The sequence below is a fragment of the Oreochromis niloticus genome, linkage group LG7, assembly GCF_001858045.2.
Source record: "Oreochromis niloticus isolate F11D_XX linkage group LG7, O_niloticus_UMD_NMBU, whole genome shotgun sequence".
In the NCBI taxonomy this organism is placed as follows: domain Eukaryota; kingdom Metazoa; phylum Chordata; class Actinopteri; order Cichliformes; family Cichlidae; genus Oreochromis; species Oreochromis niloticus.
The window spans coordinates 48,363,539-48,485,434 of NC_031972.2; the positions used below are offsets into that span (position 1 = coordinate 48,363,539).

Genomic DNA, 121,896 nt, shown 5'->3' on the forward strand with positions numbered 1-121,896 from the left:
CAACATTAAGGTGTAAACACCAAAAACCCCTTCAATATTCAGGAAAATTAAGAACCGCTTTAAACTGTTCAGTAAATATGTTTGACAAACTCAACACAATGCAACTTAAAACAGACTGGAAGTCAAACAGGATCTTAAGTAGGTCAATCTCGACCACCCTAGGGGGCATGTTCCACTTTGACCTTTTTGATACTTGGCACAGATATTCCTGTATACTGTGCCGGACACTTGGTCCCATGTATGTCCTACCTGCTAGCATCTTTCACCTTGCTGTTAAGTGCTGGATTTTCTCAGGGGAGTCTTTATATAGCCTGCACATGGGATTTTACCTGGTGTGGTACACACCAGCCTCTATGGACCTCTATGAGCTTGTTCCTGTGCTGCCATGATTAGTTACTCTGTGCTGTCTTTCGGTCCAGCTTTTTCCAGCCACTGGTAGGATTTCTGGATGTCAGCTATTACTTCTATCTGCTGGTGATACATACATGGAGGGGCCTGTCCTTCCATTATGGTTCTTCTCCTGGCTCATCTTCTTTCTCAGGTTTGTGCTGCCTGAGGTATTCAACAAGTACACGATTACTTGTGGCTATCTTCCTGATGTACTCATGGATGTTTATCGTCTCATCCTGGACAGTGGTACTGACACTCTCTAGTCCTTGGCCTCCTTCCTTTCACTTGGCGTACAGTCTCAGTGTGCATCTCTCAATGCATGGTAAGGCGCTTTCTTGTATTGATGTCAATGACTTCTATCGCCTCCTTTTGCCAGCTTATTATCCCAGCAGGGTATTTGATCACCGACAGGGCATAGGTGTTAATTGCCTGGCTCTTGTTCATCCCATTCAGCTGACTCCTCAGGACTTGCCTTACTCTCTGCAGTATTTGGTGGTTGCAGCTTTCCTAGCGATTCCCGGTTACTTGTAGCTGTCCTTGATGTCTGCAATGTTGCCTTCTGGAAGTACAATCCCCTCAGTTCTGACTACCTTCCCTGTCTTTGTTACCATCCGACTATTCTTCTTCAGTCCGAATGACATTCCAATGATGTTACTGTAGATCCCAGTGGTATGGATCAGTGAATCGATGTCTCGCTCACTTTTGGCATACAACTTGATGTCATTTATGTAGAGGAGGTGGCTTTTCTTTATTCTTTTGTGCCTAGATGGTGGTCAACAAGGGAGGTTGTCCACAAAGCCAATACATCGCTGTGGATGCCGTAGGGTTTCCATCTTGGTCAACTGTGCATTTCCAGGCCTTGCGATTTGTGGCCTTGACCTACGCATCACACTGTTGCTGAGGAGTGATGAGGGTGACGTTTGTCTTCTTCCAGACGCACCACTGGAGTTAGGCGAATGCCGCCGCTTGACCGATTCTTGAGTGTATTTCCTCCATTGATGCTACTATGTTTTCTTGCACCAGAGAGCCGAGGTATGGTTGAGCATATTGGGAGATTTCGTGTAGGATGCCTGTAGCCTCTGCGAACATCAAGTCAGTTGCAGATTGGTCATCTAGACTCCCCTGCGGGTCCTGCGCATAATTGCGTCAATCACTATGTTGAAGAGCAGGGGGATACCGCATCACCTTGTCTAACGCCAGTTCTGATTTTGAATTCTTCGGATGCGCAGAATCCAAAGACCAGCCTACCACTGCTGGTCGAGCCGTTGTAGGTCGATTTGAGGAGGGTAATGATCTTCTTGGGGACATGTTCGGCTTCTAACGTTCTCCACAGGATGGTCCAGTCGATGCAATCAAACACAAACTTGAAATCAATGAAGGTAATCAGTCACTGTATGCTGTCTACATCGAACTCTTCGCTCGTTCAGCTGGCGAAGAACAATGATCTGACTGCAGCATCAAAGGCTGGCTTGCTCTTCTCTATTTGACTGCTCGCGATGCTTTTGTAGGCACAACTGAATGATTTTCATGAAGACCTTACCAGTGATGGAAAGGAGGCTAAATCCATGGTAGTTCTTGTATTCGCAGGTAGGGCTGTTCGATATAATGATGTATATTGGATGACAATATAAAAACGTCTATTGTTTCCTATTACGCTATCGTTTGTTTCATGGTGTCGTAAAATAAACTGTTTACAGCAATATTTTTTCATTGTTTTGATGGTCACTGTAGTGGCTATATTAATTTCTTAAAGTTCTCTCTTTCTCCTATATTTAATATAACCACACTACTGACGGACAAGCACCTGTTTTTACGTGTTGTCGTTAGCAACAATGATGGTAAAACCATTGCGTGGCTCTGCTGTCCGCTTGTTTGTTTTCCACTTTCACAATGAAGCTCAAGACTTTTCAAAATAAACTGAATCACATGAAAGAGTATGCAGAGAGTTGAGGATGAGAAGCAAAAAGAGCCGTCAGGTACTAAAAAATAAACGTTAGACTCAAACTTTGAAAGAAAATGGTGGCCGTTACAACTTGTGTCTAAAAATGTATAGTTTCATGCATCAGTTAAAATTTTGGGAGGCACAGCTGTTGGGCCTTGTGGCACATCATGTAGAGGCCATCAAATAATTCATTCAAACAATGCAGGCATTCAGTTGTTGAGCGCACGAAGGTACTATCAGCTTTCTTGATGTTGTCATTGGTTGACTTTTGCCACTTAGACAACGCAATGTGCAGTAGAGTCTGTAGTATTCATGTCTCGACAATGCTTGTTCAGGACCTTCAGCCACTTGGTCCCAGTAAGCTTCGTGGTCCCTCTTTATCATCCTGCATACTACTTCATCCATATTGTCTGGATCATCCAGCAGGGCAAAATGATTCAACAAGACGAGATGGAATTCTTGGCGATGTCCATCATCTGTGAGCAGCTTCCAGTCCAGCCGGGGCGACTTAAGTGACATCCGCTTGGTGTGCTGGAGTTTCAGTTGTAGTCGTGTGCGAACAAAGGTAGTGATCAGAGCCACAGTCTGGGCCCCTCATTTCATGCTCATCTTGAAGAGATGATAGGAATCTGGCGTTTATTATTATATAATCCAGCATCGCCAAGTCCTTTCCACTAGGATTTCTTCAGGTGAGCTGGTGGTTGGTGGGGTGCTGGAAGATGGTATTCCTGGTGACCTTATTGTTGGTTGCAGCAAAGGACGGAAGACGAAGTCCATTGTCGTTGATCTCTCCATGGCTGAAACACCCTAGGGTGGCCTCCTATCCCGAGTCGTTCGGATCCAGCGTGGGAGTTCAGATCGCTGGTAATAATGATGAGGTTGGTCTTTGGAGTTGTGTCCAAGATAAGCTCAAGGCAGTTGTAGAATTTATCCTTGGCTGCATCCAAGCCTGTCTCTGTTGCCACGTTGGCAGAGAGGATGTGCGTCGTGATCATTCCATCAATTGTGAGGATGGCAAGGCGTTCTGAGATGGGTTGAAAGGTGCGGACACTGGTTGAGATTCTGCGGTCGACCATGATGCCAACGTGTGCTTCTCGCTTATCTCCCCCAGAATAATAGTGTCATCAGTTTGTTGGTGGAAGAGGGCTTGACGTTGGTGGTACCTGATCCCGTTAGATGAAGTTCGAAAAAGGTGGCAATTTGGATATTGCAGCGCTGGATCTCTTGCACGATGATCTCAGCCTGGCCAATGTGATGTCTCATGTAGAAGTTCCATACACTGGTGTTGATCGCCACTTGATCTGTGAAATTCTAAATGTTACTTTGGCCAGTAGTCCACTTCTCACCAGCATCCTGGGTCCCCAGTGCTGGTGCATCGGCTCCCCTGGGTGCAGTAGCTTCAGCGTGAAACATTGATCAGTTTGGATCCATATGTTTGGATCCAGAAGGAGGGCGACTACCCTCCTTCTTTTGCTCCCAGGCTTGGGACCGTCCTTGGCGGACATAGATGCACTAGTTTGCCACAGCCAATAACAGTTCCAGTTTGACTTACTGAGCTTACTATATTCCACAGAGCGCTACAGTCATGAGCCATGCCAGTTGTTTTGATGGCATCCAAAGGGCCAACAACATATTTGGTTGGGATGCAGAATGAAACTGTGCTTTTCAATTTATTATCATTATTATTATTATTTTAACAAGGAAACGGAGACCAGATTTCATCAGACAGAATTTGCTAATTTGTATTTTTTTTTTTTTTCAACCATTTGCAACATCTGTGTTTATTTTAGAGTCTTAACTTTCTGAACATCAAGTTTGTTCCTCTCAAATCCAGGTTGAGTGCAGAGGCAAAGGAAAAGAAACACTTTCTATACTGGGGCCAGGAGGCTGGAATCCTGGAGGTTTTGCCTTACCATGACTGTGACCAGATGTCAAAAGATCAGCCTGACTATCTCACATGTTTGGTCCGCCTGCAGGTTCAGAAAATATCATCTCGCTTCCTTGTTTTTATAACTGGTGAGACATGAATATACTAATACCTATGTTCATTGCGACATTCAGTGTGTGCTGTTGCATTATGTTCTTGTTTTGAAGTTGTACTCTGGAGGATTTTATAAATATAATATTCATTAAGATGCTAAAATGGCCTCAAACAATGTCCAGGTTAAATGGACAGAAGTCCATTTGTAAAGGAATAACGTAGTGTTCTCTTTTTACAGATACAGCAACAGACGGCGCCTTTGAGAGTAATGGGATCTTGACAATGACTACGGAGTCTTTCTTAACAAAGCCTTTAAGTGAAATGTTTACAGTGTGACCTAAAAAAAGTCAGCTGGACGAACTGATGTTTTGCTCATTAAAGGATGTATTAATAAACTCACTAAATGTGAGGAGAACCCAGTAATACACCAGTAATTGCTATTTAAAGTGTACTACATTGTGTTATTCTTCAGTCCCACCAGTTTTTTTCTTCTTCTTTTTTGTATCCAACAATAATTATTGATTTTTTTTTTTTTTTCCCACATTGTTCAAATGTAAACCTAGTTCTCATTCAGTTTATGGATAGAGGTGGCAGTAATGCCAGTATACCAGCAGCTGTGCTGTGTGTTGATTTTGTATCATACTTTTATTGTAAAGTGTGTTGTAAACCTGGTTAACAAGTGAGTTTTACATTGTGAATATTTTATCTTTTTCCTCACACTTCTGGCCTTATACATTTGCAGCACAATCAGCATAGTGTTTGTTTGTTGATGGCTTCAGGCAAAAAAGTTGACCAGCCGTCGTCATGCTCTGGGGCTTCAGACGAAGCTAAATTAGGCTGTTTTCAAGTGCTATGTTACATATTTATAGTATACACATGTACAGCAGTTTAATGTTATTAGTTAATGCTAAGTAAATTATCTTTAGTTTTGGTTGTATTCTGTACAGCAAACTGACTGAAAATAAAGAGATTTCATTCACAAATTTCCTTTAAACAACTAACATGGTTGATGGTCCTGAGTACCTACACTACATTAATGTGTTTCACACAGCAATAAGACCCTCGGCACTGTGCTCATGTTGAGGAAGAGTTTGGCCTCTATTTTCCTGTAAACAGAGTCATCTCAAATGAGCAAATGCACTGTCTGTACTAAACATGAATAAAAAATATTTAGTTTTCTAATGAGAATCAACCATTGAATGAAGTGCTTTAAAATGTTGGTTTCCCATCTCCACCTCATCATTTCAAACTGTTCCATACATAGTGCAATTTCTTCTATTGTGGATTTTCTACTGCCTTGTTTTCTGTTCAGCCTTGTTCCCAAAAATTAAAACTGACATGAGAGAAAACTGGAAGGCTCGGGTTTATTCATATGTTCTTGATTTGGGAATCTAAGAGGACATGGATGGAGGTATGACTGTTAAACGAAGAGAGGACCAAACCTAAGGAAAGGGTCTTAAGACAGAGACAGCAGTGACGCCAACCTCAGGTTACAAATTGCTGAATTAAGCGGATATTAAACATGTTGAACAGATCAAGGAAAGACTGCACATTTGGTGAAGCAACAACATCAAATTTGTTGAAACATGATTCATTTGCTTGGCTGCTTATCCAGGTGGAGTTCCACAGGCACTGGAGCCTGTTCCAGCCTGAAGTATTTCAAAACAATCCACCCATTTTCTCTGTCCTCTCCAGCCTTTCCCAGCTGTTAAAAGGCAAATGGTGCTTTGTCCTATGAGGAAACCAGGTGCATGGTATCCCATGGCAGACCCTCCCCAATTCACTGGTGTTCAATAGGTCTCCCAGCAGGGTGGAAACTGGGAAGTCTGAGCTGTCTGCATCACCTTTTTGTAGGAAAACACAATCTGCAAGAGTAAATATAATTATATAATGATAACAGCATGATCATATGCAGTGAAAGGTCTCACAATTATAGATGCGAAACAATATGTTAAAGTTCTGGAAAGTTGGTCTCCCTTCATATCCCTCGTAGTGTCTTAGTCCCACACTTTTCAAAAGATAACTTTACACAGTGTGTAAGAGATTTATTTTTTTTATATCTGCTACTCAATGAGAGAATATTATTTTTCAAAGTTATGTTGTAACCAGATTGCATGCTCTTAGCTCAGTAATTGAGCAGTTGAATTTTGTGCTTTAATGTCGTTATGGGAAGCCAAGCTCCCTAAAGCATAATTAAGGAGAACAGTGGCCTGTCAACAATTAACATTATTAAATCTTGCAGAACTTTTAGCCAGTTTTCAAATGATTTTAATTGGTACTTGTTTCAGATTGAACATTTGGGATTGACAAGCGATTAACTGGGCGATAAACACAACAGGAAGGTGTTGACAGTGACAAGTCCCAGAGCTGGTTTCCTGTAGACCAGGGGTGTCAAAGTCAATTGCACAGGGGGCCAAAACTCAAGGCACACTTTAGGTTGCGGGCCAAACAAGATAAACATTTATTGAACACACTACAACAATGTTTTTTAAACAGAAATATGAATTAAAACAGACAGGAATATTATTCCAGATTAAATTAATTTAAAAAAAAACAAAAAACTTTAACTTTAAATATTTTGCTCCTCATAAATATATATCCTGTCAAAATTATGTAAGTCAGAAATATGAACATGCTGCCAAAACCCCCAGAAAAAATACAGGGAGTGCAGAATTATTAGGCAAGTTGTATTTTTGAGGAATAATTTTATTATTGAACAACAACCATGTTCTCAATGAACCCAAAAAACTCATTAATATCAAAGCTGAATGTTTTTGGAAGTAGTTTTTAGTTTGTTTTTAGTTTTAGCTATTTTAGGGGGATATCTGTGTGTGCAGGTGACTATTACTGTGCATAATTATTAGGCAACTTAACAAAAAACAAATATATACCCATTTCAATTATTTATTTTTACCAGTGAAACCAATATAACATCTCCACATTCACAAATATACATTTCTGACATTCAAAAACAAAACAAAAACAAATCACCGACCAATATAGCCACCTTTCTTTGCAAGGACACTCAAAAGCCTGCCATCCATGGATTCTGTCAGTGTTTTGATCTGTTCACCATCAACATTGCGTGCAGCAGCAACCACAGCCTCCCAGACACTGTTCAGAGAGGTGTACTGTTTTCCCTCCTTGTAAATCTCACATTTGATGATGGACCACAGGTTCTCAATGGGGTTTAGATCAGGTGAACAAGGAGGCCATGTCATTAGTTTTTCTTCTTTTATACCCTTTCTTGCCAGCCATGCTGTGGAGTACTTGGACGTGTGTGATGGAGCATTGTCCTGCATGAAAATCATGTTTTTCTTGAGTGTATCATTACACTGCAGCTCCATCTGAATCTGCACAGGTGCAGTTCAGCAAAGTCCGCTGACTTGGTTCAACATTACTTAGCAACAGGGAAAGTGAGGCAGGTTGCACTGGTGCATTTGTGACAGCTTCACTTGAAATGCCTTCACCGCATCATACATGCCATGTCCATGAACTGACAGATTTCCTTGCTGAGCTCAAAAACTCAATTGAGAATTTTTATCCCAACTCAGCCAACGGACCTCTGTATGATATGGAATGTCGGCAAACTCTGAATCTATTTCCCACATAAAAGACTGAAATTGACGTTGATTTAAACTTTTAGCTCAGATAAAATTTCGGTTTGCGTTACGGTGATCATTACATGCTCCATTTTTAGGACTTTACCACACAGCGTTTCCTGGTGTATGATGCAGTGATATGCTGATAACTCACCGGTACAGTTCTCCTCCTGCATCTTTACTCGCATCCTGCTGACTAGTCCGCTTTTTTCACCGCACAACACCGGCGCTCCATCTGTTCTAAGTCCAACAAGTTTGTCCCAGGGCAGTTTCATGTCGGTTACACTTTAACATACGTTTTAAAAAATGTCTTTTCCTGTCGTTGTGCATCGATTTAATGTTCAATATTTCCTCTCCACGGATGAAGATGGCCAGCTGTGCAATGTCCATCATGTCTATACTTTCATCCACAGCAAGAGAGTATGCAATAAAGTTTTTGCTTTTTTAACACAACTGTGTTCTTAAATCAGTGGCCATCTCACAAACCCGATCAGCAATGGTATTTCTCCTCAGGCTCACATTTGCCAAAATCTGCGTTTTGTCTGGACACAAGATGTCACACACCTTCATCATGCAGCTCTTAACTTGCTTTCACAACAGCTTCACTTTGTGATTTTGCTCTGGTTAAAAACGTCTGCTGAAATGTCAGATTCTTCTTTAGCTCTTCTACTTTCTGTAGTTTCTGCATTTAGGTTTTTCAGCTTATCCTGACGTTTTGTCTCGTAGTGCACGTCTTAAATTAAATTCCTTAATTACAGCCACATTAGCTCCACTAATAAGACACACGGGTTTACCAGCAATGTCTGTAAACATATATTCAGTCACCCACTGGCACTGAAAGGCTCTGCTTTCAGAATCAACTTTTCTCTCCACCATTGTGAGCAGCTAGCTTCGCAATTATGGGCTCAAAATGTGGTCATAAATATTTTGTACTTGTAAATCAGTTTTGTACTTGTAAATCAGAATTTGTATGTGTAAAAAGAATTTGTGCGTGCGTAAAAAAGATTTGAATGTGTAAAAAAGATTTGTGTGTGTGTAAAAAAGATTTGTATGTGTAAAAAGAATTTGTGCGTGCGTAAAAAAGATTTGTATGTGTAAAAAGAATTTGTGCGTGCGTAAAAAAGATTTGTATGTGTAAAAAAGATTTGTGTGTGGACTTAGCCAAAAACTCCCCTGCAAGTTACAAGTACGAAGTTTGACCCTATTTTTCTTCCTGTCATCTGATTGGTCAATGTCATGTCAATCACAAATGTAACAATCCAATCAGAGAACAGATGGGTTTGGCTGTCGGAGGGGCACTTTTTTGAACTGCAGGTCCTTGAAGGGTAATACAGTTTGAAGCTGGAGGATCTCTATATAAATATCCGATAGCAGCTAGGTCCGCAGCTGTTGAAAGGATAAAGTTGTGGTATGTCAGTGGTTAGAAATACCATTATTACTTTAGGATTAGTTTAACACAAAGTCAGGGCTGACCCAGGACCATTGCTGTGAGTCACAGTGCGCAGCATAAAGGTCCTTTCACATCTGATGCAGGATGTGCTGCTAATGCTAACTGCTAACTAAAAGCAAAGGATCCAGAATTTGTTGCGCTGGCTGCTGAGCTCTGTGGGTTTTTGCAGCAGCTCTACCTGTACTAGATGCACCTGCTCCTTGTCGTTTCTATCTCTGACTTTATGTCCTCTACAACAGTTTCTGTTTTTTTTGCTAGTTCTTCAAATGTTCAATAAAAACATGTATGCTAATTCATAACGAAGAAAGCTTTGTAATGAAGACTGTCATTTCCAAAACACTGCCCCCCCCCCCCCCCCCCCCCCGCGGTCCGCAGCGCTGTTGAAAAGGCTGTGGAAGTCCCTGTATAAAGCACGTAGACCTGTGACACAAAAATCACCAAACTCGGACGACCACAGACTGTTTTCCTTCGTGGTGATGAAGGAAAACGCTGGGTTGGCATGTAAAAGGGCATTTATTCCCTTCAAGGACCTGCAGTTCAAAAAAGTGCCCCTCCGACAGCCAAACCCATCTGTTCTCTGATTGGATTGTTACATTTGTGATTGACATGACATTCACCAATCAGATGACAGGAAGAAAAATAGGGTCAAACTTCGTATTTGTAACTTGCAGGGGAGTTTTTGGCTAAGTCCACACACAAATCTTTTTTACACATACAAATCTTTTTTACGCACGCACAAATTCTTTTTACACATACAAATCTTTTTTACACACGCACAAATTCTTTTTACACATACAAATCGTTTTTACACACACACAAATCTTTTTTACACATACAAATCTTTTTTACGCACGCACAAATTCTTTTTACACATACAAATCCTGATTTACAAGTACAAAACTGATTTACAAGTACAAAATATTTATGACCACATTTTGAGCCCATACGCAATAACAGAAGTTTGAGTTGAGCAGGAATCTTCCCAGTTAGCCTAGCGTTCAGCAAGGAGGCTGCAGCGCTGCATTATGGGATCTGTAGTTCGTATATTATTAGCGCCTCATATCGCCGGGCCATGCATAACAATAATAGTACATCTATATAAAATGATCTCGCGGGCCGGATATAAATGTACGCCGGGCCGGATGTGGCCCGCTGGCTTTAACTTTGACACATGTGCTGTAGACTTCTTTATCCCCAGAAGTCTTTTTTTCCCCTCATTTTTTCTTTTGCAAATAGAGAAGGCCCTCTGCTGGTTATTTAAAAAATTGAGCTGGGTTTAAGGCACTACTGCATTTGCTTCACTTTTCAGAACCAGAAGTTATATAAATGTAGTCTTGGGAGGTTGAAAAAAAGGAGGTTTTTGAAGATATTTCACCTCTCATACAAGAGGTTATTCAGTTCTATAAACAGGCCCAACTTGTAGAACTTTGGCAAGCTCATCCGAGCCTTTTCGATGTGGCCTCACAAAATTAAAACGACCGCAACAACTGTGAAAAGAGTTGGATGGACATTGCTGCTCAATTGCAGCTGCCTAGTCAATGTCTTTCATTAGTAATTTAGCAAAGTTGATGGTGGTGTGTGTGTGTGTGTCTGTGTGAATGAAAGACAGAGAGGGAGACCAAGAGACAGATTTTGTGTTATAAGCTTCATGTTATCACTTCACTTAATGGACGCACAGTGTGAGCACTCAGGTCACATCAGAGCATCGGGCTGTATAGTGTGAGACCATGCATCGTGACCTACGAACTTCTAACTCCTGCGATTCAATCATACAGTTTGAGCAGGAGCTGAATAACGCAACTGAAAAAAATCGCACAGTGTATGCCCAGCTTAAGCTATCCAATGAAGTGAAGCAAACAATGTCTAGATGCATGCTCAGTTATCTAGGTAAGAAAATCCCAAGAAAGGAATTGGATCCTGGATTGCGTGGCGCAAAGGACAATTGCTGCCTAAATGAAAACCTTTAGTGATCCCCTATGTCAGGAGCATCCGAACAGATGAGAGACATTTTCTTTCAACACAATGTCTCTGTGCCTTTCAAACCCCAAAACTTACTACGCCAAAAAAATTGCTTCACCCCAAGGATCGGATTCCCCAGAACAGACAAAGTAATATAGCGTACATAGTGAAGTGCCATAGTGAAGTGAGTTATACATCAGGAAAACCAAACAACCTCTGGCTGGCTAAGCAGATGGCACAACACAAACCAGCTACCTCAACAGGCCGGGACTTTTTACACCTATAGACCAGTGGCAACTCTTTCTAGGCTGAGATGTACGCATCCTGGCAACACTGGTTTTAATCAAATCAAATCACTTTTATTGTCACGTCACATGTGCAGGTACACTGGTACAGTACATGCGAGTGAAATTCTTGTGTGCGAGCTTCTCAAGCAACAGAGTTGTGCAAAAATACAATAACGTAAAACAAGCAAAAATATAAGAATGGCTAAATCTGAAAGTAATAAATATATGTACAATGTATAAGAGTATATGCATTATTGGATGTGTATACTAAATATGTTTTTCTACGTGTGTGTGTGTGTGTGTGTGTGTGTGAGTGTGTATATACATCTTTTACAAATGAAATAGAGTAAACAATAAAATAAGATATATAAAATGTGCAGAGGTTGGTAGTTGGACATGTGCAAAACAGTGGCATTAATGTACAGTATGGAGTGCATAATGTTGAAGTTCCAGTAGTGAGGGTGAGGTGTCTATGACGTGTTCAGCAGTCTGATGGCCTGGTGGAAAAAGCTGTCTCTCAGTCTGCTGGTGCGGGACCGGATGCTGCAGAACCTCCTTCCTGATGGAAGTAGTCTGAAGAGTTTATGGCTGGGGTGACTGGAGTCCTTGATGATCCTCCCCGCTTTCCTCAGGCACCGCTTCCTGTAGATGTCTTGGAGGGAGGGAAGCTCACCTCCAATTATCCGTTCAGCACACCGCACTACTCTCTGGAGAGCTTTGCAGTTGTAAGCGGTGCTGTTGCCATACCAGGTGGTGATGCATCCAGTGAGGATGCTCTCAATGGCACAGCGATAGAAGGTCCTGAGGATGTGGGGGCTCATGCCGAATCTTTTCAGTCTCCTGAGAAAGAAGAGGCGCTGCTGCGCCTTCTTCACTGTTTTGTTTATGTGTACTGACCATGTGAGATCCTCAGCCAGATGTACACCAAGGAAGCGGAAGCTGCTCACTCTCTCCACAGCGGCGCCGTTGATGGTGATGGGGGTGTGTACTTCCCTGCACCTCCGGAAGTCCACTATCAACTCCTTTGTCTTTGCGACGTTGAGGGTGAGATGGTTGTCTTGACACCAGTGGGTCAGGGCGCTGACCTCCTCCCTGTAGGCCGTCTCATCACCGTTGGTGATAAGACCCACTCCCTTTTATGTAGGGAGACAAGCAGGCCATTCATGTAGGGAGTGACTACAGGAACAGATCAGAGGTACATTTTTTCACCATCTTACAGCCTTTCTCCCACTCTCTGTGAATGGTACTCAAGGCCATTGATCAGTGATTGATCAGTGGTGATAACCATTTGCATATTAATGATCACGAAACTGACCTCACACCCATCATTAATCAGTGGGGCTAGTTTCAGTCATTATGCAAATATATTGTTATAAGGTTCAGGAAATCTGCAGTCAGCTGAGACTTAAGACGTCCCTTGGAGGAGTGACAAAGCATTTCTCCCTCTGAAAACACAAAGTCGAGGTGAAGAGAATCAACTTTCTGGAATCCAATCAAATAACGACTCACAACAGTAGGTAAGTGACTCTCAGGACAGGCCAGTCTAGGGCTAAATACCGAAGACTCTCCGGTGGTTAGAGGAAGCTTCTTGAATAAAATGGCAAAACTTCTTTGAGAACCTAAAGAAGTCCCATTGACTTATTTTCCAGCAGTCAAGACTTCTGGATTGACTGAGAACCTACACAGACACATTTGACACTTCCAGCATTCGCCACAGCTAATAAGCTTCACCATCACCAAATCTACAACCAGTTTTGAGACCCATGATAGAATTTGAGACTTCGGATTAAACAGCCATCTCCAGCACCATTGTCACAGAACCAATACAGATTTTTTTTTTCAAGAATGGTCCTTAAGGGATCCAATAACTTAGGAGAATCATTGCAGAGGTGCACTGAAGCTTTTGTGGTGGGCACATGGTGACCAGACACATTGACACTGGCTTTCCTTTGATGTGACTGTCAGTTTGTTATACAAGTCTGGAAATATATGGAGATAAACTGAAATTCGACTGCTTAATAAAGGTCTACAGCTGGAAGGCGGTGATCATTTTTAATAATCCAGCACCACCCAGTGTGGGGAATTAAACCTGCAGGCAAACCACGCTCTATTTCTCACACAAACTCATGTGATAAAGTTTACGTTAGCTTTCCAAATTTAAGAGTCACCTAGAATTAGCTTTAGTCTGACAAAATGAATTTTAAAAAGCCACCCTGCAAATTGGGATTTTGTTTTTCTCAGACAGTGGGTATATTTTTCTTGAAATATTCTACTTTTTACTTGGGCCGGAAGTGAGAAACAGTTACTTCGGCGTCACTCGGCGGTGAGAAGCTAAAACCGAAACTGACGGCTGGCGTGCCCTGAACGTTGTGAATGTTCCTGCAGCGTCAAAAAAAACGCGCATAGCTTAGTTTAGTTGAGTCATGGCTCTAATTTAAAGCCATGTTTCATCTACGGTAACTAGTCTACATTCAATAGCCCAACTAATGACCATTCCCAGCCTGAGTAAAATCTAGCTTCCTGTATAACCCACAGAGAGAGCTCCTGCGCCTGTGCAGACAGTCACGATCCGCTCGAACTCCGCAGAGCCGTGTAGGCGGAGGCTCACTGGCGCGCATGCGCGGACTAGATTCCGGGGATGGGTCTATCGATGGAAACAAGATGGCGACTCTGGCAAAAGCGCCAATATATTTACTGAAGTAGATGTCCATATTTAACCGTGGTAGTGGGTTTTCCCAAGCCCTTCGGGGCATTCCGCGAAACATGAAGAGCGGGAGCATGTTTTCCAAGAGGAATTGACCGGGATTAATATCGTAACAAAGTCAGCGAGATGTGCGAGAGCTATGCCCGCTCGCTGCTGCGTGTCTCGGTGGCGCAGATCTGCCAGGCTCTGGGCTGGGATGCGGTTCAGCTCACTGCGTGTGATCTGCTGTCCGATGTGCTGCATCGGTACATCCAGCAGTTGGGTCGGGTCTGTCATCGATACTCTGAGTTGTGTAAGTGCTTTCTTTGGTTCTCTTATTACTTTTTTTAGCCTGTAAACTCAAAAGTAGTCGATCACGTTGTTGTTAACTGGCTCTGCAGCTGGCGCCCCCTAGCAAGCAGTTAATGTGTCAGAAAGTACAGTAGGAACAGCAAAGCGACTTCCCCAGTACTATTATTATTATTATTGGGAGTATGCTGCTTTGCATCTGTTTTCAGTGCTAAAAGTAGCCGATCTCACGAGTATTGGTTACTTAATTGCTGTATAATCTATAAAATAACGTCGTATGCCGACTGTAAACCTGTTGAGCATCACTTCTTGGTGCAGGAAGAGTGTGTGCAGAGTGTGTGCTGTGGTTTAATGACAGCATTTTTGATCCATTTCAGATGGAAGAACAGATCCAGTCCTGGACGATGTCAGCCAGGCTTTCAGACTGCTAGGGGTGAGTCTGAGCGAACTGGAGGACTACGTCAACAACCTGGAGCCTGTGCCCTTCAGCCACCAAACACCGCTCTACCCTGTTAGCAAAAACAATGTCCTGCAGTTTCCCCAACCTGGAGTTCGAGATGCAGAGGAAAGGAAGGATTACATTCCAGAGTATATGCCACCCCTGGTCTCCTTACAAGAAGGTCAGTATAATAACTTGTATAGTATTAGCTATATGATCATTACTTTTTAGTGTGCACAGGCTGAAAGTTGAAAGCAAAGTCGAATCAAGTCCTCTCTAAATACTTTGCAAACAATATAGCATTATAATTAAGTTTATTGCAGGGTTGTTACATTAGACTATGATGTAACACAGCAGATTCGTAAAATAGTTTTTTACGAATCATCTTTTTGCTTTGTAGACATTTTATTGTGTTGTAAATTTTTAATGTATATTTATATTATATTTTATATTTTAAGTTGCTAAAAATAAGTGTAAATGCATCAATTCACACAAAGTGAAATACTTTTTTTAATACCCAAATATATTCAGTCAAAAGTCAGTCAAGTCAAAAGTTCAAACTAAAGTCATATGTTTATGTTGTAAATGTCATGTTGTTATTGTCAAAGTTCTTAGTTCTGTTTTTTATCTCCTTTACTCTAGAAGAAGAGGAGGAAGAGGTCCCCCCTGATATGGGTACTTCAGCTGAAGCTATGCAGGTGGCACTGGAAGAGGATGAGGAGGAAATAGATGAAGATGAAACGGTCAACGATGAAAATCATCCACTAAAGAGGCACCTGGATAGTCCTGATGCAGCTATGGGCATGATGCCTACCTCCAAGAGACCTCGGATGTACCCTGGCCTCAGCCCAGAGTGGGGTCTTGAGCCCAGGGAGCCCCTTACGTCTCTCAACCCTCAACGTGTTAGTCCAGGTATTCTGCCTTCTCATGACAGCCTGGACCCCCTGTCACCTGAAATGCCATCTGGTACCCTGCCTTCCTTTAGACCTCAGCCCGTAATACCAAAACACTCTGATCAGAAGGCCCTCACTGCTCCAGCAAGAAAGCCTAAGGTCTCTTCCCCTGGCAGACAAAGGACTAAGTCCCCTAAAGGGGTTATTCCTGTTCCAGTGGTTGGCAGTCCCATAAATTCACCAAAACCATCTAAGGAAAAGAAAAAGTCTCCAGGCAAGACAAAGAGTCCTAAAAGCCCCAAGAGCCCTAAAATGGCCCCTGCTAAAGCCCCCCAACCTCAGAGCAAACCAGATGTCATGCAAAAGTTACCGTTGTCCACACCGAGTGAGAGCATGGGCAAAGACAATATTCATTTGCGTCAGAACATAGAAGAAAGGGAGCTAATTGCAGGCCCTTTCAAGAAATTAGAGCCAGATAATAGAGCAATTGATGATTCTATTGACGCTGTGATAGCTAGAGCATGTGCTGAACGGAAACCCGATCCATTCGCGTTCTCCTCGGGCTCTGAGTCGGATAGCAATGGATTCTCCAGTCCCAGGAGACTGACTATTATGGAGCCATCTACACCTAAAGGCCCAATTGGTGCTGGCATCTTGTTAAAAGACACGTCAACACCACTTCACCCTCCGCCACACATAGGCCTGGGGAATTGGACGATGGATGATTCAATCAACGAGGTGATCCGAAAGGCCAACCAGGGGGGGCCATCTGCCCCCGCTGCACCCCAACCGGCAGCAGATTACGTGTCATCCGGATCAGCTTCACCACCTACCCCTGAACCACTCCTCAAGGTGTTTGAGGAGAAAAATAAGATTGTGTCATCAATAGATGTCAAGAAGAAGCTAAAGAAGGAGCTGAAAACTAAGATGAAGAAGAAGGAGAAAGACAAGCCAAAAGATAAAGACAGGGAAAAAGATAAGAGTAAGCTGAAAGAGAAGAATAAGGACAAGAACAGGGATAAAAACAAGGAGTTTTCTAAAGATGGGAAGATGCCCTGGAAGGAGTTTGGGGTAAAGGACGAGGAACTTTTTGTTCCACGAGACTTCGCCCTGGCTGAGGGCTCAATCAAAATGAAGTCAAGAGATGGGGACGGCTCTAAAAAGGAGAAGGAGAAACATAAAGACAAAAAGAAGGATAAAGAAAAAAGTAAAAAGGACAAGGATAAAAAGGACAAGGGGAAAGATAAGAGCAAGGACGACAAGCAGAAGCAATCTACATTATCCCCCTTTGGTCTGGGTGATATCCCGCCACTGTTTAGCCCCTCTACCTGTCTGCGCGTGCCCTCAATGCTGCCTCCTTTGGCCCCAATCCTTCAGGAGAAGGAAGTAAAAACCAAGGAGAAGGACAAGAAGAAAGACAAGAAAGAGAAGAAGAAAAAGAAGGACAAGGAGAAAGACAAGGAGCGGGAAAAGGCCAAAGAAAAAGAAAGGGAGAAAGAGGATAAGAGGAAGGAAAAGGAGAGGGAAAAGGAGAAACGAGAAAAGGAAAAAGAGAAAGAAAAGGAGAGAATTCGACTGGAAAAGGTCAGTTTTTATTTACGTCTAGCATACCTTTTGTTTATTGTTTTTTTTTTCCTTTCTGTATGTTGGCGCCACTAATATTTATATTATCCTTTGTGTCTCTTTAGGTCAAAATAGACACTCCAGCACCTTTACCGTCTCCGGTCATTCCCAGACTGACACTCAGGGTGGGAGCAGGTCAAGACAAAATGTAAGTACTGATTAAAGCTTTCTAGTGATACCTCTGATAATGTGTGTTTATGTTACACAAAGAGTCTTTACAGTTGACCCCCGGTATTCACGGGGGTTAGAGTCCACAACTGCCTATGAATTACTGAAATCCATGAATACTTGAAACCCTTTCTAAAAACGCCAAGTATACCTTAAAAGTATTAAGTATACCTTCAAAGTCATCTTACAACAAGTCTTTTATGAAGGTCTCAGGTATTTCGCAGCCGCTCCTGTGTCTGCCGATGCAGATTTCCCAGTGCAGAGAAATATACTCTTTTTTTTTCATTCATAAAAAATGTATTTAGTCACAAAAATAAATGAAAATAATTGAATAATAATTATAAATGAAAAATATTTTAGATATACTCTACAGAAAAAATCCCCGAATAGGTAAATTCTCTGGGAATATTTGGGAGTTACTTTCCACAAAACAATCTGTGCATACTGAACCACAGATAGGCATGTATTTACTGTACTTCTTGACCTATGAAATCTTACTATTATTGGCCTCAGTGCTTTTTGGTACTGTCTGAAACGTATCTGTTAAAGATCTATTCATGTTTATACTCCATTGTCTCTTTTTTGATGATATGAATTCTGCTTCGATGAAGTTTTATCAGCTGGGTGGGTGGGCTGCTGTGCTCACAGCTGCAGCTGTTTACCTTTGATGATCACATTAAGTTAATTAAGTTACCGTACAGAAGACTCTTACACAAAGAGACAGTATGAACAGAAGACATCTCTAACTTGTAACTCTCTATCAACAGTGTCATCAGCAAAGTGGTTCCAAATTCAGAGCCCAGCACGCCAGTACCCAAGACCCCTGCTACCAAGTCAGGACCTGGCAATCGCCCTCGGACACCGCCGCCACCGCCAATGCTGCCGCCGGTCATACCCACGCTTCCGCCGGCTCCCTCGCCCCTTCCACCTGCTCTACCCCCGTCATCGTCTTTAATTTCCCCGCCCCCTATACTCCCTCCTGCCGCCTCCGTCAAAACACCGGTCCGCAGCGTGGTAACTGAGACCGTCAGTACTTACGTGGTAAGTGCTCAGGATAAAAATATTTGTGCATTTAAAAGCTTTAGCTTCACCGGTCTTTGTTTAGTGTCCATGAAATGCAAATTAATAAGAAAAGTCTGAAATTACATACCTGAATATCAGGCTGCAAAATCTATATATGAGTTGAATCCCTGGATCCAGCTCATGAAAGTTTCTTAAGAGTATAAAGATGTTGCTCCTGTTTTGGTTTTTGTTTTTTCAGTTTAATCTTCAAATATTAAAGAGGGCTTTAAAAGTGTTTTTTATGGACTCCACAAGCTCCAAAAGCACTTCTAATGTTACCTAAGCACCATCTTTTGTTTTCATGAATCTGTCTTTTGATTAACCCCACTAACCAGACACACATCCTTCTTGGCGAAGGTAGTTACACTCAAGAAAAAACAGACTGTTGGGTTATTCAGGGTTTTTGGGGGGATTTTTTTCATCATCTGTTTGTGTCATAGCAATTTTCTTTTCATTTGATTGCCTTTGTCATGTCACTAAAGTTTTCTCCTGTGTGTAACAATCAAGATTCGAGATGAATGGGGAAACCAGATCTGGATTTGCCCTGGATGTAACAAACCTGATGATGGCAGTCCCATGATAGGATGTGATGGCTGTGATGACTGGTATCACTGGTAAGAGCTTTACAACCCTGTATTTTTTCAGCTTTTCATGACAAAGATGGGTGCTTGTACTAATTCTTAATGAGCTCTTCCACTTCTGGGTTCTTATTTGCATTTTTTAATGCTTTTATATGTAATTCACTCTTGTCACTTTGGTTAATCTGGGGAAATGTGGTTTCTGGGCATCTGTAACGGGACTTTTTGATCAAAAATATCAGCACACCCCCATTAAAAATCTGTGAAATACTGTGTATGATTTACAGCAGCTGATTAAAGGTATCTGTATGACTGAGACATAGTTAGTGTGTTTGCATCGTAAAAAACAAAGAAAAAATTGTTGCTGCTGTTGAATCATTTTGTCCTCATGCTAACATTCCTCAGAGGTTATGGTCCGTGTTGACACGATAGCATCACACAGTTGCCTCAGATTTGTCTCCCAACAGATTTATCTCCCCACCACATCCCAACGGTGCTCTATTAGATTTAGATCTGGTGACTGTGGAGGTCATTTGAGTACAGTGAACTCACTGTCATGTTCAAGAAACCAGTTTGAAATGATTTGAGCTTTGTGACATGGCACGTTATTCTGCTAGAAGCTAAAAGCCGTCTGGCCATTCTCCTCAGATCTCTAGCACCAGAGAGCTCCCACTCATATTTTCTGTTTTTTTTGGACCACTCTCTGTAAACCCTAGAGATGCTTGTGTAGGAAAATCCCAGTAGATCTACATTTTCTGAAACACTCAGACCTGCTCATCAGTCACCAAAAAACATGCCACATTCAAAGCCACTAAAATCAGCACTCTGATGCTCCATTTGAACTTCAGCAGGTCATCTTAACAATGTCTGCATGCCTAAATGCAATGAGTCGCAGCTACCTGATTGGCCGATTAGAAATTTGTGTTAATGAGTAGTTGAATAGGTGTACTTAACAAAGTGGCCAATGAGTATGTAATTAATGGGCCTGGGTCCACATTACAGTTTGTTTGTTTGTTTTTTTATTTAAATGCATCTTTTATTATCAAAAAGTACAACAATGACTGAATGACCTGATTTCCAGTAATGAATGGCATCCCCTCACATCTCCTTGGCAAGTCTGTAGGTGGTTGAATTTATTAAATGCCAGCAACCTGACAGGATGAGGCCTTAATAAACAATATGTGTTCCTTTTAATTTGACATCAGTGTCAAACATAACGTCTTCTAACCAAATGGGGTTAAAGCCTCATAGGAATATGACTGCATTCTCACCATTTCCTCACTAACCTCAACTCTCTTCTTCTGTTATGTGCTCAGGCTTTGTGTCGGGGTCGTCACAGCGCCCCCTGAGGACCAGCAGTGGTTCTGCGTTAAATGTTCCAGCAAGAAGAAAGATAAAAAACACAAGAAAAGGAAACACAAACCGCATTGAGACTATGCAAAAGCACATTTTGGACTGTTTTGGACTAAAGCCATCAATGAACACTCATGGCACTGCTGTAAAATTTAAAAAAAAAGATAAAGAAAGCTAAAATTATGGCTGATGCAAACTTCTGAGGATTTTTTTTAAAGATGTCAGCCACGATTCGTTGTGAGTTGGTAAGAGGATAAAAAAAAGGATTTAACCAGCACATAATCAGCCTTAGTTCTCATGTGGTCCCCCCTTTTTTTTTTACCTATAAATTGTTTATTTGTTGCTTTTGGTTGTCCAGTCTTGGAGATCTTGTCTGTGTAAGGAGACCATGGCAGTTTCTGTCAAATCAGAGTTAAATTTTCTCAACAAAGTGGAAGAAAGAAGAACAACTGTCGTCTTTTTTTCTGTTTTCCCTCATGTTGCCAAGAAAGGGCATGACCTTTGTGTCAAGCCTTTCTACCAATTTTCTGCAGTATCACTGAAATGTCATGTATATAAATGATTGCATCTGGCATGTATAAATGTGTAAATACCAACTTCCAAGCCAAGTGCATTTTGTTCTTAGGATTATTGACTCAAAAATCCATTTTCAGATATTGCTTTTTAAATCTACTGATTTTTCTGTAATTTCTGTACATTTTTTTAAATTTAAAGTTTGTATTTTTATTTTTTTTTCCCCCTTTTTCCCTTCATATGGAGTAGTCCTGGAGTTATACTGTAGCTGTGCTTGTAATGTAATTAATTTCACTGAGATTTGAATATTAAAGACTTTAACATGTCAATCTCATTACCATCAAAACTGTACCCAACTCACCTGTCCAACCCATCCATGCATCCTTGATTTTTTTTTTTTTTTCAACAAGTGCACGCTTTCAATTGTTTTGGGTTTTTTTGCATTGGCTTTATAAAAATAGACTGGAAATATTTTATCAAACCCGGTCTCGTATGTTGAATTTTGTCCGTGTTAATTCACAAATCTAGGATCCTCCCTTGCAGCTGTGTTACCGTTACCGCTACCGTTACTCTTAACACTGGAAAACACTGAAGGTTAACTGAGTGATTTTGTGTGGATTATGATGAACTGACTTCTCAGTTTGTCTGCTACAAATGGGGATATTTGTAGACTTGCTGCCTTTCCCCGAATGACCACACGGTGTCAATCTTCATGCACAGAAACTGGCGCTCTGCTCATGAGGCGTGGACAACAAGACAGCCTCGTGCAAACCGTGTTTCACCACATCATAAATGTAAAAAAGCTATAACTGGTGCTATCTTAGGTAATGCATTTGGGATCTTCTCAAACATGCCTTGAAAGGAAATCGTCTCTAAAAGCACTGTCCCTTGTAAGACACCCTATAAATGACAGTAAAATTTACAGCCATTCAGAAGCTATTAAGGTGGGTTTCTGTAGGGGAGGGGGGGGGGCAGGTAGTAAAACATCCTTTGCAGAATTATCATTGGATGGCAATTTTAGAACGTGGGCTCTGCTTGTCTCGTGTGACTTTTTCCATTCTTTGAAATGAAACGTTGCAATGAAGCCTCTGAAGGAGGAGAAATCATATGTAGCAGAAGCTGATTACCAGTCATCAATGACTTTATAATATGAAGATGTGAAACATCTTCATACATATCTGCTGTAATGTGCTTCTGCATCGTATATTTCCGGGAACAAGCAATACCAGTGCTGTCTTTGGTGTTTTGGTGCACAGGTCGTATTTTACAGAAAAGTAATAGCAAATGAAAACCATTGAAAGAGCTTAGAGAAATTCTGAGGTCTGTGCTCAGTGAGTCTTTTAAAAAAATTTTATTGAGCATTGTGCTGGCAGTTGGCTAATGAAGGCTGTGTTTTTGAGGTGGATACCCCAGCGTTTCTGTTTAGCATCTGCAATTGATTCATAGACTGAATATTTCAGTTCAGTCCTTATTTAAGAGAAGAAGAAAGTGCTACACACATTAGAAGAGCATCTCTGAACACACGACAAGTAAAAACTTGAAGCACATGATCTATAGCAGCACAAGACCACATTGGGTCCCACTCCTGTCAGCTAAAAACAGGAAACTGAGACTATAATTCACACAGACCATTGGCATTGGTCATCTAGTCTGATGACTCTCAACTTCTGCTGCAAACTTTGGATTTTAGGGTCAGAATTTCATGTAAACGACATGAAACTATGGATCCATCCCACCTTGTATCAATGGTTGAAGCTGATGGTGGTGCAATAGAGACGGGGATGTTTCTTTTAGTACACCCTTCACTCCTTAGTTCCCACTGAACATTGTTTAAATGCCAGTTTAAATGCTTACTTGACAACTGTTGCTGACCATATCCATCCCTTTATGACCAAAATGTACCCATCTTCAGATTGCTCATTCCTGCAAACTATTCCTGCAAATGAAGCTGTACTCAAACGGCCTAAACAGTCACCAGATTTCAGTCCAATCAAGCCCCATTAGGATGTGGTGGAACGGCCGTTTTTGCGTGTATTTCCATGCTGTACAGCATTTATACTCTTTAAATTAGATCTACATCCTTGATGTTTTCTGGACATAGAAAGCACGCCTGACTCATTCACCTTTAAACGTGCAAATATTTCCTCCTACTTATCCACTCCTTTCTCTTTCTTGTTTACTCCCAAATTTGGAAATCTACTCAACATCTTCCGATAACATGGAATGAAAGAGGAAATGGAAAAAATGATGCGTGACAGAAGAAAAGGGAAGTAGAATTACTTCTGTCCATGCAAAATAAGCTGACATTTCAATGTGGTGTAGCGTTTTTAATCACACCAGGCGCGTCCACTCATGCAGGTCGTCGTGGGAGGAGAACTGATGTGTGCTAAATCTGTAAAATCAAAGTAGTCAAACTAAACAAAAATAAAAAGTGATTGTTGAGATGGAAAAATAAAAAGACCAGACTGTATATGAATAGGAATTTCATTAACAGTGTCTGCCTTCAGCCTGTTGTCAGCTCCACTAAAATGTCAGCTCCACTCAGGTTTTGGGTGTCTCTTTCCCTCATCGAGATGGTGTCAGGTCTCTTGCTGTCAGTGCCTGTTGCTAGCATCTGTTGGATCATAAATTTTATTGCCCAGTGCCTGCAAACACAGAACTTTGCTATTAAAAAAAGGCCTAAATCTCTATTTCTTATTATTAGATATTAATATTTTCACTGTGTCCAGGTGCATAGGCAACATAAACAGGTTATGATGCCGGGGGGTACAAGATCTGCCCGCTTGTAACCGTTTGAAAATTTGAGTGTCAAGTGTGACTTTAAAGTCATGCTGCCAGCGTGTGGTGTTTGCACTCGAGCACAGTGTTCACCGAGCTGTGACAGTTTCAGTTTTAACCTGCAAAAACACAGACAGAATTTGTCTGTGCAAATGGTCCCGAGGGAGGCCAAAAGTGGCAAAAGAAGAAGGGAGAAAAAATGAAAGTTGATGTTGCTTTCACTGTTCAGGCCACCTGCAGTGCTTTCACCATGTGCTGTTATTCAACTTAGTACATGTCAGGCATGAATGCGTTTTGTTTTTCAGCCGCAAAATGCAGCGAAACCCAATAATGCTCCCTTTCACAGCAATACTCTTTGTTTCATATATCATTCCCATGTTATATTACTACACCTCTGTCACCTCTTTTCAGCCATCAACGATTAGCACGCAGGCATTATCGTACTGTACGCTTACTGTAGGTGTTCATAGCAGAGCAGCAAGAAAATCTTTCAGTTATCCTCGTGCTCGGCAGCTCTGACTAGTCACGCTAAGCAGCATGGCATCATAAAGGCCTGGATTTCAACACAAGTGTTTAAAATATTCAGCAGAAGGAGCGGGGCTGAGATGAAGAGGATTTCGTGCCACGATCAGAAGAAGCAGAGAGCCCGTTCATGCTGCTGTACTCGACTGTGATATCAGCACACACTGGCATGACCCTGTTTCAGATGACTTTCCTACTTAATGTCATATTACCCAAGCGGGACACAACACCTATGGGAGGGGAAGACCTAGATTGAGTTCCTCCTGGGTTTTGGTGAAAAGAATATTGCGGTAAATTAGTTTCAGATATTTCACCTGATTGGTCCATGCAGCACAAACATTGGCTGCGAGAGTACGAGAATGAGAGAATGTGTGCAGGGGCTTTAAAAAAAAGCTGCCTTGACTTGTTCATTTTCCTATCTAGATGGCTCCCAGCAGAGTGGAGTGAACTTTGTGCCATGCAAATGATAAAACTACACACTTTTGATAAAAAGCTGCTGGGTCTTTTCGACATGCTCTTAATTCTCATGGTTGGGGTTTCTGGTTTTTAAATGGACTGTGGAGAACCTTTGTTTTGTAGAATTACATACCGGCACATGTCATTTGTGCGTCGGTGTTTGCATTATAATCTAAAACACGGTAGGACCACAGTTTCGGGCTGCTCAGTGAACTTCGAACACTCCAGATACTGGAGGTACACTCCAGTACCTGGAGTGGACAATAAGGGGAGTAATGTCATCTGTTCTTATTTCACAAGTACCCACACTTACTTAAGTGTTTGCTTATATTCTGGCAGCCTATCTTTATCTCTATCTACTCAATTATAGTAATGATGCCAGGCTGTCATAGAAAGCTCTCTCGCTGTCACAAACAGGTCGGTAACCAGCCAACTCATGCATAGTGTGATATGCACATGCTCTCACTGCCTGGAGAGTGGTTATAACATTTATCTATAGTATCTGCAGGTGCTCAGACAGAGCATTTATTGATAAAATGAGCTGTGGTGGGCACAGGTGTAGGATGCTAGGCTTGATCAACCAGTTGGCCTTGTTTTGGCTTTTATTTAGAGCAGTTAACTGACTGAACTACATGGCAACATCCAAAAAAAGAAGGGAAAAAAACCATGCTACAAAATCAGGACTGGAACAGAATGAAATTCTGTGGCAACTGTGTTGATGTTTCATCTAATTTCCCCTTGTGTGACAATGGGAATAAATCATCCATGTCCAATTTTCTGAAGTTTCCCTAATATGGGTGTCAATTAGTAGAAGAGTGCTGTGGACACAGCTTTACAGCCTGCAAACTGCGCTGCCGCAGGCAGCACAATGCATTAGCGCACGATGAGCTGTCAGAGAGGATTATTTCAGCCACCACAGCCAGCGAAGGGGGTGGGCGCCGCTCTGCTGCACTAAACCAAGGAGAAAGAGTGGGCGGGAGACACAGAAAGGGAGAGAGACACACCGAGGAAAGAGGGAAAGAGAAGAAAGTGTCCGTTACACCGGGTGGATTTTTCCAGAGCACCGATGTTGGAACACTCTTCTGAGCTGGCCCTGGTGCAGAGTCTGTATGCCAACAGCATGCGCTGTCCCCCCTCTGCGGCCGGGATCTCAGTCAGGAATGAGGACCTGCCTATGAGGTACGTTGGGTTGGCCCCTCATTCAAATTTGGGCTAGCTTTTGTGGAGCAGCCCGTATTTGGACTGCCTCTTTGTCTGGGCTGGATATTGTCATAGGATGTATTGTTTCCAGCTGAGTCGTTCTCCCATGCTGTGAGAGTGTGCCTGTGGGCAGGGTAGTGTTTCTCTGGTGTGCCTATATGGTTTTCTTTTTAAACAGGAATCTAGAAGCCATGTTTAAATTGAACGCATTTGATATTTTACATCTCCTCAACTTTCCCAAGAATGATGTATCACTAAAACGGAATAAAAATGTACCTCCCTTCTTTATTTTTTCAAACTTCCTCAAGGGATTGTAGATTTGCATGAAATATAAATGTTTAAAAAAAAGGTGGAGGTGTCAGTGATGTAGGTGTTTGTCTTCGAACTGCACAGCCCACTGAAGAAGAGCAGTACGAGTGACTGGATGTCTGCTGAAAGCTACCCAGGCCTCACTGTGCTGAGCCAGTCAAACACAACTGAAGATATCAATTATCTTTAAATGCAAGAAGAGGAAACATTTACATGTGTATTTGCATACATTCATTGGAACTTTACACTGATAAGGTAGCGCTATATTTATTTAGTACATCTTGAAACAGTTGATTTCCTCTGCAAAGGAAAGATAAGATGAAGTTCACTCTCTCCATTTTGAGAGCACTTCAGCTGGTCGGCCATTCGACAAATGATTTCATGAAAGGCAGAGCTAAGAATAAGTGCACTTTCAAGTTAAAGGCGTCCTGCTTAAAAACACACGATGTGGCCTCTTTTTTTTCCAGTTGAAGCTGGCCTATTTTTACACCTTGCACTTTTTTTTTATCATGAAAAGGTGCACATTTAAATCCTGGGTGAGTGGGCTCTTCAGCTCCCACTGCATGAGGGAGAAAACATTTGATGTAAACAACAAATGGATGGCACATGTGGAGGATTATGATAGGATTAGAGTAGTAATAATCTGAGATTAAGAAAGACAGTCTAGTATTAGAAGGTGCCAGCAACTAGACATGACATTAGGCATGTAAAATCCAATCTATTAAACATCTTTTAGAAAAATCAATAGTACATACCAATACAGGGAACAAGAGTGGCCTTCTTTGCAAAGATTCTTCTCCTTTTGCAGCAAATCTATTCAGCAACCCCCCCCCCCATCCCACAGATCTACCTGAATCAAAGGAAATGTATGGATATGCTGCAGATGCCTCCGTCTTAATGAAACCCGAATCTTCAGAGAGGTTTAGCGTACCTTTTTATAGCAGCCCCTTAAGCTAAAGGTGATGCATGTTGCACAGTGGGCTCGTCTGCACTTATGGAAAAAGAGTTTGCATTATCACATTATGCACACAAGCCTCTTTCAGGCACTGTTTAATAGAGCAGACACGACACTGGTGCCAGGTCGCCTTGAAATTGCTATGGATACAGGGATTAAGTAGGATTTCATAAATGGGATGTTTCTTAATGCTCACTATGAATAATATTTTAGGACTGTGCAGCTGCTGAAGCAGTAATGAGTGGTTTGATAATTAGGCTAGCCCCCCCAACTCGTCTCTCAAACAGCACTTGACAACAGTCCACTCACCCCCACTCCCTCTCGTCCCCCCCTCGGTCCGTTTACCTTTCCCTCCACGTGTAGAGGACTTACCCTGCAAGTCCGGCACAACAAAGGAAGATGGGCTCCCCCGCCCCCCTCTCCCCAACCTTCTAGGAGATAACAGTCCAGCACAAAGGGGGAATATGACCTATGACCCTGAAGGGAATCATGGATGAAGGCAGACAAGAACAGCTACATTTTTACCCATCTAACTTTTTGACTGGGAATTGATTTATGGATCTATCTGCAGTGCAAGGCAATAAACAACCTGGAAATAATCTTATTTATTTAAGTAATCCAATAAAAACAAAAGGCCCGGTTGCCTAATTTAGAGTGCTGGGAAGATATGGAAACAGGAGTGGCATTAGTGTGATTGATAGTAATGGCCTGGATGCTATATTTAAACATTTTAAATCGCTCACCAATTGTGATTATTAGATCACTGATTCATTCTCAGATAGACTCATTTCACAATAAGGCTTGACATGATCTGATTAATACGTTTTGAGGGTTTTTTTTGTTAAAGGGTTGCAGAATGTGGGTCATTATTGGAATGCAATGGCGATGCTAGAGCCGATAAAAGATTGTAAACTAGAAAACAGGTTAGTAAACTCTCCATAGGGCACCACGTGTGGTCTCTAAAGGGACATTGCAGTCATTTAGATAGGGGCAGAAGCGCTTGTTGAGCAACACGCAGCGTGTCTTTCGGACTTTTGTTGACGAGGCCACGCCTCTGGTTTGCTGCAGCTCGGTGTGCAGTGTTGACGGCGGCTCGCCTGAATTTATTTCGCTCGGAGACAGTGAGAGAGAGAGAGAGAGAGAGAGAAACAAGAAGGAAGGAATAAGGCGGATACCGGTGCCCTCGCGCTCTCTCTATATATCTCCCTCCCTCCCTCTCTGCAGTTTTAAAGAAGACGCCCCTCCAGCACCTGCTCCGCTTCGTCTTCTCGCCGTCTCGCAGGAGTTGAGCGGACGTCGCTTTTCGTTGTTTAGACGCTGTGTGTGTTTTTCTTTTTTTTTTTGGAGTATGACTTCGGCGTACAACCTGGATTTCCTCCCTCTCACCGAAAGTCGATTAATGACTTCGAGCGACACAATGTAAGTAAATCAGCTAAAGACATGTGCCGAGTTCCTGCCTCGCCTCTTCCACATCGTAAACACCGACTGGCATTTTTATTTTTTTAAGCAAGCGAGGCGAACAAAACAGTTGAGGGCTAGTTGAGAGTTAGCTAACGCTAGCTAAACGAGCAAACTGGGATGCTAACGTTGCTAATCACGCAAGCGGTGAGGATACGCTCACCTGGAGTTTAAGTTGCTAGCCTAACTTGGGTAATATAGGCATGTGACCACAATAAATTGCAGTTAAGTAAAGTGTGGCCCTGCTGCTAACCTCTTATCTCGTCACTTTGAGTGGAAACGCAGTTTGCTAACAGCGGTATCCGACGCTTGGGCGCGCTACAATAGTCAAGTGACATGTGCTTCCGGAGATCACACGTTCAGTATCAGTCCAGAAAAAGAAACAACGTAGCTTTAAAAAATATGCAAATAAATAAACATGATGCCCATTTTGTGCCCTTTACGTTGCATTAATTGCACAAACATCTTTTTTTGGTTGTTTGTTTTTGCTCTGGCTTCGGGTTACTTCGTTACAGCTGATCAAGTTCTCGTTTTAAGTGCGGTCGATCGAAACAAACGGTGGATGTTTAGACGATCAATTGTCGGGCTTTGAAAACAAGCGCTTTTAGCAGACGAAGTGTGGGAAGTTGCTTTAAAGTTCCTTAACACTATATGTCGTTGCCAAGCCGTTACTAATGTGGCTTGAGTTTCTAAAGTCCAGCAGCGTGCGTGAGCCTTGTTTGCAGGCAGGACACGGCGCACTCACTCCCGGTCCCTCCCTGTGTCTCTTGCTAGCAGCCGAGCCTGCTAACATGGTTAGCTGCAGCTCACATGCATCTGCCCCCCCCTCCTCCCGTCCATGTTGGTTATAGAGTGCTGACTTAACGATAGAAAACACGTGGTTTGCTACATTATTGAGCCATTAATGGAAATCTTGTGACAGGGCATGTAAACAAGTGGGAGGAAAGGTATTTATGAAGTACAGAGGTCCATATATAACTCCTTCACCCCGAAAGTAGTATCGACACAGAGTCAGCTAATCCTGTTTGACAAAAACATTTCCAAAACCACCGCCTGCTTTACGACACTGTTTAACATTTAAATGTTTGCAATTCCAGCAATGCTCTCTGTAGTTTGCAACAAAATGGCTGTTATTGCATGCTCTCACAAATGAGGAAACTCAACAGCTGAACAAGGATTCTTTAAATGTTTTAATCACGTTATCCTTTGCTTGTTGTTGTTTTTGTTTTTTGCTTTACAGTAAACCAAACATTTAAAAAGATTGAACAAGAAAATATTTTTGCTTCTAGTCTAAAATGTTGCACTATTTCTAAATGATTTGCTGACTGGGTTGTAAAACGCTTCATATTAAGTAGCCTTCTAAGCTTTTAGAAGCTTTTTAAACGTGCCGATAAACTGCAAATATTTACATTTGTGGCTTTGATCAATGGCCATTTACGTGACAGTGATGTTGTAGTTCCACCTTTTTGATATCCTGTTTTCTTGTGTAAAATAATGTGTGAATATTGTAAAGGGTTTTTTCCCCTCTAAATAAATTTCCCTCCATCCATTCTGGGCTTGCACCAAAGGAAAATGACCAGGGATATGATAAGAAATAACCAGTTCAGCCTGTTTTGTTTGTTTGTTGGGGGTTTTTTTTGGTGTGTGTGTGTGTGTGTGTGTGTTTGTGTGTGGGTTTTTGTTTGTTTGTTTGTTTTTGTTTGTTTGTGACTATGTTGACTGCGTCTTGACTGAGTTGATTGATTTTTGACTAATTGTTGACAGCGAGAATGGCTTTTGGGGCTTAAGCATGATCCTTTGGCAGCCGACGCTGCCATAGTGCTATGTCAGTTAGCTAAGTGTCACAGTGATCCCTTTTTGTTGTGGTCAGGGAGTTGTTGATCTGTGTGAAGTCTCAGATCTTGGCGCTGAGTTGGATGGCTACTCGGGCCAATTGTTCACTCTCCTTGCTGTCAGGGTGCTGGTGGATGAATGCCCTTGTAGCCAGATGTTAAAGGCCAAAAGAAGGACCACTCTGATCTGGATTATTACTTTTTTCTTTTTTTTGGTGCTGCTGTTGCTGCTTGCTTGAGCATGACAGTAACTGCAAGCCTGTCTGTCCTGGAGCCACAAAACACTCAGTGAGATCCCCTATCTCCACTGTGGCGTGGTGTGATCGAAGGTTGAGCAAATTCTTCTGCAAGCTTTGCAAACAAAAGACGTTGAGGCACAGAGTGAGTTGCATAAGACCACAGTCACCCACTATGTCCATGACTCTATCAATAGTTGGCTCTGAAGTGATTAACAAAGAGGTAAGAGGTCTGTTTAAGCAGAAAACTATGGGATTAGTTAGAGTAATGGGTTAGATTAAAGGCATTTGAGAATTACAACCCTCATTTGGTCTGATCTTTTGCATAGCATTGAGTATCTGTGCTTTAGATAAATCAGTCATTAGCTTATAATTTATCAGTGATCACAGTGCAAGTTTGAATTTTGTGCATAATTGGAAGCCTTGTTTTAAAGTATTGTTTCTTCCATGTGCAGTATTTTCTGCAAACTCTCCATGGGAGCCTGTAGGGGTGAAACTGAGACTGAAACTGAAACACATCTGCAATATTGTACAACGATAGCCATGTAGTGCTATTAATATTAGTTAAACCATACTAGTGAAAGCTGTGATGTTTCAAGATCATTTCCACAATTACTGAAGTGGAAATGGTTACATTAATAGCGTGTGTGTTTGTTTGTTTGTTTGTTTGTTTGTTTGTTTGTTTTTAAGTTCATGAGAACACACAAAGGCATATTCATCCATCCCCAAACCAAGGTATGGGCCACAGTGGTACAGTAGTTGCCCCAGTTGTTGTTGCAGTGTTTTTTTGTTTTTTGGTTTTTAATGTAAAGCATTGAAAAATAATGGATTTATCTGATCAGCTTTTAGTGTGGAACTGTTTTTGGTGGAAAATTACACACTGACTAAATAATTTCTTAAAACCAAAAGGAGGACTTATTAAAGTGTGGCCCAAAAAGTCGTCTGGCTAGTTGGTACCAGAAATGCTAGTCTGCTTAGCTCAGCATTTTTAGCTTATTTATGTACAAAGGCAATATCTGTTGGTTCAAACATGTTCCGACATCTCTCGGGACAGCCCTGACAGACGCTGGCACCTCTCTCTGAAGCTTCTGCAGTATTTTAATTAAAAAAATGAGCAGTTGTACTCGGACTGTCAGTGACCTGATCTAACCACTGAAATTGATGTGACTACATTCTGTAACTAATCTGACATGTGTGCTTTTGATGTACACACATTTCAGTTATACGTGAAGCACCATTTCACCATCACACAACAGAATTGATGACTTGAGATATCTTGGGTATGCATGCAAATTCATGTAACCAGGGGTTTTCCCTGCATTTTTAACTCTGGGGGGTTGCAGGTCTGTGTCGAAAATAATGTAATAACCATTATTTTAAAATGGGCTTTTGGTAACTGAAGTTTATCAGATAACTAGAAATAACAGGAAGATTTGTACCAGCTAAGGTAACAATGCCTTATCTATATGTGGAACGGTTGAGCTTACACGCTCCTCCTCAGAGGCCCATTTTGAACAAGGAAGAACCCTGAACGGGTAATAGTTAACCTTGTGCACTTCCCCATCCCACATAAGCAGGAACATCAGTAGTAGCAGTGCATTTGTGTTCGACCTTCTATGCTCTATTTTGCTCCTGATGATGATACTAATAATAATAATAATAAAAAAAGAGAAGGACAAAGGTTAGATAATTAAAACAGGGTTTATCTTGATCAAATCTGTTCTGTTTTCTGTTACAGGTTAGTGTAATGAATGTCAGAGTAAGTCACCACATTCAGGCAAATTGATTGAGCTTGATTGCTGCATTTAGTTGGCTGTTGGTCTCTTCACTTGAGATTAATTGTTGACGCTCCATCTGACACTAACTGAGGAGAGTTTGTAGTTGCACGTTTTGACTGTTCATGCAAGCTTTACTTTAGCATCGCCATCTATAACCGCTGGGGACTCTTGGTGTGATTATGTAGCTAATGGGGCGGGCCTTGTCATCAGATGCTGGCCGTCTGTTAACACGCAGCCCATTCAGAGGCTGATTGAACACGTCTGTCTTCATCAGGGCAAATGCAACAATGAAATTAGGCCATTTTGAGCTGAATTGGAGTTAATGCCAGGAGAAAAAATATTTCAATAATTTTCTCATCAGAACACAGTGTGCTGATTAGGTCAGCCACTTGGTATGGAAATCAAATGACACACAGTCCTCCTGTTTCTGCCTTGAAGTTATAAAACAATTTTTTTTTTTTTTTTTTTTGGGGACAAAAAACAAGGAGTTGTATTGATTTTTGATAACAACAGTTATTCTGTAAATCTCGTCGTCTGTGGCCAGTCTTTTAAGTTGCATCTTCAACCCGTCAGGAGTTTTTAATTATTTTATTTTTTTTTCCCCCAGGCTCATTAAACTTTATTGAAGCTGTCAAAGAATATTCTGGGTTTTTTTTTTTTTTTTTTTTTTTTTTTTTTTTGGTAGTGTTAGGGAAAATAAATGGAGTTGGGAGGGAGAGAGAGAGAGTCTTTATGTTCTACTTGACAGCTGTCAGAGATATTACTGAGGCATTAGAGGCATTCTGTGTCTCATTGAATCAGCTTATAAGGCCACTGGTTTCCTAAAAGGAAAAAACGGCTCAAGATTTCTTCTTTTTTTTTCTTCTTATTTTAAGGGTATTACTAGCAAACAGCTGTTTCAGTTGACTGATTTCTCTCTTTTCTTTGAAGCAGCATGTTCTCTGTGTGAACCTTGACTTTATTTTATCCCCAATAAAGTATTAAAGTGGTGTGCTGCTGATTGCCAGGTGATGAAATTAGTCTGTCACTCAAACGGGAAGAGACTCATGGCGATTTGTAACATGTCTTTAGTAAGACTTGATCAATATTTTTATTAAAGCAACACTGTGATGGTTTGACATTGAATGTACCACGTTAGTGATTTTCTAGTAATGATAAAATGTTAGCTGGTATTTATTTTTAATGATTGATAATAGCAGGCAGTGAGATTGGTTTCCATCAGCAATGGTGGAAAAAAAACTCTACATCATCATGTGACATGTGGTGTTGCTGTGACCCCTGAGGGTTTGGGAATGAGTAATGTCCAAATACACAACGCTGAGCTTTCACAATCACGAGTATAACCAGGCAAATTGGCTGGCCTTCTATTATGGGCACAGGAAAAGGTGTCGCTGGCATACTTGCGCGGTCAGAGCTCACCAACAGGACAGACACATGGTCCAGATAAATCACCTGTTTTTATGGGTGGCGCAGCAGTGGGCATGCAACTGCCGTGGCTCTGGATGGCTCGTCAGCTGCTGCAGGGCATCTTGGAGCGCGACGAGCTGCCACAACGCAGGGCTGTTTGTGGAAGCTCAGCAAAAGACTTCATCACTGCTGTCTGGGAATACTCTGGCAGGTGGTGCTGGGAGCAGAGCTGGGCGGTACTGACAGAATCAATTGCAGTATTTATTTTAACCGGTACACTTGTAGTAAAGTGTCAACATTTTGTGTAGGTCTAGTAGTTTTATACAATGTTTAAGGGCCTGACATAACTAGCTTCTTACAGTTACAGCCAAAAACCGAAACCATGTCTGAAAAGGCATCAAAATAGAAACTTATATATAAATATATACAGTAAAGGGCTTTGGTTTTAGTCTTGTCCCAGTTTGGTTAAATTTGTCAACACAACATACCTGAGGAGGTCCGCCTGCTGAGGCTTGGGATCACTACATGACAGAGTCAACAACACCCACAGCGTTGTCTTATATTGCATGTTTTGAACTTGATAAATTTTAGTGAAATTCAGCTCAGAGCCTCCGCTTGTCTCAACAAACACACAGATAACAGCAAAGATGATGGCGTCATAGGTGCAATTTACACTTGAGCTGCAGCCTTGAGACGGCAAACAAAGATGGTTTCCTGTTTTCACAATCTAAACCCGTGCAACACGATCAGAAGTGGAAAAAATGTTTTTCTTCTTCTCCTATTGACAACCAACTTGATTTAAAATTGTGTGGCAACAGCATGTTTAACAAGTTGTTTCATTTGCCAAGTCCTTCAAAACTGTCAGATTTCTTGTAAACTTTGCAGCAGGCTAACAGCTGCACCACCCAAATTGCAGTTACTTTGAAAAAAACTTGGCTTTTGGCGCTTCACACAAATCAAAATGTACAATGAGCCTGAGAAACTTTTGATCTTGGGGTGGTCAGTGTTCAGGTTGACACTTTGTGATGTGATCAATGAGTGGGAAAACAAAGCTGCTTATGTAGCTATGCAGTAGATAATGGTGTTTGCGGTAGATTTTGTCATCATGGGCGATCGTGGCTCAAGAGTTGGGAGTTCGCCTTGTAATCGGAAGGTTGCCGGTTCGATCCCCGGGTTGGACAGTCTCGGTCGTTGTATCCTTGGGCAAGACACTTAACCCGTTGCCTACTGGTGGTGGTCAGAGGGCCCGGTGGCGCCAGTGTCCGGCAGCCTCGCCTCTGTCAGTGTGCCCCAGGGTGGCTGTGGCTACAACGTAGCTTGCTCGACCAGTGTGTGAATGTGTGTGTGAATGGGTGGATGACTGGATATGTAAAGCGCTTTGGGGTCCTTAGGGACTAGTAAAGCGCTATATAAATACAGGCCATTTACCATCATAAGGTGAGCACGTGGCTCTTGCTCTTTGTACGTGGCATTGCATCAACTTTGCGTTTACCCTTCATCCATATTTCTTGTGGACTTCAAAGGAGTATAACAGGAATAACCACTCATCTGTGTCTGCACCTGTCTCTGTCCACAACATGGTTAAAGAGCAGCTTAAGATAGATGATCTTCTTCTGGGTGCTCTGACAAATTCAGAGCTATTTACCATTTGTAAGTTGTAAAATGGCACATCCTTGTAAAATCTACATTTAAAAGTGTTTTTATTTTTGACGCTGTAGCTGTCCAATGAATCAGATTTTAACTCCAGTTACTGTTTTGTTTGGCTTTCAGTCAGTATTAAAACAAGGTAATTGGGATAAAATGCCTATTGTCACATTCGGTTTAACAAGGATGGTCTTGTTTGGTCTTCAAGTGCCCCATTTTTTTTTTTTTTTTGCTGCTCCCAGGGCTCAAATTTTCTGAATGACTATTAAAATTGACAAAATTATGCTATTTCTTTCTGAAAGCATAATCATGCTTTCAGAAAGACATAACTATTATAACGATTATTTTTGCCATAATCGAGCAACCCTAATTAGCACGGTATAAACAATGTTGCTGTGCCTGTCCATACCGATAGCAGTAATTGAAGTTACCAAGTCTGTCTAAATGTCTTGATATTTCTAATGTTGCTCCCACTACAATAAAGTTGATGAAATTGCAATTATAGCATTTGAATATGTATTTGTTTAAAAAAAAAAAAAAAAAAAAAAAAAATATGGAAAGAAATGCCAACAGTAGTATGTCTTTACTTAATGCCCCAGTTCTTCTGACCTTATTGGACCCACGGTGAAGGGATTTCAGCTACATGTTTATTTGGGGTTTATGCCAGCAGGTTTTTTGTTTTGCAAAACAGCACTGCAGCCTATGACATCACTGTAAACTGGTTTATACGTGCAATTTTAAATGCTTAGTTCGCAGCAGTCACCTTTGTAATATTCAAAGGTGTCTGTACAGTTGTTAGCTCGGTTATGCTGTATGATGCAACATCATCTTGAAGCAGACGGTTTCATAATAGCTTTTGTTTACTTGAATTTTGCTTCCTTGAATAATGTCCTAATGTGTATACTTTTTTTTTTTTTTTTTTTTTTCTGTAACTAAAAATGCAGCAGAATCATGCCCGAAGAATGTATTCTCACAGTCGCATAGCAGAAGAGCTATGCACAGCTGCAGTGGCTTTGAGAGTTTAATGAATGTAAAGGAGACGGTGTCATACGCAGCCTTCATGTTTTTGAATTCTGACACAAATCCAGTATTTTCAAGTGAGGTTTTCTCGTTATGTGCTGTGAGATCTGAGCAAAGTGCCTATGGCAAAATGGCGTCGGAATGCCACTGGCAGAAATGGACAAATGGTGTCACACACCAGTACTGTGGCCTTAGCAGACGTAGCCTTCGACGTGTTCCAGTGCGTCTGTATGACTTGGTCCATTGTGCCGCAGAGGAACGGTGAATAGTGTTCTCCAGCATGGGGGAACAATATGTGATTGTTCCCCTGCTGTGGCAAAGAAGCTGTAGGTTACTCTCTGTACCATCGCCAAAGCGCCTGAGGAGATGCACCGCAAAATCTCGGCCTGCTAACCACCGATTCTTGGAAGTTTAGAGCTCTGCGGTGCTGTTTTTGAGTAGCCGTTACATGCTAGTGGGAGGGGCCACAATCCCCTCTTTTGGAGAAGAGAGGTTTTGTTTCACTGTAGTGTTTTTTTTTTTTTTTTGTTTTGTTTTTTTTTTTTGAAAATTTTCTTTGTCATCATTCAAATGTATTGAAAGCCTTCAGAGGGAAGGGGCAAGGGCTAATTTGGAGGTGTGGAGTTGGATTTTGGGAGGAACAAGAGCAGAAGTGTGATTTGTTAGCATGTCATTTAAGTCCCTCAAGGAGTTTGGTGTTTCTGCAGAACGGCTGGGCTCATTTTGCAAGAGATGGATGACTCGTGTTCAGAGGTTTGTGTGTAAAATAGTTATTTTACATGTGCAAACATTCGTATGTATGTATGTATATATGTATGTATATATATTTTATTTTTTTTGGTCACACTAGTACCACAGTGGTGTCTTTTTTTTTTCTTTCTTTTTTTAAAGTTATTTTTTTTGACCTTTGTTTGAAATATTACATATCTGTAGTGTGCGTTGGAAGTCTTAACCTGTTGCAAATTATTTCTTTTCCCGTGAAGGGCTGTTACTTCACCCTCATTCATAATATCCAGCGCCTCTACCCCTGTCAGGAACTGTTTGTGTGTTTGATTCTGTGTGAGAGTGAGACAAAGATGCTGTAGTCACAGGTACACTGGTGGGTATTGATTCTCTGTCCCTAAGGCTTTCCCCAAAGGAAGCTGGCAATAACTTGTAAATGATATATTGTTTCAGCTTGCATTTGAGTAAACGCGTGTTAAACGGTCACACTGCAAAATCATTTGACTTGTAGGTAGGAATTCTGAAAACGCAATACATACTTTTTATAATACTAAAAACACAGTGTAACCCATTTATTAAATCTTGGTATTGTCTCAGTATGTTTAGGTGACTGTTAAATTGTGACACCATCTTTTATTTTTATTTATTTTTTTTAAATCTATAAATCAGTGGTTCTGAACCTGGGTTCGATCGAACCCTAGAGGTTCGGTGAGTCGGTCTCAGGGGTTCGGCAGAGCCTCCGCCGTGACATGCACGGCATGCACATTTTATGCACCAGTAGATAGATCTTATTTTGAAAGTATAAATGCGTGAAGTACTTTCTCAGGAAAGCACTTCACTTAGCCTTTCAGAGAATAACTGATTCGGTATGCTGTTTGTAGTGCTTTCTTTTTTTTTTTTTTTTTTTTTTTTTTTTTTTTTAATTGAATGACCTTAGTGACTTTCTAAATTTCAGCCTCTAGAAGAGAGCAGCATTATGGTTGTTTAAATCTGGTGAACTACTGGCACTACTGTGACATCGCCTTTTTGCTGGAAGAATAACTCATTGAAGCTGATCATTTGCCCAGGCCCTTTCTGTGCCACTCTAAAATTTGCATTAGATATTTATTGTAGGGATGGGAATTGATAAGAATTTAGCAATTCCACTATCGATATCGCTTATTAATTTGATTCCTTATCGATTGTCATCAGGTTCTCTTTGGCTCAGTTTTGAGAGTGAAAACCATTGCTTAAGCAGCAATAAAGAAATGACATTCATGCAACTTAATTACATGATGTGGGTCAAATGTTCAAAGAGGTATTTCCTCTTTGTTGTAATCAGTGTAGTAATGCAGTACGTTACTTAATTACTCCCAGGAAAGAGTAATTTGTTATACTACTGATTACATTACTTTCACGTTACTCAGTAAAATAGCTGAAACGCACTGTTTCATAATCACCATTTAACAATACAAACCTGAGGCTACAACCCCACACACCAATACAAATCCGTAATGAGGGCACATCTCTAAGATTTTTCTCTTAATAGAAAACAAAGTGATTCTGCTTTAGAAAGGGAGGCTGCTCATCTGCTTGTTGCCTGTTGAAGCTAAGGGTCTGGCTGCTGGGGTCGGTATTCTCTCGGCTTTCACTCTGGGTTCTTGGCTAGCTTAGCAATAGCATGCTGTTTTGGCAGATGCTTGCAAAGAACCAAAGTTGTGTTAGCGGTATTATGCGGTTATTTCTGTCCTGCATACATTTTTCTGCCATTTATCTTGTCCTTTTGTGCAATTTTAAACCAAAAAAAAAAAAGAAGAAAAAAAGAAGTACATATCCATCCTCTAGACAGTGTCACTATTTTCCTGCTCGAGAACTGAAATCAGCTGGTTGTAGTGAGTGTGAGAGCAGATAAGGGGGATCCATGGGTAGAACAAACAATTCCAAGAAACGGGACTACTAGGAACCGGTTTTCTGCAAGAACCTGTTCTCAATTCCCATCTCAATTTATCATTATGTGACGCATTCCTCTAAGCTAAGCATGAAAATGAAATGAAATCGTTAGCTGCCAAACGGGACAGTCCTTAGAAGTGAGTGCAAGTGGTTCTAAACCAGATAATGGTAATTGTTCCTTTACTTTTTCCTGACTTACTGAAGCAGCATGGGTTGCCTGCAATGACTTGAATTATGATATTAAATTTGTTTAACCTCTGGCATACACATTACAAAAATTGTTTTTCATTTCTTTTTTTTTTTTTTTCTTTTTCTTAGCAACGGCAGCAGCAGCAAGATGAACGGGTCGCTGGAGCACTTGGACCAGCCAGACCCCGACTCCATCAAGATGTTTGTTGGACAGATCCCCCGCTCCTGGTCAGAAACAGAACTTAAAGAGCTATTTGAGCCCTTTGGAGCCGTGCACCAGATCAACATTCTTCGTGATCGCACTCAGAATCCTCCTCAGAGCAAAGGTACAGTCTGGGTGAAAGTTCACTTTCAAGAATAATTTGTTCTACCACCTTGCAAGGCAAAATTTCTCCTTAGTGATTTAGATTTCAATATAAATGATCTGGGATATAATTTATTTTTATTTTAATTGAAAACATTGGATTATGTATCCATCCAGATTAGCTTAAAAACCTGTTTTGTTTGTTTTGCCATATGTGAGGAGGAGTGCACCAGTTGCTAGTGGGGGAAACTAGTATAGCATGTAGCATGCTAACAGCAGTCTGCAGGTATCTGAGTCGTGCATTGCAATCTGTTTAAATGAAGTGACACAACTGAAAAGCTCAGATGATACTTTCAGTTTCTCTATTGTTCACTTTCACTCTATATACTTTCTCTATGGCCAAATAATAAGAGATGGACACTAATTAGGTGTGAAACTTGCTGGAAAACCTTCATTGCTCATACATAAAAATAACTTGGTCTCATAGTTGGTGCAAACCCCCTTCTCTCCTCATCTGCTTTCAGATTTTAGCGCTTAGGCAGTGCACTGCCTGTCTGCACACGTAGTGCAGCTGTTTGTGTTAGATCACCTCATATGCAAGCAGTCTTTTGTTTCAGGGTTAAATAATCTCTCTTTTTTTTTTTTTTTTTTTTTTTTTTTTTAATATTCATATATTCTAAATTTCTTCTTCTTTGTACAATGCAGCTTTAGAAGCAGCATTGTACAAAGGGAGTGTTACTTGACTGCAATTTTCCATTAAGACATCCATTGATGCGCTCACCTTAGAAATGGTGCTCGAGTTGAGCGATTCAGTTTAGGCTGCAATTAGAGGAGACGGTGAAGTGGAAGCCTGCTGTCTGCAGAGAGCTGCAAAGTGCCACTGGAAGTGCTCTGTCTCCCGTAACTAACTGCAGGTGAATAAAGTAACGACGGTTTCCCTGATGTAACAGTCCTGGGTCACCCAAATCTCAGTTCCCTTGATGGTTGGATGATTCACTGTAGCTAAAGGCGCTAATCCACTCTTGGCTTTTAATGTGGTGGGACTATACTTGATGCTGAGCTTGAGTCTAAAAGGAACCATATTTGTGGTACCAGACACCGCCCTGGCAATCCAGGCCAGATGTAGTTGTTGTGAGGTGTTTGGCTGTTATGAATCACTGACACTACCTGGCTGATTGTGTATGTGTTGCCTTTAACAAGCCAAAGACGGGTTGACAACAGTTGCACCGTCTGGAGAGATAAATGTCTTTCTGGGATCTCCTTTTCTAGTATTCTTGTAAACATCGGCTGCACAACTGTAATTTAAAAAGAAAAAGGTTATATTATCTTGTAATGTGCAGACATTCTGTCTCAATTCATTGCAGAGGTGGGTTTTTTAATTAATGAGTGTAACTTATCCTGTCTTGTGGGGTTTTATTTTTTTATTTTTTTTTATTTTTTTTCCCTGGGTTTAGAGCAATATAGGAACAAAATAAGCTTGCAGAGCAGGAAAAATGCTAAATAGATGAAAATATACTTGTGACATGGCATTATTAGCTCTGCACTAAATTCAGACATATCACAATTTCACAATTTGTTCTGAAAGAGCCTTGAGTATCAAACATGTGACCTAAAGGCACACTGGATATCTTTTGACTGGCAACAACTGCAGTGAAGTGTGTAACTTTCTACATGTTAGAAATTGCACTTAACACTTTATCTGTTTTAATTTTTTTTTTTTTTTTTTTTTTTTGAATAGATGTCTTACCTTGATAAAATATAAATACTATTTAAATTAACAGAAAGGGCGGTTATATTGGTCTGGCTCACTTGAGATCAAATTGGGCTATACATGGCACATTGACTAAAGCGAGTTTCACATCCTGTCTTTAGTGTGTCAAGGCCAAAACTGCAGCACAGCATGCCACCAGGAGAGCATTTGAATTCCCATGATAAGGGCCTTGGAACAGATGTACACACATGTAACACCACTAAATAATCCTACGAGTGTTTACAGGTGTACCAGAAAGTCCCCAGGGTTCTTATAATGCTGTGTGTGTATAAATATACACACAACGCTGTGCAGTTCATTTGGGAGGCTGAAGAGTTCAAAGCTCCTTATTGTTTAAGCAGCACCCCTCCCCTGCTCTATGCAGAGTGTCAGCTGTGATGGCCTATGGACATGTTAATGCTATGTTAATATATTCTATTAGATAATCAGGCCTGATCACAGGAGGTTTTTCACCCAGCCAAGTGAAGTTGAATGTGTTTTGCAGCGACACCTCCACACTCAGTTTCACTGTAGGCCTCCTTTCACAGTAGTTTTGTTTCCTACTGCAGTTTCATCAATGACCTACTGATAGTCTGGCTGTTGTTTATTTGCATGCCACACAATGCCACTCTCCAACCAACTCTTATATAATCATGTTGCTTTGTTTGATTTATTTGTTGGAAGTGCTGTAATACCACTTCCATTTTTGCTTGTTTACTTGTGTGCAGATCAATTGACAAGCCACCAGATTTGCACTAGTTTTTTGTTTTGTTTTTTTTTTAAATATTTTTTTTTTTTAGGTCATGTCTACTGCAGGTCATGAAAAAATCATCTGATGACTATCACGCCTCTCCGGATGGTTTATTTAGCTCCAGTATATCAGAGAACGGGCTTAGCAGTAGAGAAAGGGAGAGCTCAGCTGGTTGTGTGTGTGTGTGAGAGAGAGAGAGAGAGAGAGAGAGAGAGGGGGATAGGGATAGGAATAGGAGAGTGCAGCTTGATGCATATTAGAGTTCAACAGCCCTCCCCGCGGCCTGGGAGCTCCAGTAACAGCATAATACACACTATGTAGGTCAGAGACGCTGCAGTGCTCCACTTCCCCAGCCCAGTGAAACTGACAGGCTGGAACGCCACTGGCGGTCTACTGGGACGGAAGGATGAGAGGCTTTTTTTTTTTTTTTTTTTTTTTTTTTTTTTTTTTTTCCCTTTTCCTCCTCCCCTCCTAACGCTCTTTTCTCCATTCCCCTCCCCCACAACCTCTATCCTCCCATGGTTTCTCTTCCTTGCTCTCTCCCACTCCCTCTTGTTTCTTTGTGCCGTTTTCATGCCTCATGTTTATATGTATGCACACATGTATGGGACTGGATTCTTATGTAATGCAGCAATACTCAATGTAATGTGTTGGCCTGGGCTGAGTTGACCTGCCGACTGCACATCAGTGCCTCCTGACAGCCGTCTAACCCTGTGGTACTCTCCCTGGCTGTGTCACAGCCTTCAGCTGTCTCATTACTCCTTTGTCCTCGCTGCCAGCTCCTACATGGTGTATGTGCACCATCTAACAGTTGGCGCTAAGAATATCCTGTCACGTGCTTCTAAAATATGATATGCGGTGAAAGTACTTTCATCCATTTAGCATCTTTCCTGTTCTGCAGCAGTCATGGTATTACATTTAATGTCTGTGTGCTGTGTTTTTAATGCAGTTTTGTCTCCTCCCTCCCTCCACCCATTGTTTGTCCCTATTTTTTTTTCTTTTCACTCTGCAGGATGCTGTTTTGTAACTTTTTATACAAGAAAAGCTGCACTGGAGGCCCAGAATGCACTGCACAACATAAAGACCTTAAGTGGGGTGAGTAGGCACAGCATGGGCTGCTTTTAGCTGCTTGAGCCCCTCTACATCCCTGATGCAGGCTGTGAGCTGTATGCTGGCCAATAATGAGCTCTCGGTTCACTGAATGCCTGTCTAGCCTGAGAAATGTCTCAACCCCCACTATCACTTACGCGACACTTAGGACCGGCCTGAACCTCGGCACACTGAATTGCTAAGCGCGCAGGTATCGGGTAAAGCCTGCTTGACCAGGCTGCAGGTTATTCACTGAGACACAGGACCCGATTGCCACAAAGTGGAACAAATTATTAATGCTTGTATTCATGAATTATTGATGCACATCTACATTTTTATTCCCCAAAATTAGAAGCAGGAAAGGAGCTGAAGGCAAGTTGAAGTCTTTCTTTTCGTCCTTTTTTTTGTTTTTTTGTCCCCCCCCTTTTAACAATGCAGCCCAGTGAGACAGAGTGTGGTCCCCTAATACTTAACCCAGTCTTCTAGTGAGATTAAAGTCCAGCCAACTGGAATAAGTGCAGTGGCTTGTTTAACATCCACAAAACTGTCTTGTCTATACATCATTCTGTATTGCCGTCTTTCCAATCAATTTAATCTATACCCAACAACCCCAGCTGTCGATGAAACCAATAGTCCAGTCTATCGGTAAAAAGAGCTACTGTCAGTGAGCTTGCAGGTAAATATTGAACCGAGTTGATAAATGAGTCTAGCAGGCTGAGAATAATGTCCTAGCTCTCTTCTCTGGAAGACTATCAATCAGGCAGACATTTCAAACAAAGTGTGGTCTAACGGCTCAGCTCTCAAATCCCATTCCTGGGTCCTACTGTTACTGGCATTGACTGCAGGTGACTGATTTTTGATTTGCGTGATAGAGGAAAAGCTTGTTTCTCTGTTTCTGTTTTCTCTCCCTTCTGTGCCTCTCTCAACTTGGTCAGTGACGCTAGCCAGTCCCCATACTGAGCAGGCCATCTGTCTGCTTCTCCTTAGTGCTTGTCAAAAACAAACCCACCACTTTTCATAAGTACAACCTGCTCAGACATCTCATGGCTAGATTTATTTCTTCTTTCACGTCACATGGCATGCAGTGTGCTATAGATGTAGTCACTTGAAGTTCAGTCTTCTTGGAGAAAATTGTTCATTAAGCGGCATGAAATGACAGATCCCACAGCATTTGCTCTGCCTCCACTTTCTCACATAACAAGCTTGAGAACAAGCGTCATGTTCAGAGATGTTATGCTGACTGAAATGAGATTTTTCACAGCTCAGATTTGCCACACCTTGTTCTATTTGTATGTGATCCAATTGTGTATTGGGTGTTGACAGACTTGTATCTGGAGGAAGGAAAAAAGAAACCAAACCTGAAGCTCACTGTACATTTCGAAAGCAATACCAAAGAAGCTTGCTTGTCAACCAGAGTTCTTCTATAGAAGATGAGGGATGTTGTCAGTAGCAATCGATAAGTTCAATCGCGAGTCTACACTACAGCGAGAAGTGAAATTGGATACCGGAGAATTTGATCCCTTACCAGCAACTCTTAGACACTTCCTCCTGAATCTGGCGGCGGTGAGGGATGATGGTCTTAGAGCGAAAGAACAAAACAAGAGATGGGGAGAAATGATCGAAGATGGAAGGATGAGTGAAGACATGAGGCCTTTATGATGAGAGATAACAGAGTTTATAATGGTGACAGATGTGAATGGTTTCCCTACATTTTATTTTTTTAATTTTTCCTAGATGCATCATCCTATCCAGATGAAACCCGCTGACAGTGAGAAAACAAGTGGTAAGTGGATTCATGCAGGATGACGTAAGCCATGAGATGGAGATGTTGAGGAAAACCTTTAAGGAGAAAGATTAGGTAAAGGCAAATGGGGTTTGAGATTTGAAAAGGGTAAAATTGACAGCAGTACACAGCATCTATATAGTGCAGTGGTTTAAGAGCAGAGCTGGTACAGGATGATATACTTCTGTGTCTAGAGAAGTAGACACAGAAGGAAAACAAAGCAGCAAGTTGCAGAGATTTGTGCAAAAGGCTGGCACTCTGAGTGAGAGGCAGAAAATGTGGCAGCATGACAAAGAGAGAGCGCTTGCTTGAACAAGGAGAGAGAGAGAGGTGCAAGATTTTTGCACCTAATGTAACTGCTGCTTTCACAGCGCCATAATTGTTTGGGTTTCACTAAATAGCTTTCCTATTTTCGTCTTCCTGCAGCGGTAGAAGATAGAAAACTCTTTGTCGGCATGGTTTCAAAGAAATACGGCGAGAACGAGGTCAGAATGATGTTCTCGTCTTTCGGACAGATCGAAGAGTGCCGAATACTTCGGGGACCGGATGGTCAGAGCAGAGGTAAGCCTGCCTTCGGTGTGGACATGATGTTCAGCACCGCGCATCCGCCATGTTCAGCACAGCAGAGTACATATTCTCATCAAGTATTTATACAGGGCCCCTCCCTGATTCTTCATTGCAACCCCTGCACCCTCAGATCAAGTGCTATTCCCCTCCAGTGGCACTTTTTCTATCCACATAGTGTATCCTCCCATTACTGTGACACTCGGCCTCCACAACTCGCAGTGAAGGGCCACTGCACTTGCTGTCCGCCACAATGGCCCGTCGCCTAGGCAACCGCTGGCTGCCGGTGTTCGTAGGCTCAGCTGGCAGGCGGCTCGGCTCAGCTCCTCCTTTACCGCCTCCTTCATCACACTCTACAAAGGCTGGAATTAGCCTGTCATCGCATCTCCTACATAGCACTCTGCTGAATAAAGCCTCAGATAGCAGGCAGCACGAGGCTCTAGTGTCGATGCTTATATACGATTAAATCCCACAGAAGACACGGCCAGCCATGAATTTCTGCTCTTTTTCTAGTATACGTATGCAGTATTCCTACAATTTGAAACGGGCCCTATTAGCCTTTGATGTTTGCAGGCCTTGCATATTTTAGTAAATCAAAGCCTTTCAGTGTGTATTTATGTGTGCATTTTCTGTGTATATAATCACGTTGACTGTCTCACCATGACATCACGTAGTCGAGCCTCTCTGGGTGGCAATTTAATCCGTCGATCACCGCTCATGTGACACGTGTTACTGTTCTCCTTGTTGTGTTCTTTCTTCATGTGCTAACCAGTGAGGGTGGTTCTGTGTGCTTGGGAGTTGCCATTCTCTGTACTGTAATGTCTTTTTTTGGGGTTCATAACGAGTTGTCCAAACCTTTTGTCTTGTTTTTGTTTCTTCTTGTCCCTCCCTTCCCCCCCTCCCCCTCTCCTATTGTTTCCCCCCTACAGGCTGTGCGTTTGTCACATTTGCTACCAGGGCAATGGCACAGAATGCAATCAAAACCATGCATCACTCTCAAACTATGGAGGTACTGTACCCCTTAGCACCTATTTCTCATTTCCCTCTCTCCCCCCCTTCCCCATACATTTTGCTGCCCCCTTGTGTTGAAAGATGAGGAACCTGTCCAAGCAGATGGCATCCATTCATCACAAAGCATGAGTCATTTCCAAAACCACTCTTGCTAATTACAAAATTACATTGTCATCTGCAAAATAATTGAATAAAACTCGAAACATTGCCTTTTACATAGCTGCTGAGTTCAGAACTAACAGGACACAAAAAGTGCTGTCATCCTTTATTTTGGGCTGAACTAAATGCATTTCACTTATTGATTCTGATAACAGAGCCTACCCATTAGTGTGCCATTATATTAGCCTGTATTTTGGACTACAGGGGAAAAGAATCCACACTATCAAATATAGGTTATCAGGAAACAAATTAGACTGGAACAGCTCCCCTATTAGACTTCTTCAAAAAGTGGGTCTGTGTACTCATATAGCCAATGGAGTCTTTGTGGAAGTAGAGCAGCAGTAATTTGACAGCTAGCAGGTCAGAGGCTCCCCAGTGAAGCATCAGACCAAGTCTAATTAGGAGTCCAACCAAACATAACACTCCTCCTACCAGATTAAACTCGGGGCCCCAGTAGCGGCGCCACCTATTTTGCCCCCACAATCACGTACTCCCCGATTCTCAGCTGCTGTAGGAGGTGCTGCTGGTGCAGAAGCCATTTTCCCTAACCAGCCTGGTCCCCATCTGGCTCTCAACTCTCAAAATACTTTTGCACCGCATGCCTCGTCCATGCGTCTGTCTGAACATGTGACTGTCTGTTTGCGAGAGTCTGCGTATTGTAATGCATTTTTCTTAATGTCTGACACATCCCTGTTTGAATGTTATTTATTGTTAACGTTGTCCATCTGTTGTCTGCCTATTTGTGGACTCGATTAAACTCTTTAACGTGCTTAAATGATTCACCGTCTGCACCATTGTCCTGTGCTTTTATATATTTGGAATGTGGCCTGGCTCAGCTATGCATGGCACATGTCCTCTCTTTTTGCTTTGATATGAATGCAACAGGCATACAACTATCTTGAGGCATAGAGGAACCAAACCCACCCCATCCCCCCTTTAAAAACAAACAAAAAAACAAATTCAAAAAAAATCCCTATGCAGTGACTGTCCTTGCATGGGTAAATAAACTTGGTGTGCTTTTGAACCGGTCTAACGTCCCTTAACTCTTCACCGCTCCAGGGCTGTTCCTCACCTCTGGTGGTGAAGTTTGCCGACACACAGAGAGATAAGGAGCAGCGGCGCCTGCAGCAGCAGCTAGTACAGCAGATTCAGCAGCTCAACAGCGCCTCCACCTGGGGAAACCTGGCTGGGCTGGGGACTCTTTCACCGCAGTACCTGGCTGTGAGTTTTATTAAAGAACACACAGATTAGCCTTCATGTACCTTTATAGTTTACACTTCATATATTTAAATAGATACAGAATACACTTAGTAGAGCGCACTGAACCACCTGATAATTATCAATCTATCTCGTGGGTGGGGGGTGTGTGCGTGCGAACGAGCGCGTGTGTAGGAATTTTATCAGTAAGCTTTATGAATGTGTTCCTGTGTCAGGATATTGAGGTCAGGTGATCCTTTTTTGTTTTAAGTTTTTGTAACGACTGTTCTAGCTGGAAACACAGCTGCCATTTTGTGTATGATGTATCCAACCATATTGTTCTAAATAATAAAATCTGTTGTTGAAAGCTGAAAATGTATAAGGTCATTGTGTAAGCTGAATATTGCACAATACTTTGACCAAAAGTACAAACTGAAACTTGGCTCGGAGTAGAATAATCTTCCTCCTCGAACTGTTTTCTGGCTAAAGGACACTGACATGTGACTTGCATATGCCTTCTCTAATTCAGAGCCAAAGAACATGTGACTTAGATGGCAACAGCTGAGTCGTTTTATGTTTCTGGGAAGAAAATGAGACATTGAGCCTGTTGCATGCAGCTGTAAAAGTTGTTGTGCCGTTTATTTAATTTAAACCTCACATAACTTTTGCCTTCTGGTCAAAATGTGTTTGCCACTTGCTGATATATTGCTAACATTGTCAAAGTAATGACATGGAGTATAAATCTTGGTCCTGCACATTAGATAATTTTCCACAGATTAGACAAACAATGAATAGTTTAGTTTTAGTCCTCAATTTAAAATGAGGATTTAATCATGTTAGGCAAAAAAAAAAATTATATTAATTATCATGTCTGATCTAAGTTTGATTTCTAGATTTGACTTTTGTTTTCTTTCATATCTTGACAGCTGCTCCAGCAGGCCACTTCTCTCAGTAACCAAGGCAGTCTCAATGGTATTCAAAGGCTAGGAGGTGAGTTTCAGAAGATCAGTCTGCTGTTTACGAGTCGTAGGAATGCAAATGAACAAGCTGTGCTTCTCATGTCACCAGCCCTCTGTCTCGCTGCGCTTCGCCCACATGCTTTTAAGTACCTTAAATTACATTACTCTTTTCACATCAGTGGCATGCTAATCACCAGTAATGCTATTCTTGGCCTATTCCGGCTGCTTGAAGACAAACTGCTCATCCTTGTGCCGTGGTCATATTAAAAGCCAATGTGAAGAGCTTAAACTACAGATGGGGTGCTAAAACTAATGATACATCTTCAAGTTGGAATTCATATTAGATAGATTTGATAGATCAAGTCTGCTTCTTTTGTTGGTCATGCTAAAGTAATATACTGTATTTAAAATGTTAAAATAGCTTCCTGGTCCAGGTTTAAGTGGCTTGAATTTGCACTTTCCCTCGTGACCAGCAGGGGGCGACTTCTCGTCGCCATTTTATCGTTAAGTGTATAGAGACCATGACCCCCACTGCTCTCTGCATTTATGTCAATCACTGGTTACAAATCTTGTTGAACTAAGCTTGATCATTTTATTGTGCCAGCATTAAAAAAGCAAGGTTTTTTTTTTTTTTGTTTGTTTTTTTTAATGTGGCCCTACCCTGTAATTGACAAGTAGCTACTGTATGAGGATGACATTTGTCACTCAGTCAGAGCCAGCCTGGTTTTAAATCTCCAAAATGGTAAATGGAAGAAAAATGAGGTTTTACAGCCATGTCCATCTTGCATACAAAACAGAAAACATGGATAAAGAGAATCACTGAGATCTGAGAATGTGATTTGGTGATGGTAAATTTCCAAATGTCCAGGCAGTTTAATATAGATGAAAGTTTTTAAATGAATGGCAGCACATCCTATTTTAAGCTTTTAAAAATTCCTTGTTTGTTCTTTCCTTTTAAAATCTATGTATTCCTTCCATGACTACTTTGAATTTTTTTGCATACAGCGTAAATTTGAAAGTCTTTGATAACTCGTGTGTCTTTGTACTCTCAGCGGGTGTGAATCCACTTCAGCTGCAGAACCTGGCCACATTAGCTGCCGCTGCCGCTGCAGCTCAGAGTTCTGCCAGCCCAACTTCCACCAGCGCTCTGTCTACAAGCAGCGGTGCCCTGGGAGCTCTTGCCAGTCCAGGTAATTAAACACAAACATGAGCTGAATTTTGAATGCTGCCTGTACAATACATACAACAGTTCTGTGAGTCAAGCCCATGGCAGCATCGTGACTAGTTTTCTTTTGTTAGTGGTGTGTTTTGGCATGGCCTGGCTGTAATTGCTTGAGTCGCCACCTCTGCTCTTTGTGTACTAATTCATGTATAATATATTAAGTAAAGTATAAAGATTCACTCTCCTGCTGATTGAGATGTACAGTGTATGTCCACAGTCGGGCCGCTGCTCCTCTGCAAATCTCCCTCATCTGCTATTTGCCTAACAGCCCTCAGCCATTCCTCATTTACTTTATGGGAGTTAATCGCCCACATATAAAAAATTTTATGAGAGCACCCATTTCCCTTTAATCTGTGTAAATATACATTGGCTCCATCTGTCTAAGTTTAACATATGGCTGCTTTGGTAATGACCACTCCTCTTTATGAGACAGATTTTTAACTGCCTCATCTCTGCCATGTCCTCCTCTATAACCATAACAATGTGAGGCAAATGTAAGATTTTAAGAATATCTTTTTTTTTTTTTTTTTCTTTTTTTTTTTGTCATTTGTCAACAGCTGGGTCAACAGCAGGGTCCAGTGCTGGTGCCGTGAACCCCTTGGCATCTCTGGGGACTCTGCAGGGTCTCACTGGGACCTCTGTGGGCCTCAACAACCTTAACGCTCTCACCAGCAGCGTCAGTGGTGAGAATCCTTTTTATTTAAAAGCTTGGATACAAGCCAAAAAAAGGATGATGCCCAACATGGACCGATGTTGGGTCCCCATGCTCAATGGGAGCTATTAAACTTTTGCTTCTTACAGGTATGGGGGCCATGAACGGGGGTCTGGGAGCCTCCATGGCCAACGGGTCAGCAGCCAGCTCTATGGATGCCCTAACCCAGGCTTACTCAGGGATGCAGCAGTACACAGCGTCTGCCCTGCCCGCCCTCTACAGCCAGTCTCTCCTTCAGCAGAGTGTGGCTGGCAGTCAGAAGGAAGGTGAGAAGATCCCTGGCACACATCACTCAACTCACACTTTTTCTGAAGTTTTTTTTCCCCAAATAGAATTAACTTTTACGTTTACAGTAAATGTTTTGTGTGCATTTGAATTCACATCTAACTAGAGTATCTGAATTTCTTACCAAATGGAGTAGGGCCAGAGGGCGCCAACCTGTTCATCTATCACCTGCCCCAGGAGTGTGGGGACCAGGATCTTCTGCAGATGTTCATGCCTTTTGGAAATGTGGTCTCTGCCAAAGTTTTCATTGACAAACAGACCAATCTGAGCAAGTGCTTTGGTAAGTGTGGTAACACTGCTGGCGTTTTCCTGGTTACATCAGTTAAGATGTTTTGGTTTTTTTCCCTCCATTTGCACTACCTTAATTGCTTCAATGTTTCACTGCAGATTTAAAGTTTAAATGCAGTCTAAGTGCTCTGTAAAGATAAACATGTTGATACTTGTATTTTCTGGATTAGATACATGTATGAAATGACCGGAGGTGGTATTAAATATCATTTGCATTAGTGTTTTACTGAGTGCAAGTTGATGGCTAGAGGCTATCAGTAGTACACCAGTATTGTGATGTAACGCCACCTCAAATGCAAATTTAAAGTAGTGAGTGAAAATGGTGCAGAAATTGAAGTTGAGTATGTAATAATGCACATGCTTTTGTGTTGTACATTAAGATGGCTAAGTCACAGTTCACTAGCCAAGTGGTAGAATAAAGGTAACTCTGACTCTAGTTGAGGGGAACTGAATAGTTTTATGGCCTTGGGGACAGAAGATCGTCAGTCTCTCTGTCAGAGCAGGTTTGAGACAGCAGTCTGTTGGACATGCTCCTCTTCCTGCCCTCTACATCTCAGATTCACAAGGCAGTATTTTTAGTTGTGACCCTTCTCTCTGACATTAACTGGCAGAGAGAAAAATAAGAGCCAGCTTTCCTCTGCAGCCTGTCCAGCCACATGGTGTCCCAATGTGTGTAAAACTAATGATGTTATCTTATTTGATTTCCCCTTAAAACCATAAATAAACTATACAATACACTTCTAAGGTATAAATTACAAAAGCACCCAATGCAGCAAATATGATACACATGTAAACTCTGATATGGAAATTATTTTTTTTACATTTTGTCAGAAGTTTCACTAAACACTCAATTTACCTCAAATTAGAATTTTCTGGTAGTTATTTCATTGTTTGTGCTTTTAAGGGGTTAAATTGCAAGCTCTCCAGTCACTTCCTCATCCTGTGGATGGACTCCAGCTTTCCTGTTGTGAACTGCAGGTAGTGACTGTAGTCCTTGTTTTGCTCTGCTGTCTCAATTTGATATAGAGGCACGTGAACCAGTACTCCACCTGCTGGAGGTTCTGGTTGGTGGCTCTTAAACTTTTAGTGGATTTCTAGAGCAAAAAAAGAACTACAGTCACCATGTGCAATCCATGATGGTGAAGATGGAGTCTGTCTGGCCACAGGAAGGGAGACGCCAATGAGAGGGGGTGATGGTCAGCCTGGTGATATGGAAGTGAAATGTTGGCATTAAGTTGCTGTTTTGTAATGTATTCAGTTTGGTTTTTCTTTTTTTCTCAGGGTTCGTCAGCTATGACAATCCTGTGTCTGCACAAGCTGCCATCCAGGCCATGAATGGTTTCCAGATTGGCATGAAGAGGCTGAAGGTTCAGCTGAAACGCTCCAAGAACGACAGCAAACCCTACTGATCCTAGCCCCGGGGCCTTCCCCCTCCCCAGCTCTAAAGCTAGCACTGCTAGGGTAAGTTCACCCTCCAGCCAAGGTCACCAATGCAGAGACTCAGTGGGGCAAGGGGACAGAAGCCCATCACAGGAGGGAGACTCGGCCTATTCCCTAAAAAAGAAAAAAAAATGTTTGCAATGATCTTTCCACATTTTTGCTGTATTTCATTCCTGCGGTTTTGTCATGTAATTTGAGTCTGATTTAGTATTTTAATGTATATGATTATTTATGACTATCACTGGAGTCAGTGTTCGCTGGAGGTATTTTGTGTCACTGTATTTAGTGGAGAGCATCAGATGTTTCCATGCCATTTCATTGCCTTCAGGTCAAGCTAGACAGGTTGACTAAGGATCAGTTGTTGTTGCTGAAGCCAGGTCACAAGGACCCCCGAGCCCAGAGCTTCAGCCTGTGTTTGGCTGTTTACGCGCAGTTTGTCTCATCCGTATCACTGTCAATGTGAAACTCTTTTCTACGCTAGATTTTCCAGTCTTCACCACACCTCTCTTCTACCCCCTCCCCTCTGTTTCTCTCTCTGTCATCTTTCATTATCTAAGCCATGTTGAGCTAGGCTACCTCTCTGTGTCTTTATTAACAACCTCTTCCAGTCATTCCATCCATCCTCCAAGTCTCCCACAGGGGACTGGCTCTAGATGGATCTCTTTGGGTGCCAAGTATACAGTTTGTGCATGTTGGAGTCTCTGCCATATGTCCTGGTGGTGTCACTTCCTTAAATCTGTGTATTGTTTTTTTTGTGTGTCGGGAGAGGGGGGGGGGGGGGTGTTTGCCCCTCCCCCCCGTTGTCCTTACTGTATATGTGGTGACTGGCATTATTTTTGTTTTTTGTGCCTCATGGCTAAATGATTCTTGTGCTGTGCCCCTAACTTTCTCTTCTCTCCTCTTTGTCCTCTCTCTTTCTCTCTCTCCTCTCTTCCTTTTGTGTTTTTGTTCCTTTTTAGAACAAATCTCCATGCCTGTTTGCTCATCATTAGCCTAGCATGTCTTCATGATGTTGAAAGCCAAGCCAAACTCCTGGCCCACATCATCCCACCATTGTCTGTGATGTCTCTCTAAGCTCGCCTGACCAATACCTGGCCACCCACTGACCTTGACCTTAGCTCAACCTGATTTTTCTGCATGTATATTCATTTTTGTTTTCGTTTGCTTTTTCTGTATAGAAATGTGACGGGTGGGAGAGAGGTCAAGCAAATCAATGTGAAAACTTTACCTAGGTTAAGTTCATTTGAGTGACCTGTTTTTTGTTTTTGCGAATGTTTTAAAACCTGTGGGATTTCTTACTTTTAATTTAGCTTTGTGGGACTTTTTTTTAAAATGTTTTTTTTCTTTTTACCTCTCTCAGTAAAGCTCACTTGAAAGTTGAATACAGGGATTGGCACACAGCTGTGCTATTTGGTGCCATTAGCAATATGTTGGCTTCTTAAAAAAATGCTACAGACCACTTTCCAACACTTTTGAAAGTCTGACCATTAAAATCCCTCTCAGTGCTCTGTAATGATCTCTACATTTTGCAGGCAGTGTGAAGATTTACACCAAGGCTATTTAAAAAAGAAAAAAAAAAAAATTCATTTATAAAAATATCCAGTGTTTTTCTTTTTCTTTGATTTGTTTTTGGGGTTTTTTGTTTTTGAACTATTGATGGCACAATAAAAGGTACATTGCTCTGTTGAGAGAAATGACTACCTACATGAGTCAACTTTTTTAGAACTGATTCACAAATAGACAATCTGTGGTTTAAATGCACACTTAGATTAACTATATTTTATACCATTGAATCTATAGAAGTTTAACTAACAGAACCCAGGCAAAAACGTTGGGTTTTTTGTAGATTACGTTGTAATGTCATCTGTGTTTGGGTAGGGAGGGGGTCAGGGGCGGGAGGGTCTTCAGTGTACTACATTTTTAAAGAGGACTAAAAATCTGTTTGATCAGCATGACCATTTGAGGGTCATTTCTAGTAAATTAAAAAGTTCAAAATTCCTCTGCTTTAATTGTAATTTCGTTTTCTGGTTTAAATTCTCTTTTTTTTTTTTCTTTTAAGGGTCATATTTTGAGCCTCCCCCCCCCCCCCCCCCCCCCCCCGATTTTTTTTTTTCTTTTCATTTTTATATCCCTGCTAAACTTCCATGGTACGTACATCTTGTCAACTTTCTGTGAATTTCTCCTTGCTAATTTAATTAATGAATTTTTCACTTTGGTTTTGTTTGGATGCCTCGTTGAGAGATGATTTACAATGTCTGTTAATCATACAGATGCCAGACAATGTTGTTCTGTTGTATTTTGTTGTTGAAGTGCCCATGTGTCAAATATTTCTTTCGCTCTTTTTTTTTTTTTTTTTTTTTAAACTCACCACTTTGTTTGCTGTAATATTACATAGTTTTGTACACACACACACGCTGCAACACACGCTGCAACACATGCAAACACACACACACACACTCTTTCGTGGTTGCAAATGTGGGAGCCCCTGAAGAGGAGATTACTCGGACACAACACGCAACCTGTGGGTCTCTGCACATTTTGTTTTTCTTTCCTCTTTCTTTTAAAAACACGCACTCGTGTGACGCTCAAGAAGTCACACAGCACATTAAATCGACTTAATCCACCACAGTAGTGTTGGTTTACAAATAACATTCCATTTTTCTCAGCACGAAAGTTTACACTTTTTTATCAGGGTGGCATTTTTGTGTGACGACCCTGGTAAAACAACCACTTCACCCTCCCCTTCCCCCAAAGAAAGGGTTCCCTAAAACTGCGTACCTGATGGCGCTAAAGAGTTTTCAGCTCAGGGCTCCTTTTTTTTTCCTTTTGTGTGTATGCGCGTCTGGGGAGGAAACTAGACACTGACGCAGGATTACCACACAAAATGCACCGTTAACCACCATTTGACTTTCTTTTCAGTTGGGATTTTTTTTTCCCCCTTTTTCTCTAAACTCAAATATTCCTACACAAAAATAAATAAACTAAAGGAAGGTACCAAATTTGAACCGGTGCTGGAGGGGGGGAGTGTTATAGTTTTGTAAGGAAATGTTAAGCACAATTGTGGGAGCTAATCACTTTTGCAGAATGTCGTGTGTATGTGTGGTTACGATCCCAAATTTTTCCAAGGTACCACTGATTTCTCTTTTAATATGGGCATGTGCTTTTTACAGTATTTTTGTTTTGTTTTCTATCCAAATGCAATACAATATTCAAAGTGCCATATATACGTCTAGAAACTGCCTACACATTATTAGGCCTTGGTTTAGAGATTGCTGCAGTTCGCCTTTCTATTTTTTTTTTTTTTTTTTTTAAATTTTTTTTTCCCTGTTTTTTGGTCTATTTATGCCAGTGTCATGAAAGCTCTTATCACCTGCTAATGTCTCCCCTTCTCCTTCGCCTTTACTGTGTTGAGTTATTGGTAAATGTGTATTGTGATGTACTCAATTTGAACAGTTGGTTTAAAAAGTTGTAGATAAACAATAAACTTCCCTATACATTTGAAGGTTAAACGTCTTTCTTAGTGAGTGCGAGCGCGTGTGACACTTGGCGATACAAACCGCGTGTTTTGGTGGTGGAGTATTTTTGAATTTAATAAAACAGAGGTACAGTGCAGAAGAGTCAGCGTGGGTGCCATGTGTCGGTCACTGAAATGACTGCAGGTCTGTGGTGATGCAGTGCATGGTGAAGTGTTACTCTGAGTGATTATTGTTTAAAAAAACTTAAAGGGGGGGGGGAATAAAGCACAATGTATAGTCCACAGCAGTCCCAACAGGAACTCGACTCACTTCAGGGGCTTCCATCACAAATCCTGATTAAGCTCTAACAATCACAGTTTCTTCTGTTGGTTTTCATATTCTGAAGTGCTTTTTTTCTTTTCTTTTTTGTTTTTGACAGTGTGGTAGCTTTGCATCTCTATAGATATTGTCTTGATCTATAAGGAAAAAGAGTAGAGAAAAAAAACCAAACTTTTTCTGTGTTATTTTTCTTGTCTGATAATCGGTAGGACTCTGTTCATGTTCCACCAATAATTTAATAGATGTTTTTTGTCTTGTCTTGATGAAAGCCAAAGTGAGTGCATCTTGATGTAATCTGTATTATACACACAGTACAGTTATATATAAATATATATATTTTTCGTTCTGTTCAATTACAAATTTTTGAAACTGGGTGGGATTTGAAAAAGACAAAAAAAGACATACATAGGCTGTCCAATTTCTACAACTGGTGGTTCATATGTATTTTGTACCAGTGAAGCTTTTTATATTGGAAATTAAAGGAGGGAAAAAAAAAAAAAAATCTATATTGGGAAAAAAAATTGTCTGGCCTCTCAATGTGGCCTTGCCTTGACCAGTTCTTGAGTCTGGCCTCTTGCTGGTGTCAAGCAATTTTTTTTTTTTAATTTTTTTTTTTCTTGCTTTTGCCACTAAATGATGCCTGATTTTTGATCTTCTTTGTCCCCCTTGGATCTCTGTGTTCCTCACTTCATGAATCAGTTTCAGGGGAGGGGGTGGGGTTGGGATCCTCTAAATTGTGGTAAGTTTCATGTTAGTATATTTGTGCTGTCCACATACTTTAATGGTCATCAGGATTTTTGACAACTTGTGTGGATAATTGTCTTAGTTGAAAAGGTAACTGTTTAGTTTGAGCCTTGCTTTTTACCTGTGTAGAGTTTTGTTCTTTCCCATAGTGGAGTGCGTAGCTGAAAGACTGTTCTGTTTTTGGTTTCTTTTTCTTTTGGGTCGATGTTTGTTTGTGTGGTGTGTTTCTTTGCCTCTGTCTCCGAATTAAACCATTTCCCCTAATATGGACTGTGTGTCTTTGTGTGTTGTGCTTGTCCAGTGTTGTAAAGGCATTGTACAAACCTCCACCCCCGCCTTCCCCAGTGTGTCATGTCTCGCTAACTTGTTCTCTTTGTTGTGCTTCTTTCTGCTTTTACCTGAGCTGTAACAGGTGGGGTGGGCAGGACGAGCCATATCGTATTGTGTTGGGTTTTATCGGTAAAAGTACTACTCATCTGTGAACCTGCACCCAAGAGCCAAAGAAATGCAGGGACTTTAGCTGCATTTGCACAAAACATCAGTTCAAACTCAGATGTTGTGGTATAAAGAATGAGTAAGTCCAATTAAACTTGTTTTTTTTTGTTGTTGTTGTTTTTTTTAAGGCACAATTGCATTACATCAAGAAGCTCAGTTCTTAAAAGCAAAGATCTGAAGCAGTTTGCCTGAGATAAATGCAAATCTAGTTTTGTCCCCTCTTTTTCAGCTTCTCGAAAGGGGGTTATTTGCTGCTCTGCTTTATATTGATTTGAAATGAATATACACTCGCCACTCTGTCAGGTTCACCCTTTTCATTGCTATTTGGCTGAGTAGATGTTTATATCAATCTTAGGGAAGCAACTTGATGCTTTTAGGCATGTAGACTTGCCAAACAGTATCATTGATTCTAAGTGACTTTGAATGTGAGGTGGCCAGTCTGAGGGTTTTTGGTTTCTTTCTCCCTACACAAACATGTCCAGTGTTTACCGAGAGTGGTCCACAAAATAGACTATCCATTGAGAGGCAGTTCCTTGGGTCAAACTGCATTGGAGAATTTCCATACTGCAATGAAGGGAAGGCAACTGTAGTTCACCCTCCTGTTAGAACCAAGGTATGCAGAAGAGCATCTCTGAATGCACAGCATGTCAAACCTTAAAGCAGATGGGGTTGTTACAGGAGACCCTACCAAGGCCCACTCCTGTTAGCTAAGAACAGGAAACTGATTGTCCAGAATTGGACAATAAAAGACTGGAAAAATGTTGCCTGGTATGACGAGTCTTGATTTCTGCTGCAACATTCAGATGGTAGGGTCGGAACTTAAACATTTAAAAGCATAGATGTCTTCTTCCCCTCCTGTTATGAACAATTCAGGCTGCTGCTACAGTTGGTGTAATTATGTAGGGAATATTTTCTTGCCACACTTTGGACCCTTTTTTTTGCAGATGAGCTGATGTTCACTGTGCTTAAAAAGCCTCCACAGACTCCAGATCTCATTCTGGCACAACTCCTTTTTGATGTCATGGAACAGGTGCTTGGCGTCATGAAAGTTGCTGCAGATTCAGCAGCTTTACAATGTGGTGCTAACATGGACCAAAATCTCTGAGCAGTGTTTCCAGCAGCTTAAGTCAAGTCTATTGTTGTACTGAGACTGCTCCGAAATCAAACTGGGGTCCAGCCTGGTAGTGGCAAGGTGTACCTAATAAAGTGACCAGCAATAGTATGTGATTTGGCGTTCTATTGGACAAAATATCCAATTTGAAGATGAAACCATGGAATTTTCCTGTTTCCTGGTATGTTCTGATAGTTGAAAAGATGAATACTTGAGGCTAAGTTAAAACATACTGACTTTTTTCTAGAATGTATCTCCTTTTAGTAAGTAAAAAAAACAATTGACCACAGACAAAAGCTATTGTTTCTTAAAAAGTCTCATCTCTAAGATTTCCCCAACATCAGTAAAAGGTCACATCTTAAATCCTCCTTTAGTAACAGGACACGTTTATTTCCCAGAGTGTATGAGAGTGGATTTAGCAGCATTACATTAGCAGTCTAAAGGCATACAAAGAGAAGAGGGACGAAGAACCTCAAGATCCAACTTGTTCTGCAGTATTGCGAAAATGGTGTGAGAGGAGAAACTGGCATCTATTCCCATGTGCAGGCGTTTCCATGTTCTCAGTCATCAAACACACAGGATGTAAGGAGGTAGGATGTAACACGTCTCAGTGCTGAGATGTAATGTGACTTAGGAAAGCACTTTCTGTACAGTGTAGCAAAGGTCTTTTCTATTTAACCATGAACTTCTGAGGAGTTTAAAAATGGAACTTAAGGTAGTACAATACCGCCACCCAGTGGTGGAGATCCCTCTGCAGAAAATGGCAGGCAGCGAGGCGATACATAAAGATGGTTTGGCATTAACACAAAAATATGGGAACTATAAGCTTAACACTTTGCAATTAAACTTTACATTTTCAATCATGCTTTGGTTGCTCTTCGGCTATCAGAAAATGTTGGTTCTTCTGTTGTAAAGTAAACCAGGCCTTTACTGTTCTGTAGAAAGTGTCTATGAACTGTTCGAATGTTCTAATGCTGCTGGCGAAAAATGTAGGCTGTGTATAAAATGGACTGTTATTAAACTCAAGAGCTCTGGGATCTTTAAATCTGATCACAGTGTATGGGGGAGATCCTGAAGTTTGTGTCCTGGACTAATGAATGGTTGATTAATCCTTATTAGTCATTATTAATTTAACATTAACTAACACAAAACATCAAAAGTTGCTTATTACAAACTACTCGGTGCATGCAAAGCGGTCGCAGGAAACCTGTGTGTGGGACTTGTGCATGTGTTTCATGCACTCACTGAAATGGGAGCTCGGGTGTTGTTTCACTGTTTGGAGATTTCCACATGATCCATGAAAGACCAGCAGGTGTGGGAGTCTGGGCAAATGTGGTGGGAGCACAGGCATCTACTGTTACAGTGTCAAGGCTCACCTTGATCTCTGTCACCACTGGCCCTTAAAAATACACACAGACATGGCATACTGTCTCACCGTTTCAAAATTCCCCCAAACCACCATTTTCATGGATTTGACCTCAGAACAGCCTCAGCATATTTAAAATAAATAAAAAAAATAAAATGTAGCAACAGTTTGATTTTACTAGTTATTATTTTCAGTTTTAGTGTTGGTGTTTTTAAAATAATTTTATGGTTAAATATTTTTCAAACCTTCTAAGAAGGTTAGAACAGCGATTTCAAAATGTACTTTTTAGTTTTTCTGACTTAGAACATTATAGACCTTCCAGTCTGTAAATATATGAAACAATAACTTTTTTTTTCACGTGGTGTGGTGACAAATTCGACTATAAAAACCCAGCAAGTCTTCTATATTTTGTTTTAATTAGTTTTGTAAGTATTTTTCCCGCAAAAGATTAAAAAATCTCAAATAAAATAATAAATAAATAAAAAATAAAAAGTAATTTTAACTGAAATTTTTCCCCACACCTCTTTTCTTTCTGTTTTTCTTTATTTTATTTTATTTTTTAGTTATTTCAAAGTGTTTTTCATGCCTTCAATGCATGCTTTTAATTTTAAGTTCAGTTTCAGTTAATCATAATAATCTTGCTCTCCAGTGGATAATTACGGTGTTTTAAGGAGTCCCTGAACTCAGCACAAACGTCGTCGCGTGGACACCTGTTGCGCTACTTCACTTGCTACTGAGATTTTTATCCATCTTAAAGATAACATAGCGCTGGCCCGAAAAGTATAAATGTAACCTCGTGTCCTACAGATTCAAATCTTGTGTTTAAGTAAAATTAAATACCATTTACTAGACTTAAATATCGACCAGATAAGCTTCAGCCAATCGCCTGCCGATGCGACATCTCCTCCCATTAACGTGTCACTCCTCCGGGCAGTATGGCCGCCGTCCTGTAGCCTGTTCTCCGATGTGTGCCGCTATCTCATACGAGATTAAAGACCTGGAAACATGTCGGCCTTGATTTTGCTGAAAAGCTCGCTGAGCAGACTGCCGCAGAGCGTCGCTCGGCAGGTTGTCGGCTGCAGTTATCACACCGAGAGAGGTGTTTACGGGTACCGACCCAAGAGGACCGAGCGGGACCAGAAGTGGCAGAGCGAGCGGGTAGCTGCATTAAATCAAGGTCAGTATGGAGTTAAATTACAGTCCGGTCCCCTTAAGTTACCGTCGTTTAACATAGAGGCTCGGCAAAGACAGTTGCATTAAGGCTTGTTTGTGGGGTTATTTTATTCCGCAGTATTTTTATACGAGTTTAAATATATTCTGTTTAGGTGGCCCATTGTTGACTCTGGAAGCTGTTGTAGCTGTTAACTGCTGTTCAGTGAACGCGTCATTCATTTAATGTGAGCTCGTTGTCACGCGTTGTTCTCTTCTCTTGTGTTCAGATCATGCTCTCGCTAGACTGGTGGAGGCATACAGAGCACACGGACACAAGGCTGCTAAAATTAACCCTTTGCTACCTCAAAAGCCTGTTGTTGACAGTGTCCCGGAGATTAGCATGCTGACTGGGAGCATGAGTGGACAACTCAACACCTCAGGTAAAGGAATCCTGCAGAAAGCACGCACCTGAAGTTAGCATACTCAGACTTGTTTACCTTTTTAACCTTAATCTTACAAATGCAGCTGCTTTTAACTGGTCGGGCCTCAAATGTGGTCACGTGGGTCATCCAAATTTTATTGTAACTGTACAAGAAGCAATGAATTAAAATAAAATTTGCTATATTAGTACACATAAAACGCCCTGATTGATAGTGAGATAATAATATTTGTAAGGGGTTCAAACTGATCACAAACCACCTCAAGGAAATAAAATTAAATTGCTCTTATAGTTCAGCGGGACCAGGAATATCAGTAGCCTTCAACCTGAGTCTGATATTTATGTAAGGCTAACTAAAGAAGCTCTTGAAAACCAAACATACCTGCTCAGGGATTTATTTTTTATTTTTTTTGCTTGATGTGAAGAAGCAGTGTTTTTAGTGGCTCCACAATAAGCGGTTTACATATTCACCTAACAGCATAGAAAAGATTACAAGATGATAGTGAGGTGTGGTTTGGAGGTGGTGGCCCTGATTAAGATTTTCGTTGGGGTGACCTGGATGGACAGAATTAGAAATTAGTGCATTACAGGGACAGATCAGGTGTAAAGACAAACTTAGGGGAAAAGAGGAAGACCACAGAGAAGATTTGTGGATGGTAGTGAAAGAGGAAATACAGAGGTTTGGTATCACAGGAGGGAGCTAGGGATGGGGTGAGATAAAGGAAGCAGCTGAATGAAGAAGAAGAAAGGAGCAAACTTAAATCAAGTCTAAGAGTTATTTTATACTATACCACACTGAGAAGTGTTAATCCTTTTTTTTTTTTTTTAAACTATGAGGAGAAAATAACACCCACAGTGTTATTTTACTGAGTTTTTAAGTGTTAATCACATCCAACTCTCTACTTTTTGCTCTTTAAAAAGTATTAAACTTATATGGCGTTTGCCTTTCATTATGAAATCCTGCCCATCCCAGTATTTGCTGCTCCCAGTGTTGATGTTTAACTGAGGACTCTGTGTTTGACAGAACTTGTATGTACTTGTCAGTTTGTGCTTTTCTTGCGCAACACCTGGTTGATCATCAGTTGTCTCTGAAAGTGAGGAGTTCTCTTCCAAAAACGGCTGTAGGGGAGAAAAGAAAACAACACACAAACCATTTTATCCATGACTTAATGCTAAAGCATGAAGTCTTTAAGGTAGACGCACGTAAAATTGTCTTTATGTTTTGTTATGCAAAATTTGAGTGGTTGCATCTGTTACTACACCATTATTACGCCTAATTATGAGGTTGAAAAAATGAAAAGTTGTCTACAGGCTTATGTAAAGCAGCAAAATTTGATCCATTTCACACAAAACGTTGTGCATTTTTTTTTAACTTGTGACATGGTGTGCTGTCCAGTCACAACGAGCCATCAGAAGATGACTACACGGCGGTCATAAAAGGACATGGTCAGCAGCAATACGCTGGCAAGGCAGGATGGCTCTTTATTCCAGTCTGTTCACACCTGAGCTGTGTGAACTGAAGCCTCGGTTTCCTGTTTTTATCTGCCAGTAGTGGTGCCCGGTGAGGTCTTCTGCTGCTGTAGCCCATGTGCTTCAAAATCTAAAGAAATTTTAAAGTATGTAAGGTTTATTATTAAAATGTGGTTTGTTCTCATTACTTTCTAGCATATTTTCTAGCTTCATATCATTTGTGAAATATACAGTGTTTATTCATCTGTGAATACAGAACACTAAAAAGTACTTATTAGGGCTGTGACCCTCCCCCAGCCTTATAATTCACAGGTAGGTGTTACTTGCTTTACTCATTACATGTGATTCTGCAGGTTTGCGCCACTTTGGGAAAGCGCAGGCTTCGGTGGAAGAGGTTCAGGCCTACCTGGAAGAAGCCTACTGTGGCCACCTGTCAGTGGAGACTGGCCAGCTAAGCAGTCTGGATGAGAGGGAGTGGTTCGCTGACCGCTTCGAGGAGCTTAAGAGAGAAAATTTCTCTCCAGAGGAGAGAAGGCAGCTGGCCAAGATCATGCTAGAGTCTCAGGCAGGTTTCAGAAGAGCAATGAAAAAGGATTGTAGCACGTGATCTCAATGACATACACTTTTTAACATTTCTCTTTCGATCTGCAGGAATTCGACCACTTTCTGGCCACCAAGTTTGCTACTGTGAAGCGTTATGGAGGAGAGGGAGCAGAGAGCATGATGGGGTTTTTCTTTGAGCTCTTCCACCAGTCCGCCCACAGTGGAGTCACTGACATTGTGATCGGCATGCCTCACCGAGGCCGACTCAACCTCCTGACAGGCCTGCTCAAGTTCCCACCTGAGGTTTGGATATTTAATCTGACCTGTATACTTCATTTTAGTCACAATCTTCAAGATTATTATTTATTTTGTTTAACATCACTGAACAGCTTTTGTTCGCCTTTGCCGCACAACAAACAAAAGCGAGACGGTACCAGATAACGCTGTGCTTCCCTCATTTTTCTCTCAAGCTTATGTTCCGTAAGATGCGCGGCCTCAGCGAGTTCCCCGACACCTCGCCGGCCATCGGTGACGTCCTCTCCCACCTCACCTCTTCGGTGGAGTTGGATTTTGGAGCCAAACACCCCCTTCATGTCACCATGCTGCCCAACCCATCTCACCTTGAAGCCATCAACCCCGTGGCTCAGGGCAAAACCAGAGCCAGGCAGCAGCTCCGGAAAGAAGGGGACTACTCGCCCGAAGACGACGCCCAACCAGGGGACCAAGTCATCTGTCTGCAGGTAACACAGCCGCATGCACGTGTGAGGACATGTTGTTAGAACAAGTGATGAGTCTGTTAGTGTGGAATTTAAAAAAACTAACCCAAATAGCTCTATTGGAACAAATAAAAAAAATTGTTTTTACTTCTGTGTGCTGAAAAAGATTCCCTCTCCCTTCCAAAATATTTAAGAAATTGCTTTTATGAATTAATGGTGAACTATTTTTACTTATAATTTGACAATTTTACCTCATGTTAATATGGTGACTTGCAGACATCACAACTTGAGTAACTTGAGCTTATTATATAATATTATACTAACTAACCAACCAGGAAGCTCATTCTCTTCGTCTTCAAAACATTTCCTTTAAAGGTAAAATGCTTTTTGGGGTCACCTTGAAAGAAAGGCAGATGCGAAAGGTAAAAGTGAGGTCAGAGGTCAAATGTGACATGATATTTGGATGCAAACCATAGTGCAATACTTAGAATCCCCATATTTCCTTCCCATAAATGCTTATATGTTGTCAATACAAACAATAGTGGTAGGAATCATAGTTTTAAATAACTCTGTATTGCATTATTATCAATTTGACCTTCAGATGATTCTGTTGACCTTGAAGGAGAGGTCGGAGGTCAAATATGACATATTTTAAATCTTTATAATTGTACTTTCTGCATGTTGACTACACACACCACACTTGTAAGAATCATAGCTCCTAAGTTATTTTTGGTCAATTTTTGACCAATAAGTAATTAAAATGACCTTAAAGACCTTTGAAGATGTAGGACACATTTTACTGGATTGTTAACATACGATCAGGTCAGTATAAAACAGCAGGATTTGTTAGATGATGTTTATTTGTACGATGAGATAACTTCTTCTTTCTTCCTTCTCCACAGATTCACGGCGATGGCTCGTTCACTGGTCAAGGGATCGTTCCTGAAACTCTGACCCTTTCAAATCTTCCTCACTACAGAGTGGGTGGGAGCATCCACCTCATCGTGAATAACCAAGTGGGCTACACCACCCCGTCGGAAAGAGGACGATCGTCTTTGTACTGCAGTGATGTCGGTCAGTGAAAGCTTCTCATCAGTATTCCCGTGTACAGAGAGAATACGTTATTAATAAGTCATTTATTTGAAAGCGCTCTGTGTGTATAAAAAAAGACTTTGGGAATAGGCAGACACGAAATAAAAAGCGTGTGAGGAGAGTTGCAGATTAACTAAATATAAACTTTTAAAATGTCACAGCTTCAAAGTTTTTGGAGCTCATTCTAAAGTATTTAAACCCAGTGTTTCCAAGATCAGTGTCAATTAGAGGTACAGCGAATGTCAAAATGTCCTGTGACCTGACATTGTGTCTACTGTTTCAACTTTATCAAATAGCAGGCTTTAGTCGGGCAATCTTTCCAGTAAAGCCTTTTTTCTCCTGACGTTTTCATACAAGATAGTTGGTGAGTCGGAAAAAGAATCAGTGGGGTGCTGCTTTAGCTCAGTGGGCGAGTGGGTGACCACATGCCACATGGCCACAGAGTGCAGCAGCCTGTATTTGAGAGTGACCTGTGGCCTTTTGCTGCCCTCTGCTCTCTTTCCAACTACCTGCCTGTCTTCACTGCTCCACTATCCAATAAAGGCAAAAATGCCCCAAAAATAAAAAAAAACACTTCACATTACACGATGCTGCATTTATTTCTATGCAAAAATCCAATGTAATGGGGCTAAAAATGAGTGTAGCATGCAGCCTAAGTCAAACAGTTTCATGAGGGTTTTGAATATGGATTATTTCCTGTATACGTCTAATATAATACACACGGTGAAATAGGATATCTGAGAGGTCTTTTAAATTAGCCAATGTTAGTGTAGTTTTACTTTGTAAAGTGGAACCTTCATCATGTTGTAATGGGCGACATTTCTTCCACAGGTAAGATGGTGAACTGTGCTGTGATCCATGTAAACGGAGATGATGCCGAGGAGGTGCTGCGAGCCGCTCGGCTGGCTGTCAACTACCAGCGGCACTTCAGGAAAGATGTCATCCTGGACCTGATCTGTTACCGTCAGTGGGGCCACAATGAGCTGGACGAGCCTTTTTTCACCAACCCGGCAATGTACAAGATCATCCGGTTAGTTAAAGCTATCGCTTTTACTTAGCAGTTTGATTTGAATTATTCTTGTAGGTGCACTGATGCATTTACATGATGGGTCTACTTGTGTAGGAATGGCTGATGCTTAATGGTGTATTTGGGTAATTGTGGAATTTTTACTTCTGTGTGAAAGGCAAGCATAACTTGAATTGTAGTGTTTCAACTATTAAACCACTACAGTGCTTTGAAACTATAAAAACTCTGAATTTCAGCACAGTAGAGAATATGCAGTTGCAGTTGCTTCACAACAACAGTCATTTTAGTATGTTGCTTTGGAAGTTAAAGACCCTGCAACATTAAAGGGAGAACTGCAACAAATAGCTGAGCCTCTAAAAGCAAGCAATTGGCAACCGTGGCGAGAAAGAACTCTCTTAACAGGAAGCGACCTCCAGCATGACCAGGGAGTGGGAAAGTATACACTGTGACTGGTTAGGAGGATGAGGGGGGAGGGAAGATGGATGATGAACAACAAAGAGGACAAATCATTAACTGCCAGAGAGAGATTAAAGTAAATGCAAGAGTGGTGTTTCAACACATGGGGAGTGAAAAAAGGTGCTAGGTTTTTTTTTTAAAGATGCATTTCCTAGGTTAGTTTTTTTGTTTTTTGTTTTTTTTTTAAATGCATTTGTACATCTGTACACTACCTCAATAGATTTTAAAGCAGTCGATATGTGATTTAATTCAAGGGGTTTAACTGTTTAGGAATTACAGCCATTATAATAGACAAGCCCCAATTTTGAGAAGCTCACAGTTAATTGGACAAATAAACATCATATTGAACTACTGGGATTAAAATCCTTGGACATGAGGTGATGTGTTTCCGTCACTGAGATGCTTTGCCAGGCCTTCCCTGCAGCTGCCTTCAGTTTCTGTTGTTTTTGGGTCTCTGCCTTCAGTTTTGTCTTCAGTAACTGGGAAACATGCTGTTTGTGCTGAGATCAGGTGACCGACTTGGCTTTTTAAGAATATCCCATTTCTTTGTCTTGAGAAGCTCTTGCTTTCTTTTGCAGTAAGCTTTGTGTTATTATCCATTTGCACTGTGGAGTTCTGTCTCATCAGTTTTGCAGCGTGTGGTTAAAGCAGACAGTATAGCTGTGTACAATACATAATTCATCCTGCTACTTAATACACAGAAGCCGTCCTGTTCGCTGGCGATCATACATGGCCATACCATTACATCATCTCTGTATCCGTCCCTCCTCCTTCATAATTTCCTCTTCCCATCACTCTGGTACAAGTTGACCTTGGTTTTAAAGGTCCAAAAAAAGTTTTTTTCCCCCACATCTGTGCGATCTTCTTTTAGATGTTTTCTGGCAAAGTCTAATCAGGCCTTGTTGTGTTTGTAACAAGTGTTTTTTCACCTTGTTGTAAACCCTCTGTAATTACATTCATCAAGGCTAGACCTTGACAATTATACGCCTACCTCCCTGTGAGTGTTCTTGACTCGGCTCTGTGCTGCAGAGGGCTGTTTCTTAACCAAGGAAAGAATTATGTCACCATCCACTTTAGTTGTCTTCTGTTGTCTTCAGAGCTTTTAGTCTTGCTGCCATAGCCATCCTTGTTAAGAACAAACCAGGATTTTGGTTTAATCACTCCAAAGGTTTTTGCGATCTCTCTCATTGGTTTATTTGTATTTTTCAGCCCGTAATGATAATATAATTCACCTACGTCAGCATCTCTTTGAACCTCCTTTAACATCATAATTCAAGTGAAAAAATTAAAAATGCAATTTGTATACTTTGAATCACTTTCAGATTTTTATTTATTTACTTTGTTATGAACTAATAAACAGGCCTAACCTGGACAAAAAACCATCTTAGTCAACTGTCCAGTTCGTTTTGAGCATCTGAAGGTGGCTATAATACCCAAACAGTTAATGCAATGCTTTTGTCGAACCCCTTGAATTAAAGCTCGAGTCTGCACCCAGTCCCATCTTGGTTGTCTGATTTAAAAGAATACAGGGTAATAATCAGATCATCTACTGTTTGCTCATTGCAGGTCTCGAAAGAGCATCCCAGACGCCTACTCAGACCAGCTGATATCAGAGGGTCTGATGACAGAAGTTGAGCGTGACGAGATCAAAACCAAACACTACAGCATGCTCAACGACAAGCTGTCCAACATGACCCTGTACAGCCCTCCACCCACCAACCTGCAGGGCCGCTGGGGGGATCTTGTTGAACCCCAGGCTAGAGTCACCACCTGGGACACTGGTGTCCCCATTCCCCTGCTGCAGTTTGTGGGAGTGAAATCTGTGGATATCCCTGAGCAAATCCAGCTGCACAGCCACCTCGGAAAAACCCACGTACAGGTACCGGGATCGTTGTTTCTAACCCCTCTGCCGCGTTGTCTTGTACAAACATCAGAGCAGTTAAATTATTTTGCTTTTGTAAACTCAGGCCCGGCTGCAGAAACTGGAAGAGGGAACCAAACTAGACTGGTCGACAGCAGAGGCCCTCGCTTTCGGCTCGCTCCTCTGCCAAGGTCTGTCACGTTTTGTCTGGTGTTTTTAGCAGTGAGTAAAAATGACTCATTCCCAGTTTGTGAATTCCTGGGGTTTCCTTTAAACTTTAAGCTATTCTCACTGCAGGTTTTAATATCCGCATCAGTGGACAGGACGTTGGAAGAGGTACATTCAGTCAGCGGCATGCCATGGTTGTGTGCCAGGACACTAACGACATGTACATCCCTCTGAATCACATCACCCCCGAGCAGACAGGTTTCCTGGAGGTAATGCCCTCGCAAAGCAGATAAAGCCATCAGTGTCAACATTTAAAAACAAAAACACAAATTGATGTCTTGTTTTTAGGTGTGTAACAGCCCGCTGTCTGAAGAGGCCGTGCTCGGATTTGAATACGGCATGAGCATCGCGCAGCCGAAGCTTCTGCCCATCTGGGAGGCTCAGTTTGGAGATTTCTTTAACGGAGCGCAGATTGTCTTTGACACCTTCATCTCGGGAGGTGAGCTTCTCACCCCTCTGCCGCATTTGCTAATAAACTTGGTCAAAAAAAAAGATTATTTCATCAGAGGTGAAAATGTCGTGTTTCCAGGTGAAGCCAAGTGGCTGCTGCAGTGTGGGATGGTGATCCTGCTGCCTCATGGATACGATGGAGCTGGACCTGAACACTCCTCCTGCCGTATGGAGCGTTTCCTCCAGGTCAGTGAGTCAGGAGTGTGTCAGTGTTTCTGATCTGGAAATCGTGTCATATTAGTATCAATCGCTTACGTTCACTATTGTTTATTTAACCTGCTACTTAATATTACAGAAAGACATGAAAGTCTTAAAGCTACTTAAGCTCAGATTTGATGGACTAGCCATATGAGGGCCCAGGTGAAGCCTTTTATTCAGGCTGAATGTCTGTGCTGTCCTGTTGGCATCTTCATTACATTATTCCAACCACTCTTTCATTTGTCTACACACAGAACATATTTTTCCTGATAATTCCTATCAGAAATAACACAGATGTGCAACCAATTCCTTATGCACTGCACCAACAAAATTAAAGAAACACTTGATCCTAACAGTAAAAGCAAAGTCAGCAAGCGTAAAGTATCGTGAATCCATTTTACCTGTAGCCATCAGTCTGGAGAGATGAAGAGAGGACCGAGTTATCACTTCAGTTTGCACCAAAGCAGCTGAAATGGATTCAGAATGGTTTATGATTCATAACAGGACACAGTGATATCCCTGAAGCTTAACAGACTTTGTGTTATACTGTGATAAACAAGTGCTCTGTCAGTGTATCATACTACTGCAAAGCCTGTTCACAGAGATTATGAAACCATTTTGTTAAAGCTACAGTTTAAACATCCCTTAAATGTGTCGTATACAGGCAAGCAAGATGATGATTTGAAACGAGGGCAATAATAATATGCTCTCTCTGTGTGTGTGTGTGTGTGTGTGTGTGTGTGTGTGTGTGTGTAATGAGCAGATTGTGGGTTGCAGTTTTTGTTGTGACTCATTCACCAAAATGGTACAAGTGCGTCAGTGTAGTGTGTAGTTGTTCAGGTATCTTTGTGGGAGTTTAATCAGAGTAATAACTATTTATTTTTTTTAAGTAGGAACTTTTTGGCCGGCTCTGTTTGAGGATTAAGATCAGCCACTCAGGCTAAGGACCTCAAATTCAGCACTGAGCTTACCCCACCAAGTTTGAAATGAATCAAATGAACAGCTGCCGAGAGAAGCAAAGTTAGTTGGATATAGGGCAAAGATTTCACCACATAGTATTCTCTAACCATTACACAACTTCTTTTGCAGTAATAAAAAAAATCTTAAGCTCTGCTAAAGTCAAAGACATGGGAGAAAGACATCCCACTTCTCTCTTTTGGTTCTGAAACAGTCACGACATAACTATCATTTCAGATCCTGCAGATTCATCAGTTGCTTGACAACACATAAAAAAAAACACCTGAGTAGTTTCCATGGAGGTTTAATGTTTTACCTCTGCCAGGAAAGAGATTATCCTTTCAGTCCTGCCTTTGTAGAGTTGAACTGTAATAACAAATGCAGTGTCACGCAGAGAGCTTTATCCATGGACCATGAATAATACCATAATTTAAATAGACAAAATGGTAACCACATAATGAGAATTAAAGGTTCTATAGGTGAGATTTTAAACATTTATATAGTCCGTAGGACTTTCGATCTAAATGAAAAGCTTGTTGTGTGAAGTTACAGATGGTTTCTTCGGTGCAGAGGAAGGCTGTGTAGTCAGGAGCACATTATGTACAGATTTGATCAATGGCAAATCATCACAGATAATGTTTCTTAATGGGCTGCAAGCAATCAGCAGACAAATTGCATCGGATTGAGGCTGCTTCTAAAATCATTTCCTCGATAATAGATGCAATTTATTGAACACCAAATTGAGATTTTGCATACTTAACACTTACTTTGTGTCATCTTTGGCAGGTGAGGTATAAAAAAAATCATTCATATTCATGTCACAGCTTTACAAGAGTGGAAGCTACTCAAACTAATGTTTAATTACACATTACCTGAAATATAAATGAATGCTAACTTTCCCTCTTTTTGTCTCGCAGATGTGCGACAGTAAGGAGGAGGGTGTGGACGGCGACACTGTGAACATGTTCGTGGTCAACCCCACCACCTCCGCTCAGTACTTCCATCTGCTCCGGAGGCAGATGGTTCGAAACTTCCGCAAACCTCTCATTGTTGTGGGACCCAAGACTCTGCTGAGATTTTCCGTGAGTACTTTAGGCCTTGCTCAGTCGGGCTTAAATGCCTGGAAACCGTTGCTAGGGAAAAATGTGAAAATTTCTATGACTGTTTTGCAAGTGGTATTTGAACGTTGCTTGCTATACGGTGCTGCACCAAAAAAAACACCAAAACAAAAACTCTGCTTGCACTTTTCAAAGTAAAAGCTGGAGCTTTTGAATGGTGTCGGGCGAGTACTTCGCAGTCTTCCATGAAACTACCAGTCTGCTGGCAACCAGAGCAATTGCAAGGAGGTTTTTTGTGCAGCACCCTCTTTGCAATCAATTTTACCTAGCAACAGCCAGCAGCCTCCAGTAACCACTTGCCAACCAGTTCAGGAATATAATTTTTTTTCCCTAGCGACCAGTAGTTGCCAGGAAGTCACCGATCGGTCTCTAGGACAGATTTGACACATCCAGCACCTCAGAGATGCTTCCATCTCGATGCTTGAGGACATATTCTGTTTTCCCAGGGGGCTGTGTCCAGTCTGACTGAGATGGCACCAGGAACATCTTTTAGGCCAGTGCTGGGTGATACTTCTGTGTCAGCAGAAAGGTAGAGAAGATGTTATATTAAATCTGCAGTGTGGGTGTGTGATTGTTTCTGTGTGTTTAAATGAAACTGCAGGAGTTCAGATGTTTGAAAGAACCATAAAAACCGGTATGTAAGTAGCCCAAACGCTGAGCCCAATCCAATGTTTTTTTCTTTCCACACAGTGTCCAGAAGGTGGTGCTGTGCTCTGGGAAGCACTACTATGCCCTGCTGAAACAGAGGGAGACATCAGCAGCCAACCAGAACACAGCGCTCATCCGCGTGGAGGAGCTGTGTCCGTTCCCTCTGGATGCCCTGCAGCAGGAGCTCAAAAAATACCCCAAAGCCAAAGGTAGTGTGACCACTCACTAACCTCTGTTTTCCCACCTACACGCCTACTTCATCTTTACTCTCAGCAAACACACCGGCTTTATAGATGGAGGTGCACTAGCAGTTTGCCTTGAGTCGTAGTTGAAGTTTAATCCGATCAGTTTATGAGTTTTGTTTCGTTTTTCAGAGTAGATTTGCTTGTTTCATTTTAGTTTGTGTTGTTTAAAAATGTTTTGTTTTATTAGTTTCAGTGTTAGGGTGGTGTTTGTCCTTTCAGAGCAGTACAATAATACATTTAAACATTACAAACACTTATGTTCTCAAATCTAAATGACTTTTTTCCACTTAATTACAACGGTACTTTATTAAGGAGTCAGAATAAGAATCACAAGTTTTCTATCGTGAAATCTTTTTCCAGTCTCTGCTTGAAATCCATTTCTCACTAAATTATTTTAAATCAATCTTTTAGAAAATCCAAACATGTTCTGTCAGTAGATATTGGTTGTAGTTGTTGGTTTCAGTCAGATTATTTGTTGACAGAACAGAAAAAACCTCAGAATAAGTTCAATTTACTACATTTGCAACCCAGAGGTTTCAGTATACAAAAAAAATGGTGTATGAACGATTTTTTTCATCAGTGCCACCATGTGGCTGACCGATATTCTGAGGTGCTGCTGCAGCCTCGCATGTCCATCAGAGAAAGTCTCTCATCCCATTGAGCTTGGTGGAAATCTCATGGGACAGAGATGAGTAATCGTGCCAGGCAGTGGTGGCTGCTTAAGCAGAACGGTGCCGGTTCCCACACTGCCAGAATAGTGCAGGCCTTTCTAGATCAGGAGAGTATTCAGACACTTCCTTGGCCTTTTCCTTTAGTCCTGATGTGTTTCTTGGTGAACATGCCTGGGTGGATGCGTTCATCAGAGGCAGCTACAACCAGTGACCATTGCATAGCCAGCTGTCAGCTGCACTCATTCAGGAATGGAGAGTAATTCCGATCCAGACAGGTGACGGCTTGCATCACATCCAGAAGAGGTCATACCTCGTATGAAGTGTCTTCTGTATAAGTTATAAACGTTAGTGTTGGGGTTAACCTTCAAGGGTTGGTCTATAAAATCTATTTAACAAACTACTGGGGTTTTTTGGGGTGTTTTTTTTTTTTTTTTGTTTGGACTAATACAGTGGTTATTATTACATTTAACAGACCACCTGTCATAAAAGAAAACACAGATACAATTTAGCAATCTGTCAAAAACTTTCGAAGGGTGACTTTTTGTCCGACAGAAAGGGTTACAAAAGCGGGCTGCCGAAGTCTGAGTCAGAGTAATTTAAATGTGATCCAGCTGAAAGCAGAAACGACATTCGACCGTTTAGTTGAAATGCCAGATCAAACTCTTACCTACTGCACAGGTGTTGTCTCACAGGTTTCTCTCACTTTATCCTTTACTGTCCCCGTGAGCGTCATTCAAGACGTGATGGACATGCTTTCCATACACGAGAAAATTTCCTTGCCAACATTGTCTTTTTTTGCTTATTCACACCATCCTTACTCGTTTAGTTTCACAAAAATTCATTTTCTTAAACAGCAGTACAAATACTGCGTGTGTGTTCAACTGGCAAAGTTTAGCTGAGGACTCAGAGTAGATCAAAATCTTGAATTGCTTTTCTGAGCTGGCCTCTGTTATTACCCTGTGCCCACAGCCTTTGAACCTTCAAAGCGGTGAGTGATTTGCATACTTTTTTTAGGTTCCTCTTTTTACTTTTTAGGCACAGACAGCTTTTGTTTTAAAGGTTGTTGTGCTAAATGCAGCACAACAACCTTTAAAACAAAAGCTGTGAGGATAAGAAGACTTCAAACACAGCTAAGGGCTGAAAATATCTTCACATTTTTGGGGGTATAAATCATAGGTTCTGGTCTTACAAAGATCCTGATTATTATTTAACAGTAATACAGCAAGGGACAGTCAGAAATATTTGTTCTGGGTTTTTTTAAAAGAAAATTGGTGTTTCAGATAATGGTATTCAGACGGTAACTGAGGGATATGACGAAGAGCTTTTTGACCAAACCGCTCAAATTGTGACACATGGCACATTATGTCTGTGTGCCGTGCCCTTAAACTAACTATACCCTTCCTACTTCTACAAGAATTGTGAGTATAAGTAGTAGCCAGGAGCTGATAATCAAATGCATTGTGTCCATAAAAGCAGGAGTTCTGTGAGTTTGCTGGTTCAGGTGTGTCTTAAAACAACGGCAAGGAAGAACGACATCAGCAGTGACCTTAAAGAAAGAATTGCTGCTGCCCATCAATCCAGGAAGGGTTAGAAGACCATTTCCAAACAATTTGAAGCCTATCATTCAACATCTAATGTTTTTCACTTGTATTATTTACAAGTGAGCGACATTCAAGACGGTAACCGGTCTTTCTAGGGGTGGACATCCCAACAAATTCACCCCGAGGTCAGACTGTGCAATGCCCAAAGAAACTGCAAAAAACCAAGAGCTACGTCTCAGATTCTGCAGGCCTCAGTATGTTAAATGTTGAAGTTCATGACAGTACAAAAAAAAAGACCTTAAGAAATATGGCTTATTTGGAGTGTGGCTACGAGAAAGTGTCTTCTCTCGAAAAACCAGAAACAAAAAAACATGGCACGTTTGCAAAGCTGCGTCTGAGCAAACCGCCAGACTTTAGCAACAGTGTCCTTTAGACAGATGAGATGTGTGACCTTAATGCACAGCACCACAATTAGATATCAGCACACACATCTCATATCATGTGTCAAGCACAATGGTGGAGGAGTGATGATTTGGCTTTGTTTTGTAGCCACACCAGCTGGGTAGTTTAAGGTCATCGAGTCAACCGCGAACTTATCTGTATACCAAAGTATTCTAGAGTCAAATGTGAGGCCGTCTGTGTGACAGCTAAAGTTTGACTGAAATTGGGTCAAGCAACAAGACAACGATCCCAAGCAGAGCAACAGACCTACAATAAAAAAGACTGAAAAAGAAAAGAAATCAAATTATTACTACCACCCAGCGAAGTTGTATTTAAATTATTTGAAGACCCGATAAAGACCACATGACATTTCATTCAATCCTGTTAGAACTGAAAGATGGCACATTTTCTTTAGCGAATGACTATATGTTTATTTATTTATTTATTTATTTTTTGTACGTATGTTTGTGCATTTGTAAAGTTGGAAGCAAGATCCAGTGAATTATTTTGGGTTTTTTTATTAAAACTGAGAGACATAATTTAGATTGACAGTTGTTCTGAGTGGTCATTTTTGTTTACAGGAGTTATCTAAACAAATATACTGTGAATTCAGAATGAGGTTTTCTCACATCTGTGTGTGTGGATGAGAAACAAAGCTCAGGTTTCACTTCAGTTTTCTGTACTATTGTTCTCGCCAAATACTCTACAGCAAACTGGTTTCACACTGAGCTGAAATTTCACTAAACTGCAAGAGAGGAACTTCAACCAAAGTGCTAACCTACATAAATCTGTTATGGGAACTCGCCTTTTAAAAACACTGAAGTGTCCTGTATCGCTGTAGATTATAATCGCATTTTAAAAATCCTCTCGCAGAGTTCATTTGGAGCCAGGAGGAGCCTCAGAACATGGGGGCCTGGTCTTTTGTAGCTCCCAGGTTTGAGAAGCAGCTGGCCTGCAAGGTGAGCACAGTTTGGAATAATTCTGTCTACACTGTGAACCTCAGTGAATTATATTACTCAAATTGACTCCCTCCTCTGTCCTTGTCAGCTCCGGTTAGTGAGCCGGCCCGCTCTGCCCGCCCCTGCTGTCGGCATCGGGACCCTTCATCACCAGCAGCAAGAGGCCATCCTCACTGCTACTTTCTCCTGAGACTTAAACAAGGCTGCAAACCAAAACATATCAAGTTTGCAGGCATCGGTACAACACTACATGCTGCATCTGCTGCACTACAGATACGCGGGACCCTTACGTGGCGTGGATGGGCGGTTTTTAAACAAATTGTTCAGTAATGAAGATCAAATCAGAGATATGTGTAAAAGAGAATAGTGTTAATGACTTTATTTGTTCTCTCGTAGTTCTTAAGTGTTTGTTTTTAATGAAAACTCTACTTCTGTTCCCTCCTTTCTGTCATTCAGCATGCCTGTATTTAAGGATGGAGGCACTTTAATCAAAGCCTTACAGACGGCATTTACAAGGTGACTGTGATGAAAGCCTGTCAGGGGGAAATGTACAGATTCCATGTTTCAGGAATCGGATCTGCTTATTCGTCTTGTGCATACAGGCTGCATGAGTTACTGTTTACATCATAAAGTAGTGGGAGTATATTTGTGCATTAACCTGGAAACATGTAAGAATGAGAGTGCTGAACTAGCATTACACTTGAAGATTTGAAAGTCTGTCGTGATCACCAGGAGGAAGTTACCATTGAAACTGCTGAATGTTTATCAGACCACTTTCATTTCTTATCTTGCAAATATGAACTAAAGTAAAAAAAAAAAAATGTTTTTACCATTTCTGAAGCTTCAAATCAGAATAATGGCATTAAAGAATATATTTTAAAATAAATCTGTTTTCATGTTTGTGTGTCTATTTCTTTTTGACCAATAATGTGCTTCGTTCTATAAGAGTAGTCGCTCCTGAAGTTTGTAGCAAGAAGCAGGATCCGTGCTTATTCGACTAACTTCTGGTTTAACCCTGGATTTTAATTTGTTTTTAAAAAGGCCGTTCACTTGTTACTGGGCTATGCAGCAGATATAACCTGCTCCAGATTACAGCAGGTTAGATTAGTCTTACATTAAAGATCAACAAGTATGAAATCACCACCTACTGACCAATCCGTTCTCTGGGAAATGGTGCCACCATTTGGACTGAACTGAATCTTATTTAGTGCTTTTCTACTCAAAGTGCTTTATACAACTTGCCTCATTCACCCATTCATACAAGCACTTTGTTCTATGCTTAAGTGCTTTCTGTGTAACATTCACACTCTGGTGGATGCACTGGTGAGCAACTTGGGGTAAATATCTTGCCCAAGGATACTTTGGCGTGTCAATGACCTGCTGTACCTCCTGAGCTACAGCCACACATTTGTGGAAGATGCCTCGGATCTCTGTGAGCAGGTAGGAGGGTCTACAGCAGGGGTGGGTAACTCAAGGCCTCGAGGGCCGGTGTCCTGCAGGTTTTAGATATCACCCTGGGTCAACACACCTGGATCACATGATTAGTTCTTTACCAAGCCTCTGGAGAACTTCAGGAAATGTTGAGGAGGTCATTTAGCCATTTGAATCAGCTGTGTTGGATCAAGGACACATCTAAAACTTGCAGGACACCGGCCCTCGAGGCCTGGAGTTCCCCACCCCTGGTCTACAGGGTTTATTTTTCCCTCTTTTTCCCTCCTGGTTGCAAACGCCACCAAGACTGCAGCTGGAAGGAATAAAAACTAAAACTGTCCTTATGCAGGGGGGCATGCTGGAGTGGAGCGGTGGTTAACGCTGTTACCTCGCAACAAGAAAGTCCTGAGTCTGCATGGGTTCTCACCAGGTAATGCCGCTTCCTCGCAGGGACTACAGCTCCCCTGCGACCCTGAAGTGGATAAGTGCAAGTAAACGGATGGAAGGATGAACTGTCTTTATGCACATTAACTAAACATTAAAGGGATAACACTTGTAATCTATGTGGTTCTCCAGTGTCTTACTGATAGAGCGGTGACGGTGATGTCAAATAATCCTCACAGTGTAAACACCCTGTCCTTCCTTGCTTCAAATACTGCTGCTTGTGATTGGTCAGTGTTACCCCTCTAATGAGAATGGCTTGTAATCAGATTGGGGAAATCCTGTGATTGACTTATCAAGTTTATAACCACCTTCCTGTGCCCGCGTAGCCTGACTGATGATGTTCTGGTGAGTGAAGCCAGATAACTCAAACATAATTTTGGTCTGATGAACTTGATCTGCAGGCAAGGTTTCAAATAAATTAACATTTTTTTCCTACTCTTATTTCTGTATGATGTCATTAAGAGTGATTATTACTTATGTGGTCATATTGGGCACACAGGTTCAAACCATTATGTAAAGGAGAGCAAATAAGATGAAAGCTGGCTTAAAGGGAAAAGAAGTGAAGCAGATTTTTTCAGACAGAGGTTCAACTGAGGGGCATCACCAAGGCTCAGCATGATAATGCTCAGCAACAGTAAAAATGCACAGTTGTAAATGAGTATAATAGATCCCTTTACCCTTTTACAGTTGCGTAACAATACTTCATCTTAAGATAGGATATTGTTAGAGTGGACCCAGAGTTGTAGGGTCCTGCATTCATATTTTTCTCGTATTTTTTACATGAGATTTCAATAAAGGCTGACGCACTCTTAAATGGCTGTTTTCCAGTTAAAGAAAGACATGAGATGATCGATACTTTTGGAGGCTGGATTCAAAAATCCAAAAACAAAGTGGGTGGATTTTTCTGCAGACTGAAGGAACAACACCTCTGTGTAATGCAATGAGGAAAATTAGCTTGAAGTCATGACCTTGATTTAATTAGTAGTGTTTATTCTGCTTGATTGTTCATTCAGTTAAATAAAACAACAATGTCCTCCAAAACAAGTTACACAATCGATCAGAGGAGGAATCCTTCAAATAAAATTACAGTATTCAACAGTTCAACTGAAAACAGGACACAATTTAAAGTGCTTTTCTTCCCATACAAAGTTCTCAGTGACTAAGCTCCAGCATATCTGAAAAATCTCATAATGGCAGTATATTAGGTCTGGCTATTCCAGAATAAATTCTAGGCTGGATTATTGTAAATCCATGTCATCAGGTTGTCCGAATAACTTCCTGAAAAACCTTCATTTGATCCAAAATACATCAGCAAGAGCATTAATACGAGCCATAAAATCATATTTCAAAATCCTTCTCTCTACACACAAACTCCATCAATGCCCCATCGATCTTAAAGACCTCATAGTACAATATTATCCTAACAAAAAGCCTTTTTGGGTTTCAAAACTAGAATGGGAGGCGGAGCCTTCAGCTATCAGTACCCTGTCCTGGGCACCAATCTCCCATTTTGGGTTCAGGACACAGACACCTCTAATTTTAAGCTTAAAATCACAGGATGTATTTTTTCAACATGAGAGATAAAAATAAAGTCAAATAAATACAGATCAAACCAAAACGACGGCACCTACAAGCTGACTGAAAGGATTAAATAAACCAGGATGACATAATCTGGTATTTTCATTGTGTTCAAGGTGAAAGGACGCAGGAATCTAACACAATTAATACACATTCAAATGATAATGAAACGTTTCTTTACAAGAAATCTTGATCACATACAGTAAGTGAAAGATTAAATGGTTTTGTCACACAGGCCAGAAGGGTGGCACACACTAACACACACTACCAGATAGACAGGATATGATGTAATGTGATAGAGGGCGTGACATCATTAAAGGAAGGTTTTTTTAAGCTTGTGATTTCATGCTTATAGTTAGGGCAGGATCAGTCGAGCATGAAACATCACTTAACATAGGGTCAGACTGCTGGGGGACTTCCCACAATGCCCTGAGGTGTTTTCCCCACTGTCCTCTCTTTCACTTCTGATGTCTTTATATGCAGCTTTTGCGTGTGATTAACTTTTTTCCTCCTGTAGTTTTGTTTTTTGTCTTCTTTCTCTATGCTTCACTTTTCTTTCTTCTTTTTCCTCTCACCCCCAGCTGGTCATGGGAGAAAGCTGACCCTGTCTGAGCCTGGTGCTGCTGGAAGATTTCCCTTTTTTTGTTTTCTTGTTCACAGAGGATCCTCCAGTTTCTCTCTATAACACTTTAAGATCCCCACCCTACAATGTAGAGACTCCAAAGACGACTGTTGTTGTAAACTGACATTTTGAAACTCTGTTTCTGTGTTTACTGAAGATGAAAAAAAGGGCCACAATGATCGCTGATGTGGAGCATGCTCCACTTCAAAAGCCAGAAAATGCTTGTATTTCTTTTTCAAAATCATTAATTAATGACTGAAGATCCAAGCTTTACTTAAAAAAAGGTCAGTGTTGTTTTAAAAAATATTTTTCTTTGTCTGAATTGAGGGATGGCGTTAGATGGTGCTTTATGTTGAGCCAAATGAGATCGGTTGTCTTGACAACAGGAAATGTACAACAACAGGCCAATGTCAGGCCACCTGGCAAACATTTAGACATTGATTAACCGTCAGCTGACCTTCTTTTCTTCATGTCTCGGTTCAATAGTTCTAAAAGTTGTGCCAATAGTTCCGACATTAAAGCTGTGCCGATATCAGAGACGTAACCTCGCTGTTGCCCGGGCATCCTTATTGGACTTTCTTGAATTTGAAGAATTCATCTATATTATGGTCTTATTGATTAGAACTGTTATGACTGCTGTGTTATTTTTGTGTCATTATGTGCAACTGCTGTGTTCTTTCCTCTATGAAGAGGTAGAATATGCTGAAATGTGGAGGTGCAGCTCAAACACGATTGGCTCGAGGCTGATGACCACACCTTACATAAGGAGTCAAGAAAGCCACGCTCTGTACAGAGGATCATTCACTTGTTTGCTTTCCGAATCCAGTATTTTTTGTAACATCAATTATATTTGTGTGCATGGTTGAAGGAATAAGTAGAGCTGAGATGCCTTTTGTTTTGGAAGATGGGGGGGGGGTTAAGCTTTTGGTTAGGCTAGCTCTGTTTTCGAGGCGTTTGTTATTTTGGTTTTAGCTCAGCCCTAGTTAACTACTACTTTTGTGTTTGTAAAATTGTTAATTCGTAAATACAAATCATACCGGTCCAAAGAAGGAGACACTTCTTAAACTCCTGACCTCTTGCACTGGAGTTTAATTCTTATCCTTCTGAGCCAACTAATCTAGACACTGAGCTCATTGCATTGCAGGTTATAAAGCTGATGTCGAGGGCAAAGAGGCAACACCTGTAATAGAATTTGCACGTAGATAAAAGTTAAATGGTTTAAAAATGTCTTGTGGCCGTTTGGAGCCTATCCCAGTGACCATAAGACAAGAGGCAGGGTTCACCTTGGACAGGTCACCAGCCTGTCACAGGGAGACAGACAGCCTTTCACACTCACATTCACATCTAATTGGGTAATTTAGAATCATTAATTAACATAACCCCACTAAGTGCATGTCGTTGGACTGTGGGAAGAAGCTGGAATACCCACACAAACACAGGGAGAACATGCAAAGTCCACACAGAAAGGACATTTCCTGCTTTGTAAAAGACGATCTGATTGGACTGCTATTGTACTATTGAAACAGCATAAATATTTATCTTTTCATGGGGCAGTTCTGCTCGCAGACGACTATTTCAACTTTTCCTCAACAATTAAGAATACAAACAAAGTTCTAAATTACTGATAGTAGAGACACCAACAATGGACATTATAAAAGAGTTTAGATTTTTTTTAAAGTTAAGACAAAAAAAATGGCAGAAAATCGAAAGGGGGGTAGGGGTGGAAACAAGGATCCCCTGCTGCTCATGAACCCTTATTGCTCCTAGCTACGCACCTGCCTCTAAATCCAACGCACATGTGCAACACCCAGACGCAGAAACACAGACTTGTGTTAACTGTGACAATCTATTTTTGCCGCACAGACGGACGCTGACACCGATGACTCCAGGACTTTCCAGCGGGCCGGTGATTTGCTGCAATGCGAACACTTAAATCGCTGCCTGCGCTGTCAGATAGATAGGCGGGAGCAGCAACCTCCCACTCCTCCTATTGCTATAACAACCACAGGGCGGTCGGTGTGACTCGATGGCACAGCAGCTCGGATGCGACTGCCAAGTGTCATCCTCCTGCAAGTAGCCCGTCCTCTGCTCAAAGCATCGCCGCATGAACACTGACTGAATCCCGCCCGGGGTAGGAGGAGGGGGAGAGCCTGTGTTTCCCCCGTCACAGTGATCTGAGCACTGTGGAAGCTCACGCTTGGGATCCGCTACGTCAAACAGATTAGTGAAATAACCTCTCGGAGTAGGACATACCTCCCCCCACACCCCCTTTGGGTTTGCCTGACTGCATGCAAGGGCTCAGGAGGCAAGATAGACTGTGCTGACAGAAAGCCAGGAAGCCCTTGGCGAAATAGAGAAGTGCATTACTTTTCTTTTCTTTTTTTTTTTTCCTGGGTTGGGTGAGACGACTGGTGATCCTCCGGCAGCCTCTTTCTCTCTTTCTCTGTCTCTCTCTCTCTTCTTCTCCTCCCCCCACCCCTGCGCGAAATGGCGAAAGAAAACGGCGAGTCCAGCGATGGATCTTGGAAAAAGCATGTCGATGACATCAAGAAAATCTTTGACTTCAAGGAAGTCCTTGGGACGTGAGTAACGCGATACACGCAGGCTTTGCGGGCGACGGATAAAAACAACAACAGAAAACCAACAACTTTGTGTCCACTTGTGCAAATTGGTGTCAAGACAACAATGCCACAGTGTAGCGGTTTTGGCGGAAATGAGCGCTGACTGACAGCTGTTGAATGTGTGCTGAATTAACTGGTCGACGGTGACAGGCGCAGGCAGAAACTTGCAGCCCGCTGAAAGAGGTGTTTTAAAGCCAGACCTGGAGCCTGATGAGTTTATTGTTCTGTGTGTGTGTGTGTGTGTGTGTGTGTGGGGAGAAGGGGATCTTAATCATGTGTGAAGTCAGACTCGCGTGATGCCCCCCCCCGTTATGTCACGGTTCATTCAGAAACTACTGCGGCATGTTTCTGCTTTATGTTTTTTTCCCAGGACTGACGCGTGTATCCAGAGCTTTGTTAAGGCTGACATTTATTTATCGGCACAACTGTGACAAAGACAGCAGGGGCCTCTTTTGCATTACATGATGATGATGATGAAATCGGCTCCCCTAAATTAAGGGGGCCATCTGTGAGGACTTTAGTGGGTGTTGTGCCTTGTTCTGTCGGCCTCTTGACTCTCTTCTCCAAACAGAGGGACAGATTTGAGCTGAGAAAGATCACGTCTGGGGTTTTATGGATCTGTGTCACTGTGGCAGATTCTTGTTTGTACAGTAAACTGTTGTGCTCTGGTTTCTGTGGACTTGTTTTTAGGGAAACCTCCCCTCCCCACCCCACCCTCCACTCCCCCACTCCCCTCATCTTTGGCTGAACTTACTGCCTTGCCCTTGGACCAAAGAGCAGGCGAATTCCACAGATTATTTTGGTCTGCTGTTAGTGCTGCCTGACTTCATGCCTTTCTCTTCTTTCAATAAGTCATGCAGCACAGACAGAAGAGCCCGAGTGAATGAGCGACAGGAGACAGCCAGAGCAGGTCGTGCTCACACGATCCAAGCAGCCTTGTGATAGACTGCTAGGTGCTATCACACGTTTAACAGAGTGCGGTTCTCGCTGCTCTGCTTTACCCCCCCCCCCCCCCCAGAGATGGTTTCCCCCTCCTCTTTCCTGAGAAGTAGTCATTGTGGTGGTGTTTATGTTGTTATGAGATGCTGAGGGATGGAGTCTCCCCAAGGAAACGTGTTTGTTTTCTTTAATTTAGCTGAAACTGGTGTCAAGCTGCACAGTAAAAAACAAAAAGACAGGTCTCTGGTCACTATGGTTATGTGGTTTGTTCTTCGGAGCATCGTCCCCTTGTGTAAACTTTCATTAGTCTGTATCCTATCATCATCCTCTCATTTTGGGGAAACTCTTGAGCTGCTCAGTGTGACTGCAGATCTGCTGTGCTTTCTTTTGTCTTTTTCTTTTTTTCTAGCAGCATCATAAAATTCTCTGAGATTGGTGATTCATAAAGCACACCCAACACTTCAGCTGCTGGACTAAACAGACGTTCCTACCTAGAGGCAATTCTGATTTTTCTTTTTTTCACCCCCCCTAAGGCTTTCGTTTGTGTGTGAAGAGCCTCTGAATAAGACCAGTGAATCATCGACATCATCATCATCACTGAGACTTACTGTCCACACAATGGCCAGGTTGGAGGAACACACAACCCTCCGCCCACGACCCAGCACACATCTGCGGGGCTGGTTCGTCACCACTCGGTTGTAATGGTACACACCGTACAGCGTGTACTCCTCCTGCCTGGCTGAATTCGAGTGAGGGCCATTTTTACTTGTTCCTGCGCGTCTTAATCAGGGAGTGGCTTGTTGTTGCACTCTGGGGTTCACAACAGGCCACCTGGGGCACAAAAGCCCAGCGAGCTCGCAGCTTTGGCTGGGGATTAAAATGGAAGAGGAAGTGCTGGTCGAAGGAGGGGACAGATTGTCTTCCTCTTCCTCCTTTTGCTCCACCTTTCAACTGTTGGTTCAGTTGTCGGGCTTCCAAATCGCTGTCCGAGAGGGATCATCCCTCTGGAAGTGTCCTGCTGCCAAAGAAAACATGGAAAGCTCATTTAAAAAATTACTGTGCCCTAGTTCTGATGCGGTTTTCACAAGTGTTTCCTTCTTATGTTACAATGGCAAACCTAAGAATCTGATGCATAGTAACAGTGGACTAATGGCTATCCTGCCTGTTAAAGTCCATTTTCCTGATGGTTAATCATGCATTTCATGCTTATAATGCATCTTTACATTTTAACCTTGTCACCTTTATTCTTCTAAATGCTCTGAATGTGTTATCATTCTCAATCGCACACCGCAATGATCGCACCTCCTGAGAATAAAAGAGATGAATGTTTCTTTGCAACGACTGCTCGCATTGTTTCTGAGATGCTTGGATGCCCCCTTGCAAATAAAGTTCACATCGGTGCGAACAAGACGAGAACAAAGGGACGAGATCCGAACAGTAGCTGGAGGCCAGAGCAGCTGATCAGATACTGATAGCACTTTTAGAACAGGAAGCTTGTGGCTGTGAGACTATAATGGTCTTGGCCGTTCTTCTCTCCCACCTCTTTTGTTGTTGTTGTTTTAATGAGATCTTCACCACTGAAAGGTAGTCCTCATCACTTCAGCTCTGCTTGACTTTGGCCTAATTTTAGGCCCCTAAGCTGCTTGATAGCCTGCTGGAGCAAGTTAAGTAAGCTGACGTTACCCGAGTGCAGCTTCAGACATCCCAGTGGGCGAAGAGTTGTGAGATTTTTAAGTATTTGACTGAGATATCACTAACATACTAGTGTCTGACTGTCAGAACACCATTTTCCCCATTGTGTAAACATTTTAAGTCCATTATGCAAGATTTCTTGTATAAGTGAGTCTTATGTAAGATGCAGTAAGATGACATTTCTGTAACCTGATAATTGGCTTGTAGTTAATGCCACAGAAGAGTTTGATATACATAATATGTCTGTTACATAGTTTATTATCTTTAAAGCTTAAAATTTTGAACTTACTGTTAACACACCGGCCACATTTCTCTTCAGGTTGAGTTGTGTTTGTGTCCACTTGATGAACGGAGGCTCAATATTAACCCCAGTTTAATTGTTCCGTCTCCACCAGCAGCTTCCTCCCGACTTATGAGAGAGTTGAGAATAAACCTGTTCTTTTAAAAGGAAGTCATTTTGTTAATGCTTATTAGGAGTTATTTGAGGACCCCTTTCTAAATGAATAGGGGTGAACCATAACTGTCGGAGGTCAATGGGATATAAAAACTGCATGTTTAGTAAATCTATAGGTTCTCAGTCATCCAGGTCATGGTAGTCTAAGGAGCAGGTGCTTAAACCCCAATAAGGTTTAAATACCTGGGACTCTCCAGCGTTTGGTTTTAGAACTGGAAAAAGTCTCTTGGATAAAGTCACTCCAGTCACTTTCTTTTCAGGCTCCTTAGAGCTTGCATGTTTAGTAATTGTTTTCCGTGGGGCGTCATCAGCTTCTCAGATCATTGTGCAGGAATTTTGGAGTTTTGTCCCCCTTGTCTGCTTCAGTTCATTGAGGTTTGTTGGCATTCATTTATGCACAGCTCTCTTAAAGTCCTGTCACTGCATTTCAATGGGCTTGAGATCTGGGCTTTGACTGGACCATTGCACCACCTTCCACCTCTTTTTGTTTTTAGCAATTTTTCAGCCAAGCTTTGAAAACATGGCCTCACATTTCACTTTAGAATACTTTAGGATGCAGATGAGTTCGTGGTTAACTCGGTGACTGCAACGTGCCCAGGTGCTATGAAGGAAAACCCGACATGCAGAGGGTATTTTTCCGTTACCTGGATCCACTTACCTTAACCAGCTTTGTGTGAAGCCAGTGTTATCAACTCGCTATGTTAACCCTGGTTATCCCGATCTAGGTACGAGCAAGTTCACATGAAAGGGGTGGTGCTGGCATCATCTGACCAATCACATTTATTTCTTGTGATTGGTCTCCTTTATTATAAAACAAGAGTAAAGTCTAGTGTGTGTGTGTGTGTGTGTGTGTGTGTGTGTGTGTGTGCGCGCGCACGCATGTTTAAATGTTTTGGTCTGTAAGAGTGGAAAAGAGCTTTTATATTAATAAAGTTTATTCTGTTTGCCAACTGTGGGAGAATCTGATGGATTATAATCTCGTTGGACCATTAGTTTTTATTCTTTCATTGAAAGCCCCAATGGTGTTTAATTTTCTGAGGGCAAGTCAAGAATAAATACAAAAACAGACTAAGCCCACATTTGAATTCTATCTGTAATTGATATAAAGTCCAAAGGAACAAATAGGTGCCTTAATTCATCTATTAATGCATATTGAATAGCAAGACTGTTTCCAGCCTAATGGTTAAAAAAAAAAAAAAAGTTGAAAAAGTCATGGAATAAAACAGCATCTAAGAATCTGTATTTATTACTGATGCTCATTTGGGAAACACAAAAACTTTAGACACTATTAAAAATCGATCTTGCTGCTGATTAGTGATGCTGATTTCCAGAGAAGTGATTGGTCAGTAGTCGGTGATTTTGATCTCTAATCTGAAACCTAACCTACTCCTTGAGCAGGCTAGGTTTGCAGAATAAGTTACTATGGGGGGATGCACCCTAGTAAGAAATGAACATTCTTTGTAAGTACAGAAAACCCCGGTAACTACAAAGTTACCTGCATAAGATATAATTCTGCTTCGTAGTACAGACCTCTGGTCCTGTGTTTGTAAAAGAAACCCAAATCATCACCCCTCCACCACCGTGCTTGACAGTTCATATGAGGTGTTCGTGCTGATATGCTGTGGTTTGATCTTCATTATGGGCAAAGATCTCCTGTTTGGTCTCATCTGTCCAAAGGACGTTGTTGCAGAAGTGATTGGTTCAGATGTAACTTTGCAAAGCTAACTTGTGTTACCATGTTCTTCTTAGAGAAGAAGCTTTGTCCTGACAAGCCAGACTTGTTCTGTCTTTTTGTAATCATATTGTCATGAACTTTAACATTTTACATGCTAACTGAGACCTGCAGATATTTGGCTTTTTTGCAGTTTTCTGAGCATGCACAGTCTGATTTTTGGGTGAATTTGCTGGGATGTCCACTCCAGGGAAGACTTTGTATTGTGTTAATGCACACCTTAATGCTCCAGATCAGCAAACTGCCAGAACTTCTCCTTTTATAGAGGTTCTCCCGCTTGCTGATGATCAGTTAATCAAGTGTATTTGATTATCAGCTCCTGGCTGCTACTTACCCTATCAGTTCCCGTGGAAGCAGTAATGGTGTGCCTAACACTTTCACAGGACTGCAAAGAGCACTGCACACCTGTACTTCACTAAAGCAAATCTTCTAAAACATAATTTATTCCCCTACATTTTGTGGCTCAAATGCAGTCCAAAATGCTTTCTAACTGCATCTGCTTTGAGTGTTTTCATGTGTTCTACATCCCACATTCTGAAATCGCAGTGTCAAAGTTGTCCTCACTTAGCTTCCAGTTTAGGAAAATTATCTTTTTTTTTTCTCTAAGTTTGACATTCATGAATAAACACCGATATTAAACTGAGCCGGCCTCTCACAGAGCCCCACTTGTTGGTTTTGAAGTGACTGTTGTTGCCTCTGTGCATTGATAATTCTCTGAAACAAGTTGGGTCCTTGAAAGCTGCATGAATGCCGTGAAAGTGGAAGCTAGGCAACTAGGATGATAGAGGACCTTGGTTGCTCTGCCTGAAGAAGACTGTTTACCACTTCCCACCATCACTGCTGTTCTCCATCTACACTGACTGTGCACAGACATTTCCATTTGCATCCGTGGCACCTCTGACCGCAGTGAATGCCTGCACAGCCATGTTGTGTTATCCAGTGTACTCGGAGAGTTGGAAGGATACAAAGCTGCCCTGTATCAGAGCACAGGAAATGTAATTGCACTTATTAAAATAATTCAGCCGCTATCTGACAGACTGATCTGTGGTTTCAGACAAGATTATCTTGTGCTCTTGGGAAAAATTTGGCAGAAACCTTTTTTTTCAGCTCTTTGTGGGCACCAGTAGCTCTTAACAGCCTGTAAACTGACCATCGCTCTCTTTTTCATCAGCAGTCCAGTGACCTCAAATTGCACATTACTGGAAAGTAGCCTGAGGTCCACAGGGTATTAGAATAATGGCTCCCAGCTCCAGTTGTAGGGACCTTAACAGCTGCTGGATTTCACTGGATGTATTAGTCGAGTTCATTTAACAGGCAGAAAGCCATTTTTGGCAGGTTGGAGAGGAATCCCCCTCCTGCCTCCCCACAGGGAATGTTTCATTTATTCTTCTGCAAACTGGCATTTCTTAAACCAAAACCCAAATTTAAAATATTCAGCCTACTCTACTACAGACAATATTTGCAATTTTTTTTCTATTACTAAAATGCTAAATCTCTTCATTCAGTAAGTGGCAAACTCTTCTGTCAGTTGATTCAGCCAGATTCGTTTTTGTTGAAAAACTGTTAATTTCTAGTTTATTCACAGGTCGACTTGCCAATTGTGGTAATCTATGGTAAAAGCTAGTTGGGTTCCACAGTGGTGGACGTCGGCCTTCAGACAACCCTCGTGAACTCTGTTTCTGACACCAGTGGCCTGCTGGAGGTCATTTTGTAGTTCTCTGGCAGTTCTGATCCAGTTTCTCTTTCCATAATGGAGCAAATACCGTTCCTGGTGATGGGTTAAGTACCTTCGGCCCTGTTCAGCTCTCCTTGAGTAACTACCCCTCCTGGACTCTCCTCCATACTCTTGAGACTGTGCTGGGAGACACAGCAGACCTTCTGGCAATGGCACATTTGATATGCCATGTTGGTGGAGCTGAACTACCTATTAACACCAAAGCAGCTGAAACTGATTAACAAACCCCTCTGCTTAACTGACCAGATCAGTCCCAGAAGTTTGAAGTTTTAAAGGGACTGGATATATTTTGCAAGCTCACAGGTGCAGCTTACGCTCCATTAGCAGCACCAACCTCCATCAGATGAGTCCTACAGCTGCTGACGAGACTTGGACAACAGTCAGATGTCATCAAAATTTATCTTATTTCAGGTCATGCCACAGCAATCCCATATTGGTTAACATCAGGGCAATGATGCTGAATCTTTGTCTTTTTCTTTTGACCGTCCAGTGGTTTGCTTCAGGTCACTATGTCACATCCGCATCTGCCAACCTCTCCTCACATCACACTTTCCTCTAAAATTTCTTGCTTTTTCATTGTTCCCTCAACTAAACTTCAAACATAGTGTGCCACATTCAGCTTCTAACTCACCTTGCCTGCGGAACATCCCAGAAGTTTGGTGGAACATTCATGTCCTTGCATTAACATCATTTCTATTCAGAATTTTATTTTTCCCCCTAATAATGAGATTTTTAACAAGTTGTAGAGATTTCTGCAGGTGCTTAGCTGTTACTTCGGGTTCTTTATCACCTCGTTCAGGATTACACGTTGTTCTCTTGGCGTGAGCTTTGCAGGACACCCACTCCTAGGGAGAGGAGTAACACTCCTGAATTTCCATTGTGGACACTTTGCCTTATTGTGGACTGATGAACAATTTAGGCTTTAGAAATTCTTGTGTACTGTGTTCATTCTCTATAATGCATTTTCTAAGGTCCTGTGAAAGTTTGTGTGCTCAAAGCCTGACTCATCTTTGTGGAGAAGCATAATCACCAGACTTTCTATGGTTTCATTTATCGCTGAAGGGCACTACTTTATGTGTTCCACATAGACAATAAAAGTATAGTTATTTGCATGATTTGCATAATTGAGCCTCTGGTACTCATTGAGCCACAACTGGGTGATTTGACTTTTACCTGGATTTTCTTTTTTCTTCTGCCGATCCTTGCGGAGGCCAAAGTTTGGTCATATTTTGGGGGTTGATAATGAGAGGAATGGTGTCTACAGCAGGAAGTAGAAAGCTGCATTCTTTTCACAATTTTCTAGTCATTATAGTTTAAAAAATTCAGACTGAGGAGCAAAATACCCAGCTGAGCAGATGATTGTGTGAAGCCTGATTAAAAATAGTCTTTTGTGTAACTGCACAGTGATGATAGCAGATTTTGAGGGATCGTGGCTGAAAATTTGTAAAATTACATGTGAAAATAAGCCACCATCGTAGCGGTTTAGCCTTCTGTGAGAAAATGTTGTATCCTACAAGCCTGACTTTAGATTTCAGTTTCCAACCTTAATGAGGGAGCCCACAAGGTTTCCCTGAACTGATTTCGAACTCGGCTCAGGTTTCATCATCGCTTCTGTGTCTGATTTAAAGGTGTCGCCTCACTTTTCAGGAGTGACTTTAGGTATTACCCTACCTGGATTATAGACTTCCGACTCTTCCATCCCATATGTTGCATAACTGCCCGCTCTAATGCATCTTACACAAGATGAATCAGCGTGATTACCCCGCAGTAACACAATGCAGGCACCGTCTGTGAATATCAGTAAGCAAGGCTCGGTTGTCAAAGCCCGCCACCTCCTCCATGAAAGTACTTCCTCCGTCAAAATTGCCCCGCATTTTCATAATCGCCAAGAACAACCAGCTGAGGTCGTGGCCTAAAATTGTTTTTTTTTTTCTTCTAGATGAGAGATAGGAGGCTCGCTTTGCATCTGCAGCATCAGCCTCTGGTTTCATACAGAGAGCAGCCCACATTTCGCATTAGTCAGCCAGTTTGAGTTGGATATCTGCACATGGTGGTGTTGTGTGACTGCAGACTGTCACACACAGCTCGTTCTGTCATCCAAGAGCGGCGAAACGGGGAGCTCTGTGGCTCTGGGAGGAACTTAAAATTCAGACATTATTCAGCCAAGTGAGTCAGTGTGCTGACTTGATTGTGCAGTCTTTGACACTGGGTCAGGAACAGTTTGCAGGCATACAGTCATTTTCATTGTGCGTAACAGATTGAGATAAGCTTCAATAAGGGGCCCAATTTTGATGGCTCTTTCTCTCATCACTTAGTGCTGCTCCCAAATGGCTGTTTAGTTAAGTTGCACTTTCGCTAATGATTATTGTCACTCCTCAGTTAATTATGCAGTGTATAAAATACTAAACTAATTCCACTTGCTAGATTGGAATAGGTAAATTCTCGAATCTGAAACATGGAGCATGAAAATATTCAGCACTTTTGCTTTAATAGTTTTTTACTTAGCAAACTTATTTTTTGTCTGATCATTTTAATTCTTGCATAACTGCATCCATGTGTATGCATGTGCACATGGAGTGTGTGGGCAGCAGCATCGCCATATGCATGCTTCTAGCAGAGATCACACGTATTATTTCCTGTGAATCATGAACTAATAGAATTAATTGAGTCAGAGCTTGCAGCAGAGTTTGTCATGCTTCATGCATTGACATTGTAAGTTGTCATTCACAGGAAGTGATGTTGCTGCCTGTCAGTCTAGTGAGCAAGGGGGACCGAAAACGTGTTATACACCCTTAACCATGCTCTCTCAGTGAGTTCACAGGCTTCCTGTGGTTTTCTTCATTGTGTTTCCTTTGCTGCAGAAAGCAGAACACATGCTCTGAAAAACCACGCTCGAGAGTTGCTTGTGAGGCGGCGCGTGCTGATGGCGGAGGAATTTTGCACTTCGAATGTCCGCACAGCTGTGGAAATTGGTGGCGTGTGCTGAATAAGAATGACGCCCGTTGCCTTAATGGCAGCAGCAGCTGTGGTGGGAAGATAGTGCTGTAACAGGCCAGCAAGTAGTGCACCAACTCACTCACCTGCACAAGCCCTTGAATTTGCATATGGTCCCACATCATATGTCAGAATGAGGTCAAGTCAGAAGGGCGCACGCTTCCAGCCTTCACCGTTCTGTTTGCGGTGAGTGCGCTCCACCTCATCACACCTGGAGCATGGCTTTGCAACCAAGTAGTGCGCGTTTGCCGGCACAGGCCTCTGTTTGTGTACCGCGATACTGACTGACCCTCCCCCCTCTGTGAGAGGGAAGTGTGGGGGATTAGCGTGGATTTGATGGCCATGGTGGGACTTACTGCAGCCAGTGGCGCTGAGTTTACAGCCTGTTGGGAGGAGGTGATTACACTATGAAAACATAATGGAGCCTTTGATGTTAGTCGCACTGGGTTTAAGAGGAACACTGTGGATCATCACTTTTTGTATATCCACACATAGACTTTGATCCAGTAATGTGCACCTTTTTAGAAAAATTTTGTTCCAACAAAGAGATTTGATTTTAAAAAACTATTTACCCCCCCCCCCCCAAAAAAAAAAACCCCAAACAAAAGTGTAAATAAATGAAGGGCATTTTCCTTCTTTTCCAATGAGCTGCCGTTATTGATCACATAATTCCCAATTAGTAGCGTGAATCTATTGAAACAAGTTTCCAGAAGCCGTATTATAGTTTGACAACAGTTAAAGTAACTTCACCTTTTAAATGGAAAATGGACTGATTCTTATATAGCGGTTTTCTACTCTCCCGGAGTACTCAAAGCGCTCTATACAACATGCCTCATTCACCCAATCACACAAGCACTTCTAAACTCAAGTGCAACTAATAAGCATTCACACTCCGATGCGGAAGGCAATTTGGGGTTAGTATCTTGCCCAAGGATATTTGGCATGCAGACTGGAGGAGCCAGGAATCGAACCACCAACCTTCCAATCAGTAGCTGATCTGCTCTACCACCTGAGCCACAGCCACCCCAACTTTTTTTTAACTTGTCAGTATTGTCACCTAATAAAACTGAAAAAATCTTTTCTTGGGTTGAGGTATTTAACCAGCTACTTACATCCCTGGTTTTCCACAATGTACCCGCTTCAGTAATTTCCATCCATCGTTTTCTCTTCCCGTCACATGGAGTGCAACTTCTAATGCCTGAATTATGCTTGAGTGGGAAATCTAAACCACTTCAGCGTGCTGTGTCCACATAACCCGATGTGCAGTTACTTTTCTTGAGAGGTGCACATCACGTTATGTGGACGGTTATGGTGTTGGGTTGAAAGGAGTTTAACCCTACTGCCTATCCCCTATGATCTATGCACGAGACTTCCAAGCTCATGCATACGTTCCTGCAGAAGTCTAAATTAAGCATTAGTGATCCAGTGATCCTCGATAGAAACATTTATTTCCTTTCCTTTCTTTCTGTGAAGCATTTTTTGTTTCCATCTTTAGCTGGAACTGTTTTCTTGCATATTTTGAAACATACTATGCTTTGTTGGAGGTTGCTGAAGCAGCTGTGACAACAATTTAGTACTTTAAGAACTAACTGTCGTCAGGCGGACACGGACTCTCCATCTCAGACATGCCCGGGCTTGTTTCGTTATTACCTGCACGAGGGATCGTAGATGGATTTTGTTGCTATGGCAGTGATATCAGAAAATGACATTTTTATATCATGTAAAAAACTTGGTATTGTTGCGGACAACATGATGTGGCACCGCCCATACAGGCCATGGTACTTTTGTAGCAGTCATCTATCATTCAGATGCCTCTCCAGAAAGGAGCTCGTCCTGCTGGTCGCACAGACTCCAGTTCCTTTATCTTGAATTGCAGCTGGTGTCTGTAATCTTTACTGTGCTCTGGATCTGCTGCCAGAAGCTGCTGCTGGTGAAGACCCGTTCTCACCAACAGATAAACCGACCAATACTCTAACATTACAATAAGAACAACATGTAAAAGCATGTAGAAACCGGAAAAATGGATAATATAGATATACTTGCAAGAGGAAGCCCTAATGTCTGCTGCTTCAGATGTAAAAGGAAGACACAGAAAGTAACATAAATATTTCAAACTATTTTGGGCTTAAATGTGATGGTTGGTTTTGCAACTTGAGTAAAAGAACTCAGTAATTTTGTCATAAGGAGTCTTCTTATAATAATTACATGATATATTATAGCACCACCGTTTTGAATAATAATTCCTCTGTGTTATCTTTTAATCCTAATGAAAGACATCAGAGTTGTAAGACTGTGTGCTAATCAATAATCTGCCTTTTAGATCATAAGAAGCCCAGCTCACGTGACCCAGTAAATCTTTAAGAGCTTGACATCAAGCCATCCTGAAGGTGTGCAATGAAAACAAGGAAAAAAAGTCACCACGCTTCCTGCTCAGCAAGCTTTATTATCTATGTGGTATCATGGCAACAGATACAGATTGCTTGAGCAAATATTCCCCTAATTTGGTATTTGTTTTTAAAGGCGCTCACGTATGGAAGCAGATGGCAGAGGAAGACACGCTATCTGCCATCCTAAATGGGTGTTTTTTAGAGGTTTTAAAAGTGTTTGCTGTGCTTTTGGCTGCGCGCAAGCGTCAAGCGTACGCCAGCACAGAAGGCTGCTGGCCATAGTCGGGGACTTGGCCAGTTCTCAGTAAATATTCCCAATATGCTGTTTGTGTACTCTGGCCTGTGTGCCTCTGAGTGCCCCCTATCTACTCACTGATGATGTGTCAATATTGTCTGAGCGCATATAAAGCAGGACTCTTTCTCTTTTTCTGTCTTGCTTTCTTCCAGCGGTGCGTTTTCTGAAGTGGTGATGGCTCGGGAGAAGGCTACGGGGAAGATGGTTGCAATCAAGTGTATCCCGAAAAAAGCGCTCAAGGGGAAGGAGACGAGCATTGAAAATGAAATTGCCGTCCTAAGGAAGTAGGTACCACACATAGGCTGCATGTAAAAGTGCCAGAAGTGGCCGTATTTGGATGATGGGCTGCCCTAGTTATCAGCTAATGCTTCCAAGCTCGTGAGAAGACTGCACATCGCACAGATACAGAGACCTGCAAATCTGGCTAAGAACCTGACTCATAAACTAGAATTTCATGCACCAGAACTGGAGCACAGACCTCAGGACAGTGCAATCACTGAGACTGTATAAAAAACACAGGAGACTTGGGTTCAGGGTTGGGAGCAGAGCGTATACAGATGACGAACAGCTAGCTATGACAGGAGGGACATTCGACTCAAGACACTTTTCTATTCCTCAAAGCTGAAAAATACACTTCCATTCAGACATGCTAAACATAATTACAACCATACACGCTCAGTGCACTCACAAAGAAATGTAGCCACAATTATAAAAGTGCAAAAATATCTTCTAGATTGCAGAGACAAAGCAAGGGGCGAACAGGAGAGGTGCAGAAGTGACTTAATGAGCTCACCACACTAGAACAGCTGACTGTGAGTGCAGGACATCCTCGACACATTTCATTTGTTTTGCAATTTTCAGTGGTTTAAAAGTAGCTGCAGAAGCTGGAGCTGCACAGGCCCATCGGCTCACTCATGCTTGTTACCATGATTGCTGCAGATTGCTACTACTAACCAAATAATTAAATTAAACTTGCACTGCAGTAACTTATCAGGAGATGGGTGTTTAAGTTTTTCATTATTACCAAACTGTATTGATTAGTGTAAGCATACTAATAGAATTCAGCTGAATGAACAGTAGGGGTAGTAGTAACGATCTTGCTCTGTCCCCATAAAAATCTCAGCTAGAGCCACCTCGCGCTAATGCCATCAAGTTTTAAAAAAAAGATGGTGTTCATAAAATGCTAAGCAGTCACCAGTGGGTAATTTCATCATGGCCATCTTTTATATACAGTCTATGCTTACAATTCACACACACAAAAATATTTGACAGATGGTGCCCTTAAAAAAAACAAAAAACTTTTATCTCAAGCTAACATTGCTGAACTCCAAGTCAGTGAAGCCTGGCAGAATCTCTGTTAAACTGTTTTTATTGTGCCATGTTTATCTCTGATTTAAAGTTTGGCTTTTTAACTTCACTGAATGATGAAGCGAACCTCAAGTGGCCTTTCGAGGAACTTTGTTGACCCAGCTGCAGGGTTGTTTAGCTAGGTTTGTGTCATCCTCTGGGGAAACTTGTTTCTCTCTCTCTGTAACCCTGAGCTGGTTTATTTAGTCTCTGTTTATTTAACAGTCATTGTCAGGCTTAAGTGACTTCCTCACCTAATCCCATCTATCGATTTATTTTGCGTGTACACACATAGACACACACGCACACACACTAACACACCTACAGGGTATGATAGGATTGCTCTGACACCAGGTGACACTCCATCCTCCTCCAGGGCCTGATGGGTAATTGCAGCAAGAAGCTCAGTTATCACTCACTCTTGAAGTGAGTGCCTGGTTACAGTTGCTATCCTTTGACTTCCTCTCTTTTTTTCCCTCCTCCCTGTCATGGTAACGCATCCATTTTCCTCCCCGTCCTCTTACCCTTTTACTCGTCTGTGTTAGTCTAACAGGCCTCAAACCGAAACCTCATTTTCATTCTGGACTTTGAAAAGGAGAGAAGTTGTGAAGATTGTTTGGTCCTTTGAGACTCTCCCCGCCTCCTCTTTTTCCACCCCCACACTGGCCCTTCTGAAGATGCTCTGTCATCTGTGTATCACCTTGCCTTTGCACACTTGTTTTTCTATCTTGGTTACCTGGACACAGGCTCTCCCAGCGTCTGTGTTATTTTCTTCAGGTGCTCCCGCTAACAGGGGTTGCCGTTCATGAGTCATCGCTCCGTGTCATCTAAGAATCCCCCCACTCTCTGCCATTTACAAAAAGGTTTTTTATTTCCCCCACCCTGTATGAACAATACATTACACTAGGTTCATTTTTTTTGTAACAGTGGACGTGCACACATTCTATAATGGAAAGCAAAATGGGCTTTCAGTCGACAGGGCATCATTTTAACCAAAGAGAAGTCTAATTAGACCTCATTCGTAGCCTGTGCTGAAATGAACAGAAGCTGACAGCAAGCAAAGTGAATTTTCTTCTCTCCCTCTGCAGGATAAAGCATGAGAATATAGTGGCTCTGGAGGACATCTACGAGAGCTCAAACCACCTGTACCTCATAATGCAGCTGTAAGTACATCAAGCCACCACTTTGTTTAGGTCAGCTCTTTGCTTCCCATTTGGCTTGTCATTTTGATAATGTGGTTTTTTGTTGCTTTGTTTTTTTGCTTGAGTAAGTGTCTTTAATATCCTTGAGACATCTATGCTGAAGTAAATGCAGCAATGCTTTAAAGAGACAGGAGTCCATTTTTAAGAGTAGTGCAATTAAAAAAAAAATCTAACAAGTATGTTTCTATGCAGTGCTTTAGGTCACATTTGTGTTTCTTGCTGAGATAATAATCAGTATATTGTTGACATTCCCTTGTGTGTTCAGTAAACATGAAGCTGAGCCCACGAGTTATCTTGGCTTGGCATAAAGACTGGAAACACTTGGGAGCAGCTAGCTTGGCTTAGCTTTAGAGGTAAAAAAAAAAAAAAGCACGAGCTTTTACAAAGATAAGGAGCTACATGCTTATAATGGACACTACTGAATTTCATTTTTAAGAAAGAAACAAATATCACAGATAATATGATAGATGTGCATAGATCCACAAGCTGTATATTAAAGATGGATGTAACCACAGTGACAGCTGATCTGCTGGTTAGTGAAGTGCCTTTTTCAGACCTTGTGCTGAGGATTGACCTTGTTGCCATATTAGTGTTTTTGAAATTGGATGGTGGCTATAGACTGTATATAAAAGATGGAAATAGTCACTGTTTTGTAACATCAGCATTGCCATATGGGATACTTGCGTGCTATTGATTTATTTATTTTGGAGCTAAAAGATACGATATTTGAATGAGAGGGCAGAGTTATCATGTAAGGCAGGGGTCTCCAACTCCAGGCCTCATTGGCCGGTGTCCTGCAGGTTTTAGATATCAACCTGGGTCAACACACCGGAATCAAATGATTATTGCATTAACAGGCCTCTGGAGAACTTCAGGACATGTTGAGGAGGTCATTTAGCCATTTAAATCAGCTGTGTTGGATCAAGGACACCTCTAAAACCTGCAGGACACCACCGGCCCTTGAGGCCTGGAGTTGGACACCCCTGATGTAAGGGAAGCAAGTTTGGTGGGTGCATCTCACAGCGGGAGATACTTGCTAACGAATGCTAAGTAGTGGACCGATAAGTTATTACTGTTTTATTCACCAAAACTTTTGGATCCAGCCTCAAGTGAAGTTTTGGGCATTTTTGCAGTAGCTTCTATAACAAACGAGGGATAGCTCATGCTTACATTGTAGCACAGCCTGCTATATTGTCCTCTTTGTCTCTAACAGGGACAGTAATTTTCAAAATGAACAAGTAAAACTAGCTACCGAGACACCAGACTCACCAGGAAAAGGTTTATTGGGGCCGTAGATCAAATGAACAGTAGGCTTATTTTCTCATAGACTTCTCTTTCCAACCAGAGAAGTCGTAAACTGCTAGCCTCCTCAAAAAAATGCAGGTTTAAGACACTTCTGCCATTAGCGTCACTTCTCAGACCTTTAAGCTGCACTTTTTTATCAGGCAACCACGTTGTTATCATGAATGAATGACTTAATAAGATTTATCGTGTTTATTGTCGAGTACGGCTGTTTCCACAGCTGTTTAAGCTCACTGTGCAGCTAAGAATCACGTTCGGGGGACAGACGAGAGGATGCTATCAATCTTCTTATCCAATTGTCTACAAGAAAGATGATCAATATATCCTTATAGCAACAATGAGGAGCACGTGCATAGCTGTGGGGTGAAATTGTGGAATAAAATGAAGGAGGATTTGAAAAAATGCACAGATATAAATGACTTTATGGTGGTTTTTATATCATTTTTTAAAGGGAGAGGCAGGGTGTTAAATATTAATATGCTTGTGCTATAATTGAAATTGATTATATTGACATATTATAAAATATACATGTTATATTATCATACATATCATAAAATGGGACTGTGTGTTAGATAAGATAAGCTAGATAGGGGTGAGAAGCCTGCTGGTTTTTTTTGTTTTTTTTTAAAGCAAATATCTTTCAAATATTTTTCACTTGGTGTTTGTGACGGGCGGCACGCTGCAGAAATTCTTCTTTGCCATTATGCCATTTTCCTGCAAACTGCATATGTCTTCATGATTTCTGACGCCTTTTCCCCTCCCCGGATAATTTCACAGCATTTGTGAGTGATGCACCAGCAATTTAGCCATCCATTACCCGGCCTCTTTGTATCTCTCGAAGGTGCTTAGTGTTTCCAAAGTCTCACTTACGTAAATCTTATTGGTAGCAGTTTATGAAAGCACATATTCTTAACTTAATATGAGTCAGTTTTTTTGGTGGGGGTTTTGCCTTTTGTAGCTGCAGTTTGAAGTCATTGAGAATAGCTGGTTCATCAGTTTCAAACAATACTAAAAGACTGCTGGATAATGAGTCATCATAGATGCAAATAAAAAAGAAGGTATTTTAAAGCTTTAGCAATATTTCATAGCCTCAAATTAGATCATTTCATACAGATGAAGCAAACAAGAAGACACCTAATTTTAGCTTCCTTTCCTTCCTTCTTACAGGTTGTTGTGTTTTTATAAGATGTTTATTTTAATCAAATAAAAAAACTAGTACACTGAGAAGTGAATAAAAGCTAAACAAATTTAAACTGCAGGCATAAATTGGATTATACAAGAAGTGACTAAACTATAGCAATGCATGCAATGAGCTTCAGTAGAGATTTAGAGGAAATCCCTGAGGTGAACTTCAACAGGAAGGCTGTTTGAGCGATCCGGAGTGTTGGTTTGGAGATTTTCTTGCAGGCTGAGTGCAGGTACAAATAAGTAAAGAAGCTCACACTTTTCCTGTGCAAGGGCCCTTTCATTCACTGCTGCATGTAAGGCGTGCAGCAGCTTCAAGGGGAAAATGCAAGCAGGCAAGAATTTGTGGTGTTAAAATGAAATCGATCAAATTAGAAAGAGCAAACGGGTGATACATAAAATGAAAAACAGTAACGCGTTTAATCTTTCTTTGCCCTACGCCTGCTTTTTGTAAAGCACTGCAAATACAGTTTTATGTAACCTTTCCCTCTGCTGTTGTGTGCGTGGACTGACAGGGTGTCTGGAGGCGAGCTGTTTGACCGCATTGTAGAAAAGGGCTTCTACACAGAGATGGATGCCAGTCGGCTCATTCGGCAAGTTTTGGACGCAGTCAACTATTTGCACTCCATGGGCATAGTACACAGAGATCTAAAGGTACTGCGGTATTTGATATTCATAGTCAAACTTCTTTTTTTGTTGTTGTTGTTGTCGCTGATGAGCTGGCTGCACTTTTAGTGCTTTACCAGGAAACCTCTTCAGTCACCCTGTAAGGGGGAAATCCCCGCTGTTCAACCTGTGTGAGTGCTATTATATTCAGCACTCATGACCCGCAAAGGTTAAATGTCAGGGATTTTCCTTTTCTGAAAAACCGTCAGAGCTTCCTGGATGTCACATTTTGCCTGACATCTTAATGTCTTGGTGACTAACATCAGTCTAATCAGAAGAATATGATTATCAACTCGTGGCTGCCTTCCACCAACCGCTCAAGTTAACGTTTACATCCATTTGTGTCCAGACTTGACCTTTTAGATGTAAAATGTTGAGGGTTTATGATTTAATCCTATTAGACACCGTGTAAAGTTGTTAAAATTAGCTTAAGTAATGTCTTTCGTAGCAAAATGTAGACCGAGAACTGCAACAGCTGCTGCCAGCGCGCACATGACATGACTTCTAACTAAACACAGACAGGCATGCAAATGCATACGTTTTAGCTTTTCTGTTCTTTTCTGTTTTCAGCCTGAGAACTTGCTGTATTTCAGTCCTCACGACGATTCAAAGATCATGATCAGTGACTTTGGCCTGTCAAAGATGGAGGGAACAGGTGGCGTGATGGCCACCGCCTGTGGGACGCCAGGATACGTCGGTGAGGATGCCCTCTGACGCTCTGGCTTTGCTGAAAACTTACTCAGAGATAATTAGATGCTCTCGCTGGCTCAACGTGACCTAATTTAATCTGCCAGTAGCCGCAGGTTAACCTTAGCCATCTGCTTCAGGCAGTCCACCAAATATTCACATTGTCCTCCAGCCTCTGTGGCGTAGTGCATGCAGAAAACTGCTAGCATTGCTTTACTGCATAAATATATGTGATGTTTTAAAAAAAGAACATTTTATCGTTGCAGCTCCTGAAGTTTTAGCACAGAAGCCTTACAGCAAAGCTGTGGACTGCTGGTCTATTGGGGTCATCGCTTATATTCTGTGAGTATTCATTTTAAAATTCTGCCTTAGTTCACTTACAGAGCAGCATGCTTTTCCTTTGTTTCTGTCCTATTATTCTCGAAACTTCCAAATAAAGAGGTAAAAGTATGAGAAAGTGAATCAGCTTGTGATTCACAGCTTTGTTGTTTTTCTACTTCCTGCTTTTTTATTTATCATTTCTATTTAAGGAAATCTGCAACAGCCAAGGGGAAACCCAGCAAGTTGACAGAGCCTAATTATGGAGCACTTTTCCTCCTCATATTATATTAAAACCAGCTGCATCCCCCCTAAAGTGTGCTCATGAGAGATTCCTTGACAAATAGGAGTAATTGGAACTAAATGGCTAAAAATGATTATTTACTGCCAGCATAAAATCTGTAGAGATTTTATGCTCTACACTCTGAAGTCCCTGAATTTAAAAAAAGAAGAAGCTTTGAGCTGTAAATAAGCATAATAGGCCCCCATTTAAACAGAAACTCTTTATTCAGATCAGAAACTCTTTATTCAGATCAGAAACCGAGCGGAAAACCTCAGTGAGATTAAAAACCTCTTTGCTCAAAGTGTCCTGATTAAGAAAGGGAGATATGTTAGTGAGCAAACACAATGAAATAGATAATAAGATTAAAAATTAAAGATAAACGGCGGTCTCTCTAGTCATGCAGTCAGCTGATCTATTAGGATGTACTGTGCGCAGTAATGCTACGAGCTAAATGCTAGGAAGCCGGTATTTTTAAGCAGATCAAAAATTGGACAAAGATGAAAAGCGGTTAAGCAGTTCAGCTAAGTTATTAGGAATCACCTCTGTACTGCCCGGATCTCTGAAGTGGTTGCAGGCTGACTATTGGTGCCATTTCTTGACCTTGTGTATGTAAAATAATAAAACGAGTGCAATTGGGGACAATTAGGATTTCATATCTTAAGAAAAGTAATAAAGTGCAGTACATAAAAGCAGTCTAAACAACTGCTCTTCCTGTAATATAGAGCCTGGAAGGCTTTCAGTAGAAAGTGTTACACAAAGCCGCCAACCTAATTATGCAAAGTGGCGTCGATCCCTGGTGTAATGATCTTTTTCTTAAGTGCAGCGAATTTTAAGGTCATTAAGTGTTTCTGATGTTAACAAAAGATGCTTCTGTCTGATGTTTGCTGTAGAAAAAATTTTAGCAATAATAATAATAATGCAAAAATTCCCAATCATGTTGCACATGTGTAATTTGAATGCCCGCACCGTCTGTGTCTCTGACTGTTCTCTCTCTGTATTCGTGTGCTCGCCATAATCCCTCTGAGGCGCCTCTTGTTGCGTGCTATGCGAAAAATCAAACTGCTTGTAAATGAGATTGGACGACAGCAAATCCTTTTAGATTTGGGTTAAAGTTTGATGATGGCTTTCACACTGGCCGTCGTTGTGTAATCGCACCCTCTTCATCTTTTCAGGCTTTGTGGTTATCCTCCTTTCTACGATGAGAACGATTCAAAGCTGTTTGAGCAGATCCTTAAGGCAGACTATGAGTTTGACGCGCCGTATTGGGACGACATATCTGACTCTGGTGAGTTATAACTGTGAGTCTTTGTGTTGGGGGGAAATATGGTAGCATTTCTATTTCATGAATCCTGTACTTCACTCAGAAATTTATGTAGAAGAACTAACTAGACCATGATTAGCCAAATCCAAAAATATAAAATGTGTCACTAAACAGAAGAAATGATAGCATCACACAGTGGCCTCAGTTTCCTGTTCTTAGCTGACTGCTCTAGTCTTCTCCTGCTGTAGCTCATCTGCTATAAGACTTGGCATGATGAGTGTTCAGAGATGCTCTTGTGCGCACCTTGGTTGTAACAACGGGTTATTTCAGTTGCTGTTTCCTTCCCTCAAAGCACTCGGGCTGTTCTACTCCTGCAGTGAGTTCACTGTACTCAAACGGTCTTCACAGTCACTGTATCTCACTCCAGCAGAGGACGTTTGGGGTGCAGTGGAATAGATTCACATCATAGATGTACGGCTGACCAATCTGAAGCAGCTGTGTGATGCTATCATGTCAATATGAATCAAAATCTCTGAGAGATGTCTCCAGCACCTTGATGAATCTGTGCTGCAAAGACTTAAAGCAAATCTGAAGGCAAAAGGGCGTCCAACCAGATACCTGAGAAAGTGGTCACTAAGTGTATATATCAAAATTGGCCACCTTTAGGTTCTGTGCGTGTTTTGAAGTCCAGACTTTTCAGTTTGGATATTTCTGTCTGTTGAAACTGTGTGTAATGATAATTTGAAAGGCGTGTTGAGCTTGTTAGCTAATGTTAGCACAAGCTGGCTAGTTTCCTTGCCAAGGTGTATTTGTGAAATCAGCTGGGATGCTAGCAACAGCCTTAGAAGAAAAAGGAATCTACTCTAAGAACTGTACTTTCATGGGGCCATTCCCAAACTTAAATCTCTCAAAATCTTCTGCCATCTGTCCAAACCTATAATTACAACTCTGATCATCATGTGAGACTATGAAGGATTTCCATCTTTGTGTTTTCATTGATTCACTTTAATCTACAGACACTTTGCTTTGTACATGTACATTGTAAATTTATAGAAGCTTTACTTCCTCTATAGAGAAGACGTATAAAACAAATTAAAAGCTTTTTGTCATTAAGTGACTTCTTGCAGCCACCTTGCAGTAACTTCACAGCCCTCCAGGGGGCCACAGCACATAATTTTGGAAATGCTTCCTTCGCATGCCTTAGTGCAGCGGTCCCCGGGCCACGGACCGGTACCGGGCCGCGAGAGTTGAGACCCGAGTGTGAAATGTATGGTTTTCAGGGTTTTTATCAGTTTTTAGCGTTATTTTGTTATCGTTTTTTTTCGTTAACTCAGTTTTCCTGGGTCTTTTCACGTGTGTTATGAATAAATCTTCTTTTTTTTGGTACCAGTACTAGTTTTATTTTGTTGTATTTATCCACGACACCTTAAAGGCCGGTCCGTGAAAATATTGTCAGGCACAAACCGGTCCGTGGCGCAAAAAAGGTTGGGGACCGCTGCCTTAGTGCATCTTATCTCTGAATAAGCAATATGTGGATCTGACAGAGAAACCCACATTACTGCACACTTGTATGGAGCAGCATGTTAGCCACAGGGTAGCCATCTGGGTAGCCAGATAATAAAGAATATCCTGCTTGTTATTCTTTGTTTTATTTTACTCTAAATGGGACATAAATGATCAGTTTCTATGGACGGCATGAAAGTAGGGATTGAGACAAGAGACTCATTAGGAAAGCGTTTATTGAGGGCTTAAATCATGAGGAAAACAAGGAGGCTGCTGAGCAAAGGGCAGAAATCACGAAGAAACCTAAAGACACTGCATGTTCATGCCGGCCGGCTTAAAGCATACTTTGCCTCATCATCTCTTTTGACTCTAATGTTGGTCATTATTTACTAAATGAACATCACGTTGAGTTCAGTAAGACTTGAAACTAGTGAATGAGACCATAGACTGATGAGGGTAGTGTTTACTGAGGTATTAAACCAAGTGAGACAGAAGTTCACTTTTCTTATTGACCTCCACAGATTTAGACTTCTTTTCACTGCCACCTGCTGGTCATTAGAAAGATTACATGCTTGGGACCCATTCGCTATTAATACTCTAATGGTTGTCGACTAATAATAATACTTAATTGGAGACGTCAACTGTGAATTTATTGTGTAGTTTTGGTTTCTCCTTATCTATTTAATTACATGTGTTTTGTCTAGAATTGTATTAATATCATATAAATTCGTTTATCCAGTTCAGGGTCGCAGGGGGAGTTGGAGCCTGTTACTAAATGATATAGTTTGTTTGTTTTTTTTCTCAGCTGGATGAACTTTTGACTTTTTGTTTTTTAATTCCCTCCTCAGCCAAAGACTTCATCAGCTGCCTAATGGAGAAGGATCCAGAGAAGAGATTTACTTGCGATCAGGCCCTTCAGCACCCCTGGTGAGAAACTGACCGTCGCCACACTGCGTCCCATCCAGACAATCACAGGGAACCACACATCTCGGTGCGATTACACAGCAGTGTTACGCAGATTGCCGGGCTTACGCATTTATCACGGAGTGCTCGTCCTCCCACTGTCATCTGTCACCATGGCTTCGAGCCGCGAGTCCACCTCTGCTCGGCATCGCCGGCCCTCGGAGAGAAATCTGCTGAATAAATGGCTGCCAATTAGTGGCTGGTGTCGTGAAGGATCCTCGAAGAATGTGGACTCTAATGAACAATTGGGATGTCTTCCCAGGCCCGCATCAGAGCTTAACGAGCAAAATGGCGTGGGCTGCTGTCTCCAGCTGAGGTGGCCAATAAGTCCTTTAGCCAGCGATGCATATTTTCGGGGTTTCAGGCAGGTGGTCCCTCTGATATAAATATGTGGTTTGTGACACCGGTAACAGGTGTCGTAACGGAGAGAAATGACTTTCATTGACGATGTTTCGTGCTGAGATATTGTGATGAATGAGGCAGAAGGTGATACGGTGTGCGAGCACCTGCTGAAACATCGCCCCATCAATCAAAGACGTTTTCGCTGAATGGAAAAAAATCATGGCAGCAAATTGGAAAACAGCATGAGGATGATTCTCCAGGATTTTACACATACAAATATAAGTCCTCTGGGTAATGCTGTTTTGGTTTGTGTGTATTGTCTTTTATATTTGATCTGTTTTTTTGTTTTTGTTGTGTTTTCAGGATTGCTGGAGACACTGCTCTGTGTAAGAACATACACGAGTCAGTGAGTCGACAGATGAGGAAAAACTTTGCCAAAAGCAAATGGAGGGTGAGCGTGAGACTTCGTTTTTCTCAGTTGTTCAATATCACAAAAGAAAAAAACACGATATTCTACTATTTTCTCTTTTTAGGGGGGAAAAAAAGTCATGGAGTCGTTTGTCTTTCTCCAGAAATCTGTCTTGGTTACTCTTGTCTGATTACGACATCTCTCCACAGCAAGCCTTTAACGCCACCGCTGTGATCCGCCACATGAGACGCCTGCAGCTGGGCACCAGCTTTGGCAGCAGCATCTCCAGCTCCAGCTCCGTGTCCAGCTCTCAGAGCCGAGGTCCAGCCAAGAGCCAGTCTGTGGACTGCGCCCCGCTCTCCCTGAAGGACTGTGAGTGACATTTCGCACACGACCACGTCTCAGTTTTAGCGCCACGCTCAGCGCAGCTTTTTCACTCTCCTGCCCGCTTCATTAAGCTAAATGACAACTGTTTAACAAGCTCTCGAGCTGTGAATTTTTTCAAATTAAACAGTCTAAATGGAGTTTAACATGTGAAATGTGGTCCTAATTTAATTTTATTTGTTGAATTTAGTTCTTTCTATTTTCCTATCAAGGAGTCAGAGTGATTTTGAAAGTGGTCTTGAGCATTAGCTCTCCAGGCTTTCTGAAAGCCTTTCAGAGTTTTTATTTGGACATTGGCTGCTCTTTACTCAGTCTGAAAGGCACGTTCTTAAGAAACTGGAAAAAAAAATCCACCGGACACAGGAGTTTCGGTTGATCGTCCAAGTGCTCGCTGAAACGTCAGAAATGGTCTCAGTAGAAGAGTGACGGTTAAGAACCATATCTAAGGAAGGGAAACAGACAGAAAAGGCTGAGGTATTCCACATTACACAACTACTGGACTGCCATATCAGTGGCAGCAGGTCAGATTAATCCAGTCCTCCAAATTCTTCAACTTCCCCTCAGATCACCAGCTAGTTATTTGAAACTTAGACACAAATGGGTGTTCCAACAGGACAATGAGCCTAAACACCCATCAAAGCTGATTTTGTAATGCAAAAAGACAGCTAACGTTAAACTTGGCTTTCCTGAATCCTCGACCTCAATTGTGTTGAAAATTTGTGGAATAATCTTAAAAGGAAGGAAAGCAACCCATTTAAATGAACTCCACCAGTTGTGCAAAGAAGAGTGGTTCAGCATCCAGAATTGTGCCACAAGCTTGCCGATGGCTACCAAACGTTTCTGGTTGAAGTGCAACTGGAAAAATAGAGAGAAATGCATAAGACTTTTGCACATTATTGTAAAAATTAACCACTTTTACAAAAACACATCTTTGATAAAGAGGGAAAAAAATCAATGCGGCTTTTCAAATGTGAGGATTTTATTTTTTAAATTAAAAGCTAATAAAAATAACCAGCATGAACGCTGTCAGTTGAATCACTCCGCTGTAACGCACAACATGAAAGTGCTGGCAATGTTTTTACCATTTATGTGATCCAGAATGAAATAAAGACTTAAGTAGCCATAAAAAGGCAGAAGCTGAATAAACTGATGGGTTCTTATTGGCGTACAGAGAGGCTCACAAACACGGTTTCTCTGAAGCATCTGTAGACCTGTTTTTCCAGGGCTGTTTACACAAAAATCAGCTGCACTATGTGTTATGATTAACATGTATAGATGATTAAACAATCCAGTATTTACAATATTTTAATATTTATTCGTTTAACTTACAACTACAGGGTTCAATTGTTACAGGAGATCTAGCAAGCAGTTCTGGTCGTGATCATTATTATTTGTTGGCAACTTTCTTTATCTTAGAGTTACTGGCATGTGATTCATTGCTGAAAGAAATCTTTGTCTCCCACAGGTCACCCTATAGATCCTCTGCCATCTACTGCTAAAGCGTACCATCAGGACTCAGATGCCCCCTCTCCCACTCGAGAGGAGCCACCAGTGGCGGCTGAGCCGCCCAGGCCACGACCCTCCACTGTTACCGTCATCCACACGGGGACTAAATGACGCCAGGTTCCGCGGGAGGTGAGCTGGGAGACCACGGAGCTTTGAGACTTGGGTGGGTAAAGAAGAAAAAAACCCATCCCAGGCCTCTTGATTCAGTGTCGTTACCCAGTTTGCCCATCCCGCCACCTCCCATCAGTTTCTGCCAAAACGAAAAACAAAAAAACGGGAGGAATTTAAGGAGCGCTGGCTCAGCTCCATTTGGATCAGCACGGCTTCCCCCTCTGCTTCCCTTCACATTGTCATTTAGACCTGGAAGTACAGAGGTGGGGTGAAGGGAGCCTCTCGACCAAAGGTGTTACTGTGCGGAGGCCGTGCTCAGCCTGGATCAGGGCTGCCTGGCAGATAAAAGAGCGTCTGGTCTCGAAGTGCCACACTAAAGGAAACTCGTTATTGAAGCTGCTGTCTTTTCTTTTGTTTTGGGACGGGACTTTCCACTGTATGCCTTGTGTCGATGTCCTGCCTGAAGCTGCTGAGTGGAGTTGTGTTATGCAAGTGAAATATAAGCTTCAAGCTGTGGTTACTAATTGTGACATCATCTGCACTCTGAACTTTCTCGTTGTTTTTTTTTCTTTTCCTTAATTTGCTGCGGTGGCTCACAGCATCGTAAACTCCTGACGGTAGTGATGTTGTTCCTTTTTAGCTTTTCAGTGTGTGGACGTGAAGCAGGAGCGGGACGGTGCGTTTTCAATCATGGCTGCGATCGCTGAGAGGACCAGTGCGTTGCACTAATGTATTGGAATATTTATTTTCTTATAATACGTTATGACTTTTTGTAAGAATACCAGTCGCAGAATCATGTAAATGTGTTATTAAATCAAACTGAATTTGCCGAATTGTACGATACAGTATCTACTAGTTGTTAGTTTGTAATCGCTGTTTTATTTGATGACTTGATTGACGTGACTGTGAAGTCCTCCTTGACCACACGAGGGCGACCACGCGTTGTTGCTCTGTGACCAGTTCTCAGGGATCTGCAGGGACGTGAACGTGAAGCTGACCAAACTCCAAGTGATCAAACTCTGTTTCGATGAGCATAGTGAGGTTGGTCCTTTAAAATACTGCATATTATTCTGATGTGCCAGAGATGTTTCCTTTCTTTTAAAGCAGTCTTACCAAATAGGTTTTTTTCTCCCTTTAAAAACCTCGAATCATATTTGGATGTAAAGAAAGTGTTGACCAGTGACGTGTGAATTTATGTCTGTAGTTTTAAAAAAAAAGAAAAAATTACAAATGAATGCGAATGTATTCAGGAGTCGAGACCAGTCCAATCAGTGGTGTCCAGTTGAGTAGTTGAAATATCGTGCTCTGCTTCCGCTCGTGAAGTGGCTGGTCTGAAAACAGCTCACTCACTCGGTGTTTAATCACTGTGCTTTCATACCAGCCTGTTGAATTTAGCAGAAAGACTCTTTCCCCCTCTTTCCCTTACTGCTCGCTCTCTGCAGACTTTCATACAGAGCAGTGAAGGCATCTGTCTTTGTATTTTTCTCTGTGGTAACCACTGGATTTTTACCAGCTCAATATGAAAGGAGAAAAGAAAGAAACACTTCATGACGGCATCTCCAGTTTTGAGGGTTTTACAATCTTGAATTATCCCCAAAAAAGAGGAAAAAACAAATGTGGTGAATATCAAAATGGACTTGGAGCTTTTACTTACTGTAAATACAAATCTCAACAAGCTTTGGGTTGTGTTTATTTTGGTCTTCCCTATATTTCCCACCACCTCTCCGGGATCGTCAAAAGAAAGCAAATTATAAAGCACTGGAAGTCCCTCAGTATGCATGTATTACATATTATTACTGAAATGTGCTTGTAGAGATTTGTGCATTAAAAAGAAGCTTGTTTGCATGTGTGGTGGTTGTCTTTTTTTCTTTAAGTTAGACTTTGTACCCATTGCCTGTACAGTTTATATGGCATACTGCAAATAACCCCCCAACTGCATATCTATAATCCAGGAGGCCAGGGCATCCTGAAAAATTGAACAGTTTGAATAAAACACTTCACATTTCTTCACAGTAAAGCACATTTCTTTTATTTATCTAGAACACGGATGTCAAACATAAGGCACAGGGGCCAGAATAGGGCTGTAGGCATGTGGCCCACGAGACAGGTTTGGAAAATGTGAAGGAAGGCATAAACGTTTGGACTTTTAACTGGATTTGATTAATTTCTTTATTTCTTGACAGATTTTCTTTTAGTTTACTAAAAGAGCATGTCTTTATCAATTTCACATCTTTACCAAGATGTGAAATTAGTTGGACATCCCTGATCTAGGAGATCTCAGCTGTAAATTGCAGATAAATAAAATGAGGATATTTTTTTTTTTTAAAGAAATTGGGGTAAATAAGTTTCCAAAAGCTCTTCATTTTCATTGATTTTAACTTGTTATTCTTGTTTTCATTGTCCACTTTGTCAGACCATTTTTACACCATGTGATTAATCTATTAATCATTAATCTAGTTAGAAATCGAAAAATACATTGCATAGTCGTTGCCTTTACTATGTTAGCGGTCATGTTTTGTGTGGAAAAGCATCGCTATGTAGCTGTCGCACGTCTCCTCTTATCACTCTTAGGTGGAGTGACGGTTGTACTCGTAGGCAGGATGCATCCCGTCATAGTGGAACTCCCTCCACTGCTCGGTGCTCTCTCTGCTCCTCTCATCTTGCTCTGAAAGTAGAGGAGGAGAATTTCAGTTAATAAACTCTTCTTTTTCACCTGCGTCCAATGAGAAGGCTCCACGTACCGTCATGCTCCTCTTCAGCGTAGCTCTCAAACTCGTTCCGCTTCTCCTCATGAAACTCTCTCTTCCGCTCATCTGCAGCCAAAATCTGCCTCTGCTCAGCTGCAAGCACAGCAAGTATGAAATGGTCAGGATTTCAAGGCATAAGGAGCATTTTAGAAAGATAAACGCCAAAATCTTGTTTAAGGTGATGTAAAAGGAAATAATTAATTGGTAGGAAAATTACTGAAGCACACCTTTACTTGAGTCCAGTTTTCAGTGTGACTATCTGGACTGTTTCCTTTGAAATACCAGCTGCATTTAATGTGTGACGTCAAAGTACAAAAATGTCAGAAGTACAAGTATTTATTCTTGAGAAGAGTCAATAATCTCGGTTGATGCATGATGTCGTTTGTCGAGGTTTGAGCTGGTTTTATTTAGGTTAGGTACTTTAGTCCAGTTGTGTCTCACCAGCAGAGATGGGCAGTAACGCGTTACTTGTAATGCGTTACTGTAATCTGATTACTTTTTTTTCAAGTAACGAGTAATGTAGATTACCGTTACTTTCCCGTTGGAACGCTGCGTTACTGCGTTACTAAAACCGTGATTTTTTGCGAGACTGTCTCATGACAGTGACGTAAGCGAGTGCGACCTTCCTGACAACAGCTGTGTGCAGATCAACAATGGATAATATATCGAGTGCGGGAGAGAGTATGAGCCTGCAGCGTTTAAAGCGTGGAAGTACTGACCTTATTTTGAGTTTGATTCCATAAAAAGTGACAAAAACATTAGTGTCCGTTGTGCGTGGGAAGAAAACTTCTTTTTACAGCGAAAAAAACCCCTAAACTTCCAAGCAAGCAGCGAGTGCGCTACCACGTAATGTGAAACTCACAGAGAAACTCGCGGATTCTTCCACTGACCGCCGCGGCACACCTGCACCAGGGTAAACCTCCGCCTACCCCAGTCCTGCTTTACAGGTGAAAATAGAGCAACAGGACCGCTGAGTCTTTGATTTTATTTATTTTCTGCTGTGTTTTACTTTCATCTATTTGAAAGAGTGAGTGTAAACACAAAAAAATATTTTATTTTATGTGCTGGAATGTGCAGAAAATAGGTTTAAATGTTAAACAAATTTCTTCCAGTCAGAGAATGTTGCATATAATTAAGTTTTTGCTTGATGCATAATGTTAAAAGATTTAAAGTTTAAAGTTTTAAAAAGAGACGTTTCCATTTGATTACATTTTGTATGATGGATTATGCAGAAAAAGTAGAATTGGGCTGAAAGATCTATCGCTTTATCACCTATTCAGGTTGTAAATTGTGTTTTTAAAAAGTAACTAAGTAACTAAGTAATTACTTTTGAAAATAAGTAATCAGTAAAGTAACGGGATTACTTTTGGGGGGAAGTAATCAGTAATTAGTAACTGATTACTTTTTTCAAGTAACTTGACCAACACTGCTCACCAGACCTTTTGTTGGATAAAGAAATTAATCTGCAGGTTAGTGAGATGATTATTGTGGTATTAAAGCACAGAAACAAAAGTTGGTTTCACCAATTCTCAAACTTCAGTGAACTGAAGCAACATTGTCAATAAGAGCCGGCCAAAACTGGGTCATAAAAGGATGGAGGCAGTCAACAGCCATGCTCATGTAGGCTGTCTTCATGTTGTTTGTGCCAGAATCAGACCCGACAATCTGAACATCACAGCAGAAATCAAGACTGAACATTTTTTTCAATTTTCTATTGTCCAATTAGGATGAGTATGTGTAAATTTTAGCCTCAGTTTGGTCTTATGCTGCTGTAGCTTACCTACTTCAAGTTACAGTGTAGTGTGTGTGTTCAGAGATGTTCTTCTGCATACCTTTGTTGTAACAAGTGGTGATTTGAGTCACTAATGCCTTCCTATCAGCTGGAAAGATGGAGCTGATAGGAAGTAGAAGAGCAGAGGCATGAAGTTGTACACTGCGTACAGTGCAGAAAAATACAGCAGCTACAAAAGAGAACCAGAGTTTAAATTTAATGCTCACACACTTTTACACACACTCACACAAGCTGTTAAACATCACAAAACTGCTCCCTCAAACAAATCCACAGAACTGAATCACTGCGTCCAGGGACACTTTGAAACCACGGACGAGCTATAGACGCCTAAAGCACTGAAGAGGAGACAGAAGACTTCTGTATTGTATTTCAGGCCCCCAACTGACTTTTAAAAGTCTCACGCTGACTCGCTATTCACACATTACAATGTTCCAAAAAAGAAAGACGAAGAAGCAGAAGCAGAAGAAAGGGTTTGCATTGCACTGCTGAGCTTTGAAAAAAAGTACAAAGAGGGAATTTCATAATAATAAGACTTGGAATGTAACTGCTGTGTTTGACTTCTGTAACAAAGACTGTGAAATGTGAGCGCCTGCTCTCACAATGGCATCACTTGAGGAATGGGCTGTTCCTTCATCCAGGAGATGAAGATTTGTGGCAGCGATTCAGTTTTACATTTTAATCCACTTGGGCATATAAATCATCATTTTTAACCTTTATTTAACCAGAATATCTTTTCAACAATCACCCAAGACTTTATGTCCCAAAATATCTAGGTATTGTGCTGAAGAGATATCAACTGAAGGAAAACTGTGGCCTTACTGTACTTTCACGTAATACCACTTTGAACCACAAGATGGTGCAGGTGTGTCATTAACTGATTCCTCAAACATTTTTGCCCCCGATGAGGTTTTTGTTGGACGCTCCATCTACCTGTCACTTTGCTGCTGGAACATCTGAATTCCCCCCATGAGGGTAAATAAAGGATACTAGAGGACATTGGGCAAATTTACTAAGTGATCAAATTATTGTGATGTCACAACTGCAGGATGATCTCCTAACAATGCGTGTTAAACTTTCATGCTAGTGTTTCTCTCTGTAAACAGCAGTCCCAGTTACTATCTTACTGTTCCACGTGCGTGAAGCGCGCATAGCTTCTTAGTGTTGGTAGCACATTGCAACATTCAGGCAATAATATAATACTCTAAAGCTTTTATTTTTTACAGATTCAGCAGAGAAAATTTGTTCGCTGTGTGCTCAGTGCTAAGAAAAAGAAGCTAATTTCTGCTCAGTTTCAGTAAAAACCCAGTGTAACTGAGGCACAATATGTCTTGATGCATGCTCAATCATCCAGGTAAGTAAATCCCCAAAAGTTGATTCTGTTCATCTGGACGTAGCGTTTTACGTGGGAAAAACGTTTCGTCACTCATCCAAGTGATTCAGTCTCAGCTGACTACAGGTTTCCTCAATCTTATAAACAGTACATTTGCATAAGGCGCATTTCCATGAGGCAAAATATGTGGAGTTCACCTCTAAACACTCAGCGTGAGGACTGCGTGAAGAGTTTTAGGACAGAGACAAAATTTTGGCACTGCGATAAGAGCTTTGAGCCATCCACGCAAAGTGCCCATTACACACTGATTCTGATAACATCTCGCCCTCCTAAAAATGAACTCTCCTAGTAGCAGCTATCACAACCACAACAGGCATAAGACAGGATTTTTTTTCAGCGTGCAATTTGCAATAAATTGCGTGCCACAGACACATTTGCGTGACACATTTAAATATTCTCCTCCTGAAAGTGATGAGGAGAATATTCTCTCCTCCTCTCACAAATATTCTCTCCTCCTCTTACAAATACATATGCCATAAGGCAGACCACAAAAACACTCCTGTTTTTCACAGGCTGTTCTCTTTTATATGACGCCCTAAAACAACAGGGTTTAAACACTCTCTGGCAAAATAGGATGTGCATTTTGTAGTCCATCGTCTGTACGTTGTAGTTTTCACACAATGTCACATTGTTAGGAGAGAGGAGTGTGAGAGTGTTCCAATTCTCAGCTCACAGCGTTTCTCTTCTCCTAAGTCCTTAGCAGTTCTCTTACCCACTTTTCCTTGATCTCGATGATGTTTAAATTGAAGTCAAGGAAAAGAGGTTAGGAATAGGAGATAGAAGTTACCTTTGGAAAGCACCATAGGTGTAGCTAAAACAAGTCAGAAAATAAATAAATAGGAATAATAAAAAAAATATCAGTGCATATCAGCAGAAAAAAAACCCCCACACCCCTGTTGTGGGTAAAATGCTGCCCCCTACTGGTAAATGTTTTAGTGAAATTCTGCCAAGTACTGAATGTTACTTTCAACTGTTCCCTTATTTACAAGGGTTGCCACAGCAGATAGCTCCACATGTTTGATTTGGTGGATTTTTTTTACACTGAATGGCCTTCCATCCAGTGTGATTGTGCATACCCTAAAGAGATATGTGTCTCCTTTTGGGACTAAACAAGGATCTTCCACTTGTTAGACAAATGTGTAACCACAAAAAAAAACGCTTGAAATTCTGACAAGTATAATTACCTAATAAGTACCTTTAACCTATTGTGTTTTTAATGGAAGGATAAACAGGAGAAATCAAGCACAAGCGCAGAGAGAAAATGCAAACTCCACACAGAAAAGATCAAATGCCTGTGAAGTGTGAGGCAAACACTGTGTATGAGTTGTATAAGTGGAAGACAATAGATGGATAGTTAGAAGAATTAAAACTTTCACTGACGTCTCCTAATAGAATACAAAGAGATCCTCCTTGGATCCTTGATCAGCAGGTAGACAATGAAGAAAACACTCCTGTAGGGCAAGTAATGTGGAATTCATACCACGACTGTGTCTGTTCACATATTGTATGTATTTTCCTACAGACAGTGTAAATGGACTGGTTCTTTTATAGTGCTTTTCTGCCCTGCTTGAGCACTCAAAGCACAGCTTCAGAGAGGAGGAGGGTTTTCACCCAACGCAGACTGTGCAGTCCTGCACAGTCACAACTGCATGTTGCTGGACGTGGATGATACTGTGTGTTGGTCTAATGCTGATTGGTTGATAAGCGGGCTGTATTAAGACTTTATGTCCAAAAATATCTAGGTAATGTGTTGAAGAGGTATCAGCTGAAGTAGAACTATGGCCTGACCTTCATGTAATACCACTTTGAACCACAAGGGGTGACAGCAGAGTTAGCTGTAACGTCTATTGTCTGACCGGTAGTACCGCATACTTTGTACGCCGTTTCCATCGACAGCTGTCTGCTCGCTGCAAGTAGACAGACAGCCCATGACTGACAGCACCCTAACCACAACTTCAGCGAAGACAAACCACTCACACTGGAAAAATTGAACAGCCTTTGACCTTTCATCAGAATTCCCAGCTTAAGTTGGCATGCACACGTGCGGCTGCTTGGAATTCAAGTTGTAAATTACCAAGCTGAAAAAGATTTAGAGATTAATTTACAGAGCAGTATCTGTCACCAGCATGTGAAAGTTTATTCAGCACACTTAGTACTGAGGTCATCTGACTTTAGTTTTATATTTTATCTCTTTCAGAAATTGCACAGCAGAGCTAATCATCCATCATTTTATCCACCCCGCACATTACCGCTGACCTGCTTATGGCTCACCGACTCCCACAAAAGCCAAACAGCATCATTTGTTGGACTGCGATGTCCATCTTTGGATATCAAAACTCTGACTAGAAACTATATGTCATCATATCTGCCAGCTGAAACAGCTGCCTCTATCAAATACTTCCCTTCAAAATTTCATCCAACTGCAGGACAGGTAAATGCCTTAATGCAGCACGAGAGGCTCTTCAAAGTGAGCAGCCTGTTTTTCTCACTTGGTACTTACTTTTTTTTTCTCTGACCCCTTTCTGCCTGTGTGTTGGCACATTCCACATTCAACTCACAACCACTCACCCACTCACTCATCCATCTCTGTCTTTTCAGTCTGTTCTCTGCTTTGTGCTCATTTTATTCCTCCTATTTTTTCTGGAGTTTTTTGCACAAAGTGTCTCGCTGTCATCACACGTGCGGCACGTTATGCAACTGCAGTTCAGAACGGCAGCATTGTTGTGCACTCTCACCTTCCTGCTGGTAAAACTGTGCATAACAGCCGGTGGTAAATGGCTCAAGAATGCCACACATTGTTCAGTAATGCGAATACTTTGACAGGAGCACACTGGTGTGGGTTGCAGGCCGCCCTGTGTGTCCTGCTGCAGCGCCAGGACAGGAAACGGAGGTCTGGGATGGTCTCGGGTCATGCCAGGTCCACAATAAGGTTAACAGCTGCTGGCTGCCATGACTATAAAATCATTCAGACTGCCATAAACATGTTCCCTCACAGCAGAGTCAGGAAACAAAAGGGCTGCATCTCTATGAGTCATCTCATCGTTAATACAGACACCAGAAGTGAATTTTTAATAAAACAAGTAATACAATAAAACAATTTCAATACATTCATCACTGGGGTTCAGCGATACTCTGACACTTGTTCCCAGCACAGTATCAAACATCATTATGTTCAGGATGAGGATGACAAATGTGTAAAACGTTATTATCTTTGCCTCAGCACCACTACATTTTTCACTTGCGCACATGATGAATGCTGAGGCTCGTGGATCTCAGAGATATTTTATCTGCCTGATGTATCAGGCTTTTTTCAGTGCCAAAAAATAAGAAAAAATCTTCAAGTAACAGTGAAGATTTCCTCCTGATCTTCTGCATGTTCCTGCAATCCACCCATACCGGCTTTTTGACAATGAAACCATCATTTAAACAATCAGATATTCAAAGCTTGACAAAAAGCCCATTTCTAGGCTCATTTTTCTGTTTATAACCAACTACAGTCACACCTGGTGTGATGGCCTCAGCCACACATTGGTAAAAAACCAGTCCACTCACCTCATTGGTTTGGTTTTGCAGTTAAAAATGTATTTCAGTAATGTAATTCATTCATTTCTTCACTTAAACCTAACAGTGATATTATGAAGCCTGCACATAGTAGCGCTGTGTGGTTTTTAAAATGTATTCTGTTAAATTAAATGTATATTATATTATGTTTCTCTTTCTTTTGTTTAACCTGGTTTGGCTGTTTCCTGCCTAAGCAAAAGGCATGACTTTGAAAGCACAACGCCAGCTCAGCAGGACCAACGATGTGCTTGTCAGCAAGGGGGTGTTTTAGGGTTAGTTAGGTTATTTTGTGCTTAGTTAGTGTTTAGTTCTGTTTCCCATATTGTGTGTTAATGGTTTGGCCAAACCACTATCCAAGTTACCCTCCTGTGTCTTTGTGTTTGAGTTACGTTGTGTATACTTTTTTTTTCCTAGTGAATTTTCTGTAAGTCATTTTTTGAATAGAATTATATTTAGTTAAGCTCTTTAATTGACACATTAATCATATTTTTGAACTTTTTCTTGGGGTAAAATAAAAACCCACCTTGAGGCTGTATTTCCTGTGTCCTCTATGCCTTCACTGCTCGGTCCCTCACATCTGGATTTAAACTTCTCTGAGAAGTTCCAATGTGATTTCAAATCATGACGTAACACATAAACGGCTCTTCTGAGAGTCTTTAATGACCTGTTGATGCTGGTAATTTGTCTGTCCTCGTGCTCTTAGGTCTGATTACAGCATTTGACACTGTAGCATATTTCTGTCACATCTTGAATTGTGTGTGGGTATTAAAGGTACAGCCCTAAAGCACATTTAGCAGAACATTAGCAGAAGTAATTTTTTCTTGTTTTTACAGGTAAAAGCTAGCATTTTCTAGCATTTTATGCCAGAACTGACCACAAACAAACTTCACCGTGCAAACACAGCCTGGCTGACCATGTCAGACTCCAAACGACTGCAAACTGACTCAAAGTGAACTCACCGTCCAGCTCATCCTGGGACTTCACACCACGTCTGCTGCGTCTTCTGAAGAAGTTTGAGGCATCGGCCTGCTTCATGAAGACCCTCTTCAGTGAACCTGCAGTGGAAGCAGGAGGGAGTTCAGTTCACAGTGTAAAGTGATACACAGGGCGATACGCAGGGAAAAAACCGCAGCTGATGCAGCCCCTGACCTTGAGGATCTTTAGTGCTGCCTGTGCTACCCGGCACAGCTGCAGAGCTGGCCTCCGGAGACCCTGTGTCGAAGCACAAAACATGAAAGCTCTAAGTTCAAAACACAGAATCCAGTTTTTCTCATGACTGCAACCAACTAATAAGACAATTTTTTTTGTAAAAAATCTCACTCCTGGATCACACTCACATGAAAGTGCAAAAAACACAGTGAGGAGAGCCAAGAGGGTTGCATACGACCAGGACATCTTTTAAACTCTGAAATACTGAGAGATGTGAGTGATGAAGAAGAGCAAGAGGGAGAGAGGTGAGTAAGACTTATGTGAGAGGTGGGATAGGGCGCCTGGGGGGATATCGACTGCTTCTCAGAGCAGGGAGGGAGTGATCGTGCAGATCTGATAAGAGGCTGAAACCAACAAACATGCCGGAGGGCTTCCAAGTCACAAGAAGGTGCCGAGGGTTTCATTTCAGCTCAGTAAACATGCTGCTTCTCTCTTTTTTTTCTATGAATTTTAGCTGAAATTAAAATGACCTGAAATGACACAATCTATGGGACTATTGCATCAGTGACACTTGTAACTGTTTCATTAATAACAGAAGAGAAAACATAGTGTAGGTCTCACCAGAAAAATTATAGTCTGGGCTGCTCATGCACTGGCTTCCTGGAGAATAATATTTGTTCGAGAGACGATGGATGGGAGACAACAAAAATACTGATGTTTCTTTAAAAGAAAAAAATGTGACAGAAAACAGTTGAGGCCAGGAGCCGGAGCAGGGACTCCTTGCCAAATGTCTCCTTTGAAACGGGCCCCCTCAACAAAGCTGCTCTCTCTGCGAGGCAAAGAGTTGTGCAGGAAAGTATGCAGCCCTCTGTTTGCTTGAATTTCTTCCAACCTGTACTCTGGCCGGGCCCCAGAAAAGAGTGAATGTTTAAATTGTTTTGAGGGAGAATCCAGGAGTTGGGGGACTGGTGCTCAGAGAGATACGAAGATTCTGGAGTGAGCATTTGTGGTGAGTGTATTTTATTCAGGTAGGTGTGAAACAGAACAGCATCGGGACTGAAGAAAACTGCAACATTAAATAGCAACAACAGTGTGCTGATAATACATGCATTTGGATTATATATTTCTAGCCTGTGACTTGAATAATTTAAAGTTTTCTGTGACCTGTTCAGGGGTTACAGTTTCAAACTATTATTTTTGCAACAATCTGGCATGTTTACATTATATTTTTACACTCATGTTTATTACCATGCACCGCCCCTGTTAAATAAATAAATATATTTTCAGAAAATTAAAAAATACATGTGGCTGTGTTTCTTTCCACGTCTTCCTTTACAATATCTGAGTAACTGTGAAAAGATATTACTTCATAGGGCAATTTTCATTTATTTCATTAAAGGTACTTTCTCTAATTACTCTCTGCAGATAGTAACTAAAGCTGTCACGGGTAGGAGGCAGAATTTTACCAGTATGTGTGTTTAGATGTTTTCAGATATATGCTTCCTGTTCCTAGGCTATGGGAACAGGAAGCATATATGCTCCAATATGGTCATAATGTCATGCCTGGTTAAGAAAAATACAAAAATAAAAATCTCACTGCACCATCTTGTGGTGCGGGGTGGTATTGCATGAAAGTACAGCCTGGCTCCGGCACTGCTTCAGTAGATGTCGCTTCATTGATAAAGGTCAGTGACCACAGGATAAAATAAAGTGTCCATGTGAAAAAAGCAACACTATTCCTAATTATTCCTCTAAATGAAAAAACGGTTGAAATAAAAGCATTTTATTTGTACTCATTAATGTTGAAGCCGGCAGCTATGTGCAGTTTGAAAGGTGGGGTGTTTCTTTTTTATTTATTGAAGTTACTTAATGCAGGAGCTTCAGTCCTGAGTCAGTGAACACTTTGAATGTCAATTTAACAGCTGTTTTCTGTGAATTATGATGAAAATTGCAGCAAATA

At 41.5% G+C, this 121,896-nt stretch overlaps 6 protein-coding genes and 2 long non-coding RNA genes across 13 annotated transcripts in view; 5 read left to right on the plus strand and 3 right to left on the minus strand.

The window, feature by feature from the left end:
* tasor2 (transcription activation suppressor family member 2) overlaps positions 1 to 5,229 on the plus strand; it is a 26,701-nt gene extending 21,472 nt beyond the window's left edge. For both annotated transcript variants that reach the window (XM_013270534.3, XM_019361740.2), the window contains exons 21-22: positions 4,167 to 4,348; positions 4,552 to 5,229. In XM_013270534.3, coding sequence (XP_013125988.1) covers positions 4,167 to 4,348; positions 4,552 to 4,649 — 280 coding nt within the window. In that variant the 3' untranslated portion in view covers positions 4,650 to 5,229. The remainder of the gene's footprint in view (positions 1 to 4,166; positions 4,349 to 4,551) is intronic.
* LOC109202918 (uncharacterized) lies at positions 5,014 to 8,324 on the minus strand. Its single transcript, XR_002062927.2, has 2 exons — positions 8,070 to 8,324; positions 5,014 to 6,178 (listed from the first exon to the last, which is right to left on the minus strand). It is a non-coding gene; the product is annotated as an uncharacterized LOC109202918 (long non-coding RNA).
* Positions 8,325 to 14,226: 5,902 nt separating this feature from the next.
* taf3 (TAF3 RNA polymerase II, TATA box binding protein (TBP)-associated facto) lies at positions 14,227 to 21,578 on the plus strand. The gene is made up of 7 exons (XM_013270603.3): positions 14,227 to 14,607; positions 14,981 to 15,223; positions 15,685 to 17,519; positions 17,624 to 17,706; positions 18,494 to 18,767; positions 19,296 to 19,402; positions 20,683 to 21,578. The coding sequence occupies exons 1-7, from the start codon at positions 14,442 to 14,444 to the stop codon at positions 20,795 to 20,797; spliced, it is 2,823 nt and encodes a 940-aa protein (XP_013126057.2). The 5' UTR covers positions 14,227 to 14,441; the 3' UTR covers positions 20,798 to 21,578.
* A 4,364-nt stretch (positions 21,579 to 25,942) lies between these two features.
* LOC100705935 (CUGBP Elav-like family member 2) lies at positions 25,943 to 57,984 on the plus strand. Of its 4 annotated transcripts, XR_003220862.1 has the most exons (14): positions 25,946 to 26,167; positions 39,798 to 39,994; positions 43,486 to 43,568; positions 45,297 to 45,345; positions 45,772 to 45,906; positions 46,839 to 46,918; positions 48,139 to 48,300; positions 49,203 to 49,266; positions 50,288 to 50,425; positions 51,015 to 51,140; positions 51,259 to 51,435; positions 51,588 to 51,734; positions 53,024 to 53,203; positions 54,142 to 57,984. XR_003220862.1 is itself a non-coding variant. In XM_025908896.1 (13 exons), the coding sequence occupies exons 1-13, from the start codon at positions 26,055 to 26,057 to the stop codon at positions 53,149 to 53,151; spliced, it is 1,596 nt and encodes a 531-aa protein (XP_025764681.1). In that variant the 5' UTR covers positions 25,943 to 26,054; the 3' UTR covers positions 53,152 to 57,984. The 4 variants fall into 4 exon arrangements, 3 of the variants coding, with proteins under 3 accessions (XP_025764681.1, XP_005451006.1, XP_025764682.1); XM_025908896.1 differs by having other exon boundaries at positions 25,943 to 26,167; positions 51,591 to 51,734; positions 53,024 to 57,984; XM_005450949.4 differs by having other exon boundaries at positions 25,945 to 26,167; positions 53,024 to 57,984.
* Positions 57,985 to 61,406: 3,422 nt separating this feature from the next.
* dhtkd1 (dehydrogenase E1 and transketolase domain containing 1) lies at positions 61,407 to 77,790 on the plus strand. The gene is made up of 17 exons (XM_003443990.5): positions 61,407 to 61,869; positions 62,132 to 62,284; positions 64,107 to 64,318; positions 64,405 to 64,599; positions 64,767 to 65,036; positions 65,915 to 66,086; positions 66,936 to 67,134; positions 69,154 to 69,466; positions 69,555 to 69,639; positions 69,746 to 69,885; positions 69,965 to 70,115; positions 70,206 to 70,312; positions 72,199 to 72,363; positions 72,846 to 72,928; positions 73,090 to 73,256; positions 76,819 to 76,904; positions 76,993 to 77,790. The coding sequence occupies exons 1-17, from the start codon at positions 61,698 to 61,700 to the stop codon at positions 77,092 to 77,094; spliced, it is 2,772 nt and encodes a 923-aa protein (XP_003444038.1). The 5' UTR covers positions 61,407 to 61,697; the 3' UTR covers positions 77,095 to 77,790.
* Positions 77,791 to 82,769: 4,979 nt separating this feature from the next.
* On the plus strand, positions 82,770 to 111,142 carry camk1db (calcium/calmodulin-dependent protein kinase 1Db). 2 transcript variants are annotated; one of them, XM_003443989.5, is made up of 11 exons: positions 82,770 to 83,561; positions 95,981 to 96,112; positions 98,264 to 98,338; positions 101,380 to 101,518; positions 102,101 to 102,227; positions 102,484 to 102,559; positions 103,991 to 104,103; positions 106,431 to 106,509; positions 107,251 to 107,338; positions 107,506 to 107,668; positions 109,146 to 111,142. In XM_003443989.5, exons 1-11 carry the CDS (start codon positions 83,467 to 83,469, stop codon positions 109,295 to 109,297), a joined length of 1,239 nt encoding a protein of 412 aa, XP_003444037.1. In that variant the 5' UTR covers positions 82,770 to 83,466; the 3' UTR covers positions 109,298 to 111,142. The 2 variants fall into 2 exon arrangements, with proteins under 2 accessions (XP_003444037.1, XP_005451005.1); XM_005450948.4 differs by lacking the exon at positions 82,770 to 83,561 and adding an exon at positions 83,585 to 83,783.
* Positions 83,959 to 94,026, minus strand: LOC112847388 (uncharacterized). Its single transcript, XR_003220907.1, has 2 exons — positions 86,521 to 94,026; positions 83,959 to 85,557 (listed from the first exon to the last, which is right to left on the minus strand). It is a non-coding gene; the product is annotated as an uncharacterized LOC112847388 (long non-coding RNA).
* Positions 111,143 to 111,636: 494 nt separating the features above from the next.
* ucmab (upper zone of growth plate and cartilage matrix associated b) lies at positions 111,637 to 120,310 on the minus strand. The gene is made up of 5 exons (XM_013270602.3): positions 120,125 to 120,310; positions 119,937 to 119,999; positions 119,747 to 119,842; positions 112,039 to 112,137; positions 111,637 to 111,962 (listed from the first exon to the last, which is right to left on the minus strand). Exons 1-5 carry the CDS (start codon positions 120,180 to 120,182, stop codon positions 111,865 to 111,867), a joined length of 414 nt encoding a protein of 137 aa, XP_013126056.1. The 5' UTR covers positions 120,183 to 120,310; the 3' UTR covers positions 111,637 to 111,864.
* Positions 120,311 to 121,896: the final 1,586 nt, after the last annotated feature.

Excerpts from the sequence above, each read along its gene's own strand:
- taf3 (XM_013270603.3), top strand. The coding sequence starts at position 14,442 with ATGTGCGAGAGCTATGCCCGCTCGCTGCTGCGTGTCTCGGTGGCGCAG. Across the intron at positions 17,707-18,493 it reads GGAGCAGGTCAAGACAAAAT|TGTCATCAGCAAAGTGGTTC; the intron begins GTAAGTACTGAT and ends CTCTATCAACAG. Across the intron at positions 18,768-19,295 it reads AGACCGTCAGTACTTACGTG|ATTCGAGATGAATGGGGAAA; the intron begins GTAAGTGCTCAG and ends GTAACAATCAAG.
- LOC100705935 (XM_005450949.4), top strand. The coding sequence starts at position 26,055 with ATGTTGGAACACTCTTCTGAGCTGGCCCTGGTGCAGAGTCTGTATGCC. Across the intron at positions 49,267-50,287 it reads TGGTATTCAAAGGCTAGGAG|CGGGTGTGAATCCACTTCAG; the intron begins GTGAGTTTCAGA and ends TTGTACTCTCAG. Across the intron at positions 50,426-51,014 it reads GGGAGCTCTTGCCAGTCCAG|CTGGGTCAACAGCAGGGTCC; the intron begins GTAATTAAACAC and ends ATTTGTCAACAG.
- dhtkd1 (XM_003443990.5), top strand. The coding sequence starts at position 61,698 with ATGTCGGCCTTGATTTTGCTGAAAAGCTCGCTGAGCAGACTGCCGCAG. Across the intron at positions 69,640-69,745 it reads CGGCTCGCTCCTCTGCCAAG|GTTTTAATATCCGCATCAGT; the intron begins GTCTGTCACGTT and ends TTCTCACTGCAG. Across the intron at positions 69,886-69,964 it reads AGCAGACAGGTTTCCTGGAG|GTGTGTAACAGCCCGCTGTC; the intron begins GTAATGCCCTCG and ends TCTTGTTTTTAG.
- camk1db (XM_003443989.5), top strand. The coding sequence starts at position 83,467 with ATGGCGAAAGAAAACGGCGAGTCCAGCGATGGATCTTGGAAAAAGCAT. Across the intron at positions 83,562-95,980 it reads TTCAAGGAAGTCCTTGGGAC|CGGTGCGTTTTCTGAAGTGG; the intron begins GTGAGTAACGCG and ends GCTTTCTTCCAG. Across the intron at positions 102,228-102,483 it reads TGGGACGCCAGGATACGTCG|CTCCTGAAGTTTTAGCACAG; the intron begins GTGAGGATGCCC and ends TTATCGTTGCAG.
- ucmab (XM_013270602.3), bottom strand. The coding sequence starts at position 120,182 with ATGTCCTGGTCGTATGCAACCCTCTTGGCTCTCCTCACTGTGTTTTTT. Across the intron at positions 119,843-119,936 it reads CAGCACTAAAGATCCTCAAG|GTTCACTGAAGAGGGTCTTC; the intron begins GTCAGGGGCTGC and ends CTTCCACTGCAG. Across the intron at positions 111,963-112,038 it reads CGCTGAAGAGGAGCATGACG|AGCAAGATGAGAGGAGCAGA; the intron begins GTACGTGGAGCC and ends CTCTACTTTCAG.